Source organism: Micromesistius poutassou (genome assembly GCF_964030765.1).
Source record: "Micromesistius poutassou genome assembly, chromosome: 5".
Lineage (NCBI taxonomy): Eukaryota > Metazoa > Chordata > Actinopteri > Gadiformes > Gadidae > Micromesistius > Micromesistius poutassou.
The window spans coordinates 13,273,784-13,405,852 of NC_140275.1; the positions used below are offsets into that span (position 1 = coordinate 13,273,784).

The window sequence follows — 132,069 nt, forward strand, 5'->3', positions numbered from 1 at the left end:
GCGGGCGGGCGGGTGCGAACACTCACTATGTTCATGAGCGTCAGGAGGTAGTTCTGCACGTGCTCCTTGCCGTGGAAGCGGACCACCGAGTCGTCCACGCCCAGGAGCACTTCGATGTTGTAGTCCTCCTCCCCGGCGTGGCGCCGGCTGCGGACTGTCTGGTTCACCTGCCTGGCCACGGTGTCCAGCGCACCCGGCACGTCCAGCTCTGTGGTGGGGGGGAGGAGGGACGTGGAAGGCTTGCATTAGAGGGGTGGGGTGGTGGAGGCCGGGCGGGGGGGGGGGGGGCAGATTGTGGGGGGTCACAGTCTCCGAGTGTTGAAAGTAGGTTATTAACAGCCAGCAGCGGCGCAGCGGATGCAATGTGTTTTTCCGTTGAGCCGCCGAGCCACAGCTTTTACAGTGTGTTGCTGTGTGTCCTGAATAGACAATCTTAAGGAGATGGAGATGGAGATGGATGGTGGGCAGACGGACAGAGAGATAGATCGATAGATAGACAGACAGACAGGCAGACAGACAGAGGATGGATGGATAGATTGATCGATAGACACACGGACAGGTAGAAAGAGATATATAGAGAGACAAAGATATAATCAGTGTATTTCAGCTGGAACGTATCTGGAAGTAAATGGGGAAAATATGAAGGTTATATAGTATGTATTGTTTACAAAATGTATTACATAGAAATCCGACGTCAGAAGTTGACATTTCTGACATTTCTCTTCATGCAATGAACAAAACTTTCCAACTTTCCAACATTCACAGGTCACGCTTTAGAATAAACAGCCTTGAAATATTTTATAAAGAATTGTATAAATGCTTCAATTAATAAGGCATAGCTAGTCCTCAACTGAGATGAGCCCACACAAGACTAACCCTTTCTAACTATCTCTATCTGAACTAATCAAGAATTGCAGCACTATTAAAAAGTGTTTTTCTTAGTATTATAAAAACATTGTTAATAGATGTAAATCAGTATGCTTATGCTTGGTAAATGATCTTATCAACCAATATCAATTTATCTTATTAATCAACTTTAACTGATAACTGAATAGCTTACTTATGAGCATTCATGTATGAACAACGGTTCATAACTGGTGAATTCAGTATTTACTAAAAGTTTATTCTGAAGTGCTACCCATTTATATTGTCTGTAAAACAAAGCGAGAGAGAAATCATACATTTGGTGAAGGCGCCAAATAATTTGGTCAGGACGCAAGATATATACACACAAGCACGCACACAGCCCCGCACACAAACACACACACACACACACACACACACACACACACACACACACACACACACACACACACTTCAGTCACTTCAACACTTCAGTCACGACACACACACACACACACACACATACAAACAGAAACTTGACCACAAAAACACACCAACACATACACACACACACACACACACGCACACATTCAGCGATGGCCAGAAGATTGCAGGCCACAAATGAGAGTGAGGGCCTCCATTTTCATGTCTCAAGTGACGCTGTGAGTAGAGAGAAAACAGCCAGTGATTGAGAAAGAGGAAGCAGCAGGCTAACATAAATAGGGGGAGAAATGGCCGTGCCCCAGACCCTACAGTGTTGGGATTGTGAAGCACATTCCTCCTCCACGCCACCCCCACCGTGACACAGGCATTCTTGTTGCGGAAGGCCGGGGTGACGCCCCCCCCCCCTTCACACACACACACACACACACACACACACACACACACACACACACACACACACACACACACACACACACACACACACAGACCTGTACACACACAGACACATACACACACACACACACACACATATAGAAAGGAACACACACATAAACACACAGAACTGAACGCGCGCAGACACACACCTCCAGAGTAAACAGGGCCCTCTGAGGTCCTCACTTCAAACGCAACAGGACTTCCCCTCAGTGCTGCCTTTTAACACGGCTAGTGTGTGTGTGTGTGTGTGCGCCCGTGCGTGTCCATGTTTGCGCCTGCAAGTGTGCAATGTGTGTGTTTGTGTATGTATATGCTGGTGATCATGTGGGTGGGTATGTGTGTTGGTGGGTTGGTCGGTGCGTCTATGTGCACGCGCGTGTGAGTGTGTGTGTGTGTGTGTGTGTGTGTGCGTGCGTGTGTGTGTGTGAGTGTGTCTGTGTATGTGTGTGCATGTGTGTGAGTTCGCGTGTGCGTCTGTGTGTGTGTGTGTGTCTATGTTCCAGGGGGGGCCGGCTGAGGGGTCCATCTACCCCGCCCTTGACCCGCGCCTCCCCGGGCCCCAGGGAGCCGCGCCAGGCAGCAGTAGTACGAGTAACCCCCCCTCCACCCACCCACCCACCCACGGCTGGGCCATGCAGCAACCACACGTGGCAAGGTGGCCAAGTGGCCGGCCGGAGGGCTGCCAAACCCCACCGCGGCCCACCACAGGCTAAAAATGGCAGGCAGGTAGACGTCAACCGCCTACACCCCTCACACACACACACACACACGCCGTCAGTCCCGAGTGGAAATGTACTGTGCATCCACTGTGACGGGTGGGGTGAGTATGTCTCGCACAAGGCTGCGACTCAAGCGTCCAGCGGCCGTATGAGGGAGCGTGCGCCGTCACAAACTGCATCGTCCAATGGAGTCAGAGTATGAGAGGGATGAGAGGTCTTTGATTTTATATTCAAAACGTTTTCGCTAGAGAGAGAGAGAGTGAGAGAGAGAGAGAGAGAGAGAGAGAGAGAGAGAGAGAGAGAGAGAGAGAGCGAGTGGGATGAAATTAAGATGATTGTCCAATTTTGGCCGATGTATACATTAAAAGATACGCTCTGAGGTATTGTTTCCCACCTTGTGTTAATATTTATTCTTGAATAAATATATTTTTTCTGGACACAGGACTCGATATTTTGATAGTTTGTTTACTCGGTGTGTTTGAAAAATGAGTAAGGTTAATGTAAATGTCTTTTCAAACTGGCCTTTTCCCTAGAAGCGGATACAATAAATAAAACAAGTTCATGTGGTCAAGAAAGGGTTAGGGTTTTGTATTGAAGGTCTAACCCAATACACTTCAATACAAAACAATGAAGGTTTTTTGTACTTTGCGGTGGCTCCAAGCCAAGGCATTGCATGCTGGGATGCTGCCGGCAACCAATTCAAATCCACCAAGTCCAATAAAACCACCTCTAGTGATGGCAGTGGACCCCTGGGACCATAAACATTTGAGTGCCCTATGAAGACAATTTTTTGAATCACTTCTACTTCTTCTCCCTGTGCCCTTCATCCCCTGTGGAGTTGGATGGCGTTGCCATGGTAAGGAGGAGTCGTGCGTGCTTCCAAGCATTCGCAGACACATACGCGCTCTACGTGAATCTCCTAGAACAAGACAAGAAGTGCTGTGAAGGCAAACACATAGCCCTCTCCCTTCGCCACTTCAAGGATTTACAAAATAGTCTAAAAAGTTCCTTGTGATGTCTCTCAAAAAATCCATTCATTGTCAATGTTACCCATGCAAGAAGACCACACTGAGCTATCAAAAATCATAGTTTTGTTTCCTGTGCCTAGAGTTTTGGGAAGTTTAATTAAGTAAACACATTTTCAAATGCGTTTAATTACGGAGGAGGCGTCTGTCTGTACTCAATTCCAGAAAAAAAAAATAATTCAATCTTAAATCAGTGGGTACATAATTTTATGAGTGGCAGGGGTCTTCAGAATAATCACTTCAAGACTTTCCCATCTGTTATCTCTGCAACGATTCAATTTGTAATATTCTGAAGCACCACTGGTCGAACCACCGGCACAACAACTAGTGTACGGTTGCAAATCAAATTATCTCTGGGTGATAAGGTATGAAAACCAAAGAGCAGAACCACTAATCATATCTCATTAAGGAACCCTGCACCATGTCCGATTAAATCCCAGAGCATTCACTTGTTCAGAGTCATTTCCTGGCTTGAAATAGAGGTTTCTCTTGCACTGATTTGACTCCAGGTCCCTCTGGGCGTCTGCTGAGAATACAACCACACATCAGTGACCCGCACTCACTGGGTCCTCCTACACACGCCTCGTCACACTACTGATAAGTGTGTGAGAGAGAGAGAGAGAGAGAGAGAGAGAGAGAGAGAGAGAGAGAGAGAGAGAGAGAGAGAGAGAGAGAGAGAGAGAGAGAGAGAGAGAGATGGACAGAGAGAGAGAGAAAGAGAGAGAGAGAAGGGGGAGAGACAGAGAGAGAGAGAGAGGAAGGGCTGATTTAACCAACAACGACAGTCCTTGTTTAGTGTGTGGAGTTTTAGCACAGAGCCGCAGCAGCAGCAGTATAACTGAAGCTCCATTCATGGCAGCAGCAGTGAAAACTAGTTTGGAAAGATATAGCCATTGTAAATTCTTATTGGAAAGTTTGATGTGTATCTTAGAGGTGACCTCAAAGGCGACCTCGTCTTTAATAGTCCGATCGTTGTGTCCGGGAAGTCGTGCGTGTGTCACAGCGGGATATTCCATTGGGAGGATGGGGCTGCCCAACAAGTGACACCAAAGTACAGCCTGGCTTCTACAAGGAAAAGCCTATAAGTTATACAATGTTTTTTTTGTGGGGGACTGACTGAGTCTTCTGTGTGCAATTTGCTGTGTTATGCTTTGCTTTCAACAAATCCTTATTATTTGTGTGATCACCCCTTTGTATATGCCACTGTCCAGTCATTTTCTTTTTTGAAGTATAGCACATTCTCGGCCGTTAGTCTGGAAGGGAACACAATACCAGGAATAAAACTAAATAAAGGAATAAAACTGAATAAAACTAAGTAAAATGCAAACGGTGGGCACAGCAGCTGTAATATCATACCACTCCCGTACCACTGTATTATATTAGTTACGGCATGATATATGTAAGGGATAATGTATAGAATGCCGGTCTCAAGGGGCTTATTTCCTGATAATGACCGGCGACGTTCTATACATTATCCCGCTTATTACACGGCTACTTGCCAAAACTAAAAAATAACTTTAAAAAAAGAAATTAGTCTTATATACTATAATATTTAACAATAAATAACCTCTTCGGCGAATAATTGTTAAATATTATAGTATATAAGGCTAATGGTAGCCTATATGTTGTGCCACATTGAATGTAGACGACATGACATGAACAGGCATGAAAAGTGAATTTGTATTTGTAGCCACTCTACAGCTCCAGTGTGCAACGGATTTCTTATTGTTCGCTCCATCTGTGCTTTGTTTTAATACAGTGTGCGATCACGCTTTTCCCCTAACTTACATTACATCCATCCAACCCATCTCCCTGATCGCCCCTCCTGTATCCCTGTGATTCCCAACGGAGGCCTGAGGCGTGCCTCCAACTGTGGGAAACACTGGTCTGGCTCATGGTAGATTTTGTAGAGAACGTTGATTATTATTTTTTTTAAATATATGAATGCAAGTATTGATCATGAGGCAATTATTTGCCTCTGGAATCCTTAGTGTAGTCAGCTTGACTCAAAATCAGTTTTTTTCTTTAAAGGGCTTTTTATGCCCAAAATGTCAATGTTATTTTAGGGGAAGCAAATTAATGGTACTGTCCTACAGGGGGCGCTATAGTGTATTTCCCTGTAGTTGTATCAACTACTCTGTTCTGTTTGGTTACGTTCATTTAAAAAAACAATGGCAGGCACCTGTAGACCGGTAGAAGTTCAAATTGAGTTCAGAAATCGGATCCAAGAATCTGATCCAAATATTTACAGATTGGCAATACATATTGAATCAGCACTCATCATTTTTTTATATCATATTGTGAGGTCCATGCTTATTCCCCCTGCTGATTGCATCAGAATTGAGTTATGTTTCCAATAAAAAAATGATTCCTCTGTAAATCAATAAATCAGAAACAGATGTAGTAGTACCCTTTAGATATGGATTGTGTAATTTCCATGGCTATATTTTTTAATATATTCATATTTCAAGCACACATTCTCTGTGTGCTTTTGGACCCAAAAAGCTCAGTGTATCTGCTTTCCAGCAGAAGAACAAATCATGTTCTTAATAGCCAACCATGCAGGAGATGAGTATGTTCATAGTCATCTATGTGACTATGTGCATACCACCGAACAAGTGGTATGGGTGGTATGTAATACCACCTGAACAGGCATGAATAATGTTTTGAGGGAGAATGAACTTGCACCGGTGGAGCCAGACGCTGGACTAAGATGTATAAAACTGTAGAAACGGAAGTCGTGCCTGTATTGTCACAAAGCAGACAACCTCCACGTCAAGCGTTCACCAGCAGACAATATAACCACTGATAGTGAGTTTGGCGAGAACACGATCAAGTATTGATAATGATCAGCTCGGCCTGAGTTCGCTTTTCTTTCTATCATGGTGGAACATATGATAAATATATTATAGTCACAGCTTCTGTGACAACGTAAGGAAATGCAAGTATAATCTTGGTGACCTCAGTTTGTCCACAGATATTTAGTCTGCAATTGTACTTTTGGGACCGAATTAGTCATATGCCAAGCTCATATCATAATAATAAGGAAAGGTATCTTCCTGCATCTATGTTTCAATAAAACACAACTCTTGTCACCTTTGAAAAATTATGATTCCGTACATCAGAGTCAACCCTATTAAAAATAAACATGATGTCTCATAAAGGTGCCGTTGTTGAATATACCAACAACAGATTTCAGAACATTGTGTCTTCTTAACATCAACGATGGCTAGTAGACGACCAACCATCATCCATCATGAGTTCACACTTAGCCAGCTACTCCACTGTCTTTCTTCACACTGTTGATGAAGTCTAAAGTACTGCAGCATAAACCAAATCAATTGCAGACCCTGCATCTGAACTGGGCGGTCAATCGTAGAGAAGGAGATTTTCCTGGAGCATAAAAGTTATAATGAAACTGAAAATCAGACATCAAGACAGATTGATGTGGGATGGGGAGGTTGGAGAGTTCACTTTGATGAATATATGCGATCAATAACTGCCCCAAGCAGCAGCAATCATTATGGAGATATATTTTTTATTATGCAAATTTCCAAGATGTTTAAAATTATATTTAGTGTTCGTGTTTTGGATTTTTCACTCTCACTTCAGATCAGCCTACCAGGGACTTAATTAAGATCAAGATCTAGACAGATTTTGAAGAAAATAAATATACGTAATGGCTCGTAATATGGACACGCAAAAAAAAGTTAATGAAAAGCAACTCCCAGGGTTCAAATGATCTTTTCATCTTTAAGGGGGTCTCTCTATCTCATAAAAAAAGTTGTAGCCTGGTAAGTAGGTATGGTAAGTAGCCTTACCATGCTCAAAAGTGCCGGTATTTGTAACCTCTTCTTTAAGTTCTACCTTAACATTTCACGTGTTTCCCGAAACGTTCTTTGCTACAAATCTCTTTCGTACGTTGTTTGTTGGTAAGGTTGGCCTGAAGCATTCGTAAAACCTTCTTACCTCTACCATAGTGATGTTTCAGCTCCTGACGCTAGTCTCTGCCACTGTACAGTAACCTTTAGAAATCCCCGTTGCACATGTTCATTCCAAGTTTGCATCCGTAGCCAATTGAGGCAAAATGAAACGGCATGTTTGAATTAATATTAATTATTATCTCGGCTGTTCTGATTTTTGGGCCGTGGGTACAGCAGGCAAGGTCAGCTAGACTCGCTTCCAATAATTTCAAAAACTCCCAACTTCAAAAACATGTTGTATTTATTTTACAATTAAAAAATGAACAAAACTGTCTTCTAAATTAAGGAAATGATACTGGGAAACGAATAAACCATTAAAAGCAACGAGTGAACTTAATAATCTATCAAAATACTTTTTTCAACCACCGCCTCTTTCCCTTGACATTTCATTTTCACCTGACATATGTGACAGATGTAATTAAGGCAACCTGGTCTCACAGGATTCCGTGAAATGAGCACGGGTGGCCTCCATAACTGACAGTGATATTTATCTTTTAGATGTAGCCTATTGGTAATTACTTCAAAAGCACATTTAACTAAAAGCAAGGTGACTTCTTCGAACTTGCGAGCTGTCAAATCGAATCCATAGTATGCAGTTTGCTCACATAGCCTAGTGGTGTGGTGGTGAAGTGCGTTCATGCTGCGTTCACGCTGCGTTCATGAGCATAGGCTACGGTCTACGTCCCGTATAGTAGCCTATATTTTAATTTAAGGTATTTTATGGTAAGAGACCGCACAGGGATGGATGATGAGCGTTGTTTAAGATTAAATTACAATGCCACATATGGCAGACACCTTCAGATATGAGAGACCCCCTCAGATTTTTGACTTTGTTGCCTTTATGGGAGCCAGTCCTCACTTTATGGGAGCTCGGCTCCCTCTGGCTCCCACGTAATTCGAATCACTGGCAACTGGAGGGGAGGGGCTGAGCCTGGAGTCTTTTCAGAAATGTAGTTTGTTAGCTTTATTTATAACTTAGGTAGGCTGCTTCCTCATTGATTGTGCTTTGGTAATTTAGTTTCAAAACCATCTTGAGAAGATTTGTGAAAGCGTTAAAGGTCCCATGGCATGAAATTTTCACTTTATGAGGTTTTATAACATTAATATGAGTTCCCCTAGCCTGCCTATGGTCCCCCAGTAGCTAAACATTGTGTTAGGTGTAAAACGAGCAGTTGGTATCTTGCTCCGCCTGAAAAAATGAATGCTCAAACGTGCAGATTTGGGATCTGGCCCCATATGTCGTCATATGGGGCCAGGTTACCTCCCCTTTCTCTGCTTGGCCCGCCCAGAGAATTTGGCCAGCCAATGAGACAATGAGCTAGGACCGTGCGAGCGCCACATGTGTGTGTGAATACACACACTGTAACGCAAGTGTTCTTTGTATTTTAGATAACCGTTCTGCTGTTGGTGTTATGGCGCATAACACGCAACACAATAACGCAAGCTTGCATAAAGCTCCCATTTGGTGAAAAGACTAGACTGCGTTGGGTTCTCTGAGGTCTCTGGTATTTCCACAACGAGATTCATAGTGGGGATTATCTCGGCTATGGTTGAGAGGGAATTGGGAACCGCGACATGGAGGAGAAAAAGATAGTTGCCCAGGATTGTCCGCCGGAGCCCCGCTGCCTGTTGGACACTGCCCGCTGAACGCTGCCCGTTGCCCGGTGCCCGGGGTTGTCTCCCGCAGGAGCCCCGCTACCGGCTCCGGCGGGCAGCGGGGCTCCGGCGGGAGACAACCCCGGGCACCAGGCAACGGGCAAGCGTTCAGCAACAATCGCGGGCAACAATCCCTTTCTCCTCCATTTCGCGGTTCAGTCTGTACTTAATATTGACGTGGAAGTGGAAGAACCAGAGGCGTCTGAGAACCCGACGCAGTCGTTTGAGATTCATAATATCATCCGGAGGCGCAAACAGCTTTTGACCATGATAATATATATTATATTATATAGATATCTAAATATAATATGATATTATTTAGATATACAGCTCCAGGACTCCCGCCGGAGCACCCGGAGTGTTCAGTGTTCCACTGTAAACACTAGCGCATGGTACCGTGGCCGCAAGCTGCTCAGGGCCACACCCCCACCCTCCACCTTGTAGTGGCTGTAACTCTGCACCAAGGCTGAATTTCTCGAACGTCTTCAAGTACTGTATTAGGGGCCCACTAACACCTATATTAAAGCATCCATAAAATAGCATTCCATGGGACCTTTAAGGAGCTTGGGTTTGAGGCTTGTTAAACATAAAACGGCAGCTAAATTTGTGAAGAAGAATATTTCTATGTTGGCTGAAGGAGCACTGCTCTGACCTACGCAAAACAAACACCAGCAGTGGATCAGTGGCCCATGAGCTAGTGATTGCAGGCTGTTGTCACATGAAGGAGGTTTATTTTGGCCAACATGTCAAGAGTTTTAAGCCTAGGCAAATGTTCTATAGTTGGGTGTTGCTGTTTGTTGGGTCAGTGGGCAAGCACCTCATACCAGCCTGAAGTTGGCCCGCTGGCACTTTGGTCAGCACTGCTGCCTCACAGCGACAAGGTCCTGGGTGAAAATCCCAGGGGGGGGGTGCCCGTTCTGTGAGTTTGTATGTTCTCCCCTTGTTTACTTGGCTGTCCTCCCACACTTGCTGACAGACATGTTGAATTATTCTGACTGTGCCCTTAAGCAAGGAAGTAGCAAAGTAGAGTTGAAGTCGGTCACGGGGAGCTGTCTAGTGCTTCTTTGCTGCCTTCAAAGTTGAGTCAATTAAGTTAAAAAGTGAACACTCTGTGCGCCTAAATCCTCCTCGGGCTCAGCTCTGCCGGCTTGCAGTCCAGGTGGGCGTGGCCATGTCGCAGTCGAGTTGGCAACACGTTTGTTGTTAAGAACAGTTTCAGGCAAACACAGAACGAGCGGTGCTATACACATGTTGTTGTTGAGTGTGTTTCTGATATGCTTCTGCCTTGGAGACTATTTGTCTGTGAGTATTGTGTGCAAATAATTATCAAACAGCTGTATTTCTGAGATTTCTAAAATAATATATGTGTTTTGGGCTGTTACTGTCCACGGTAACTTTGTGATACTTTTTAAAATGGCAAGATTACATTTTGTTGTGTAGTAGTACTTGAAATGAGACATAAAGATTCTTCTTCTTAATACATGAATGAAATGATGTAATTAGAATATAGAACCTGGAGAAATAGAAAGCACATTGAAAGTTTCCAGCAGGGGGTTCATCATCCTCAGACTTGCAGATCTAATGATATTGTATCTCAGGCCTACACCAGCAGCACCTTGAGCTGATTCAACTCAAGTCTTATCCTATTATGTTTTCCCTTTTTGTGACTCATTGACCATGGCTATCCAAGGCCCAGAGGCAGTGTCACATTCCAGAATAGAGCCCAGGCCATCGCAAAAAATGTCAGCACACCTACACACCCACACCCCAACATGCAGAGACACAAATATCGCTCACTCGTATGGGACAGATCGGGCTTGCAGTTAGCCTGGCTTGTACACCTGTAGAAGGGAAAGGACAGAGCAACAAGCAGACCCCACAGCCATCACCCTGGAGAGAGTCTGGGACTTTCTTGAGACAACAGATTGTTAGAAACAGCCTGAACTCCTCCACAAGTTGTTTAGTAAAACAGCAACGTTTTGAGATGAAATAGATTGAAACCAGTAGGCAGTTTCCATTTTATATGTTTTAGATAGAAAGATCACTGACAAATTGGCAAGGCAGAAGGCATACAACTCTCATTGATTTATTTTTAAAGCACTGCTTTGACGTTATCTGGTTAAAAATTGTGGTGCTTTTCCATGGATTTCCACTACAAAACCGGTAGCTTAGAAAGCCGTTTAAAACTATTACTCATCATACCAATAGAGTGTATATTGTTCCTCTCCCTGTGCTCCTTGAGAAGCCTTTACACTTGAGGTCATTATTGTCGAGTGTGTGTGTGTGTGTGTGTGTGTGTGTGTGTGTGTGTGTGTGTGTGTGTGTGTGTGTGTGCGTGTGTGTGTGTGTGTGTACGTTAATTATTGAAGGTAATTGACCTGAAAGAAACATATTTCAATTTGGGTATATTTTGCATTTGCATTAACTTATGCAAGACGTGTAACCAGAATAGAATGGTGTTGAATAATAAAATAAAAATAGGTCAAAGTTCAGTTAGATGATTACTCATGCAATAGCGGACTCAAAGAGCACCACCTCTGTACGTAACCTGACTGTATCCTCCATTAAAAGACCAAATTAAAGGTGAGAGGAGAGGCATGGCACAGGCTCACCTTCTAGCCCTGTTGAGTCTCCTGACATCACACATATTTAATGTGTTCCCTCCCTGTGGTGGTTTTACACACACACACACACACACACACACACACACACACACACACACACATAAATAAATAGATACAAATAAGTAAATCAATTAACAAAATCCCTATGGATCCCTATGGGGATCTCTGTTTCTGTTGATATTGCAGGGTAATTTACTCTGCGACACTGCCACTGTTGCTTTTCTTCAGTCTAGTGGTCGGGTTGTATCCCGCTAGTCACGTCTTAGCCGTAGCCTTAGCTGGCCTTAGCGTCTAGCACCACCTATAGTTTCCTCGCATCCGGAAGCTGAACCGAACTGGACCCCATCAAAATATTTCAGGGAGGTCGTGTTTGCCCTCTGTGATAGCCAAGTTGACTGTGCTCAACAGGAAAAGACAAATATAGACATTTGATATTTGACCCCCCTCAGCAGGCGGTAGAAAATAAAATAAAGTAGTAAAGTAGTAAAGTTTGGAAGAGTGGTTAAGGTGTTTCCAGAATATCAGCATTCACGCCTACATTTTCATGTCAATCCTTTTACTACTGCTCCTAGTATCACTCCTAGTACTGCTACTGCTCCTAGTACCACTCATAGTACTGCTACTGCTCCAAGTACTGCTATTGTTCCTAGTACTGCTCCTAGTACTTCTCCTAGTACTGCTCCTATAGTACTGCTACTGCTCCTTGTACTGCTATGGTTCCTAGTACTGCTACTGCTCCTAGTACTGCTCATAGTACTGCTACTGTTCCTAGTACCACTCCTAGTACTGCTATTGTTCCTAGTACTGCTCCTAGTACTTCTCCTAGTACTGCTACTGCTCCAAGTACTGCTATTGTTCCTAGTACTGCTCCTATAGTACTGCTACTGCTGCTAGTACTGCTATGGTTCCTAGTACTGCTCCTATTACTGCTCCTATAGTACTGCTACTGCTGGTAATACTGCTTCTGCTCCTATTAAAGGTCCTAATACTGCTACTAGTACTGCTACTAGTACTGATACTAACTAACTAACTACAAGAACGTTATCACCACATAATTACACCGGCCAGTTTATTTAATTCAAGTACAAAAATGATAATAATCAAAAGAGAACAAAGATAATGAAGTTCATGTTCAAGTTTAAGTTTTAAACACACTTTGTTGCAGTTTGCTGGTCTGCATTTTAAAAGATTTAGTCTGAACCTCAAGAGACACAATAGCTCAAAGATAGCGTTGTTTTGGTGCCCCCCCTACCACCCCCCCTATCTCATCCAGATAAACGACCCAGGTGACACATCTCTAATGGGGATCACACCTTTTCTACCTTCATGCAGCTGAACACAAAGCAGTGTGTGTGTGTGTGTGTGTGTGTGTGTGTGTGTGTGTGTGTGTGTGTGTGTGTGTGTGTGTGTGTGTGTGTGTGTGTGTGTGTGTGTGGGGGGGGGGTGTGTTGGTGGGTTGGGTAGAAGGGGGGTTGATGCTCTTTAACTGCACTTGTGTGAGTTGTCCAATGTGATTAGCTCAGTGATTAGCTCTCTGGTTACTGTATTAAGTGGGTTGGCTGCGGTGTAAATGTATCGCGTGTTGGTTTTGCCCAATTACACTGAGGGCTCAATCAACGGCTCTTTACTCGCTCCTTTCCCCTGGTGGAGGAGATATGCATGTGCACCTTTGAGTGGGATTACACATCAGAGGGTTATTTCCATTGTTCTCTCCTCTCTGTTGAATGTTTTTAATTCTACGCCAGCTTCTCCACCAAATTCCTCCACGTGCGGCCAGCCAAACTCTTCACATCTGTGTGACAAATATAAATCACAGTTTTCCCTCACCATTTGGTATTTTCTCTTTCTCTCTCTCTCTCTCTCTCTCTCTCTCTCTCTCTCTCTCTAAATCTTCCATTCTCTCTCTCATTCTCTCACATTTCCTCACACTCCCTCGCATTCTCTCTCTCTTATACTCTGTCTCTGTGTGGAAACACAAGCTCAACCTGGCAGCCCAGCGTGTTTTCCTAAGCCGCGCTACAATGCAGCTCTTGAAAAAGTCACCTCTGCCCCTGTGGATGGTGTGTGTGTGTGTGTGTGTGTGTGTGTGTGTGTGTGTGTGTGTGTGTGTGTGTGTGTGTGTGTGTGTGTGTGTGTGTGTGTGTGTGCGCTACAGTGGGCAAAAGCTGGCAAAAACGGGAGAAACAGAGATTCTCTATTGCTTGTAAACCCCCATTTTGTCAGCATGACACCAAAATCTAGATGGAGACTCATTGTGTGTCTGTGTGCTTGGTTGTGCGCGCACACACACACATACACACACACACACACACACACACACACACACACACACACACACACACACACACACACACACACACACAGAAAAGCACCCATAAAGATATAATTAGGACTCTAATGGGACAAAAATTGTTAAGGAAAATGTGCAGTAGGTTGACATAACAGTACTGATTAATGAGTGTGCGCGTGCACTCGATTGTGTGTGCGAGGGTGGCTGTGTGTGTGCGCTTGAGGGTGTGTGTGTGTGTGTGACATTTAATTGCGCACAGCCATGCATGCTCAGCCTTAATGAAACACATGAGAGATGCAGCAAGAGCCTCTGCCTGCTTGCGATGGATTCCCCTCCCATGACATCTCGACTCCAGCGTCTTCCCGCATTCAAACTCCTATCCTCCAAATGAAAGGAAGGGTTGTGGTTCATGTCTGCCCACTCTCCCTGGTAAATACCATCAAGGTTTCAACGCGCAAGACACTCTGCCCGTGGTCCTTTGCTGCATGTCCTCCCCTATGTCCTCCCCCCTCCCATACCTTCCTGTCTTTCTAACTCTTCTTTAGAAGACACTCAGCCACTGATGGGACACGGTGAGCAGGATCGGGATGCTTCCTTCTGCCATTGTCTGTGGGTGAAGCAGGGGTGGCATTGTTGGGTTAAACACATTGAGTAGCACTAACAAGAAATACAAGAGAACTTAGATGTGGTCAGGTCAGGATATCTGGCTTTCTAGGATTATTCAGACGGCAAAATGCCACTGGTGGTGTTTTTTTGTGTATTCTTTGTGTTAGGTCTTGTGAGATCATATGAGACAGAATTCAGGGTAAGCTCTCTGTCCTCTTTGACAACAAAAGGGAAGATACCCAGATCACGTTATTTGACATAACAACATAATCATAAAGATCCACAACCCAGAAATAGCAGAAAATGTGGCCAGACATGTCATTTACTCGTTTATATTGTATTCTCGCCTGCCATGCCGGTCTTTTTCCCTACAGGGGAAAGCAGGTGACTAACAGCAAAACTAAATTGGGTTCCAGCATGGCAACTGCTGGATTGCGAGCTTTGAGTTAATTATTAATTTAATAAATCACTTAGTTACAGGCCTGATTCAATTTGTTCATCTTGGTGTTATTTAATCTGCCCGGCAGTGCCACTATTGTGTGTGTGTGTGTGTGAGTGAGTGTGTATGTGTGCTTAAGTGCATGTTTACGTGTGTGTGTGTGTGTGTGTGTGTGTTTGCCTGTGGGTCTCAATGTGTGTTTTAGCTGGAAGACAAATAACACATCGGTATACAGTAACTGAGTAAATCGGCAACGTGAATTTCTTCTCCTTCTGTTTCCACCTCACACTTCAGTGTTAAGACTGTAGAATTGGATGCTCTACAAATGTTAATCTTCCATATCATTGAGCTATATCAGGATAAATCATCCGTGTGAACCATTTCCCAGTTCCACAGTGGGATTTCAATCTTTCTATTCTTTTGGTCCGCGTTGACTGTGTGAAAACGTCTCTTGAGAAACACTATTCTGAAAGATGATCAGCACTTATACAGGTGTAATCAGAAAGCTCATATTTGCTTTTCCTGGGGTCTTGTATCACATAAAAACATTTCCATGGTTGTTTGACTTGCAGGAGTGTCTGCTTCCCCACCCAAACCCTGCTTAAACTATAACACAGTGGAATTAAGTAAAACCGGCACTGGTTATTTATTCAGAAATATCTTTCTGTAAACAGCAGGATAATCCTTTGTTTCATTCCCACCATAACAAACCCCATTCCCACAGAGATGCAGAGAAGGCAACCTCGGCAAACATCTCCCGTAGGAGCTACACCCTGCCTCCATCTCCCTGAGGAAATACCCAATCAGAAGGCATGTCAATCACCCGCACGCCCCTGCTGCCTGCTCCCGAGTTCAGAGGCTAGATCAAGGAGCAAACCCATTGCAATCTCTGCCGTATATATTTCCTATTCTCTCTATTCCTTTCTCTTTTGAGAAAGAGAAATTTACTCCCCCACTTTCTCGCTCTCCCCCCACCCCCCAACGCTCTCTTTATATCTCTGCCTCCACCACCCACTCTCTTCTTCTCTCTCTCTGCCTCCACTGCCCACTCTCTTCTTCTCTCTCTCTGCCTCCCCTCACTCTCTTCCTCTCATTCCTTTCCTCTCATGCCCTCTCTCTCTGAATGAAATCACAGTCTCTTGGTGGCCTGCTTATCAGATATATTGAATTTGCTGTATTAACAAAAGGACAGCCAAGGGTATACTATACTATACTTATACAAAAAAATGCAATCATCATTTTTTTCTACTCTATATACCGAGTTATGCTGAGGGGTAGGAGACTGTGTGCCTGCTTAACCTCTGATACCACAGAATATCAGATTAAAATGTATTCCTTAGGTATGGATGGTGACCTACAGAAGCGTCCTAAAGTCCTTAAGATCACACGTGTTGTGATAATCTTTTGGTTTAGACTGACAAAGGTGTTTGACCGAAGGGTCACCACCCATGAAAGAATAGATAAAGTAAATAATAATAAATAATAATAAAATTATCCTTTACAGCCAAATCAATTCATGTAACTACGTGATTTGAGGGGACTAAAACAAGTTCTCAAGCTACAGGATAGTACTCTGTACAAGGTGAAAACTCTCTAAAATGCCCTGAGCTTGTAATAAACCTGTTGAGAACTCTGGGAAGTCCTAAGCCAACGATCTTAGCAGGCAGTTTAATTACACTGCATACAGTTTCCTCTGGCAGCACTCAGCTTGCAAAAACTGTGCAATTATCAAGGAGGTTAACAGGGACTTGACTAATGAATTATAAAATGGAGCCATTAGGGTTTACATCTGGAAGGGATTCAGGGTCTGCTCTTTAAAAGAATCATCAAGCTTGGTGCTCTTTGCGAAATGCTCAGTTTTTTAAGACAATTCTTAGGACTGTCCTGAAGAAAGTTAGTGTGCCAACATGTCAGAGTGTGAGGTCTGTTTCTCCTGTTTGTTTTCCTACTGTGTTCCCACAGTGGCATTTAGAATCCTCAGAATCCTGCTGAAACCCTTTTGTCCTCAATTGATTCAATGTCACCCCCCCCCCCCGGTCCAACCACCACCGCCGTCCCCACCACCACCATCACCACCACCATCACCACCACCCCCAATCCTACCTCCCCCAGACAGGGAGGTAGGATTGAAGAAGAGCGCAACCTTTCAGAGCGTCCATCACTGCACCACACCATTGCCCCGGAACAACAAAACAATTGCGCTCCAATTCGGGCACATACGGTCGGAGATCTTCAACATGGTGGTCCGCAGAGTAAAAAGTATGTACTTTGTACTGACGTCTGTATACAATGCTAAGCCATTGTGCTGCTTTATACACAGCACTATAGGCCTGCACTACACGTTACTATTGGCCAGGTTTTATAAGCAAAACAGTTTGATACTATGTGTAATCAGGGGTCCCTTCGCTGTGTCACTATCAGCCAAGAGGTCCTTGGCCAGAGAAACATTGAAGACCTCGCTAGGGAGTTTCAAATTGTCGAGAGAGAAATACACTTTGAGAATCTGCACATAATAACTGTTATTATGCAAATGATTGTGTGCGTGATGTAGGAGAGTTTGTTGTGAGCATGTCAAAGGCAGAAAAAAAGAAAAACCCAGAAAGAGAAACAAAAAGAAACATGACGGTTTAACCGTGAACTGACGCATGACATGCCTCGCACCTCAGTCAATAAAAGAAATCAACTGCAGGCAAACTATTTCTGGTCCCCCCCTGGAAATGTGGGGCTCGTTATCACTGATCTCTTCCTGGTAAATGTTTGCCAATTTAAAGTCTTCAAGACCTCCAGTGTTCGGCAAAACAAGCAGATTAAGTGTATTTTCTGACCTGGAAGGCCTTGTTTGACCATAGCTAAAGGGTGGCTAAAGAGTGGGAGGCCGGAACTGATTCTAAATACATTTCCTGTGTTTGATGGAAAAGCTCTGCTCTGCATATACTTACCAGTCAACATTCAGGTCATGTCAGGGCAAATGCTGAATGTCAGCTTGCCTGTTAACGCTTCAAGTGTCGTTGGACCAACTTTGACAGGGCTTAGTTATTCCCCAATGAGTAAGAAACAAAAATTTCGGATGCATCAATTCGATGTGTCTTTGTGTCTGACTTGTTTCCTCAGACCCAGAGGGCACAATTTGCATAGAAATGTGTGGTTTTAACTGTCCAAATCTTTAGAACTCTACTTGTTTGTTCATAAAACTCTAGATATTTGTTAACTACGTTGTTGTTATTGTTTTTAGACGCCAGGCTGGCGTGCCGGTTGGGGTAAATCCTCGGGTGCTGGTAAATAGTGCGTGAGCGTCGTTCACTATCGCGAGAGTGAACAAAGTTCACGTACGTTAGCACGTTCAATGAACACAACTCTTTTAGCACGTTAAATGAACGCAATGCTTTAAGCACCTTTAAAGAACGCCACTCTTTAAGCACCTTCAATGAACAACGCTCTTTAAGCACCTTAAATGAACGCAGCTTTTTTAGCACCTACGATGAACGCTGCCCTTTAGCACCTACAATGAACGCTGCCCTTTTGGCACCTTAAATGAACGCCACTCTTTTACCGCATTCCTGCACAACGCTGTTTATCTATACTGCGTACATATACATTGCAATCTAAAAAAAGACAAAATAAAAAAATCTTTTGTTTCTGCACCAGAAACAAAAGATGTTTCTGGCGCAATCTATTGTTGCGTTGGGCCCGTTAGTGTGAGCGCTGCTTGGCCTGGGATGCGTGAGCGGCCTACCGTGTTGGTGGTCATCCAGGGGGTTATCAGAGGGCTCCTGCAGCATGGCAGACCGGCGGTAGACCACGTGGACCCGACCGTGGTCCTCCAGCTCCTGGGTGCCCCGCACCAAGGGCTCGATGAAGTACTCATCCGAGTCGGTCCGGATCATCCCAGCCTTGCGGAACCAAACAGAAGGCTTGTCAGAGAGAAGAGAAAGAATACTCGGGAACAGCAGCGCCCACACATCCGGAGAGAACACACAACTTCATGTTTGAGATGGTGCAGTCGAGGCACGTCAAGTCCATTTTGGTATAACCCTTCATCACATGCAGTAAGACACACAAAGGACTTCACAGGCCGTATTATATGACACCCTCTAACACAAGCAAGCAGGAAAAACTCTCCTTGAGAGGTCATTGAGAGTTTACAGAGCGGTGGGGTACCCCTCAAATCAGGGATGGATGGGAGAGCAGTTAGTGCCATCATTGATGAACATAATAGTAGCATTACCATTTACATTATAAGTTCAATTAAGTTGGGAACCAACTATCTCATTCAGAGTTCTTGATTCAATCCTGTATGTCAATCACCGTATATGGCTGTGCCTTCTCAGCAACCCATTAGCACAATATATGTTATGGTAATGTTGCCCATCTGGCTATGAATGAAATTGCTTTGGGGACACAAGGGGTCAAGTCATTACTCAACAACAATTTCTCTATGAATGTGGCACAGTGGCGCATTGCTGTACACAAACCGAAAGCATTTTGCACATTTGGAGGGATTGGGTTTGCAAAGTATTGTTCACATAAGGCTCCATTCCCTCTAATTCTCTATATTGTCATGGTGTGTTTCTTGTCTTTGTGAAAATGGTAGAAATATGTGGCAGTCTTTCAATATGCAATATAATATTCACAGTCAGTCATAGTGCATCCAATTCATTTGGTTAACTAAACATCCTACACACCAGCATACCGCTCCATAGCTTACCCTTGTGACGTGTTTCCTACAATATTCATTGTTGGGTGAAACTTAATCTTTAGTAAAGGTAAAAAATTACGTTCCAGTCTCGAGATAGACTGCACTATACCAACTGACATAAAAAAATAGAATTTTATTATACATAATGCAAAATCGAAAGAGAAATGTAGAGTGAGTTGAATTTAACCACTCGCTGCTAATTTGAGAAAAGAGATTTCAGCAAGTGTGGGTTGCACTCCATTGTTACATGATGTGTTTTGAGCTGAACTGCTTAATGAGAGAACAGAGTTCAGAGAATGATTAAGTTTTTCTGTGGGTGGCTGGGCCGGGCAGATTATTGGTTGGTGCGGAGGTCAAGTCGCGGGGTCATAAAATGGGATTGCAGGAGCAAGCCCTCTACATAATTATGTAAAGTAAACAGTGGTTTAAGACAATACTCCCACAACCCTGATTCACCTTCTGTGGCTTTTCTTTCCACGTTGAAACCATGGAATTACCTTAGTATTACCATGTCTCTCGTCACTGAAACGGTGGTACCACCGTGGAATTACTTTGGCTTTACTACGCCTGTCGCCACAGAAACAACGTTTAAACCTTGGCCGGCTGTAAGAACGGTGCAAGGAGAAAGAAATTAACCATACAGAACCACTGCCTGAAGCCAGTTCAGCAGGGACATTTGTTGACTTTTCAAGAGACTGCAATTATAGTATCAAAGAAAGGGGGGAGTCAGGAATAATACAGCCCATGACGAACGTTAACAGAAGGCTGTCGGGAAGATTACTCCTCGCCCCCAGGGATGGGTGTTTTGTATCACTCTCTACTCCGTAGGCGGCTCCACACTGTACAGCATGCTCCGTGTGTGTGTAATATCGCTCTCACTTAATCAGGGAGTGAGTGGATCGCAGTTCCTCTCGCTTGAGAGTGTGTTGTTCAGTCTCTGCCTCACTGCAGAGCTTGTTGAGAACGAGGCAAAACAAAGCTATTGGGTTGTCGTGTAGGAGAAACAGCAGCTCGTTAGAGAAAGACATTCCTAATCTCGGAGCATGAAATAGACACGCGCGCCCGCAGACACACACACACACACACACACACACACACGCATGCACCGCATGCACACATGAGTGGCTGGAGCTTATTGGAGAGGTGTGTACTACGCAGTTAATGAACGCTGTGGTTCGATAAGTCACGGTTTGTAGGACTGTGAGGCAAAGCGATCTATGAAGAGATAAGAGAAGCTTGAATTGTTTTCAAGATGAGACTTGAGATAAGCTCATGTTGGCAGACAAGCACACACACACACACACACACACACACACACACACACACACACACAACACATACTCACACACAGATCTTCTGCATACACATAAACACACACACTTGAGTTAATAACATTGCAAAATAATTACCTAAGATTGACAAGGATTGTGCTTGTTGTGCTTTGTTTGAATACGCCTGCTACAATTTTCAGAAGAAATGCTAATTGGAGGGTAATTGAGCATGTTTGTCAATATCATTTCATGTGGGAAAAAAGAAAAGCAAATCGAGATGATCCACTGAGATATTCTTGTGAAGTGACACAAAAGGCAATGAAGTACAGAGTGCAATCAATGTTTCTATCAGATTCTGACTGTCATACAGAACCAAGCTGTTGTTGTTGTTTCTCTCTGCTACAAAAAATCCAAGGAGAAATGCTACCTGGTCTGCTCCAAGAACATGTTGCTCCATCAAAATCTACCGGTGCTGCAGTAACCCCAGTGGGCATTTGGGACTTGCAACCACTCCACACACACTGACTCATTGTCAACTCTCTCAGTCTCAGATCAACTGCAAATTCTACTTGCACTGCTTTTAAAGGGAAGTTGGAAAGTGAGGATCGAAAGAGAAAAAAAAGGAAGCATCAAATGCCGAATGCCTGTGTGCCAGTGGGACCTAACTTCACAAGCACGCACCGATGTGAAGAACTTCTAATAAAGAACAATAAACACACAGAAACCCATAACTGCAGTATTAATAGTATGATGAAATGTTGGGTAAACAGTTAATGGGGTTGTGAGGATATAAGGACGGAAATACATTTTACCTACACTTTTTCAGTCAGAGACGGAGGATTGTGCAATGCATTCGTCCGATTGCTGTTTACGTGCAACTGTGATGTTACCAGATTTGACAGTGATCACGTTGAGACGGACGGTTAGTCATTACACTTATCTAACTTTCATCTTCTGGACCAGAATACAATCCAGCAGAGCTTAATTTGCTGCTTAAAAGGTCACCCCGCAGGGTTGCCTTTCGCATACCCACGTTCCCAGAGGGAACCCTTTTAATATGGCGAAACATCTCCAGAGACAAAAGACAAATGATTGCAAGCGGGCTGCCGCAGATCTGACGAGGAGCTCCTCCATCACTGCTGAACAGCCTAGGTTGACCTTCAGCTGGAATTATTAAACCGGAAACTCACTGATCAATTACGTCTCGATGGTCTCGACTGGATAGTGGTACGGATAGAGTCCCCTGACACCAGGGGAGGGGTGTGAGAATAACAAGCAAAAATGACGGCTCAGTGACAGAGCTGGAGTCCACAGGATTAGGTGGGTCCGTGTCTGCCATCGCCTTGCGTAAAGCCCCGTCTGAAGCAAAGCTGCCAGACACCCCTGCTCACCCCGGTCCCGCCATGTCAATGAATCAGGTATTATGGAGTCACCCTTCACCCTCCTGAGTGCGTGTGTGTGTGTGTGTGTCATTCTAACGCTAAGGCAGCTGAACAGAGCCTAAGCCTCAGTATCTGTAAACAAAAACTGTTAAACGATGATGGATTTGGAGAGGTGAGCTAAATGTTGTCGGGATGTAGATTTTATTTCATTTTGTAAAATGTTGGTGTTTGAAATCTAACAATTTGGAAATCATATAAGAATCCATGCTAGCCTATTTATTATATAATAAACGATTTGTCCACATTTCTTTCCTTAAGCTCCTATAGTAATTTAGCGGATAATCTGGTACCTGTGGGAAGTCCAGAGATGAAGAAGATCCATGTTATAGAAAAACCGGGGGCATATAAAGATCCTTACGTACTTAGGGCAGGGGAAACCATTACCCTTCCATCCTAATACCCAGTCAGTGGATTATCAGAGCAGTGGGCCCGCTGCAGACACTGCAGACTTTGCGCGGCACGCCCGGCTCTGGGATCTTGTGCCATCTCTCATTAACTCCCGCCTTGTTTCTCTTCTTGACTGACATGTGGGGTGTTTCAGCAGTGCATGTGCGATGCAGCTTTAAACAGTACAGTTTTGAAAAAGGCTTATAGGATCTCTGGATTTGTACAGACCAAAGCTGTACACCTCACTCAACAAGAGATAATTGGTCACGCTTTTGACCAATTATCTCTGGTCACGCTTTTGACCGATTACAGTTGGTCACAACTGTAAACATTTGATTACAAGACCTTTATGAATGATTATTCATAAAGGTCTTTAGCTTCAAGTGATTACAGTTGTCATACATCATCTCATATTCTTCCCCAGAAAACAAAAGTGCAGGAATGATTCGTCAATCATTTAGACATGTGTCCCTTGACAGATGTATTTAAACCTGTTAAGACATTTTGGAAGCTAATTATTCACAACACCTGATGTAAACAGAATGCTAATTTGGATCTGAATATACCGTCATCTGCAATTATAGCATAGGAATGCGATCAGCATTGAGACTAGACGAGAGAATGGCACAGAGACAGAAGAAGTCTTGTGGCACTGGGAATGAGCCAATCATATTCAGATCCAAATTAGTATTCTGTTAACATCAGGGGCCTACACCTTCATGTATTGTTGTTAATTATTCACAAACTCATACACACACACACACACACACACACACACACACACTCATTGACTGTGGGAGGGAGAATAAACTAAAAGGATTATATACATTTTATTGAGCTACAAGGCTAATTGCTCATATTAGATCAAAATGAACTCATATGCTCCTGTCTTTATGTCTCTTTCATAATAATTAACAACCTGTTTGGCTTAATATTTTAATATTTCTCAATATTTCCCCAAAAGGAAATACTTTGCTGTACTGTGCAACTACGATATACTTAAGCAATAGATCACAACAGGCATAGAGACAGGAGCATATTAGTTAATTTGCAATCAGCCTTGTAGCTCAATTATATTTATAATCCTTTTAATTTATTCTCCCTCCCACAGTCAATGAGTGTGTGTGTGTGTGTGTGTGTGTTTGTGAATAATTAACAACAATACATGACATGAAGGTGTAGGCCCCTGATGTTAACAGAATACTAATTTGGATCTGAATATACCTTCTGCAATCATAGGATAGGAATGCGATCAGCAATAGCCAATCATCAACTGGTTGGCTGATTGGCTCATTCCCAGTGCCACAAGACTTCTTATGTCTCTCTGTGCCATTCTCTCGTCTAGTCTTCTCGTCTAGTCTTCTCGTCTAGTCTCAATGCTGATCGGCAAAGTATTTTTAGGCTTCAGTGAACTGCTATTGCTTTTATATATAAATAAACAACAGTTCAAGTTAGGCACAGAGTGATACTGAACTCTGTAAACTGAACGGGTGTCATAGCTGTGTGTATACACTCAATATACATAATAATATAACAGTTGGGAACCAATCAGATCGCTTGATTTAAGCCACCCGTTTTATAATATTGACTAATTGATTGTCTTGCAAACTATTGCAAGACAGTGATTATTATGGCCTGATGTATACTGAATATGTCGACAGCCACAGATAACTAAATTAATATATATTTTAAACCATGTTGAGGAAAACGTTTCCCTTCAAAACAAAGTTTTATTGGAATTCTAGCATTTACCCAAATTCCTCTTTCCTTCCCTATCTAAAGGTTACCAGACCAAATATCAATATGGAAAAATACCGGCCAAGAGCACTGCGGATAAAGTTCCCGTAGAACTTAGTCAAGATTGGCTAAAGGAAATGAATGATGTTAAATGCTTGGGCAAAAATGTACACATTGCCATCCTCATGTAAGTGTCCAGATTGTGCGCAAGTTATTGTAAACTACGCTTACACTAGTTGTAGTGCAGAAGGCTAAAACCAAGGCTGTTACTACATGTACATCCCATGATACTAAAACGACAATCCAACTGAATTGCACAATTACCCAGAACACATAGTATCCTTTGTGTTTGCCATTTCACCGAAAAATTGTGAGGAGATTAAATGGAAACTTATCAGAAACGTAACAAAACAAAACCTTGCTTTGCTCAAGGATCCCTCTGAGCTTGGCTAGCTGGAGGGGCGGGGACACTTTGGGAGAGTCCAGTTCTGGCTGATAATACGACAGCTTAGCAGACCAGACCAGACAATGACAGGTGTCTGACGTGCCACCAGCTCTCTGGTACCTAAATAGAAAGCTCGAAAGACAGGATCAAGACTCTCCCTGTGTTCCATTGGGTTTATATACTGAGCATCGGCCCAGGCCAAGCAGACAGTGCGCACTGTGCCAAAGAAAACATATGGGATTCAGCTGAAGGCCTCCAGGTTTTCAGAAACACTCTGTCTCTTTCAGTCTAAACTTCTTAAGGAGCCCCGTGTAAAGGTGCTTTCCTTAGCGAGAGAGAGAAAAAAATTAAAGTAGAAGGCACTGCGACTGGGGACTGAGGGAAAAAAAGGCTGGATTGAGTCAGGACACAGCCACCTTTCACCCACGGTGTTGTTCAAAGGTGTGTTTGCTTTCAAAAATGTGTACAAAAATGTGCAAACCTTCGTCATCCTTACCTGCGAGTTTCATCCCTCGCTCTTGAAAGAACCCATTAGAGGAGGAAAATAGTTAAAGGACGAGATATGAAAGTTCCACGTGTGGAAACCGGGTATTTTTGAGTAAGATAAGGGGAAAAAAAGGAAAATATGACCTTGATACATAAAAAATGCACGGGCCAAATCTTTGTAATTTGGAATAATGAATAAATAATAACAATTCAAAGAGTTCCATGAATGTAACTCAATGTCTCTTCCCCATTCATGCTCTCTGGTGCATGGAACAGACCAACTATGCCCACTTTCTAAAATATTACAGTATTACTGCAATGATGTTGATGCTAAGAATGTCTGAAAGACATTCTTTGCTTACTTCTGTAAGGTAGTATATATATATATATATATATATATATATATATATATATATATATATATATAAGCGGGTGTTTCAATATATTACTGGTGGTCTTATATCCTGAGCTGTGGGGAGGTCGGAGGTGGGGAGGTCGGAGGGTGAAAAAGGGTTAGGGTCGCTTCAATTCGTTTCCAACATGTCCTGCAGAGCAAACATTCACCATTTAAACTTCTACTTTGAGAAGGTGGTGGTGAGCTGTCTGCATTCTGCTCTATATAAAACCTGGGGCTGGTCAAAGGGTCTGAATGTCTGCCTGTAAGGACAGCAGCAGTGTGGCCTCCTCTTAGGTTTATATAGGTCACGATTAAAAATGTTTAATACACAAATATCAACCCCCGCACGTTAAAAGGGCCCTATGCTGCTGAGGGGAAAATACTTAGGAAGAAGAAGAAAAAAGAAAACCCTGGCATATCCATGAGGGCCTCCCCTCCTGCACCTCAAACCCTATATCCAAACAGCTATTGGTCAAGCCTCGGCAACAGGCAACGCTAGGCCGGGCTGTGGTTAAGTCAACTGCATGTGAATACGACTCTTGTGCCTGAACTGAGTACAGTTCACTGAAAGGATGAACTGACTCACTTTCTTACTTCTAATCAAAAGGGATATTTTCTTTGCCCTTTTTTCTCACTGCAGTTCGATATATACGTCAAAAGCGGTGCATGTCCAGCCCCATTTATCTTTATATCCCAGAGGACATAAGTGAGGTCCAGTGAAGCATGTAGAGCCTTTCAACCAAACCCCCCCAAAAAATGTTGAGCATTTCTCAGTTGTTTCGCTTTGTTCTGCTCATAAAGCTCAGAATAATATTTTTATCTGCTGCTCGCAGCAAGAAGACGCCCAGACTGGATTGACAAGAGCGAAAAACGGCTGCTGACCAAGAATTTGCCAGCTGATACTTTGATGCATTACACACCAGGCCATGTGTTTACATTTCACTCATACCACAGATACTGAAACGCCCCCCCCTCCCCTCCATTCCCCCTCTCTTTTATGCCTGGCAGGGTTGATTACGCAACTTGACACACAAGGGCCGCCATGTTTTATCATGTCCCGGCTGAGGTAGGAGTCAGAACACAAACCAGACGGTTCCTAGGCCCCTGGCTGGTGTTGCGTTGCAGGTCACTCCATCACCCGTTGAATGCTGTACCTTCTGTCTGCATGGGTGTCAGGGCTGCCAATCATAAATAGAAGGAGTAATCGAGAGAAAACACACACACACACACACACACACACACACACACACACACGGAGCACAGAAACGTGGGAGTTTTTCTTCTTTCTGTCTTTCTCTATTTTTATGGAAACCAATGAGCTGACCCTCTTGGTGACTTCTAAGACCTTACGCGAGCATCACTTTCATGCTCTGCAAATATACACCCGGCTGACAGCTGCACCCTGGCTGGCACCGCGTATGAACGTACTAAGCAGGGCCACCTCCGTAACAGGTCACATTTCCATCTGAACGGTGCCTCCGAGGGGAGAGACTTGGTGAGAGTCTGGATTTGATAAACAGACCATAGTGGGATGGGCTAAAAGGGCTTATGGGATCCGGACCAGGACACCGGGTCCTCTTTTTTATTGTTTCTTTTTTTTGTTTTTGTTTTTGTGTAAGCAGCTTACGAATCAATTTTAACTCTGTTGATTTGACGTTTAAGGAACAGAGCCAAAGGTTTGCATGTCTCCGGTGAGTGGAGATCATATGACCTTTGGTCGAAAGGTTTGGTTATATCTCGGGATAATACAGAGATTCAATATAATGAAACGGAACTGTCCGAATGAAGATGTGATTTGCAAGCCATGGAGTTCATCCACATGGCACCTCTTGGGCTGCGCTGGGATAAAGAGAGGCGGGGATTGAGGCCCAGAGCTACGCTGTGTTATGTCAGATCACGTGTTAAGAGGTAACAGAGAGAGAGAAAGACAGTTTGATAGAGAGAGCAAGAGAAAAAGAGACCAAGATAGAATATCAAATTAGACCTAAGCCTTAAAAGTCATTTGATTTTGGCTCAAAAAAGGATGAAACCGGCTTCAACAGCGCTGGGGAGAACGCACTGTGCTCATAAAGCCAGCGTTACTGCTCCACATCTCCATGCAGACCAGGTGTGTTCCAGGCATCAAGGACTATCATTACATCCCGGTAAAGGCAAAAGATGCCTCAGTGGAGCCTATATTATTCCCAAAAGCTATGTCAAACCCTAAAGAAAAGGTGTTTGGGATGATTTCAGAGCGGCTTTAGCATGGATGTCCACACTATGCTCTTTGTTCCACTGGAATAACAGGCATGCGTTTGTGTGGGAGAAAACAAAACCTTTAAATGTAGAAGACCATTTAGCATTTTAGTGAATTCAAAATATCAATGGCCAAAAGGTTAGCAAATGACAACGAAATGTGTACACTGGTCATCACAGTCGCCGCAAAATGTACCGGCCAAGGGTATAATTTTTGTCATTTTGTCATTTTGTCAAAACAAAAGGCAATTATTGTTTCTGCCGTTTGGTGTTTTTAATGTAGCAATTACGATCATTGGTTACGGATATACTACGAATATACTAACTCACAAGGTCACAGTGGTTGGGAAGAGTGACAGACAAATCATAGCGTAGACTCCTGCATTCCGTCTCTTCTCTGTTTATTCTCACTGCAACAGCAGCGCATTTGACTGTCAAATGTTTTGGAGCCACCAGGGCTGTACCCTGGAAACTGGTTCAAAAAGCTGCAGAAAGCACAGAGAGCTCCCCTTTTTCCAGAATCATTCTTTTTGAGGTTGAGCCAGAAAAGACTCTAAAGAAATAATAAAACGCAACATTGCTTTTAAGATAGGGCTGTGAGCATCTTGACCATGGTAATGGGTTCTGCCAGCTCAAAGGGAGCCGGCTCACCCCCAGACAATACCTTCCGTTGACCACTGCTGCCATGGTGCTTCCATCCAACCACAAAGGCCTCCTTTTGTATACAATAAAGCCTTGCAGGTCACACAGTGACAGACCTCCGATGCATGGATTAAGTCTTGATATGGGAAGTTATGGGCGACAGGAAGTGTGACTGATGCAGTTGAAGTCTGGCTGAGGCAACTTGCTTTCAAACCGTTTTAAAACGTTGCAACCCCTCGATACATCAGGCGGGGGGGGGGGGGGGGGGTACTTGTGTTTGAGGCCTTTAAGCAGAAAGATATTAACATAGTCCAGAACTCTGTCGGATTCCGTCACATTTATCAAGGAACTCCTTTCCCTGTTGTGTTTAGTCATCCCTGCCCTCCCCCAGATTTTCACATGCCTCCCACATACACGCGACATAAAGTCTGAAGTCTTTCATACAGGTCAGGACAGCTCAGCCTCTCTTCACTCCTACACTGCTGTATAACCAGAGAGGAGGAAGTATCTGCTTCATAAGCACAGTGACAAAAAGGCCCTGCCTGCTTGCAGTAAACAGTTCCAGACACCAGGCTGGCTATAATTAAGATTCAGTAAAACACACACCTAGCGAGGGGCTTGGGATAGCACTTGAGATCAAAGACCCCTGGTTCCTCCATGTCAGGCCTTTTCGTCAGTTACTCTGGGCTGGCTTTTGATCTGTTATGTAGCACTTCTTGCTTTTTATTTAGCCTACAACCCCCCAACCCCGCCCCCATTTAAATTCTGATTTCAAGCAGAAACAGCACTGCCTTGGACACGGATACAACACGGTGACACACGGTACACAGGACATCTTTGGATTAAAATGCACTTGATCTTTCCTTGGTCATTCTAATTTACATCCATTTACATTGGTATTTACAAAGTTGAACTAGACCTGTAGGCAGTTGCACACATACTAGAACAATACATAATGGAGTCAAATATACTTGGTTCAGCTTTAGACAAAGTTTCTTGAAAATGCAAAACATCAATAGCTCATTAGTTTGGTAAGAGTGTGGCTAGTCCTCGGGCGCGTAGCAACGCACATTGTTGAGGGGCAAGTGCCTCTGCTAATTAATAGGGCCTGTTGTTTCCACCAACTCCAGAGTCTTTTCATTTATAATTTGAATCCACCGTTTTCTAGGGTAGGAATAATAGAATAGCCAGGGGAAGAACAAGTGGAAATGTGCTGTCAAGATGCTAACATGATGGATGATTTTCATTACAGATCTTTAGCATTAGCGACTGTGACATAGGTGAATAGTTTTTTTAAATCTTCAGACAAGCCTAACTGAAAGGATGGCCAAAAGGGGCCTGACTAACAATTTAATGTTTCAAATATGCGGGTAAAAATGAGCTTGACACATGTTCAGACAGGAAAGTGAGATTGAAGAAGCTCGGGAGCTCCAAAGATTGGGTGTACATCAGGCGCAAACAACATTGACACACTAGCCTGGATGTAACCGCGGTGGCAGCACATCAAATGGCGTCTTTGACAGTCAAGTAATATCCTACATCCATCAGCGCTATGTGTCACACACACTTGTTTGGTCTGCAGTCTGTTTGTGGACAATCCGACTAGAGCTCCATTCATCACTCTAAACTAGAGCACAGCGTATTTTACTGGCCGTGGTTCGTTTTTATTCTGCCCTCGAGCCACTAAAACTGCAGTGCTTTCACCGTGCAACTCCACCCTATACACATGTGCTGTACGTGCATTTTAAAGGCTGTGCGCTGCACTCTAATTTGCTCCTGAAAGGTTTATCGAAGCAGGTTTAGCACAGCTGATAGCAACGCTGTTCGTGTCCGAGGTCAAGTTTTTAATCAACAAGACATGCTTGGACAAGACGTAATTTGACTTACGCACGCACGCACACACATAAACACACACCACATAATATAAAGCATTTTATATGGAAATATTTATTTCCATTTGGTATGGTTCTTGTTGATAGGACTTTGCAAGGGTAGTAAATTGAAATAGTGTGCAATATGTAGATAACTATTATTTATGTCAAAATGTCAAGCCCTATTGCAGATTCCTATGCAAAAAGAAAATGCCCTGGAAATGGGAAATGTAAATAAACAGGTAATATAACTTCCCAGCATGTTTAGCACCGACTGGGGCATTTTAAAATGGGCCATGCCACCTCTCGGGGTGACAGAGGAATGACCATTTCACAGATGTTGAGGAACAGCTATGCCGTCAAAAGTTACATAAATCTTGGTTAAAAAGTTAGTGTGCTGTGGTTGGCTCAGTATCTCATCACTTCCTATAAGCAATTGTTCTTTGCCAAGTCACTTCCTCCAAGTAAAGGGTAAACAGCTTTAATTTTTAAAATATTTATATTTATATTTTGGGAAAAAAACGTTAGCGGCAAGATGACTAAGACATCTGTACGGCACATCTGAGGAGCTGACCATGATGCCTGAGAGGTTATAGTCTCACAAATCTGACTCTAGATTAACATCTATAGTCTGACTGCAGACAAGCTGAAATGTGGGTTTCATTTTGGTTTGCTTTAAATGTATTTCATGAATTTCCTATCATGTTGCAGGGGGCAGGGTCAGTAGATGTCCGTAACATGGAATGGGCATTTACTGGAAACCACCAGACCAGGCGGAACCATTACACACATGATACGTCTGACCATTAATCTCGGATCCAGAAGGGGACTGATAACTGTAATAATAATTGTCTGTATTCCTCCATGGCTAACAGTAAACTGAAAATCCACCAGGTCTAAAAGGTAAACTTCTCCTGTAGCAGGTGACTATAAACTAGAACCTATTTCACCTGACGAGGTTCTAGTCCACCTTAGACAAAGAAAAGGTTTTAAGACAAACCTGTGAATTTGAATGGCCATTGTAGAAACAAAAATTGTCTTCTGAAACTTCCATCATTTAACTTATACAGTCATATATCGGAAGCGAAACAGGAAACCCTGCTGACTCCACCCCTAGCACTCACAGGCACTGTGCACTGGCCCCAGGAGTTTAGCTATAGCCTTGTTGTTTTTTTTAAAGATAATTTTTTGCATTTTTATGCTTTATGATAGAGTGAGATAGACAGGAAGGTATGGGAGATAGAGCGGAGGACATGCAGCAAAGGACCACGGGCAGGAATTGAACCCAGGTCGCTGCGATCAGGACTGTGCCTTTGATGGTACACGCCCAGTGAGCCACCTATAGCATTGTTGACATCCCAGATCCGGGATAGATGGAGATGGTTTGTATCTTAAGGTCACTAAAGGCATGGAACCCCTCTGCTTTCCACAGCATGGGCAACATGTGCTACCTTTTCATTGTACGCATGCACACACACACACACATGCACGCACGCACGCACGCACGCACGCACGCACGCACGCACGCACGCATGCACACACACGCATGCACACAAATACAAATACAAACACCCCAAACAAAATGGGCTTTGCCTTGAGACTTCTGAGTTGTGTTTATCTGAGATCCTGAGAAACCTGGGGAATTACTCCCCTTCACACCATGTTGTCGTATCACACCTTCAAGTGGCCACAGTGGGATAGCACACACACAGACACTGACATAAACACACATACACACACACACACACACACACACAAACACACACACAACACGTGTGCACACACGCACACACACGCACACACACACACATTCGCACACACGTGCGCAAAGACAGGCATTCACGTTCACACACACAGCCTCTGACGATTAACACTTCCCCGCCGTCTACAACAACCTAGTAGCATAGCAATTAGCATAACACTAGCCCTGAACACCACCAACTGCATGGTTCAATATAAATTTTTATACCATTCATTTCAGGTTGCTAAGTCTGGGCTCATCACTCTCAGTTGAAACCCCAAGCTTTAAAGTAAATTACGCCAAAAACGCTACCACTGTTGGAAAGTAGGTATCTGGGACCTTTTGGCAGGCACCGGCTAACAGCCCTATATCATCCGCCAATTACTGTTCAAGTGGTTTATGAGAGGGGTGCGGGCAGGATTGCATACTTTGGTGGTGAACAAAAGGAGATCCTGTAGGAGATGCTGTATGCGAGGCAATGGTTGGAGGGCGAGGGAAATAGAAATGCACTCGTATTTGTGGCAGTAATGGATAGTCATTCACCCGGGACAAACTTCAGCACAAAAGCTATTCGGTCCTTTCCACTTGAGGAATACATTGAGAACAATGTGCTGTTAAAATGCCAGCCCGTGGCTTTTAAAGAAAAATGACCTCCACCAGGGAGTTATGGACATCTTAACCTCCTAACAATCGACATGACAAGGTCATGTCACTTTCGTAATGGGCAGACGGGGATAGAATGAGAGGGGAGCGGGGGGGCGGAGAGAGGAGAGGGCATGAACAACAGGGAAGACTCACCAGCCCGTCACAGTTGTTAATGGCAACCGAAGCCCCGGGTACATCTGTGATGTCGCCGATGAAGGTGCAGTCCGTCTTGAGGAGCTCTTGCCTCAGTATCCGCGCAGAACCCCCAGGCCCGGTACGGTTCTTCACGCCCTCTCCCATGTCGCCGGCGCCGTCACCGCCGTCCTCCATCTCTCTTCCGCCGTCCTCGTCGTCGTGCCACTCCACCTTGGCCCCAGGGGCCACCAGCCCGTCGTTGGGGCGCAGGCGGAGGTGGAACTCCTTGCCGAAGGCGGTGATGTTGAAGAAGAGCGTCTGCGGGGGCTCGCCGGAGGAGAAGGCCTCCCGCCGCACGCGTTGCTTGTGATTGGCCGAGAGCAGGTGTGACAGGTAGTGTCCGCGGGCGTCGGTGCTGAAGGGAGTGACCAGGCCATATTCCTTCAAGCGGCTCCGGAGCAGCTCTGTTTCGGGACACATCAGGGTCAGAGTTTAACACGGGGGGACGACAGAACCACCAGGGGCGGTAATACCGTGTCAACACTCAGTTAGAAAGATAAGTAGTGCTGGAGGCGGCAGGATAGATGCCATGGGAGGGTGTGTCCCAGACAGGGTAGGTTTTAGACATCTAGCAGTCTACCTGTAAACATCTTCTCATACCTGCTTCGTAATTACATATGTATATATACCTTAAAGAATCTCCTAAATAACTAATAGTCAAATATCTTGTGGTTGACTTTACTATGACCAACGCTTTTCTCGTCATTACATATTTATATATGACCAGTTCCACAGACCTTTCTGGGTGACATTGTTAGTCCACAAGCGGAGGCAGTAATAAACGGCTGCCAGCAGCTACCTTATTTAGCCTTGGTGTTAATTAATTAATTAATTTGTGTACGCGTCATCGTACGCATGACAGTACCTGACAAGAGAAGGTTTACGCCAATTGTAGAGGGTCTCTGGGTTCAAAGGATATCTCGGAGCAGGTTTCCCTTGTGCACTTGAACCAGGGAAGACCAATTTAAAATGTATATAGAGACTGATGCGCGTGGAGAAATGTTTCACGAATATCAGCTCCTTTTCATTTTTGTCTCTAACTACAAGACATTCAAGCAGGTGTTATTGTTAAACACTGAAATTAGTCCTCTGAAGAAATGACATGCTTTACAAATCATAGTGCCGGCACTGTTGACACTATCGGGGGGAACGCAAAAATGCTGAGGACAGGAATGAAGGCTGTTTGAAATAGGAAGAAAGACAGATGTCACTTTGATGGCCTGTAAAATAATGGGTCTGGGAAGAGGTAGCAGTATTAGCAGAGCCACCACTATAATCTTATTAGAAGGTTTAATAAGCACTTTGCTCCATGCAATAACTATTAAAGCACACATTGCTTTTGAGAAGTGCAAATTATGTTTTTTTTGTCTATTGGTTAATTTTCACCTTCCTGAGTTGAACCGTAGCAGAAAATGTTTCAATTACACATACCTGTATAATACAAAATAAAAACAAAACATGGAGGCTACAACCTATTACACAAGGACAACTTTATGTAAGGAATTAAATGTATGGCATGTTACCAAACGTAAGTTGGTTTGTTATTTGTTTGGTTAGTTGGTTGGTAAGTTGGTCGGTGGGTTGGATGGATAGTAGTTGGTTGTTGTTGTTGGTTGGTGCGTCGGTTGGCTAAATGTTCAGTTAATAAAGTTAACGTCACAACCAGAGGTCAAATGAACATTTGAGAGGTTAGGTTTTCCGTGACTTAAGTGTACATACTAGGTAATCAATTTGCTTCTGTTTTGCTTACGACTAAACGCCATATAACTTCAATACACTCCTCTATCTCTAAGTCAAAACACACGTTTCAGAGATGGTGCCTTGCCTAACCATATTATTCCAACAGCTTAATTTATTTAATCAAAAACGTAAAACACTTTCTCCAACCAGCCGATGGGACACTATTTTCCACAGTGCCAACATTGCCTGCTGCAAACCAAAGGAATCCGCTCACTGCTTTCATACGGTCACTCCTTCACTGCTCATACAAAGCACCCTTAGAAGGGTCTCTGAAGCTAAAAGTCCAAGGGCAAACCCCCCCCCCCCCCCCCTACAGCCCCTACTCCCTGCGTCTCCGGCCCCCTACTCACAGGTGCCCCCTACTCACACCTCTTCAGTGCATGAAGAGGTGAGGTTGGAGCCTATCAGACACAAGCGCTCCCACTGGGTTCACGAGATAGTGGGTCTTGTAGGGCCGTGCAGACAGTGCTGCAGCTCCCTCATTGCTTAACCTCACGATGGAAAACAGATGGACAGGATTTAGAAATTGAGTTTACTTTCCGGTATAACAAAGCCTTTGAGGCCTCTTGGTCAGGGAATAGAAGTCTACTTTGTGTGTTTGGTGTGTGTGTGTGTGTGTGTGTGTGTGTGTGTGTGTGTGTGTGTGTGTGTGTGTGCCTGGGATATGTTTGTGTTTGCTGTACGTTCGTGTGTGTGTGTGTGTGTGTGTGTGTGTGTGTGTGTGTGTGTGTGTGTGTGCGTGTGTGTGTGTGTGTGTGTGTGTGTGTGTGTGTGTGTGTGTGTGTGTGTGTGTGTGTGTGTGTGTGTGTGTTTGTGTGTGTGGTGTGGAGGGTTACAGAGTCCTACAGTGTCCCACATACAAACTCCCCACTACCACATATATCTTAATGCACCCGAGATATCCTGTTATTTCAGCAGCCAGACTTTTTCCCTCTAGTAATTCAAAAATAAACACTCACCCTCTCGTTCTACTTCACCAGCCTGTGAGAAAAAAACAACAATATTAATACATTATATTATATTATATTATATTATAAGAAAAGGTGTAACTGGTTTACTGTAGGCTGTATACCAATGTTGATCGCTTCTCCTTGCCATTTGTTATGTAACAGACCAAAAACTTGGTCATTATAAGATGCTTTTCAAAGAAACCAAGGAGCATGCACATGCATAATAGTAACTTTAAAGCATAGCGTGCAGAACAGAAGGCTTGTTATGTATGTGTAGTGGATACAAGCGCACGTTTCACTTACAACTGAACTGCGCGGCAACTTTTGTGATAAGAAAAATTTCCCTTTTTCACACTGAATATAAATAGCCCCAGAGCGATGTAGTTACTTACCTTTTCAGCTGAAGTCAAACTAGCTAAAAGTCCTAAAAGTAACGTAAGTGATAGGAAAACCATCACGAGTCTATTAAAATGCACAGAATTGTGAAAAATCCTACTTTCCAAAAGTTAAAAAATATATATAAAAAAATAAGAGACAAACTCTTGTCACACTTATCGAAATGGGCTACGGAAACTTGATAGCGCTTTACTCAAGTCATCAACTTCAGTTGAAATGCAACTGGCCTTTAAAAAAAGTTGAACGTTTTAATTACAACAGGAAATACAACTGCGACACCCCGGTCTGTGTTTCTGTTCACTGTCTCTCTACTAGAACGTTTTGTAGTATAAAAACATCCCTCGTCCTGGGAGCTCTCTCTGACCCGACAGAGTGGGCTGTGTAGTAGTAGTGTGAGCTCTTGCAACCTGGTTCCTTGCTCTCTGACTAATAAACGGCAGACAAGCCCTGCCCCACGTCACAAACTTCCCTCTTCCCCATGAACACATGGTGTGTGGGCAGACAAGCAGAAGGGTGAGGGGTTGGGGGGGGGGGGGGGGGAACTCAGGGAAACTCCTGCTGCCGGTATAACTCATTCACTTCTGGAGAAGCCAGTGTACTATAGCTGTTCCATGGTTATCGCCAATATTTGTTATCGTTGATATAGAGTCATGTTGTGTTCGGTCTGATTTTTTTTTTTGTTCTCATTCTCATTAATGACCACATTTTTGCAAAAAAATAAAAATAAAAATAAAATATATATATATATATATATATATATATAAAACATATAGGCCTATATATATATATCCAAAAATATAATAACAAGACGAACCAATACCGAAGAAAAACGACAGACGGTGATTATGATGAGATAATAAATGACTTCAAAACCCCTGAACTGTATAATTTTATCCCAAGTGTGCTGGAGCTAATGAGCCTGCAATAGTAATTGTCACCTCAAACCTTTAAGCGACTTGAAGAGGGTCATTATAATTTAAAACACAAGTAGTAAGGACTAGTTTTGCAAGTTTGTTTATAATTTTTTACAAGCAAATGCATGAATGCTGGTGCAGCTACTGAAATCACCAACAGCTATTTTTGACAAGGTGATAAACGACAGACAATGTAGCTAAACTTGAAGACATATGTTGTCTGGCTGCTTTGTGCTACTGGTTGGCCGTGAGAGCTCACAACAGAAGCATTCCTTTATCCGGACACTTCATCTGTTATTGAGCACAAAATAAAGAATTGATGGAGAAAAAATAACCACCTTTAGCTATGGAGCACATTGCTATGTACAAGTGAACCTCTCCCCTTCCATGATTTGGTACTGTATGGAGGCTTCTTATGGCATTATTTGGATTCCTATGAGGTCATTAGCTGGATCACACATGGACGACACATGATCGTATATCACCGCTTTTACAGGCCCAAACTAAAGGGCAGTTAGATCACTGTGTCAAAGCAACCGTCTCTCTCTCTCTCTCTCTCTCTCTCTCTCTCTCTCTCTCTCTCTCTCTCTCTGGCTTGGTTCAAATATAATATTTAGTTTTAATTGTACATCTGCGTTTATATTTTATAATTGCTTTTCTTTTGTTTGTAATTAAAAGAATGCATAATTGCGGCGAGGAGGCTGTGATATGGCCGGTTGGCTACAGAGGGGTGAGATGCCTGCAGGGAGCCTGATTAAAGTGACACATCTGCAGTCCTCATGGGCTCACACCACCATGAGAAAAGGAGAGCAGTAGAGAGTGAAAGGAGGACAAGGGCGTTAGGAGACCAAGTGGAAACAGGAGACAAGAGAAGGAGAAGAAGGAAAAAGAGAAGGGGGCGTGTAGGTTGTGTGTGGGGGGGGTGGGGGGTGGTCAGGGACAGAGCGATGGAGAGATAGAGTACTAGGCTGAGTTGTGGGGGGTAGTGGGGGGGGGGGGGGGGCATTTTTTGAGTGTCAAGGTTTGCTGCTTTGTTAGTTTTCGACATCCTGTTCCTCCTTGACCCTCCAAGAAAAAAGAAAAAAAAAAAAAAAAAGGCTTCCTCCACTGTCCAGTTAGAAACATCTGGTTTTCCTCACTAGCACTGATCCTGGCCAAATCAGACGCTGTTTTAATTGGCAATGAATCACTTAATACAAGCTGAAAGAAGGCCTACAGAGCAGAATCCCTGTGGATGTTGTGGCCAGAGAGAAGGGAAAGGAAAGACAAGAAAAAATGTCTTTGCTGTCTTTCTTCTTCTTCTTCGCATGGTTATAGCTGAGGCGAGATATCTCTTGGTTCAGATAATGGAGAGTAAATATGACCCATTCATAGTTATAGTGATTCTCCCTATTCCTTTGTATAAATGATTTATTCAAAATGTGAAAAATAAAATCTTTAATAGGAAGGGGGTAGGGTGGGCTTGGAAGACAGATTACATTCCTGCTGTGTTATCTATCCACGTCCCAGAATGGGGTTTAGAGAAAGGTTCTCCAAATTGTACTTCCTGAAGACTAATATCTTTCATGGGAATAAAATACCTTTCTTTGTCGATTCCTGCTGTTCAGAACCCCTAAGTTTAATTCAATAACACTTTTATTCGCCGTTTGCACTTTAATTATTCAAGCAAACATTGTAACAAAGACAATAAATGAGGACCTAAGGTCCTATTGTTGAAGTCGATTCATGATAATCCAAATCCGTTAAATCCGTTATAGTGATTGTTGGTTTCTGTAATCACAATTGAATGGACACTTATAATTAAGACGTAGCGCTTAATTGCATATAAAAATAACAATGACTCCTGGATAATGGAGACATCATGGCTTCCAAACCAGAGGAATGGCTAACCTAATTACAAGACAGAGGTATGTGCTTTGAAAGTAGCTTTTCTAAAAACGACACCCATCCCAGCATTGGGACAAAGCTGACCCTCACCCCGGCATTATAAAAGAGCCGCGGTCGAGGCAATTCAGGGAAGGCATCTCAATTGTTGTCCTTTCTCCCTTTCAAGCTTTGTCTGCAGACCAGAAAAAAAAGAAAGAAGAAAATGTCCGGGCCACAATGACTCTATGACGTCTTAACAGCAACGTTATTTCGGGGATGACAATGTGCTGTGAGGTGGGTAGCAGAGTAACCCCCCCACCACCACAATCACCAGCCTCCCCCCTCTGTATGGGGTCAGCAGTGGTGTCCTCCCCGGATGCCAGTAATAACAGAGAACATGGCAATAAAATGACATGGGTGCAAAAGGAGAAAGGGGACATTCCAGTGCGATGTGGTGGGGGGAGGCAGTTGGACATATTAGAAACCATCCCCTGTCTGGTTCTGAATGGAAGACAGATCATCCACTCCTCCTCCGATCAATACTATGATTATTTATTTTATTTCTTTGTTATTGAAGGCTTCAAACTCTGTCCACGTACTACTTCCATGGAACAGTTCCGCTGTCAGTCTCAGGCAAATCAGAGGCGAGTTCAGCTATTCTTTAATTGGTGTTGAGAGGTTCAAGGATCACATTATTCTTTCAAGACTTCAGGTAAATGCTGAATATGTTGTTGCTAGTATAATTGTACCTAGCTAAGTAAGAGGACCATCTGTAAATCATAGTAAATCAAAGGTTAGGCTTATTATACTTATTATAACTGAATTATGTGTGCAGTTTTAGCTCCTATTATCAATCATACTTACGTGTGTCATGGCAGCAACAGCATGAACATAAAACACAGTAGAGGTACAGAAGAGTGAGAGTACAAATATACAACAAGTGAGTGAAGTAAATAAGTTATACACTGAGTGGCTGGCCCATCTGCACTGAATATCTGAAACAGTAAATTAGTGAACGCGGTGAATTCTATAAATCGAAATATGTACATACGTACAGTCTAGTAGTCTCAGTCTATCAATAGTCTCAGTCTATCAATCTATATTTATGAAATGCATACACGATTATAAATGAATACATGATCATATATTAATTTAGATTAAATAACGTATGGATGTGTTTGAGTATATGAGTCCATGCAAATGTGCACATGAACTCCATGCAGGATGCAGAAGTTAAGGGTGAGAAGTAAGTAACAGACGGTTCTCATGTGGGGGTCAAGCCTCGGGTGTGGAGCCGGACGTCTACTGGCACAATGCACTGGCCGAGGGGCTTTGCGGCGGGCCAAGTAGGGATGAGTCTGTGGCTGAATGTGCTCCTTATCTTTGCTAAAGCAGCATTTCAGGGATTGAAGGAGTAGCGTCCAGCCTCTTACTCATCCTCCCCTCCGCAACCACCTCCAGATGGTCCAGTTCAGCTCCAGCTGGAGAGCTAGTCTAGTCTAGTCTAGAGCAGACCAGCTTGTTCAGTCTGTTGGTATCATGTGTTGGTGTCACCCCCTCCAACATGAAATTGCAAAGAAGAGGACACTGGCCACTATGGACCGCTTTAACATCTGCCGCGTCCTTCTACACGTAAGGACCTGGACCTCCCGAGGAGGAACAGCTTGCTCTCTTCCTGCACAGGGCCTCAGGGGTGTCAGTCCGGTCCAGTTTATTGGTCATGTTTTTTCACTCCCAGGGACTTGTTGGAGTCCATCTCTGCCGCCTCCCCTTGGAGGCCATCAGGAGCTGGTACCTCTTCTTGCTCCGTTGGTAATCCACCACCAGCTTCTTGGTCTTTCCAGTGTTGAGCTGGTGGTGATTGTTTTCACCCAATGAAGCTCTCCAGGGCTCTTTACTCCTCCTCCGATAATTCCTTCCAAACTCTTCCTTCATACTTTTTGTATATATGTAAACTTTTATGGAAAGACTCAAAACACGTATATTATTTATGATTTTAGGTATTGAAACTTACTTTACTCCCTATAACTCTTGACACCCTAGCAACCACCTAGAACAACCTTACAGCAACCCAGATCACCTGAGCAACCACCTATATCCATGTTCAACACCTGTAGTACGCAATGGTTAAATGTTGCTGACACTTAAGCGGTACACCTGAAGTCAAAGGTTGGGAAGAACTGACCTAAAACACCAAGAGCACCCTAACAACCACCCAGATCACCCTAGCCATCACCTAGAACACCCCACCACCATAGATACCAGAACGCCATAGAAAACCAGAAGAAACACCAAACTCAAGCATCCAGAACACTAGCAACTATCAAAACCCCCTGGGAAGAAACACATACCGGTAACGGCCACCATAAATATGCAGTACTACTTCATGTTGCTCTATTGTACATTGTCAATATACCAGGTACTAAAAACTTAATTAACAGCAGGAAGCACACCACCGTTACTTATGCAATTGTACTTTCTTTAGTTCCCTCATGAACAATGAAACTGTTGCAAAGATTACTGACCTGCAGTGCATGAACAATTCTAAAAAAGTCTCATTACCATACTATTACGAGCTACAGTCTATAGAATCTATTTCTATATAATAAGGCACAGAGACAAGCCGAACATGAGGTAAGTTGATGTCAGTTGTTGTCAGTTATTATGTTACATTTTTATGTTATTCCCGTCATTGCGCTGTCGGTTCACAGTGAAATCACCCTAACTTTAGAGCGTAAGCGCACGGTAGAACAATGATTAATCGTCTGCCGAGTCTGCACTTTTTCCTCCCTGCTCAGGCTCATGAGCTTACTCAAACAGTTCTCTGCTGGCCTCAAACACCCATAAACATGACCCTAATTGTACGGACGATGAAAGAGTGAACCCCATGCCGAGTTAGAAGTAAGCCACGTAGCTCTTTCTGATGGCTGCTTAGCCGTCTTCAAAAAAAAAAGGAAAAGAAAGAGGCTAGTCTGACTAATGATAACGAGGCGGTGGTCCCCCACATACACAACAACGGTCTGAGGAGTTAGGGTTAGTCTGTGTGTGTGTGTGTGTGTGTGTGTGTGTGTGTGTGTGTGTGTGTGTGTGTGTGTGTGTGTGTGTGTGTGGGGGGGGGGGGCAGGGTTAATCAATTCCATCTTAATTCCGTGCCAACGACTGTTGTTACGACAATAGCTGTTCCTGCTGACTGCGCCATTACTCTGCACATGTGGCATACGCCCCTGCCAGCACATTCAGCTATGAATTCAACAATATAACTTTATGAAAAATAAAATTTGTATTTTTTTAATATCTCTTGTCTCCCTTAAAGGTAAAACAAATGCAGTGTTTTGCATATTCATTAGGCAAAAGGCAATTTGTGATGATAGCATCATTAGAAATAATTATGCCATTTAACATAAAAAGCAACAGTGATCTTAGTTCGTTCACAAATAGAAAAGGACACAATTGTATGAGGGGTGTTTATATTCATGAGGCAAAAAGAAAATCCATAATCCTTGAGAAAAAATGGAAGTCCTTTGTATGCTTTGTGTGTGTGTGTGTGTGTGTGTGTGTGTGTGTGTGTGTGTGTGTGTGTGTGTGTGTGTGTGTGTGTGTGTGTGTGTTTGTGTGTGTATGTGTGTGCTTGTGTGTCGTTTGGATGCTTGCGACAATGTCAGTCTATACTGTCCTTCAAAGCTATGCAAATACCTATGATATCAAGGCACAGTAAACTTTTCCTGGAAAAGGCTGGAGGCTAGTGCATGTTCCCAACTCAGCACATGGGGAAAGAACAGCACCAGAGAATATTATTAACAAATAATGTACACACCTTGAAATGTTCAGGAATACATTCACAACATCATGTATTCTCTATTCTTCTTTTGTAAGACATGGATCATGCAGACACACACACACACACACACACACACACACACAGACACACACACACGCACACACACACACACACACCCCCACACGTCACACACACACACACACACACACACACACACACACACACACACACACACACACCCAGTGCTTGGAACTCTGCAAGGGAGCTGGGGCTACGAAGGGGTTCCTGTTGCTGCGGAGCTATTCGTCCAGACACGGAGAAACAAGATGGAGGTTTCAAAATACGATTTTGATCATTACTTTTTTTCTAATACACAGGTTGGGCTTCAAGTCACTTTGTCTCGGGACGGTGGTGTCCAGACGTTTCGGCTCGTCTTCCGCCCATCTACAGGCAATGTTTGGTTAAACATTGCTGGCTTTGGGTTCGCTGTTAGCCAAGGACGGATACTGACAATGGGAAGATGATGCTATCATTTTAGTTAACAGTTCTTTGTTAGCAATTATGGAAGAACAAGTACAATTCCATAATGGCAAGTGCAAATGAGCTGCATAGACAGGACAAAGAAACAGACCGGGAAATTTGGAACCTGTGTTTTTGCTTTGCTGTAATTCGCCTCTTTTCTTTTTTGAAAGATTGAGCCATGACAGCATTTCTCTCCGATCAATAGTCAGTCAAATGACTCTTGTGGTTGTTCCCTGGGTCAGGTGGTTCCCCATCGAGACCCGGTCAGGGTAGCACGCTGCCTTCAGATCCCCGTCCCCCATGACCTGAAACTATTTCAAAGCAAAGGAAAGTGAAGAGGCCTTGTCCACATAGATCTGAGCTCTTCTTCCATCAAGCTTTACCACTTATAAATAAAGTGAAATAAAGTGAAATAAATAAATAACAGATTACACTCCCTTTCAATATGTGTTTCTCTTTTAATGATTTATTTCAAAGGAATACATTGTCACTCATTGGACTTTGGACCAAAACCTTAAAATATATAGATATTTCCCGGTCAAGATGCAATGGTTTGTAATTTCTTAATACCTCCTTCAATAAAACCCCATTCAAGGCAGAGAATGAGGAAGACCACCAGACCCACTACCTCCCGAACCACCTCTGTGGAGGCCTGCAGCCTTTACTAAGTGAAACCACCAGAGGGCCCCCCCACCTGAGGGCCTCCTCACCTGAGGCCCCCCCCCCCCCCACCCACCTGAGGGCCTTCTCACCTAAGGGCCCTCCCACGTGAGGGCCTCCCTCACCTTAGGGCCTTCTCACCAGAGAGAAGAAAAAAAAAGCTTGCAAGCATGTGGAGTGCTACCCTACGTTAATAATGAGCCCTACAGTTCCCTTGTTAGGCTGCTGCTGCCCACGCACAAGACCGGGGACGCATTGATGTACTGTGGGTGTCATGAATTATTCCTAATAAAAGGCAAAGAGAATAATAGAAAGGATAGAAAATATATCGTTATCCTTAGTCGCCGTTAGTCTTAGAGAACAGCCGTCATTAAAGATACAATTTATATTTGTAACACAGACCACTATGGACCCTGATGAAAGATTTAAGAGCGAGGAAACGTGTGATGCCCCCCGTTGCACGTTTCCTCACTCTTAAATCTTTCATCGTGAAAAGGGTCGTCCTCAGTGGTCCGCGTTTCGTTTCGAGTGGCGAGAGGGAAAGGCCTTGATGAAGTGTAGACGGTGTAGCGGAGAACCGCAATGTGTGTCCCATTAGTGTTTCTCCATCGCAAAGCACTCGCTTAGAAATGGTGTTTCTGGTAAAACAGAACAAACTCGGCGCAGCCTGGTTGATAAAGTGTTGCTAAGCGCTAAGGAAGGACGACAGGAGAAGTTTTACACAGCGGGGCCGTACCGCTGCCCTCTCCCGCCCTCTGGTCTTGGCCAGCCGTCAGGACGGGGCAGACTCCAGATGCCCTTTAGCCATCAGTGGGTATTGTAGCGTGTGGCGCTCGCCCCCTCGCTGGGGGCCATTTCTTACGTTCGACACCTCATTCCATCTATTTTGACCTTGTTCCAGGAAATAGCGTATGATCCGTTGGGTGGGTGGGGGTCCCCCGTGTTGAGTTGAGGCAGTTCTAACATGTCGCTGTAACGGGAGCCGATTCACGGCACAGAACATTCACTGCTCGCTGACAGTACACACTGACCCTTACCTCCCCCATGCATGGCTTTATAGTTCAATGTTTATGGCTAGGTAATAGAGTTTTTGTAAATGTTTTGCCCCTATGAAAAAACATTCACATTCCATTTGTTTTACTTATATTATACCTTCTAATGGTCAAATCCCAAATGGTCAAACCAAGCCTTGATTGTGTCAAGGCTTGGTCATCTAACTCACTTCTTACCCTGGCGTTCTCATCATTGTTCTCATCTTCTCATCAACGACGGAAGGCCCGGAACGGGATGCTCCAAATGAGGGGAGTGAGAACCCACTCACCTACATGGGTTTAGCGGCAAGAGCTGAAAGATAGGGCAGGACTTTCAATTGAGAGATATCCGTGTTCGTTACATGTTTGAGATGCTGCTCTCTCCTCTTATCTCTCTCTCTCTTTCTCCCTCCCTCCCTCCTTTCCCTCTCTCCCTCTCTCTCCCCCTCCCTCCCTCCTTTCCCCCTCTCTCCCCCTCTCTCTCCCTCTCTCTCCCCCTCCCTCCTTTCCCTCTCTCTCCTCCTCTCCCTTCCTCCTTTCCCTCTCTCTCTCCCTCCCTCATTTCCCTCTCTCTCCCTATCTCTTCTCCTCTCGCTTCCTTCCTCCCTCCTCTCCCTCACTCTCCTCCTCTCCCCTCCTCCCCCCCCCCCCCCCTCTCTCTTTCTCTCTCTCTCTCTCTCTCTCTCTGCCTACATACAGTGGGGGGAGACATCTGAGAGGTTAGAGTTGTGATTCACTATTAAAAGTCTTTGCCCTGGAGTCTGCATTACTTGGTTACATCAGAGATCTATGCTGACATGGAGGATTAACTGTAGGTTTGGCGATGCAGGGGAGAGACTTACAACCCAAAGAAACACTCTGTTCCCGGGCGGAACTGGAGTTTGATTGAAAAATAGATAAATGAAAAATAACCCACATCCAACAATGCCATGAATCACTGCAGGGCCCAGAGGAATGGTCAGTGTTCTGTCATTGATCGACTATACATCACAAACCAACTCATCATGAAGCCTCTTGGGATCCCAGAACCTGGATGAATAATGTGAAGAAGCGTTGAATGACGGTAATGAACAATAAAAGTCCCCATCCTACATTTCAATTACCACTGAAAAGAGCATTCTAGCCAAACAGAGCCTGCTCACATTGCCCTGTATGGTCTGTGCCGGAAAAAACAATGCCGCCTGTCCTATAACAAACATCAAGTTTGTTATTAATCACAATTATTCTTTGTGTCAATGTTAAAATGTTTTGCACTATGGCATAGCACCATGCAGACTATTGAAAAAATTATTAACACTGAACTCAAATTTGCACTAATATAAACTGCACTGACATATTTGCACTGACCACTGCACCACCAGACATAACCTACCTCTACCGTTCAATACGCTGCTAGCCGCTCTTGGAATCAATTCTGTGCTCAAAATGTTTCTGTTTGTCTGTTTGTGTTTTTTTTATTTAATTTTTTTTATTGTGTATTCATATTTAATACTGTATAGTCTTTTATATTGTGCGTACTATGTGTGCACTTTTAAGGAGCTGCTCTTTGAATTTCATTGTACTGTGTACAAATTTTTCCTCACTGCCTTCTCCTATAACCGCTAGGGAAGAGCTATGTAAAACGTCTCACTTCACAATAAGAGGAGGTAATAAGAGGAAGGTATTTGAAGGAAATGTGACTCCCATGGGTGGTGATGATGACACCATCACGGCGGATACGAAACACACGACAGGCAGAAGACCCTCAGGGCGCAGCAGTCCAGGGACTATACTACACTTGAAATTCAATCATCATTTCCTCATTGTTGCCTTGCGGGTGAAAGTGGGCTTATTCACAGACTGAAAATACAATTATTGATATTGTAAGATGATTTAACTTGTATTCATTACATTTCTGGGGTCAGGGGTTTCGTACAACTATCCCATTGTCATGCTTGATATATATATATATATATATATATATATATATATATATATATATATATATATTACTAAATACAGCTTACATAAAAATGACTTGGCATCGGAGTGGGATGGCAATGGATTATTCTGGAGCAATGCAGTACAGTCGACATGCCAATGCCGATTTCCTGATGTGAGCACAGGGCAAACGCCACAAAAAAACAATCCACTTGTCTGCCGCAGAACCACACGTGTACAAGGAGCACTTAAGGATCGACCACGGCATGGAAAATTACGACGTATTGAGATAATTTACGTAGACTCAGTCCCAAAACACTTCACAGGCCCTTATTCAAATCACATTAAGAGTGCACAGCACATACACCATTGACAGAAGGACATCCATCATCATGGATTAGTTCAAATATCCTTTGTGTAAACCATCATTATTGCTGCAAATTAACTATGGGGAAATGAAATCCTTGAGCTTGGATGAAGACCTGATGTAACCCAGGCAGCGTACCAAAGGACTTCCTGTTGCCAGCGGCCCTTCCTCTCCAACAGGCACACACAAAATTTAGACCAAAATGTGTCAGACTGACTGTTGCCGAACCTGCCGAACCACTATAATGCGTAAAAGTAGTAGATAGTTATGGCTAGGAAGCATTAGGTAAGGGAGCATGCATTAATTCACAGAAAGACAGACGACGAAAGGAGCTTTCATCCTGGAGATTTACATGCTGACATTTTATTTTTTGGGTGTTTTTTAAGCTCTGTTCTTCGTTTCCTCAAGAAGAGACGGTGTTAAGGAGAATGAGCTGCTGTCCATCAGAATGAGGGGTGCCCTCTACCCCTCATTCTACCACAACTACAACTCCATCAAGGCCAGTGCAGAGGAGTTTACTTTACTTTATTGTATGTCCTGTTTAAGGCTGCGTCTCTGTGCCTGGGTGTCTCTTACGTATGTGGGGGATACATTGGAAGAAACACAAGCAGACACCCGTGGATGATAGCGCAGCTCAGAGGAGGGAGAGGTATCATTAGCAGTGGCAAGCGGTCCCCTCCAGCCCAACATGCTCTCCATTGGTATGAACTTGATCCATTCACAGTCATGGGGTTGGAAACAGACCCACATTGTGCAATCTCTGAGGGCGAACTTCCACTCTTTTCCCCCCTCTACTCCTCCAACCTCGTCGTTCGTTTTTAAGAATTGCTTCCATGGCAACTGGTCTGGCTGGTTGTCCATATCTCATCAAGCAGCTCGAGCTGAAGTATTGCACTTACGCGGAGATCTCCATGGGTTGCCAGAAGCCCAGCACTGGCAGAGATAAGCCTTTCAGATGAAGAGATTATGAGAGTGGAGGAACAGCTCCTGTGGATGATGTACGACTCCTCTCTCTCTCTCTCTCTCTCTCTCTCTCTCTCTCTCTCTCTCTCTGCTATCTTTGCAATGTAGCCACCCAAATAGTTATAACAAGCAACTTATTTCTACTTAATATAATAATGATGATGGTTGATGATGATGCATTATAATATAGATGATGGGTGCACACTGTACGACAGATTCCTCTGAGCAAGGATGACGTCAGATGACGTCAGCCCCTTTCTCAGTATCATTTTTTGAAGGACTATCCACTACTTATGTTCCTGGGATGTCAACAAAAAACCCATAGCCGAGGACCTCTTTTATCCACAACCGCTTCCAGACTTTTCAGATTATTCTTCCTCATTCTTTGGCATGTATACTTAAACAGCATTATAAACCCATCAAGCAAAATATTAGTAGAAACACTGCATGTTGAAAGCATAGATGCAAGATATATGTTAATGGTTCACGGACTGCGAGCCCACAGCAGGAAGGAAAAGTTTCAGTGCAGTGTGAGTGGGCACCCAGACTTGGATAACTGTGTCACTCATTGCCAAGTGCTGTTATATATAGCCTGAAAAATGTGAATCTGTGGCGCTACATAACGCTGCTGGCAGGGCAGACTCACACCTGTAGTGATGATGCTCCTGCACAACATCTGCTTATAATTCTCTCATTCTGTGTTTCTTAATACACGCACACTCACATATACACACACACAGGACTTGTTTCCTGATCATATTGGAATGGTCTTGTCAAAATTATAATGACTACCGCAGGTTGAATAGAAGTTTCAAAACAGCTGTAGAGGGAACAGAGATGAAAAATAAGGGTTGTCTTGCGTGCTTTTTGTGCTGTCGACAAACAAATTAAATGTTCTTAGGATTTACATTTGGTCAAAAATATTGAGGCAACATTAAGTAAACCTCCGTCCCGAAACCCATTCGCAAATAGAAAAGAGAGTCTTTTTAAAAAAGTCAAAATGTTGTGGATTCAATTTATTTTCAACCACCTCACGTCTGAATGCAGAGACTGAACGGCAGAAGGGCAGGCTGCCCGTATATATCTGAAACGCTTTGGTCCTGAAATGAGTAAATGGGCTGGGTTAGAAAATAAATGAGCTTATATTAGCCCTTCACAGAGGTGTGAAGGGAAGACAGAAGTTTTGCGTTTATCGCAGAAATCACCCCACTTTTACTGAACCATTTACCGCAGCCATTTTCTGGGTGAAATTCTTTGAATTTTATCACTGAAGGGAACCAAGGTGACGCTGCAAAGTCAAAGTCGATGCAGGATAAATTGACCTGTCTTAAAATGTTCATGGATGATATGCTTTAAAATCTAATCTAACGCAAAATATAACTATAAATTGTATTTCAGCACTAACCCTACATTTTTACATTAAGAGGGAAATAGCCACAGACCATGCCAGCTGCACGCTGTCAAAATCCAGCAAGAATCCATCAATAAAACATGAGTATATCATTTGCCAGCTGTGCCTTCATTTGTATCTCCATGGTTACCATAGTTGCTGACACTCTATATAATAAATAGGATCCTCTCATTTCTGTGGTCTGTAATCAAAAGCTATCTAGCCTTTGCATCGCATACACACACACACACACACACACACACACACACACGCGCACACACACACACACACACACACACACACATCCAGTTCGAATTATCATTCGTATTTGTGTTAATTTATTTCCGCTAGGCCCACCTTTGAACTAACCTTTTAGTTAATTTGCATAAGAAATGCTCCCTCTACGCACATGTTCTCATCCACCTCAGGAAACGCGCTGACCTTAGGTTGACCTGCTGACCTGATGACCCTAAGGTCATATTCATACATGTCCACATGCCGCCCACACGGGCAGCATCAGCCAGCACAGGAGGTGAAGCAGCTGGACTGGTAACCGGAAGATGGCTAGTTCGATCCCCGGCTCCTCCTATCTGAGCAACACCTAGCCCTAACTGCTCCGGACAAGCTGGCTGTTGCCTTGGTGTGTGAATATGTGAAATAATATGTGAAACTGCCACTTTGAAAGCCCACTGGTTAGAAAAGCGCTATAGAAATGCAGTCTGTTTACCAATTGTAGGCCTATAACAAATTAAAATGATGCAATGAGGACATTTATAATGATCGCTAATACTTCTTAGTTATTTTTTCTCTCCATTGAACACTAACAACAATAAAGAAAGTGAGAAATAAGTAAAGCGATGCATTAGAATGAAACAGGGCTGTGTGCTTTTGGCAGCTAGAAGACGCACAGTATATCAAAATAAACGCAAGCCTTGTCCGTTTTTTAGGAAAGGCAAGGCAAGGCAAGGCAACTTTATTTATATAGCACTTTTCATACACAAGGCAGACTCAAAGTGCTTCACATATAAACATTGTCATACAATAAAAGAAAATAATAGATACGTAAAACTCAAAACCTTTCCAAGATAAACAGTTTCCTTCCCTGTTTCACCGTGTTCTGTGGAGAAACCTGCTGATTGGTGCAACTCACTCCCCTGTGATGGGAGCCATGCACCCTCATTATGGGGATGGGGAAAGTGCTGGTCTGAGGTCTGAAGCCCTGGACTGAAAGAAGATGGATACCCTCTCCTCCCTAAACCAAACCCAGTATCAGGAAATGTCCCCCAAGCTGCTCCAGTGGGCTATTAACCCCCTTATAATAGAACACTATTATATAAAGGACAAAAAGCCATCTCTGGGATTTTGAATAACTATATGTGTGTGTGTGTGTGTGTGTGTGTGTGTGTGTGTGTGTGTGTGTGTGTGTGTGTGTGTGTGTGTGTGTGTGTGTGTGTGTGTGTGTGTGTGTGTGTGTGTGTGTCTTCGGGTGTTATTTAGAGTCTTAAAGCATGAGTGCATGTGTGTGTGTGCGTGCTACTTGCGTGCGTATAAGCGCGTAATTTTGCTTTTACCGGAATAATGAAAGCTATCCAATGTCACCGGAAACTCTTAATCATTTCCACTAAGTCTGATTATTTGGAAACAACATTCCAGTCACTGCTTCCCAAGTGTTCGTGGGAAATAGTGACTGGTTTGGTTGGTAGTACATACTTAAGAGTGGAGCTTTGGCTGCACAAACAAAAGATCTGGCATGTATTTTAACAAACTTACTTGAAGATAAATGAGTTCCTGTTCCCTCAATAAAAATGCATATTTAATCCACTGAAATGCATTTCAGTGGATTAAATATGCATTTTTATTGTTTCTTTTATTTATTTTGATAGTTTCATCAATATTATTGATGAAACTATCAAAAGAGGAGATTATATTCTATCATCCTAGATGCTACGAGGAATCAATAAGTCCTCAGAATCTATGAAGGGATTGGATGAAAAAGGCCTTGAAATCTATTCATGCCCTGAAGATGAACAAAGAGACACAAAGTCTCATTCAAACACACATGCATTCTGCATATTCAAAAACGCTGTCAGTGTGTCCATTTCAAGATCAGAGCAACTTCTAATAATAGTTAACTATTGTGCTGCAGTGCTGGTGAACACCCAGCACTGCAGGTGAGGACCACCGATTATTATCCTTCATAGGCCCCTTATCGGCTCCACTGGTAAAGCTTCTGCACATCATTCGGATTAGCAAGCCATTCATCTTGAAATCAGATTTATTAGAAGCGGGGCAAGCAAGGAGCCGTTAACGGCCAATTTCTTTAAATGGCAGAGTGGCATGTTGTTTAAATGTACATTCAAATGCAGACCTGACGCCAGTAGGTTTATTCTCGTGCAATAAGCCATCTGGCTGATAAGATACAAACAGCATTCAAATGGGTGGCAGTGCTAACCCAGACCGTATTTTTCTGAAATGTATTTGAAGCCTGCTAACTGCCATCTGTTGGGTGTGTGTCATTAGTTTGTTTAGTGTCATATATTCAGGGTTCTGGCATCCTTGATTCAGCTCAAGACAGATGTCGGGCCACAGTTGCTGTACGAGTCTGACGAGATGAAGGCTTCCACAGCAGAATGTCTGAACACCCTTAGCCTTCAGATAGGATTTCACGTGATCCATAGGATGAAGAACATAAAGCTGCATGGCTTATATCAAAGTTTAAGGCTGAGAACAAAATAAAGCATACAATCAAAATTGGAGTAGCTGCAAAACAATCAAGATGCCACACAAGCATCTAAAAACCTGAGAGAGCAGAAGAGCCAATCAAAACACAAGGTCATTTCAGTTTTTGTTTTGTTAGGTAGGAGTTGGAAAAAACATTATCAACAAAGTGTTTTCTATTTTCCACAGAGTCAGTACAGCCCAACAAAGTGTGTTCTATATTGAAGAGCTAAAATAACTATATGGTCGACTAAATGGTCCATAGGGCAGGTTATTGAGATCAAACTAAGATCATACCTCATTAAATAAGTAACAGCCTGTCAACATGAATGAGAGCCTGTTGGCATTTCGCACTAGATGGAGGATGAATATTTATTTGACGTTTGATCAACGAGATCCACCAGAAATCTTAAAAAGCATGCTTGACACTCAAGGTCCTGAGAAGTTCTTGGATCACAAAACATCTATACAATTTCTTTGATTTTGCTTTTAGATGTTCTTCAATGGTGATGTGCCTGAACTACTCTTGTAAGTCGCTTGTGAAGCGAGAGGATGTTTGATGACAGGTCGCCAACTGGGCTGTACATCAAAAGGGCGTAGAGACCTGTAAGTTGGATGAAACCACTGTTCAGAGAGCGATCAATGAGGTATAATGCCACCAACCAATAAGTTCACATTGGCAACAATAAGAGTTAATCACACACACAAATACATCCTGGTGGAAGTATCTTAACAGGGAATGGTAATAATACGATATGAAGTCCCAGAGAGTGTACAGTCAAAAGGTCATGATGGTAATCTCTGGATCAGCCTCAGGGTATTATTAGCCAAGGGAGTAAACACACAAAACAAAACGGAAGAGAGATTCACATACTCAGTTCATGTTCGACTTCCATGGGGTGTTATCAACGGGCACAGACCAAATTGTCTCTATATGCAAATGGATTACCTAACAACCAATCAGGGCAATGAAACGTGTGACACATCAGCGGCAGCCTTCTTGGTTGTTATTGAAATGCTCCCATATGGTGCTCCTCTGTACAGTCACTGTATCAAAGCTGCCACTCTATATAAGTAACTGTAAATCGGTCTGAAAGGGGGAAGGCCAGACCCATATGCCAGACCAACAAAAAAGATTAGTCTGGTTCGCAGGCTAACATAAATGACTAACACAGTCATTGGGGTATTAGCTTTAGGCAGGAGGTCATTTCTCACCATATTAGTTCAGAAGGAATAACAGGAGCCTAATGTCAAACAAACATATTATATTACTAATATAATTATTGAGTGCTATTGAGCAACCACATAATTTAAAAGACATCTCCTAATGAAGCCTGAATAAATATTGTTGAACACTTCACAGGCATCAGAGAGAATATCGTGTTCAATAAAGAGCCTTGTAAAACAAACACTAATCAAACACTGTCGACCTTCAGGAATCTAGCAGGCCCTCTAGAGGACTTTGTCCTTTGGTTTGTTTTAAAAATAGCACATATTAAGACCGGGCGGGAGGCTGCAACTGGTGAAGGGTGAAAAACCTGTAAGCGTAGCAGCTTTTTTGGATATGATGTTAACACATAACTTGTTTTCGCTGACGTCCACATACATTATAGAAACAGGTAGAAGCTGTTTCCGGGATGTTCTTGGCATGGAAGATGACAGGTTTATAGCCCTGGACACACACACACACAATCTTAAAACAAAGATGCAGGTGTTGTCAGGCAGAATTAGAAAGTAAGATCACTATGTTTTACTCTGCAAATAACTAGCTGGTTGAGAATAGCCGGTAGGAAGAGATAAACTCTATCATCCAAAAAAGAGGGCAGAGGGCTGATGTTTTCAACATCTCCAGTAAGAACCATTCACTACCACTCAGACATGATTAGGAAGTCTGCAACATCCAATGCAGCCATGATACATATGGAAGCGCATATCGAAGTTATTAAGTTATGAAAAATGAATGACCATTACCATTGTTGTTGTTGTTGTTGTTGTCACTCAAAGCATTGCAGACACCCTGGAAAGCGATGCAAATCCACCCACAAACCCCCTAGTGGGAAGAGAGCGTGAGGAGGAGGAAGAAAGTGTGTTGATAACGACACAGAATGGCCTGAAAATTACCTTTACGTATTTTCGGTGAATGGGAAAAAGGGTTGTGTGTAGGGCAGTGTGGAGAACAGAACAAGTCGAGGAAACAGAAAACTGTCGCAACACGAGGAACATGAGACACCTCAGTGGTGGACTCGGGCTGTGTGAAGGGCAGAGGAGAAGGCAGAGGAGAACGACATGGGGCCCCACCAGCGCATCAACACAAAAGTATAACCAGACCACAGGGAACGATAGACCTTTGAGATGCTGATTTCACAAACATCTTCTAGGTAAAAAAAGTTTAAGACACACACACACACACACACAATGATAATGTCAATGAGAAAGCCGGGAAAGGGATATATTGGGTGGTGGTGGTCATAGCAGAATTTATATTCTGGCCATGTGTCCATGACCATCATCATCTTAATCAATGTCGTAATCTCCCTCCCTAGCATCATCTCTCTCCTCTTAACATCTTCATCATCATCAACCTACAAGCATTCCTATTTCCTAATCTCCTCCATCAACCTTTCAAAGAAAAGCTGCCTCTTGCAGCACTTTTCAGCTCTCTTTGTATCTGCTTCAGTTTTCTTATGGTTTTTGACCTTCTGTTATCTTAAGGCAGCCCGGTGCTTAGCCCACTCTTAAGTTAATTGAAAAAGCAATTCACACCAAATGGGAATTCTATGAAAATGACCAGAACATAATTCCCAATATATATATATTTTTTATAATTCCTGTGTCAACACTCTAGATATTGTCACAGCCAAGTATCAATGTGTGAGTCTGTGTGTATCTGTGAGGTGGTTACAACTATCTCCAAAAGCACTTGCAGTGTACATACATCAGTATTTAATACCGACATTGGTAAAACTCAATCTTTAAGACTTCAAAGAAAGCTTGCTGTGTTACCTACCTCACATGCTGTAGAAGGATGTCAGGGTTACAGCTGGGACTGTCCTAAAAGGAGCAGTGAAGAGACACTTTTTGTTTTGCACGTGGTAATATGTCCTATATGATCATCAACATATACTGTAAGACTCTGCCATTTAGTTTGGAATAAGACTTTAGATAAAAACAGGAGTCAAATGCTATGTTTATGCCAGTCTCCGCAAAGTTGGTGACAGTCCACTCTGCTCCGTGCCCGGGTGGCCATCTTTTCGTGAATTCAAAGTGCCTTTTCGCATACTTTTTAAGCGAGTATGGCTAAAAGGCGAGGCATGTGCGGATGTGTGGAGCTCTGTCTCGGCAGAAGTTAATGTTGAGGGGCAGGTCTGAGCAAGGGTGAGGCTTCTCAGACACTTATAGTTCACTTACTGTACACTTATAGGGCGTTTGCCCCCCCCACCCCCTGAGTCCGCCAGAAGCCTGCAGTCCAATTTCAGCTTAATGAAAACTAGATGGAGTGAGGTGGACACAAGACAAAAAAACAAACTGAAAACTACAGCCCTCCGTTTTCCCATCAGCGACACACCCAGTCCACATGTATCTCTCTGGAGAATAAGGACTGAGGAGAAAGGGATAGAGAATCCCGACAGATCAACAAGAGAAAATTATAGAGATTAGGGGGAGGAGTAGGAGTAGATGCAGTGTTGGGGTACTAGTCAGTTTTGTAAATTGTAATGAGATTGCTTTACTCGTTACTGTATTCTGAAAGTAACTTCACTACTTATTACTTAACTTTCCATCATTTTTTTTTTTTTTTAATCAAAATAAAGGTCACTTTATCCCCTACAATTAAAACAGAAATGCTCTTATACGGGATTGTTGACGGGGGGGGGGGGGGGGGGGGGGGGGAAATTACAGGTTGGCGGCGGAGTTGTTGACGGGGGGGGGGGGGGGTAACTAAACTACTTTAGTGCTCGTCTCCGTCTCAAATCGATCGCTATGGCAACGTGCCGAGGCAAGCAGCACACACAGGCAGCACGCATGCACACAAACAGATCAGAACTTTACACAGGCAAACGGGTTGGGTAACGCAGGAACGCGCGTTCCTTTAGTCTAGTAAAGTAGTTTAGTTACCGATATTTTTAATGTAATTTCGTTACCCAAAAAAGTATAATATCGTTACTGTAATCCTGTAATACTGTAATTTTATATTGTTGGGTAGCTCATTCCATAATTTGACAGCATAGTGACTAAAGGCGGCCTCACCATGTTTAGTCCTAGTTGTTGGCTTACAGAGCAGATATCTACCCTGTGATCTTAGGGGTCTGACAGGTTCATATAGGTGAAGCATGTCAGATATGTAGACTGGTCCTGACCCAGTTAAGGCTTTGTAGAACAGAAAAAGTACTTTAAAATCAACAATGGGTGTGATATGGTCAGATCTTCTTGTTTTTGTAAGGACCCTGGCTGCAGCGTTCTGTATCCTTTGAATCTGTTTTATCGTTTTTTTGGGAAGGCCTATGAGGAGGGCATTGCAGTAATCAATCCTGCTAAAAATAAAGGCGGTTATTAATTTTTCAAGGTCAGCCTTAGTCATAAAATCTCTTAGCTTTGCAATATTCCTTAAGTGATAAAAGGCTGATTTTGTTACTGCTTTTATGTGGTTTTTAAAACTAAGATCATTATCAATAAGAACCCCAAGATTCTTGACCACATTTTTGGCTTTAAGGCCATTTGTTTCCAGAAGAGTGGCAACCCTGTGCTCAAGGCGGTGTAGTAAAATGTTATGGTCCACAGTGTCGAATGCTGCACTTAGATCTAGTAATATCAAGACTGATGTTTTCCCAGAGTCAGTATGTAGTCTCAAGTCATTTATCACTTTGACAAGAGCCGTTTCTGTGCTGTGATTTGCTCGAAAGCCAGACTGAAAAGTATCAAGGCATCCACTGGCTGACAGGAAAGTGTTAAGTTGATTAAAAACAACTTCATCCAGATTGTTCTTTTTTAAGAGGGGCTTAACAACAGCAGTCTTGAATGATTGGGGGAAAGTGCCAGACTGCAATGATGTATTTATAATTTCAAGCAGGTCTTCTGTTAAGAGGTGCAGGACAGATTTAAGAAAGCTGGTGGGGAGAGTATCCAGAGCACAGGTTGCGGAATTGAGGCTCTGCACTGCAACTTTTTACCAGAGTTTCAGTGTCAATTAAACTGAATTCTGGTAACTCATTAACCGCATCTCTTAGTGGTGTTGAGGTTCAGTGAAAAGAGAATTTTGTGCTTGTGACAGAATGTTGACTCTGATTTGATAAATGTTTGATTTAAAGAAAGATGCAAACTTGTTGCATTTGTCTGACGAGACCTCAGGACCTAATTGTGAAGGGGGCTTTGTTAGCTTTTCAATTGTTGAAAAAAGCACACGGGGTTATTGACATTTTTGCTGATGATATTGGAGAAGAAGGACTGTCTAGCAGTGCAAATTTCAAAGTTGTATTTGCGGAGTACATCTTTATGTATTTGGTAATGGACCTGGAGTTTGGACTTGCGCCATTTTCTTTCAGCTTTCCTACACTCTTGCTTGAGAATTTTAACTGATGGATTGTTTTTCCATGGTGTTTTTTGCTTACCAGTTAATTTCTTGTGCTTTAGAGGGGCAATGCTATCCATAATATTTTCCATTTTTGACTTGAAGTTGTAAGCAAGACTCCACTCCAGAGCCTGGAGTGGAGTCGGAGCCGGAGCCTGGAATGGAGCTGGGGCCGAAGCCTGGAGTGGAGCCGGAGCACGGAGTGGTGCCGAGGCAGGAGCCTGGAGTGGAGCCGGAGCCTGGAGTGGAGCCGGAGCCTGGAGTGGAGCCGGAGCCTGGAGTGGAGCCGGAGCACGGAGTGGTGCCGAGGCAGGAGCCTGGAGTGGAGCCGGAGCCTGGAGTGGAGCCGGAGCACGGAGTGGTGCCGAGGCAGGAGCCTGGAGTGGAGCCGGAGCACAGAGTGGAGCCGGGACCGGAGCCTGGAGGATCGCCGGAGCCTGGACTGGAGCCGTGGCCTGGAGCCGGAGATGGGGCGACAGCCAGGCGGCGAGACGAGGCCGGTGGAGGGCCCAAGGCCCGCGGATCAGCAGTCGTCCTCGGCCGATGGATGGCCGGGTCGGGGAAGTCGCCGTCCCTTGAGCTAGCAGCCGGGGCTGGGGGATCCTCTGTATCCAGTGGCGTAAAGCAGTTGAAGAGGTCCAGGATGGGTGACTTACACATCTCCGCTGTTTGCATTGGATGCCCACGGATCTGTACTACGGACCACGATGACTGTGGTGTGGAGCACTTGGACGGATCCCTGGCGACCGTGTCCTGGAGGGAAGACGTGAAGGCAGCCAGCTGCTTGGATTGCCCGGCAGCAATGTTTATGAAGCCGGACAGGAGGGATTCCTGGGTTCGCAGCCTATCGGTAAGTTTTTGAATTTCCTTTTTTAGATCTGTGATTTTCTTAGTGGCTAAGAATTATAGAGTCCTCGGGTGTTGCCATGCTGAGTGTGGGGGGCTTAAACTTTTGCTACAAAGTTTTTCCAGCTGTCTCTGAAAAATGTTCTGCAAAGAAAAATATACGAAATTCAACATTCACACTTTGTATTTTGTCTTTGCGGAACATTGTTAACATGCAACTGTTGACAGCTTAATCTTGAAAGTTGTAGATAAATGTACTTATGTTACAATTGCAGGGGTAAGATATTGTACTTACTGATAAGAGAAGTAATATTGAGGGTAATGAAGAATAAGTATTTCTTAGCATGATTACTTGGCCAAACCTTTCAGTACACAACCATATCATATCATCATTTTGGTGAAGTAACTCAATTGTTAAAATGTCAAAAGCATCTACAAATATGTCTGTGAATATGTCAAAACAGTTCAGCCAAGTACTAAAGATTGTGTTTGCTCTTTAGGCATCGATGCACTATAATCTAATATATGGATTATGATTTATCATTATTATGAGTCGTTTTCTCATACTTCCAAAAGCACTTCAGAGTGAAGGGAACTCTGTCCCACCCAGAGTGTGATACGGAGGAGATAAAGGCCTGATGGAGCTGAATGGCAGCTGATTGCAGGATACGTCGTCCCTTTGATAAGTCAGCGTGACAAATAAAAATGGGTCCTGACGTCCTGACCAACAACAAGCTTGTAGTCAGGGTCCACTCTAGACAACAGATGGCCCGCTCTATTCAGGCCAGAGACTCGGGGAATAGACTCCAACCTGTCCCACGGATGGTCCGTCCCCATGTATGGCCTGTCCCTATGGAGGGACTGTGCCATAGACGGCCAGTCTCATGAATGATGATTAGTGTAGTTAGGGCTGTGAGGATGTCACTCAAAATCGCATGCAGCAAATAGAGGGAATGAGCAGGTGAGGTCAGGCAGGTAAAACCATCTGCTCCATGTCCGATGCTCCCTTTGGACTTCTGTTCACAACAACAACCCTGATGATGTCCAACTCAGGGAGGTGGGCCAGGAGAAGGCTAGGGGGGAGTATGAGCACTGATGTCTCCTGGCTAACCTGAGCGGAGGCCTGGGACCCCCCATGGGAGATGCTGATATGCTATGTTGCTATGGAAAGGCACGTATCCACACCTCACTCACACGGCCTCAGACCATAATTGGATTTCCTACAAACTTTTTGGATGGACAAAAGCACTCACAGAGTTGCACACATACATGCAAGGAGGCATGTATGTGTGCACACTCTCTCTCTCTCTCTCTCACACACACACACACACACTGCTTTACAGGATAGATTGACTACGTCAGTGGCCCCTGCACCCCTGGAACCTGATTGGCCCACCCCAGGTGCCACCCCTCCCGCGTTCGCCCCCCCACCCCCCCCCGTCGACAATCGCGTCCGCCCCCCCCCCCCCCCCCCCCTCTGTCGACAATCGCGTTTGCCCTCTCCCCCCGTCGACAACCTCGTTCGCCCCCCCCACCCGTCGACAATCGCATTCGCCCCCCCCCCCCCCCCCCCCCCATGGACCCCCCTTATAAAGCCTTGGCCACCCTCTTGCCATCCCTTGAAAAAAAGTCTGGCTCCGCCACGTTTGTATTGGGCTTCAGGCTTTTACTCAATAATAGCTCTGAATGCACTTATTGAAAATCAGCCTATTAGAAACACTTAGCGGTAAGGTGCGAAGACCAATAATTCTGTTCAAATTCAAGAAAAAAATAATTGGATACACAGACACGTTTCTATACACATGACCACGAGTGTCCATCTTTTCCGGGGGCGGGGGGGGGGGTCTGTCACAGGAGTGGTCTGTCACAGGAGTTTGAACAGCTGCTGTTCTGATTCCAAAAAACAAAAAAAAAAGGGCAACGAAAACAAAGTTTTCTCCCAATCATGCGTTAAAGCAGCCCTGAACCGTGGCATTCAGCGGGAGACAAAGCCGGCTCCCCGGCCGCCTTTTAAGTGGTGCAGGAGTTAGACCCGGCTGGTCTCCCGAAGCCGCGACACCAGATAGAACCGCGGGCTCTCATAATACAGAGCACCTGGCCTTTTCACCAGCACCATTCAGGACTCATTAGAAAGGCTTTGCGGCAGAAATTCCCTGAATCATTGGTCGGGGGGCGGGGGGGCTGAGCCGACCTGCGCGTTGTGAGAATGTGATGACGGCGGTGCTCCCACTCAAAGGCTACAGAGAAATAGCAGGAATTGCACCGGCCACCTGACTTTTTACAGCTGACATCTCTGATGCTCAGACGCGGGATTAGCATCTAATTTGCCTCTTTCTTCTCGGGCTCATCTCTCTTCCAAGCGCTCTTGGGCACTTCAAAGACCTAGATAAACAGCGGCCGCTGGACCCAAAGGGAATGGGCTTAGGTGAGCTCTGTTTAAAATAGCAGGAATACAAAAAGAAAAATCTGTTTTGATGTGTGTGTGTGTGTGTGTGTGTGTGTGTGTGAGTGTGAGTGTGTTGGAGAGGGTTATTGTGGAGACAGATGGGGCGACGGGGGGACGGACTACTCTATGAAGACCTTCCTGTGGCCTTCAGTGTGACTCCATGCAGGGACAATGGCAGAAGCCAATGACTCCAGGTGGACCCTAATCATCAGGCTGACCATGCTGTGGCCAATGCCCAGGACAGAGTTCATCATACAGTGAAATATGATCAACTGTGACCAATGCCCAGGACAGAGTTGATCATACAGTGAAATATGATGAAAAAGTGCCACATGCTCAATGATTTGGACTTAGTCACTACCGATGCGTTCATTCTGACTTCTGTTTAAAATATTTTTTAGAAAGAAGCAAAGTGTTCCCGGAAAGTCTTTGTTAGTTACTTCCACACATATTCAAGGTTAGAAAACCGATGCAAAACAAACAGCATTTGAGTATCCATTTAGAATCAGTCTAAACTGGTACTTTGGATGAAATCCATAGTCCCAACTTTTGGCAAACTAGATCTCCCCCAGAGACAGAAATGGACTTTAGTCTGAACCAGAACAAAGAAGCACTTAGAGCTTCACTCTAGTGCAAGTGATGAGAGTTTGCTAATGTTGTGGGTTCACCTAAGGGGAAATCCACCAGATGAAGATGAAGCAAAACTTCAGAGGTTCCGTTCTATTCGGCGAGCATGTGTGAAAAGGCTGCCACGAGGAAGATGGACAAGGTTCAAAGAAAAATCACACGCAGCTAATACAGGGGATGAGCAGGCGAGGTCAGGCAGGTAAAACCATCTTCTCCATGTCCGATGCTCCCTTTGGACTTCAGTTCACAACAACAACCCTGATGATGTCCAACTCAGGGAGGTGGGCCAGGAGAAGGCTAGGGGGGAGTATGAGCACTGATGTCTCCTGGCTAACCTGAGCGGAGGCCTGGGACCCCCCATGGAAGACGCTGCTATGCTATGTTGCTATGGAAAGGCACGTATCCACACCTCACTCACACGGCCTCAGACCAGACCATAATTGGATTTCCGGCACACTTTGGACAAATGCAATCACACAGTTGCACACATACATGCAGGGACGCATGCACATGTGTGTGCATTCTCTCACACAGACACACACACACACACACACACACACACACACACACTCACTCACTCACACACTCTCTCTCATTAATCATTAATACTGTTCATCTTCAAGAACACACAACACTCACTCCACCTAATGCAATAGCTGGTCGGGCAATAGTGCAATAACTGGTGGGGCAATAGTGCAATAACTGGTGGGGCAGTAGTGCAATAACTGGTGGGGGGCAATAGTGCAATAACTGGTGGGGCAATAGTACAATAACTGGTTGGGCAATAGTGCAATAACTAGTGGGCAGTGGAATAATCCTTATGGATTCATTTTATTATACTATTTATGTGTGTGTGTGTGTGTGTGTGGGGGGGGGGGGGGGCGGGGGGGAGGTGGGTTGTGTGTGTGTTTTTTCTCTTATTTTTTGTATTTGTTGTTATATAATGTATTGCTGTACAGCCAATGTAGGATTTAAACCCCTTCAGGGATTTGAATACATTTGATTCCATAATCAAATGCACTGAGTCCAAACATGAAGAAAGGCAGACATGTATAAAGTACAATATACACGTTTTTGCATAGAAACCATTGGAGTGCTTCGCTCATTCACACCCAATATCTTAAAATGAATGCCTTGGTTGGCTTATAAAGCCACTAAAAGATATTCTCGGGGAGAGGGAAAAAAACATGATTCTCTCTCTCTCACACACTCACACACACACACACACACACACACACATCTTTAAACAGGAAAATACACAGACTAACTACATTAAATAAGAATTTGCAATAGACTGACTACGTTTGTATTGGGCTTCCTTAGTCAATATAGCCCTGAATGCACTTACTGAAAGTAAAAATCCGCTAATTAAACGCACTTATGGGTGAGGTGCAAAAATCATTAAAACTGTTCATCTTCAAGAACACACAACACTCACTCCACCTAATGCAATAGCTGGTCGGGCAATAGTGCAATAACTGGTGGGGGGCAATAGTGCAATAACTGGTGGGGCAGTAGTGCAATAACTGGTGGGGCAATAGTGCAATAACTAGTGGGCAGTGGAATCATCCTTATGGATTCATTTTATTATACTATTTATGTGTGTGTGTGTGTGTGGGGGGGGGGGGGGGGGGTGAGTTGTGTGTGTGTTTTTTCTCTTATTTTTTGTATTTGTTGTTATATAATGTCCTGCTGTACAGCCAATGTAGGATTTAAACACTTTCAGGGATTTTGATTCCATAATCAAATGCATTGAGTCCAAACATGAAGAAAGGCAGACATGTATAAAGTACAATATACACGTTTTTGCATAGAAACCATTGGAGTGCTTCGCTCATTCACACCCAATATCTTAAAATAAATGCCTTGGTTGGCTTATAAAGCCACTAAAAGATATTCTCGGGGAGAGGGAAAAAAACACGATTTAACCTGGGATCCTTCCCAGGTTAAATTCAATTCATAACCTGGGATCCTTCCCAGGTTAAATCAATCCACAGCGCATGTAAGAAAAAACAGAAACAAGAGTACTTTTCGGCATTCATTTTTATTTTACTTTACACTTTATTACAGATCTTTCTTCTCCTTCCGGTCTTCTACCCTGTGGGTGGAACCTTCTACTCTGTGGGTAGAAGACCACAGTTTCTCATTTTATTTTGCAAACTGTTGCTTTACATATTTGCTGGTCTGTTTCCTACTTGTCAGTGTCCTACACACATTTTCTCAATCACATACCCAAGTAGACATATTTTCAGAAAAAAACATGATAGAAATATCAGAAAATAGGGAAATGCAAGTCCTTCTCACCAATGTTGGATGTATTCCAGTACCCGATTCTACAAAAGTGATGCTTAAGCAATATCCCATGAGAGGGATTGGGTAATACGGTGTATCAGAAAGAGGCTGAAGGCCGAGATGCTACACATAAACATTGACCTGCTCTCTAGCCACTTTGAGCCAGCTTGCCATTTTGAGCTAGACCAAACCAGGCCAGGTACTTTGTATCACTGACAATGTGTGAATCTTTGCAGCGCAAAGTTTGTTACAATCTATGATAGATTACAATCGTTAATATAATAAACGGTTATTAGAACAGCTGTTAAGCGGAGTGATACATGTATAGCTACAATTCTCAGTTCTCACTCTGCTGTTATAGTCCATCTATTTACATACATATTCATGGGATCACATTACAATCACATTACTTGGTCGCGATTGCTAATGCAAGCTATTGCTTGATAGAAAAATGCAGTTTTATTTAAGCACAGCCATGGTCGCACACACATACAGGCATATACACACACATGGCCATGTACACACACAAACACACACACACACACACACACACACAACCTACTACTGTGGTTTCAAGCAGCGTTCAAGTACATGTGAAAACACATAAAATGGTCGCACTGAGGTGGGCTGTGCTCAGAAGACAGAGCGACGTGGAGGGATAACAGTCACCGTCATGCTGTTGTCTTCACCTCTGTAGAAGCACCGGATGAAAAGACATTGGAATGACTACCAAAATGAATCAATTCTGGTGTCAATCTCATTGTGTGAAAAATGGCAGTATCATAAATCTTGTTATTATCCTACTAAAAAGTTGAAAGTCACACATGGGAATCGGTCATAATACACCATTCACTGCTATTAATATTTAGCCACTTTCACCAAAGAGACGGGTCACTATGGAGCAGTTTGGGCCTAAAAAGAAAAGTGTGACGCAACCATGCTTTTAATTGGGGGATGTGACCCAGAAAGAACTTTCTTCATGGACACCCCAGCAGACTAGACTGTCTTGCCCTAATGCTGTTAGCTCTCTCTCTCTCTTTCTCTCTCTCTCTCTCTCTCTCTCAGGCAGTGTGTGCTAAGGCATATCAGGACGCTGGAGGCAAGGAGCAGGGAGTGGCAATGTCTCTCTCTCTCTCTCTCTTCATAGATTTAAAATGACATTGTATGTTGTACAATGTCATTAAATGACAAGAGACTGACAGGTTTGATGTACAATGTCGTAAAAAAAATGACATTGTACGACATACAATGTCGTTAAAAAGACAAAAAACAGGTCAATAGGGATGGTATGTCAATTTGACATAAATACAATAAAATGGCATTGCATGTTGTACTGTGTCATTTTAATGACATGGTATGGCACTCACCAGTAAATGGATACAATTACTGGTTTATATAGTGCTTTATTAAATCCCAGAATATTTTGCTGTTATTCGCCTGTGCGGGGTCACAAAAGAAAGGAGATGGGACATCAAAGAAAAGAGAAGATGACATCGCTCATTCACGTCGCATTACGCCTTTAAAGGTTGAGGGGTCTGGAAACTCCCGGGCCCGTCCTTATCCTGAGGAATACACAACCCACCCTGCAGACGGTCTTGTATGCATGGGGTACTAGCAGCCCCAGTGACCCAGCTGCTGTGCAGACTCTGCTGGGCAGGGGGGCCCCCAGAAACCCTGTGTGGATTCCCCCAGACTATCAGCACAGCCCCGGCACAAAAGTCCATCTGTTGAGGGTCGATACGGCTCTCGCCCCGAGAGCCATTCATTGGTTTAGTAAGTCAGTGAGAGAGCGAGCAAGCGAAAGAGAGGTATGTTACATTTTTTTTTGCCAGATGATTATTCCGATTTATTATAACTGAAGCATATTCTTCCTTGAAATAACACAATTACACAATCTGCATGTACATGCAGATTGTGTGTGTGTGTGTGTGTGTGTGTGTGTGTGTGTGTATTTTTGTGTGTGTCACATGTTGATACTGAGAAAAACATGCAGGAAGATAAATTAAGACAGGATATGTCATGTGCTGAAAATATGTTTTTATTTGCCCATGGCTCTGAAATTCTGCCAAAAAGACTATGTGCAAACAAAGCAAATAGTCACACTATTATACTATATAAAAGTTACACTAATGTTGGCTGTTTCAATTTGCTGGCACTCGTAACACATACATAAGGATATATATTTGCATATAATCAATACCTGTATTGTAAAAGAAACTGAGGGTATAAGCTTGTATCAATTTTATAAGAGCCTTGAATGTAAACAATTTCGACTATATGTCAAACAAAAAATACTGCATGAGAATAATATCTTGATTAAAGCATTAATAATGGGTGATAGGCAAAATACTTGTTAGCAACATATAGTAAATGCGGTTAATAGAATTGATTAATCCTAAACATCTGAACTCAAATACTAAGCAGCAACACTGCCTTTCTCCACAGAGAAACATCTTCTGCGAGTTTAGAACTGTTGAAAATAAACATTAGCCAAAGCTAACAAAAGCTTATGTATGTCAGAAAAAGAATACTGGTTCATGCACTATAAAATACGAAAGCCAAGCTTTTAGGAGACTTATTATCCAAAAAGTCTACCACTGCATATTTCAAAATAAAAGCACTGTTCTGGAATTTAAACGCAGAACCAGCCAAGTAACTCAAGCTAAGTGTATAGGTACATTTAATGTAGGTTTAATTAACTGGGTGACTAAAATGAAAGGTTACTGCATTCTATGGAAAGCAACTGCAGCAGACAGTTAAGTGAGTCATTTTTTATCGTCTTTTTGTGGTTTATAAGGCACAAGTTAGGGTATTTGAGATTAAGCACAACATATTTTGTTGTTTTTTTCTCCAAGGTTAAAAACATTTCGGAAGACTAGGTCAGTGGCAAAATGGTTCGCAATTAGGACCATGTAAAATATACACACGGGTATAGGTAAAACATGCTTTAAGACCAAATAAAAATATAACACGTTTTCTTATCAAACCAAATTGGCTTTTGATATCTTCTTATCCTTTGTTTTGTCTTCAGAAGATCCAATTCTACCAATTCAAAAAAGTGCATCCAGTAACAATAGAAAAGCTGGTGTTTAAAGATTATCTTTTTTCAATATATGATTGTACTTTTTTTTTTTAACACTGTTCCAATCTGAAATATACAAAAGACAATGGCATATCTTTTCCATTTGCATCCAATTTTGAGCCCGGCACAGATGTGGAGAATCCCCCGGAAACAACGTCAAATGGTGTCTGTGCCACAGTGCTCGACAGAGTATAATTGTTTGTTTGATAGATGTGATGACTTATCTTCATCCTCCTCCTGCTTCTCCTGCTCATTCATCCTCACTCTTGCTCCCGTCCGTCTGATCCTACAGCGGGAGAAGAAAGACGACAGCGGAAGAGAAGCCAGGGAGTGTGGATTTAGAAACAGGATAATCACACACTCAGATTGGGACTAGAAGAGAAGACGGAAAAGTCAAAGACTGAAAGAGATTGACACAGAGACGACAATCGCGAGTGCAACGAGGATACTTTGAGACAGATGGACGCAGCGAGAGAGAGAGAGAGCAAGGGAGAGAGACAGAGACAGAGACTAGAGAAAGAGAGATTAAAGATCCAAAACATTGTGATGAAGCATGATGCTTGGCAGGGATGTCTGGTGGAAGGTGAAATCAATCATGATCACGCTGGGGTACAAGAGAGGAACGTTTGGAAGTTTAGCCTCTGCTCTTTCTGCTAATACCTCAGAGAGTGGAGACATTCAGTGGGACTCTGAAAAAGACACCTCGAGAGGCTGACTTAAAACCTAACTGTCAGACTACTGAGAGTACTGCCTAAAAGGACCCAAGACAGCGCCGATGTAAATGGAAGGTGGTCCAGCCCACAACAAACATGACATTTTCTTAGAAAAATATGTCTACTAATATGAATGGAAAAATAAGGATGTGGATGGGTGGCTCTGGTAGCTATAGGTATAAACGGTTTTGAAAATGACAACCAATTGATTAATGGGTTCATGGGCAATAAACATATGCATTAAAGGTGCTGTAGGCTGTGGTTACCGAAATTGTCCATGTGATGCTTCACTGGCTATGCGTCCCAAAAAAGCTGCACTCAAACCAGCCATTGCTTACTCCCTTTGTCCCAATCCTCCTTTGTTACACCCTCACAGACTTGAGCAATCAAACACTCCCAGCAGTTTTGCAGGCCTGCGCTTTCAAGGCATGCTGTTCTTGAATGCTACCACAGAGTCCCCTTTATCTGGTTATGTTAAACGCATGTGGTTCTTCCTGTGTAATGCTCAGCGTGGACCAACATATTGAAACACGCCTGTATGCAGGCAGGGGTCTGAATGCAGGTCGCCTGCTGTGTAGGACGGCATCAGGGCCGGGGCTGGTGAATCAAGCGTGCTCGGCGGCGGTTTGCGGTTTGCAGAATGTACACAGCCAGCCAATCACGTTTCAGTCCTATTCAGAGGGGTCGAGCAAAAAGGAACGTTGAAAGAGTGCTGCCTATAGGGCTTGTACATCAGATGCATCATGGGATATTTTGGTTATATATATAACCATCATATACCATCATCTAGCCTAATCCAAACTTTGTTATACAATGTCAATGAGAATCGCTGGGGCAGTTAGGGTATAATAACAAACGCTTACTAACACTAAAAAATAAATAAATGGTCCTTATTTATATAGCGCTTTTATCCAAAGCACTTTACAGTGTTGACTGACATTCACCCATTCATGCACACATTCACACACCGACGGCTGAGTCAACCACTCAGGGCGACAGCCAGCGGTTACCAGCCAACCCGCTCTACCTCCTGAGCTAATGCCGCCCCACTCAATGACTAATCCATGACCAAAACACCATCACTACCAATAACAATCCTATGCTCCTGTACTTCTGCAACAGAGGTGGTCATTGCGATGTGACGTCACGATGTACGAGCCCAACAGTGTAAAACATAAGATAGCTTGAGTTATCTGGACAGGACAGATGTACTATTCTCATGGGCTCACTGGAGTAAATAAAAGGGGCTAGAGAAAATAAATAAAGCATTGTGAATGACAAGGCCTCCAGTTAAGAAATATGTCTTGGATTTAATTATTTGCATCGCCTGGCTGGTGACAGTGGGTGGGAACAGCTTGCTTGGGATAATTCATTATGCATAGGTGATGGGTCGATACCTGTATGATGTCGGGGTTATAGCTCGGTAATTCCAACTTGGCTGACGCACCTGCGAGGCGGATTGCATAAATGTAGATGCAAACTTTTGAAGCGAATAAGTGAATTAAAATATTCATTCGATAAGAGGTAATTTATTTATGATATTGCAATTAAAAATTTTAATAATAACATAATTAATAGCTGAAGTTATTCTACTTGTACCTAGCAAATTAATGATGCTTAATCAAGAATAAATACATTTGCAATAAGCTACTGAGCTTATTGTAAATCGACAATAAGCTTAAACTTTCTTCAAGTTCAAAGTAAAAACTAAAAACGCAATGCGCTTCTAATACCTTAATTAACCAATTCTTACACCAACACCGAAATTCAAATGCAATTGAGCTCCATCTCATTTACCTTATGTGTGCACTCCCTCAACAACTCATTTTCTCCTTTTCTCTTTATTGAACCGTGAGTCTACAACACGACAAGCATTCATACAGGGCTTATGGGCCAGGTGCTGGGTTTATATCTCCGTGAAAAATCAGAATAAAAACAACTATTTTTGCAATATGCATGCATGCATCGTACCGCCTACGCTGAAACGTAAATAAACCAAGTAGAAATTTTGGAAAAAGGGGCACCGTGCGTCACATCCGGACACGACGGACCCCGAGTTAAAGTTATCTCTTGCGAAAGACGCGATGCTGATTCTACGTGGAAAGGGGGGGCAGTGATGCGCGGCGACCTACATTGTCGTCCTGCTCCTGGTCGCTGTCGTCGTCGCTGACCACGGGCTTGGCCTTCCCGCGGCCAGGCCTCTTCTTCCCGTCCTCATCCTTGGCCAGCTTGATCTTAACGCGCACCGACTTGGCTTTGGAGGAACACAGGAGAGCAGGAACGGCATGAGATGGGAGTCAAACCCGAATGCAAATGATCTACGTAATGGCCTGGCCTTGCTCGTTCCCATGCGCTATGTATATGGTCCTATAACATTTCCATCCTTAAGTATAGGGGGTAAAAATAGCACTGATATGGGGAATTAGGTTGTTTTTCATTCCGACAATTTGCCATTTATTTAACCTTGCTGCAATTTGATTGACAGCTCCAGACTTGAGTCCTGAAGGAATAAGAGTTATTCTGGACTATGGAGATATTTTCTTTATAACACCGAATCGCAATGATATAATATGCCTGTAATAGTACGTGTGCGTGTGCTTGCAGGTGTGTGCGTGTGCGTGTGTGTGTGTGTCTGTGTGTGTGTGAAGAAAGGCCTGGCGGGGGGACTTGGGGAGATAGTGGTAAGGTATTGAAAGTGGATTCCATTTATATTCATTCTCTACCTTCTGCTTCTGATTCTTCCTCCTCCTCCTCGTCGTCGTCTTCATCACTTTCTTCCTCACTCTCCTCCTTCTTGACAATCTTCTGCCTGGCACTCCTGAACACCGACTGAAGCACGATGGAGTCCTCGTAGATCTGGAGAGGGTGAACAGTGTACATAGAATAGTGTATATAGATTGACCGATTACTGGAGGATCTGTGCCAGGCGGGGAAACACAGTTTTAGCACGAGTGACTTTATAGCCTTTCATGTATTCCGACAGTATTCATTTCCCTCGGCTAATGAAGAGGAGGTGAAAATGACAAGAGTCTTGGCATGAAGAAAGTAGTCTGGGGACCGGGTGAATTGGAGCGGATTCAGACACAGGATGGGGACTTTAGGGATCGAGTCCAGTTCACCCCCACGCCTTTGCACCTTAGCAGAATATCCGACTACCTCTTAGTGCCACATTAAAAAGTGTGATGATCTATTATTGTACATGATCTGGCAGCCTCTTCTTGACCCTCTCCCTGGAGGTGGAGCTGGTCTGCTAATAAGGGAGCACCCTTACCCTCACCTTAAAGGTCTGCTTCATGATCCTTGTCCTTGGTGTTTAAATAAATGGTCGGTGGAAGGTGTTAGACCAGTATTTTCAGTTTTTATTGTTTTTCTTTTTAACCTTGAAATTCATTCCCTTTTGTCCCTCTTGACAAGAATGGCGGATAATGGAAATAAAAACAATTTTGGGTTAAAAGATGTTTAAAGAACCGTTCCCTTCATACATGCTAAGCGAATACCCTTTGTGTAAACCATTTGAACTCTGCTTTGTGTGATCAAGAAATCGTCACACTTTCAACACAACACGCTGCAGGGGCTCCATGCAGACAGCGGTGAGGAGGAGTGCCGTAGCGGCGGCCTGACCTGGGAGCCCTCCAGGTTGAAGGTCTGGGCGTTGTGACACAGCAGCATCACGTCCTTCTCCAGGTCCCCGACACCCCGATACTTGTGGTTCCTCACGCGGTCCTGTTGGCGCAAAAACCCTATGTTTGTCTGATTGTATACTTAGCTGCTTTGCTTTCTCACGTCCGATGCCTTTTTAAAAAGTTTTAATAGGCAGGCAGTGAGTTTGTTTCAAACACTTGTAATTAATGTCAGTGAAAGAAACTCACTGACCACTCACCAATGTCATAATTTAACAGATTAATTCAGACAGATGGACTACCATTCATCATAATTATTATAAATAATTATATTCCTAGCGTTAGAATTTACGACTGGCCTTGAACACACCTTGATCTTCTTGAAGTCCACAGGCTTTCTGATCAGCTCATAGTACTCCGGGAGCTCTTTCTTGGATGGCAGCTGGACGAAAACCTCACTGAGTTGTCTCCCTGACCTGTGAGACAATCACCATGTACAATGTGTAAAATTCTGGAACCTTCCACATCTTTACCCACGCTTGAATGTCAACTTCCAAAAACCATCCCTTTTTTTTAACCAACGGCCTTTCTCACCAATGTCATTGGTATTTATTTTAAATTGACAATTATTTTTCCTCCAAGTAACTAACTGATAGTCTTTCTGTGAAACACAGTGATTGATTTAAATTGCAACAAGAACAATTACATTGAACCAGCTCTGACTCATTCCCTAGTCTCTGAAATACCACAGATGGAAAAGGTTGTATTTCAGCGTTTCTTTTCAAAGTCAAAGTCAAAGTGAATTTTATTGTCAATCAGACCATGCAACAAGTAATCGGAATTGTGATTCCCCATACTCCAAATGTGCAAGTTATATTTTTAACACACAACATATAACATAATAGTGCACAAAGACAACAAAAAATAAACACAACATATACAGACAGACAGTGGGCATATACATTATACCGAATATTCACAGTGTGCCAGAGTGAGGTGCAATATTGAGGTGCAATATAGTAAAGTGCAAAGTGCAGAATAGCAGCATGGAGATATATATGTATGTAAACATGTATGTTATTGTGCATGTTAAGAGCATAGTACAGACATTGAGTTTAGATTATTTAAACAGTCAGGTAATTTGTGGCTGCAGGGGTTGTCATGTTCATGGGATTTTCTTGAGTGAGTTGAGTAGTCTGATGGACTGTGTGGGAAAAAGCAGTTGCTGAGTCTAGTAGTCTTGCACCGCATGCTGTGCTGGCGCTTGCCAGCTGGTAGGAGGGTGAACGGTTTGTGTGCTGGGTGGGAGGGGTCTTTGGTGATATTGGTGGCTCTCTTGCGGCAGCGGGACGGCTACAGGTCCTGGATGGATGGTTGGGCTGATCTAGTGATCTTCTCTGATGTCCTGACCACACTTTGTAGAGCCTTCTGATCAGCAGCAGGGCAGCTGCTGTTCCAGACTGAGAGGCTGCTGGTAAGTTCAATAGCACCCCTGTAAAAGGTGGTGAGGGCAGAAGGGGGTAGGTCAGCTCTCCTCATCCGGCGAAGGAAGTGGAGGCGTTGCTGTGCCTTCTTGACTAGGGAGGTGGTGTTGGTGTTGATGGATCATGTCATGTCATCTGTGATATGCACCCCCAGGAACTTGGTGCACTGCCATTGATGGTGAGTGGGGTGTGTGGTATGTGTCTCTTCCTGAAGACCACAGTTATTCATTTTGTTTTGTTGATGTTGAGTTGTAAATTATTGATGTCACACCAGTTGATAAGTTAAGTCCCTATAGGCCGAGTCATCATCGTCGCGCATGAGGCGATGATGATGTCTGGCACAACAGTCATGTGTCATCAGTGTGAACAACAGAGGGGTCCCCTGGGGGGGATGTGTTGGGGGATGACTGTGTTGAAGGCGGAGCTGAAGTCGACGAACAGCATCCGCCAGAACTGTTTTTGTTTTCCAGATCAGCCAGGCATAGGTGGAGTGCTGTTGCTATTGCATCATCAGTGGAACGTTTGGGACAGTATGCAAACTGGAATGGGTCAATTGTAGTGGGGAGACTGGATGTTATATGAGCCATGACCAACCTTTCAAAGCACTTCATCGTGATGGGCGTGAGTGCTACAGGCCGGTAGTCGTTCAGTGTTGAGGCTGGGGATCTCTTGGGTCGCGGTATGATGGTGGCGGCTTTGAAGCATGCTGGTATGAGTGCTTGGCTCAGAGAGGTGTTGTAGTTCTCGGTGTTGTTCTTGGGGGACTTCGCTACTATTTTAGCAGTTTACTCAAATAAATAATACTCAACGTGGGTGAAGTCTCTGATCCTCAGTAGGAGCACATCTGAACAGCTAGCGTTGACTCTGAATAGTGGTGACATCTGACTTTGCAATCATCATGATATATGAAATGTATCTACAGTATGTTTATATTGCCTCAAAATTTGTATATTGTTGATTTGGATTGAGAGGAGCACCTTTGATAAGGTTAGACTGTGGATTTCCTAGTGACAGCAAGGTTTTAATAATAACATAATGGATCTTATGAAAAAGCAAAGCCAAACATTAAGGGTTTTTCTGGTGTCTGGCACAACCACAAAGCACACAGAGGAAAGGAAATGAAATGAGCCTGTCACATTTTACATGATTGAAAACATTTTCTTTGTGCTTAAATAAGAATGATCCCTTTAGAGAGTATAAAATAGGGTTCCTAGAGCTGCTCCCACAGAGTTGGAGAGTTCAGACACATTAGGGTGAATATTAAAACGTCTATCACACATCAGGAAATACAAAGCACCAGTCACCTGGGAGATTTCACTGCGTAAGTTGCCGCCTCGGGTCTCTTCAACATAATCAAACAATCGGGTAACGTGGATCTTTTAAACGTCGAGCCCAGACAATCTTTTAATTCAACATTTGGATGTATTCTGATATATTGTTGATTGAATCTTGTCAATCTTTCTTGTCAAAAGACTGAAACCCATATGCACTTATCTATGAATATAACGTTTGTTTCCCACTGTAATTTCGCTGCGATTTGCTGTAGTTTAAGACGTTTCCGTGACGTTTCTCTTATTGGCCATTACAATGACAATTCTAATGGTTCCAATCCATATCTTCCGCAAATATACAGACAAATTACTATAATTAAATCCAGGGAATCAGTTCTGTGTATCAGTTCTGATGGATAATAAAAGGGTCCTTGGCAGCCACTGAAAAGGCTGAACACGACTACAAGAAAAAAAAAAAAAAAAAGGTGATTTAAATGTCAAGTCACGCCTTCTGTGTGGCCCGACTCAGACTCTTTTAAAAGTTACCGTCTCGGAGCACTTTCACAAACTCACATATAGCACAACTCGGTGATTACAGCCTCAGAACAAAAGCCCTGGAGTTGAAGCTAAAGATGGAAAAACCGAATAGCTCCAGAGGCACCTCAAAAAGAGATCCTCTCTTGCCAGAATGACAGCTATGTGGCCGCTGGTCCAGCAGGCATGGAGAGCGTGGCAATTAGCCCAGCAACACAGACAGAGACTCCTCTCCAGGATTATTAGGCACACAATAAAGGCAGCAGATAGAAACACAAAAAAGAGACACAGTGACCGTCCACAGAACAACAGGCTTCTCTCATCTGGCCGACAATGACGTGATCATTAGTAGTGATCATCGAGATCATTACTAGGCTCTGGGAGTGGGCGGAGGTTTTTAAAAAGACAATTTCAGGGCTCCCGCCAGGTTCCTCACTTAGGAGCAGAGGCAGCAGAAGACGGAGGAGGACGCAGTGCGTCCGGATCGGGGGGTAAGCTGGTTGACAGGACTGCCGTCACGATGTCCGGAGGTGGGCCACAAAATACAGCCTAGCGTGGGGGTGTTACCGTGGTGCAGCAGGGGCTTTGATAATTGACGAGCCTCCGCCAAGGACACAAACACACACTCCTCCGCCCAGCTGTTACCCTTAGCAACAATGCGTAAGACCCGTTCAGTCAAACCCCTGGAGCGACCCGGCAGCCAACATGGGGACGACTATGGGCATACTTCCTATTGGCTCTTGATGTGTGTGATGGAATGACTGTGTAGCAGGCTCACAGGTTTTACTTTAGATTGTAGCTGGAGAGCCATTCCAAACAGCTTGTTTCAGCAGTGTCAAGTTATCAAAAGTCTTGGTTGAAGTGCCTCTACGAGTTCAGACGAGGTAGCTAGGAGTGGTTCCACTTCAGTCACTGCGCCCGACGGACAAGGGTGGATGGCTTGAGGAAGATTGTCTTTCGTATTGCTGAGGTATGGAGTGTTATGAGGTTCGGCCTGTTAGAGCAACTGGCACTTTTGGGAACAGCAACAATTGGTGGCTTTCTTGGATGAGTCAAGAATAAATTGAAATGAAATAGAATTAAAGGCTTGGATGAACTAAAGTCTCATCTAATGGCGTGCGATCAATCAGCGCTCTGAAAGCAATCATGTCTGTTTGTGAGAAATCGCACACTGTGACAATCTTGTTCCTCATGTTTGTAAATGTATCGACCATTTCCCGCTTCGGCTATTTGAGGCTATACAGGGCCTGACCATTATCTTCTCCACTGTAACACATTAAGGCTAAAACAAGTCTGGGCAATTTCTCCCTGTAACAACTATCGTTTTTTATTCCATTCTGTAATCATTAATTCCAATCCTAGGTTGAAACTCCTGTGATGGGAAAGGGCTTGAGTTTCAACGGAATTAGAATATTGCTGGAATTGCTGCAATGGAAAGTTCAGAATCTGTTCCGAGCCTAAGTTGAAAGGAAAAAACAGGGTTTGAGGGAGCATCTATGAGTGAGATGCTCTGGTGAGGAACAGGAAAAGCAAAGAATTTGGAGTTTTGGAGTTTGAAAAGCACATTCCAGGAACAACTCCATGCAGACAGCACATATTTGTGTCATTTCCAACCGTGTGTATTCTGCCATGGTTAGATAACCAACAAACCCAGACACACACGTAATGTGTTCACGGGCCATACAAAAGCAGAGAGGCAACACACACACACACACACACGTAATGTGTGTTCACGGGCCATACAAAAGCAGAGAAGCAACACACACGTAATATGTTAATGGGCCATACAGAGGCAGAGCCGCAACACATACATAATGTGTTAACAGACCATACAGGAGCAGAGCAGTGACACATATGTGATGTGTTAACGGGCCATACAGAGGCAGAGGAGTGACACATGCGGGAGGATTTCTAGGAAATGGCCATCAGTTCAGGTTAAGAGTTTCTTCTCTGGTTCGAAGGCAGTTGACATGGCAACTTGCAATTTGTTGGGTGAGTGATAGCGGGGTCCTTTTAAATTGCTGTGTATTCGCAAAGCCTTGATGACCACCACTTTCTTTTTTTCAAAGTCAGTTTCTAAAAAATATTAATTCAAGGAGATATTAGTCACAGAAAAAGATCAAAACGCCAATAATAACAAGCCTCTGCAAAATGGTAAATCCTTATTTCATCGATAACTGCTTTTTTCCGTGCCAGGAAAAAGGAAAAAGATGACAAGAATAAACATACAAAAACCCTTCCTCACCCATCTCGGTAGTTGATGACGGTGTCGACCACGGCGTTCATCTGCTTTGTGAGTTTGGGGGGATTCGGGGACAGCTTCTCCACAGGCGGGCGTCCACGTTTCTTCTTGCCCTTGGAGGATCCACCGCCGCCGCCGCCGCTGCTGCCACCGCCACCGTCGGCCCGGCTGGTGGAGCCTCTGTCCTGACGTCTCTTCCTCTTGTGCTTCTTCAGGCGGATCTCCTCCTCCATCTCCTCCAGGTTCCCATCCTCCACAGCCTGGGAGCAGAGAGGGAACACCCAGGGGATTGAACACGCCGAGCCCCACTTTACTCCTGCACAAAAAACCCTCTCCTGACGAGTTCAGAAGACAAGAGCCGTTAGAGAACTGACGAACTGTAGAAGAGCTGGCAGGGAGGACGAGCGAAATAGTCATCCTGAGCAAAAAAAACCTACCCAGAGGCCTTCGACATTTGTGAAAGCACAAGTTGAGATGCTCAAAAATGTAAAGGCATAAAAGCACAGCTCATTAATTTTTGTTCACATTTTCACTTTTTCATTTCAACCTCTTGAAACTTGGATACAAAATATGTACTACATATTTTGAATTACATATTATGTAAAACATGGTGGAATTGATCTACATCCAGAAAGAATGGGCCACTTTTGTTTACATCTTCCTCTCCAAGGGTATAGAAAATGGCTGAACAGCAACATTCAGGCCAAATAATTTCAATTCATATATTCAATATTCATTCAAGATCAATTATTCATCTACAAAGAATGAAAATAAAATGTGATATCCTCCAAACTATAACCAGTTGGGATGTGTGAAGCAGTGAAGTGTGTTTGTACATGTCGACATGCTATGGGGTCTCTGTACTCACGAGCCTGCAGCTCTGTGAACAATCTGAAAAATGTTATTTAATTAGACCCCCAGTGAGTTCCCCAATAACAGGCTAACCAAGCGTTCCTCACATCGGCGGTATAGGCAACTGTTATGTCGAACGCCCTGCTGTCAACGCTCAAACACCTAAGCCTTGTTTAATTAGGACATATGTCACATTAGTGACATAGCCTACCAACGCCTGGCTGTCACCTCCAAGGGGACCAGCTGGGAGGACTAGAGCGTGCTGAAAAAGTGGGCTAAAATCAAAGAATATTAATTTATGGATTCATCATTTGTGTACTAGTGCTACTCTGCTCTGTTCCATGGCTTGTGTAGCAAGGCTGTTGAGTTCTGGTCTGTTGGCTGTTGAGTTGGGTCGATGTGCACTTCTTAGATCAAATTGTCTTTGATCTGACATCACTGGTGTTACTTTCTTCTGGAAAAAAACACTTCTTAATCTATTATTCTGGGGTCCGGCGGGACATATGCAGACAGATGTGTTTTATTTTTTACTGATGGGTTATATTGATTCTCTGTCAATGTCCGTGTTCAACGCTTGATGGGCTTGGAGTTTGAACATATCATAACTGGCACCTTGGCACGAATCGCAGCACCATCCATGACCCATTGTTTCAAACACAGATCAAACATACACTTGAACCATCTGCTGTGTGTTGTCTATATACCACAGAGTTGGCCTTGGACCAGGAGTGGATCTGACCTTCTCTCAACAGCGAGTGGTATTAAGTGGTATTAGCAGGTAGAGTAGAATGCACTGATGCAAGCAGGTTAAAATAATCGTAAGAATATGTGCAGATTTTCTTTAATGTAATTATTCCCCATATTATTCATAATGTTTATCAAATGCACACATTATCAAAAACTAGATGTGCTGTAAGTAAATCTATAGGATGGTTTCAATCATGTGATCTCACGCCTTCCATCACCAACAATTCTAGAATAACAAAGCAATCAGTCGTTGTTAAATTTCTTACTATAAAACGTAAAAAAAAAAATCACCAAGACGGCGGCTTGGACAGCGCTTGGGCCATCGGGTCGTCGGAATTCAAAATGTCCGCCCGCTGTTTAAAAAAAAAACGCGCCATTACCCGTAACCACTGCTTCTCGGTGAGGGCGTCGCTGTAGTCCACGTCGCGCCGGCTGCGCGAGCCGCGGCCAAACATCTTCTCCTCCTCCTCCTCGTAGGTGAGCCGCTCCACCTCTGCCTCGTCCTTGATGACCCAGGAGGGCAGCTCGTCCTCCTCCATCAGCCGCGGCTTCCTCTTGGGGTTCCTCGCCTCCTCCCGCCTCCGGTCCATGTCCATGCGCTGTGGGAGGGGGGGGGGGGGGGGGGGGGGGAAGAAGAGTAGGGGGGGCCGGTCATTAGATAATGACCGGCGACGTTCTACACATTATCCCGCTGATTACACGGTTACTTGCCAAAACTAAAAAATAACTTCACACGCTGTGTCTTTTTACATTTACCATTCGTAGTGTTGATCAGCAGAGAAATAGTCTGCCAAAGACGTTGACGTCGCTTAGCAACCGAATCCGCTGGGGTTGATAAGTTACCGGACTACTTGTGGAAAGACGTGAAAAAATCCACTTTCCTTGACAGCGGTCATTATATGCTTTGCAGCGGTCATTATTGAAACATAATTCACCACCGGAAGTCGGGAAGGCCCATGCAAGTGAATGGAGCGTTCCACAGCCTTGAGAAGAGCCGTGTAATAATTTTCAATAATGGCCATAGCATATAATGACCGCTGTCAAGGAAAGTGGATTTTTTCATGGCTGTCATATCACTCCGCAAGTAGTCCGGTAACTTATCAACCCCAGTGTATTCGGTGGCTAAGCGACGTCAACGTCTTTGGCGTTTGGCGTTTGACTATTTCAGGTGTATGCAGGTAACAAATAAATTGTAAACAGACACACCGTGTGAAGATATTTTTTCGTTTTGGCAAGTAGCCATGTAATAAGCGGGATAATGTATAGAACGTTGCCGGTCATTATCTAAAATAAGCCCCTTCAGGGCGAAGCAAGACACCTCCGCTTGGCTTCAGTGTCCTGTTCGCCCTGTCGGGGCTTATTTCCCGATAATGACCGGCGTTGTATACATTATCCCTTACTTAACCGTCAGCTGTACAAAGTGGTAGAACTAGAAAAAAAGTTCTACCATATCTGCGTACCAATAAATAGCGCACCGCATAGCACCACCGTTTGAGAACCACTGCTCTAGACCATTGATTCTCAACCAGGGAACCTTAGGGGGTACGTCGTAAAAAAACTGTATGTAAACACCTAAAATCCCCATTTATTCTGTTGATGACGGTTCTGTTTGGGGCTAACAAAGTGTTAGTGAACATTTCTGTGTTCTTTTTGAACGGTATAAAGTGGTTAAAAGGGGGAAAAATGCCCCGCTACTTCTGGCTGAAAAGGCTTTTCCAGAGTTGTCTATGTGCTGAGCGCCCTTCCTCAAGCGAGGGGGACGTGGGTCTTGACGTGGTTTGACAATGCCCCTAGCATCTGCTTCTATGGAACCCAACATGTCTGTTTCTTCTAAAGCCTTTAAGACCATGTTCAACTTCAGATTAATCTTTTTGAAACTCAAATCCAAAGGAGCGGTCTTTGCCAGACAAGTAAAGAGCAAGTAAAAATAAACTGCAACAACAGTGCAACAATAGTGCAACAGGCTATTTGATAAATATAGTGCTAAAAGACAATGAAAATGCATGGATGCAATAACAGGCAATACACAGATAGAATCAAACTTTTTGAGAAATAGTCAGTAAGAGAGAGAGAGGCAAGTACAATTAACTGTAACAACACAGTGGAACACAATGGAACTAGTGCAACATCAACTTTTTGATCAATCAAATAAAATAGTGTAACAGACAATAAAAAAGGACTGGATTTAGTAGACTAGTTATTTTTTCACATATTTTGTAGCAAACTCTACAAAATATGGGATTGCATTTCAAGCATATCAAAAACAAAAGACAAAAACAAAGACACCGTAGGAGGTGTTCACGCAGAACCACGAGGACACACACATGGACGCTTCAGAAAGGCTGTGGCAGACTGCTCTGTAGAATTGCTCCAAGCGCTCGAGGTTCAAAGTTGTCTCCGTCACAATTTTGTGACCAATTGAACCGTTTTTTTTTAACAGTGGACAGGAGCCAAGCTCTCAGGATTGCTTCATTTTCGGAAGAAACAATTATTCTAGCACTGCCAAATTAGACATTTTGTTACATCTCCTTTGTTAAGCGACAATAATCCGCCCCTAGCGGTCAAGGCAGACATCTTTTAACGTTAATGCACGACCAAAACCGCCCCGAAAAAGGCGCATCAAAATAACAGAGCTGAGCGGAGCTGTTGTAAACGCTGTTTACAAATGTGAAATATGAGGATAATTATAACACAAACATTTTGATGAAATAAAATATAGGCTTTTGTGTTCCTCACCATGAAGAGTTCAAACTCATCTTCATTCCGGGCTATCATCTGGTTCAGCGTTTCATCATCGGGAACCTCGTCTTCCTCCTGGGTAAACAAAGACGCATACATCCTAACATCAGAAGAGTCCTCCACCTTATGCGATGGGCATGCGCTCTAAACATGCATAGCGCCAGTGAAAGTCCAAACAAGAACAAACCGTTGTATCCAGGTTGGCACTGGAATCTGTTCAATCCAATACTACAACTACAACTTCTAAAGAAAACTGCTCTTATTTCGTCTTGTCTGGCATAAGTCAGACCCCAAAAGTCAACCAGGCTAATAACGCCCACATAAGTCGGACCCCAAAAGTCAACCAGGCTAATAACTCCCGCATAGTCAGACCCCAAAAGTCAACCAGGTTAATAACTCCCACATAAGTCAGACCCCAAGTCAACCAGGCTAATAACTCCCACATAAGTCAGACCCCAAAAGTCAACCAGGCTAATAACTCCCACATAAGTCAGACCCCAAAAGTCAACCAGGCTAATAACTCCCACATAAGTCGGACACCAAAAGTCAACCAGGCTAATAACTCCCGCATAAGTCGGACACCAAAAGTCAACCAGGCTAATAACTCCCGCATAAGTCGGACACCAAAAGTCAACCAGGCTAATAACTCAACGTAGACTGGTAGAGGATCTCCCTCCTGGCTGCTGTTCTCTTTCCTCCTGCCGATCACCTCGTTCTGCTCCTCGTGCTCCAGGATGGCCTGGAGGAACACGCGGCGCTCCTGGCCCGAGGACTTCTGGTCGAACATGCCCGCCTGGATGACCTTCTGGTCCACGTTGAGCTTGTACTTGGCCGCCGCCAGGATCTTCTCCTCCACGCTGTTGACGGAGCAGAGGCGCAGCACGCGCACCTCGTTCTTCTGGCCGATGCGGTGGGCGCGGTCCTGGGCCTGCAGGTCCTGGGGACGCGGTCAGCCGGTTAGGGGGGAGGGGGGGCGGGGGGGGGGGTGGAGGGAAAGAGCTTTGGATGGCTTTCAGCCAATTTTCATCATCATGCCAACGCGTGATTTATACTGCGCTATTTGTTGTGTGCAAAGCTGCGATACAAAGAGCTTAAGGGTGCTGAAGGTAAGATTAGGGGGTTGTAAAGCAAGAGCAGAAACATCAGCAAGGCTTTTAAACTAAAGAATAAAAAAACGGCCCCTGGCTCCCTCCCAACATCTCTCAGCCATTAAGAAGTGATCCTTGATTTTTCATTGACAGATTTACGGGATCAATCACTTAAGACATGAGACACGGTCAGAAATGAGCCCGTCCCAAATCGATCCACTCCAATAATAGCTCTTAAATCTTCCCCATGGCTCAACCATCAGTAACAATCAGTACAAACAAATATTGGTTTAAGATGATTTTTTGCAATGTTTCCTAGTTTTATAGAGGGACTAGGGAATAACAGTACATCGGATTCCTCCATCTGGAAGCTCGTCCCGAGGTTTTGTATTCTGTGTTCTGTGTTCAAAAACCACATACAGGCCTCCAGAGGAGGCCAGACATAGCTGCAAGAGAATGAGCTATATCTCTATTGACTAGCTAGGGTTAAGGTTTCACGCACTCCTTATTACGTCTTCTAGCCTGCCTACAAACCTGCACATTGAGCTCGGGAATAAACTAGAGGGGGGATTTACTAGAGGTGGGATTTACGGAAGGCCAGGCTTAGGGGATATAACTGTGGCTGTGATAAAACTGATAAACTCAGCAGAAAAAATTATAACTTGATTCAAACGCCCATTGTCGAGTTTCAGGTGGGATAAAGGCAGATTGTCAGTAGCACTTTGAAAAGGACAAACATGGGGGAAGGGACAGCGTATCCACAGACGAACCTGGTGGGGGTTCCAGTCGCTGTCAAAGATGACAACGGTGTCGGCCGCCTGCAGGTTGAGGCCAAGACCCCCGGCCCGGGTGCTCAGCAGGAAGATGAAGAACTGAGACCCCTTCTCGTTGAATTTCTTAAGCAGCTCGGCGCGATCCTCTGACTTTGTTGTTCCTGCAATGACATGAGCAGCTTGAAACAACCCCAGCACAATGTGTAATGGGTAAGCTATAAGAACCGCTTTGTTTTGTTTCCGTGAACGTGTAGGCGTCCTTGTAATGGAAGATAATGGAGTCAGCAGGCGCAAATTTGAACAGAAAGGATATCTGCTGAGCACTATTCATGTCCAGTGCCTATTATAATACATATATTGATTTTAAATGTACATTATAATAGATGTATACCATATGTGTTGCTCTACCGTTGTTGCTGTGTTTAGAACCAATGGAGAACACGGAGCGGATTTCTTGACTTAATTAATTAATTAACCTAATTACTCATTCAACAGATCTGTGAAATTAGATTGCACGAGCACGCTTGTTATCTATGAGCAAGCTTACATTTCAAGACAGTGAGTATACGTAAGGCTTGCCTAATACAGAGTTGATATCATTACAACATTAGGAAGTAAAATCAGCGCCACACGTTATTGACTTGAGTGAGTCAATACACTGACACAAACATTTGTATTGGCAACACAAACGCAATCTCTTTTCAGGCACAGCAGACTGGAGCCCACTGTTTTGTTTTGTTTTTTTGAGACGGCTCCCAGGATCTCACCAAACAGGGAATCTTTTCCATGATTGGTATTGGGAATCCATCCTGCCTTCAATCAAAGGTGGATGAATTGCAACACTTCTCAATGGCAGAGAAACAGAGGGAGTGAGGGAGTCGATATTTTTAGGTAGTTCTGTCTCTCTTCACAACACTGGTCAGGGAAAGGGAAGGACTTTCGAGCTTTCATCGGAGAAGGAGATATCGGTTTCAGTTACATATTGCAGATATTTACTTCAAATGTCAATTTTTTTGTAAAAAAAACCCTCCATATTTATTCTCTGTGTCTCTGTTCTGGTGACTTTTTACCGTAGTTTATCCAGCGAGCCTGTTAACCCAATTCAGCTACCACTGACTACCTTGAAGCTTAATTCCACACAGGAATATTGACTCAGGAATACCGACTGGGATATAGATAACATCCAAAAACATGCCAAGACAATACGAGCAAAACAAAAACAAAAAGCAATTAAAACCACAAAACCACACTTCAATGTCATCCACCTTAAAACGCCTCAGGATGAGAACCACAGGAGGCCGATGCGGTTAACATCCAGACTAGACCAGACTCACCGGTGGCATTGATCCTTTCAATGCCATCTTGTGGCATATTAAAAACAAACTTACAACAACAACAACCACAAAACTCCAATTCGGATGACAGTGTTATCCGGGGTCATGTGTGTGTCATGTGCTGCTTACCGTCAAGGCGTAAGTAGGTGAAGTTGCGGTAGGAGAAGTAGTCCTCCATGATGGTCATCAGAGTGGTCATCTGGCAGAAGAGCAGCACCCGGTGCTGTGTGGCCGCCAGCTTGGGTAAGATGCGGTCCAGCAACTCAAACTTCCCTGATGCTCGGTAGAGGTCGGGCCTGGAAGAACAAACGCAGCAGAAGCCGGGTAACGTTATTAAAAAAATGTATCGCTTTATTTAATATCTTTTTTAATGTTCACGACGAGAACATTGCTGTTCTGTATTTTCTGCTGAGGCACATTCTCCCGCAGGGATTCATTAAGAACTTCAATCGTATCTAATTTCATCCTCCACCAAGTTAATAAAGGCTAAGTGCCTCAATGTACAGTGTTTACATTGTTTTATAGAGCTTCAATTATTGTTATATTTTAATCTAAATAAGAGCAGCTTTATTAAAAGAGGAATAGTGAAAACAAATCTTGTTTTTGGAAATGACACAATAAGAAACCAAACAAGCCTAATTAAGAAAAAAATTAGTGGCAAGTGTGACTTTTTAATTTTATGCAAAACCAAGTTGGCTCCATTCTCTTTGCCTGTGTAAGCATCACAAAACGTAAACTGCATCCTTTTCCAGTTACGGAGATGTCAATCAAATACCACCCAACACCCACTAATATATGGTAATATATGGATAGAGCATCAAAGCATTATGCCACTCATCCTACACACGGTGCATCCATAGCTTCTGTCTCCAGGAGAGTACTGTCTACCACTTAGTCATTATGTCTGCTGGGGATGGAGGGTTCCAGAGTTATTATTCCCCATCGTCGACATTATATAAAGGGAAAACCGTGTGGGTCTGCTTGGACCTTTCGCCACCCACCTCCCCCGGCCCCCTCTTGTAACCAAATTGCCCAGTTGTCTCTTGGCAGTTGATGGCTGAATCACCACCGACCAGTTTGGTTCGTCTCTTTACGGATATATAGGTACCCGTATTGCTCATTATTCTCAGACCTTATGATGGGTATTCGGATAAAAGAGAAATCACCCGGGGCTGTGCTAGAATGTGGGGCATTACGTAAAATTGGGGCTGGGCGATTTGTGAGATTTTCAAAGTAATGGACGATTTTCTATTTGAATCATTTTTTTTGATATATATGGTCCATTGTTTGCAGCATCTTACTAATGCCCCTTTTTCTACTGTATAAATCGGGAACATATCTTTTACGTATTATGTCACCGCATCGGTGATGGGCTGCCACCAGAGCCCAATCTTGCCATAAAGAATGACTGTTGATTATGCTGCTGCCAAGGTGACCTGCTTTTTGAGCAGGCTCGAGATGGTATCTGCATCTCGTGGTGTGTTCCACATAAACGTCACTAAACGTTTCACTAACGTGAAAAATGGTATGGAAGGCAAAACATTTTAATGTACGTTGTATGTTGTTTACATGCAGACAACATGTAGTTAATGGTTAAAAAATCTTGTATTTTTGTACTGTTCGGCTTTCCATGGTCTGTGCAGCAGTTGACTGCAGTGTCTGAGAGAGGGTTACGCTTATTGGTCATTTAATATGTAGTACAGCGCCACAGTGTGTGTGATGTGTGGATGTGTGGAGCTCGTTCTGGATAGCCGTTGATTTTCACGATGTCCGCGATAGAGTTACACTTTCCAAACAACTATAGTATAGTAGTAACGCTAGTCACACTACAGGGTGTGTGGATGTGTGGGCTCCATCTGAGCTGTGATTTACTTTGATGTCCGTGTCCGAGTCAAGCTACTGAGTGGCTTAGCTACTAAGCTGCTCACTATAACGCATCATACACAACAACGTTAGTAAAAAAGTCACGGGTCATAACACACCCATCTCCTTCCCAGAACTCCACATAAAAAACATTTTTTATAGTTTTCGAATCCCAGCTCATTCGAACACTGCAGGTTCACTAAGTCTTTAGGGCAAAACAAATCTGCGGCGTCATTTATAAATCATGGTCTTGCCTTTCAGCCAATTCACAAAACAGAAGGAAAGTAAAAAATAAAGTAAAAAATAAATAATCAGTGAAATATAACAAATCGCCGAGCCCTACGTTTAATCATTCTATTATACATAATTAAAATTGAGGTGTTACACCACACGATGAAGCTATCTAAGGCTAAAGAGCACACCTCCATGCTTATAAAATAATAAAAAAAGAAAATAAGCCCCTCCAGGGCCCCTTCGCCCTGTCAGGGCTTATTTTCCAGGGCTTATTTTGCGTTCTATAAATTATCCCTTACATATTAAACACCCTCATTTGTTTTATTGCAAAGGTTGCTTTTTGTTTGAAATATATAATCTCGGAAATCGATGTTTTGCACTTTTATTTCCCTACGGGAGAACGATTTGGAAGACTTTTTGTTTATGCTGAAAAGTGTTTTATTTTCAAGCAAAAAAAAAACCTTGTGAGAAAAACGATAACGCACCCACTGATGATGCCATTGGGATAGCCCAGGTGTTCAGCAAACGATTCCTGAAAGGGAGAAGAAAATGTTAGCGACCCATTTATTTATTATTGTGGGTACAAAACTATTGTAAGACAACTATGTCAGAAGAACTGATGCCTGAACTAATCGCCTTACTATGGCATCCTGCAATATGCTGTTCTGTTCCATCTGTAGTTGTTTGATTATAGCTGCTAGAAATAGTACATTTGCAAAATTTTGTAAGGAAAAAGCAGGAAAATGTCATAGACCAGGAGGTTGAATTGGCCAATAATGGTGTATTTATAATTTTTTAATTTGCCTTTGTTTTCTTTTACTTATCTATTTTATTATTTTCTTTTCTTTTATGACTATGTTTCTATGTGAAGCACTTTGAGTCTGCCTTGTGTATGAAAAGCACTACATAAATAAGTAATGTGCCTTGCCTTTAGGATTGTATACAGTACAGACCATTTTCCCTTGGTGGCCATCTTGGTTCTAAACCAACAACTGTCAGGGCTTTCTACATAAGCCTAACCATTTTTGTACAGCACTCATCTCAATGGCACTCATCTCATCTCAATGTTTAGAAAAGTCAATAAGACCATCGACCCGAGAACTTTGAAATCAATATACCGCAATTTGCGTGGTCTGGATCTCCTAAACAAACCACTTAATGAGCAACAGGGGCTGACCTCGATGTGTGGGAACATATACGGATGGTTGCAGATCTTCTTCAGCTGCATGATCGTGTTCATCAAGGTCTTCGCTCCTCCTTTGCCCTGGGGTGAAATTCAAAAGGAAGTACATGGTAACCTTTCAGCAATGTTGCTCCCACACTCCACCTAGGTGGCTTTTACTTTTGAGTATAATGACACGGGGCAGGAGGTGACAGGTAACATGCTGCCATGCAGGAGATCTCCCTGTGTGTGTGTGAGGTGACTTGCCGTCATCCACACACACACTGCACTGTAAACCATCAGACTAAAACAAACAGAGTCCCGGCTGGTTTAAACGGTTAGCAGTGTTGAGATACAGCATAGGCATGTTTATTTACATTGACTCATGATGGGATGAGAAAGTGTTTCGGAAGACAACATTAGGCCGTATTCAGAGTGCAGGAAAAGGAAAATTGAAAATGGTATATAAGTATGGGATATATACGGAATAGATCATTGGGAATTTTGACAATTCTGTTATAATAACAGTTATCATAATAAATCACAGAGCAAGCACACATTAACTCTGAATTCAATCCTACCCTTTTCTTTTTTTGTCGCCTCGTAAAAAAGGGTAATTTACCTTTTTATCTTTTTCAGAACCATCAGTGAGGAGGATGCCTCTCTGCATGTGCCGGTAGAGAACCTTCTGGATTGCGGACATGTCACATTTGACAACATACTCCACCTGGGCCAAAGGAAATGAGAAAGATAATGTAAATCCTGGGCAGAAAATGAAAAATACCAGGCAAAGAGGAAAACAATGGAAAATGCAGGCTTAAGAGAGATTGAATGGACCGAAAAGAAAATAAGCATTTAGATGACAGACAGATACATTATAGGTCACATAGATTACAAAAGCAAACAATAGATAATCAATGTGTTGCATTACAGACATTAGAACTGTATGGACGAAATACTGAGAAGTGTAGGCAATATAACACAAATACAAATGACTGAGCCCTGTGACTCATTGTAATAGCCAACAAAGAAACAAAGACAAAAACGTACATTATAAAACGGGTGGCTTAAATCAAGCGATCTGATTTGGTTCCTAACTGTTGTATAATGAGTGTATACACACAGCTATGACGCCCATTCAGTTCACAGAGTTTCATATCACTCCGCGCCTAACTTGAACTGTTGTTTATTTATATATAAAAGCAATAGCATAGTTCACTGAAGCCTAAAAATATGTTGATTGACGGAGAGGGTGGACTGAACTGCTCGATAGTAGGCTAAATTGCCAGCGAACCAAGCTACCGTCTCTAGCCTTCTCTCTGAAGGACGCTACAGTGTGTTACATAGCAACCACTGCGCACTTTGCAGGCAGCGGACTACATTTTTGTATTTGTTAAAAAAATGCTTTTCCGACTTTCTAGTTTTTTCAAAATTGAGGGTGTCTATGACTTTCATTTCGCCAAGGAAGTTAAGGGGGTCACCCCTTAACTGCGGTATAATGAGAACATTCCACAGCCTGTCGTGATCTATTGCTTAATTATAAAACGGGTGGCATAAATCAAGCGATCTGATTGGTTCCCAACTGTTGTATATTGAGCGTATACACACAGCTATGACGCCCGTTCAGTCTACAGAGTTCAGTATCACTCCGCGCCTAACTTGAACTGTTGTTTATTTATATATAAAAGCAATAGCATAGTTCACTGAAGCCTAAAAACATGTTGATTGCTGGAGAGGGTGGAAATGTTGTAAAGCAATAGGCACACGGTGAGTGAACTCGATAGAAGGCTAAATTGCCGGCGAACCGAGCTACCGTCTCTAGCCTTCTCTCTGAAGGACGCTACCGTGTGTTGCATAGCAACCGCCGTACACTTTGCAGGCAGTCAGGAGGGACTACTTTTTTGTATTCGTTAAAAAAAATGCTTTTCCGACTTTCTCGCTTTTTAAAAATTGAGGGTGTCTATGACTTTAATTTCGCCATACTTATGTAACCGTTTTATAAAAGCAATAGATCACTTCAGTCAGTGGTATACGCTCATTATACCACAGTTAAGGGGGTCGCCGTCCCTCCACTGCGCGTCGGGACGGACAACGCCCCTTAACTGTGGTATAATGACCGTATACCACAGCCTGTCGTGATCTATTGCTTTTTTGGCACTTCATACACGATTGAAGACTCCTCAAGTTTGTCATTCCTCTTTGCAGGACTGTGGTCACATGCGATGATTACGTGCACAGATTGTAAACGGTGGGATGAAAGCACAAACCCCTCTCAGTTCACACCTAAGGAGCTCAACGGGACTGAGATCAGGGGGACAGCAGTCCTGTCATGCAACGGGTGACATTAAGTGCGGTGTGATTGCGCGTTGCGCTATGGGAGGTGTCCACCCGAGTCTCACTAAACTGCAGCGATAAAAGGGTACATTTAGGTCACAGCCACGTTCTTATAGGGATGTCGTTTCAAAGCGACATGAGGGGGGGTATTCAGAAAAAAAACACACAACTGTGCCGTTCTGTTGACAACAAATTAACAGGCTAAACAAAAAAATGCAACAAAAATCTGGGTTCAAAGTCCTCTGCAGTCTAATCTGGAATGATTCATAGTGAGAGTATTTTTGCACCAGACTCCCGGCTGCTGGTGCCTAATTTGTAATCCTGGATCCACCCACTGTGTTACAGCAGAACTTCAGGGGGTTGACAGCACAGAAGAGCCTGCTGGGCCTGAGACCAACCACTGCATGGGGCGCGGGGGAAGACGCATGCCTATTTCCCTGTTGGTTTCCGAGGCATTCTACCAAAGAAAACTGATTTGCGCGAGTGGATGCAACGGGACAAAGTACATTTCCCCATTGGCCGGTCTGCACGCTGTTGACTTACAACCTTTACGGATCATCCTTCACAGCTCACTACTGCCGGATGGGTTTGTGCTCGCCCTATTATGCGCTTACAGATTCATTCATTACAGATTTGTTTGTTTCGGTTGAACGCACACGGAGGAAAAAACATGTCTAAATTGTAAAGCAATTTAGAATTTTCTGATGTTTCTTTCTAAAGCGGGCGGGGTCCCACCTTCTCCGGCAGCTGCGACTCCACCTCCTTCTTCAGTCGGCGGAGCAGGAAGGGGCGGAGCACCTTGTGCAGGCGGCGGATGATCAGTATGGTCTCTTCCTCGTTCAGGTCCACCTGCGAGGAGGGAATCAGACACATCATCACAGACACTTAACACTATTTACATTAAAAGTATTTGAGTATTGAAAACCACAACATTAACTGACTTCAGATGTATACGCCTGAGTGGCTTGGAAGCGGTTAAATTGCAAAAATAATTGTGACAGTGAAAATAAAATGGTTATAGAAGAGTGCATTTGTATGTAACTTTAGTTTTTTTCAGAAGTGACCATTGGCCCCCGGGCATCTTCACATTATCAAATCAAATTATCAAGTTTGGACACCCCTGGTATAAGGAATGAAGAATCGAATGACAATAAAAATGACGGAAATAAGTTCCTCACAATAAGAGAAGAAAATGTAAACCTTGAAATGTAAAAATTGAAACCATTAACATAGTAGGTAGTGGTACATACAGTATACATAATTATGCCAATGACAAATTTGACTTCCCTCCTCAAAAGCCTGAAAGGACACCAAGCAACAGACAAAAATAATTATAATAATCTAATTTGGAGCATCAAATGACAATATCAAGTGACAAATTTAATGGTCCAAATCTGGGGCGTTTAATTAATCCTGAGTGGGTTGCTAATTATAGCACTGTGCACACAATATTCACATTTTGTTTGAATATGGAGATTTTCCCAGATATTTGCCCCATTCGATGGCATAAACATTAAGGACAGTTGATCATTCAGACAGTTAAATCTTTAGCTAGAGTTCAAATTGATTTCCTACACCTGATACAATTCATGGCTGGGACATCAAATCGTACGGCTAAGTGAGGACCTCATTATTGCCACTGTGAAGGAGATCAATACCCATGGAATTGTCTAGCCTTTTTAACTCCCTTTGTGAGAGTCCAACGTACAACCCACAATGCAGGTGTCCCTTTTTAATGAGCTGAGTCCGCCACCCCGCACACTTGTTTTGAATATTCCATCCACCAACACAGGCCTGTTTCTCAAAACACATCGATATCATCTTGCCATTTTCCCCCAAAATAATTTGCAGTGTTCAGAGCCAAGTAGCCGAGGAAAGAACATTCTCCACTACAATCCCTGTGGATGATTAAACAGTCCGCAGGGGACTGTTGTACACCCCCTCCCCCACCGCATAAAACCCGTCAACAGTTACTTAGGATTTGGTACAATAGATCTTGAGACGGGCCACCAAACACCATTCACCACCCACACGGTTTACCAGCGCGTCGTGGGCCTTCGTCTGCGCTAATGATGCAGCACCAGCATTGAGATGGCAAAAGTAGATTCACACCCTATAGCGTGATGCAGCGGCTGCATCATAAATCAATCTTTTAGAGTCAACATTGAGGTGTGACTGCAACATTGAGGTGGTCTTCCATCATTGAATCAATTAGAGCGAAGTGGTGTTGCACGGCAAAGGGGGATTCTCACCTGTGTGTAATATGACTGTGGCGTCAAAGAGATCAGAAAAAATGATCATGATCAACATTATCACCTCCTCAGTAAAGGAATAATAAGTAGTGCCGTTGTGCGACAGAATGTCTCGGCCGATAATCTGTCGCAGGGGATGAAAACAGCTGTGGATAATCTTGCTGATTACGATGGCTTTTCAAATGACTCAGAATCCTTGTTCCCAAACGTGATTGTGATCTGAGAATCTGGCGCCGCTGCCACTCATGGCAGAGGCTGCAACCACTCAGCGAGGGAGCAGCAGAGAGGGGCTTGTCTTGAGCCTGCCTGCTTCACTCCCTGCAGCCTGAAGCTCCCCACTCAAGAACCTGGCCCCTGCCTCAATCCCGGTCTACTCAAAATAAAAAGGGTTGCTATCTAGCTGCTATCGATCCCTAACACATGATCACTAATTTGAACATTATTACAACTGCAGACACGCTCAGTTGACTGACTTCAGTCAGAGCACTGTTCAAGCATCCCTAAAGCACGAGGCACACGGCCATGTTGGGACAGATTCAAAATAACGTTTTTGAACTGCAGTCTTAACGGAAGTGAGGGAAAAAATATATCCAGCCCCACTACAATCCCACTATGTGTGCTCCCCCTTTTCTTGGGCTGCACTACAAACATTAACCAAAGCTCTCGGACCTGTCTCCTCGAGCCCCTTACCCTCTCTCCCGTCATGGCGAACGGGGCGTTGAACCACTGCTCGAAGGTGTTGCAGCTCTTGAAGATGGTGGGCAGCAGGAAGTTGAGCAGCGCCCAGAGCTCGGGCAGCTTGTTCTGCAGCGGCGTGCCCGTCAGCAGCAGCCGCCGGGGGGCCACGTAGTGGGTGTTGAGCACCTGGGTCAGCTTGCAGTGGTGGTTCTTCATGCGGTGGCCCTCGTCCACGATCATGTACTTCCACCGGATCTGGAGGGATGGGCGGAGGAAGAGGGGTGGGGGGGAAGGATGAGGAAGAGGGGTGGAGGAAGAGGGGTGGAGGGATGGGCGATGGAAGAAGGGTGGAGGGATGGATGATAGAAGAGGGTGGAGGGATAGGGGTGAGGGTCAGGTGCTTCAAACTGCATTAATTTGACAGCAACCTGGGTTGACCCTTAGCCTAACGTGTGTTGGCGTCTATACTGTACTGATAAAGGCCAAGCACAAACACGAGCAAACACACGCAAAATCTCAGGCACACACCCACACACACAAACTAAGTTCCCAGCATACACACACACCAGCACACACTCACAATCTCACGCACACACCCACACACACAACCACACAAACTAAGTTCCCAGCATACACACGCACCAACAATAAGCACAATCCCACGCACACACCCACACACCCACACACACACACAACCACACAAACCAAGTTCCCAGCACACACACATGCATCTATAAGACGCACACACACACAACCACACAAACTAAGTTCCAAGCACAGACATGCACCAGCACACACGCTGAGCTACAGTGAGTCTGTTATGAAGGCGGCCATATCAGAGGCAGGATTCTGGGCTGTGTATTGATTATTCAAACATAAAAAGAAGAATTTGCCAAATCTGTGACGCCAACTGAACACGAAACCAAAAGGAAAGTGTGGAACATAAAAGGAGGGTGGATCTTTGATCTCTTTACCTTGGCGAGTATCTGCTTGTCCTTGATGATGTATTCATACGTGGTGAGGAGAACATTAAACTTCCCACTGCGGAGCTGGGGCACCATTCCCCGCCGCAAGCCAGGGCTACCCTGGTGTCCGACGTGGAAGCAACGGAAGGCAAGGATGAGAGGATGAACCGCAGAAAAAAACTAAAAGAAAACAGCAGAACGGAGCGATTCTCACCTTATAGGAAATCTTAACCACAGAGGGTGACCACTTGTCCAGCTCGTACACCCAGTTGGATAAGGTACTGGAATGAAAGACAATCAGAGTACAAATTAAAATCGTTCCAAAATGAGTGTGCACATAATTAGCAGACAGCAGAAAGAAAGTGGGAGTGGGAGTGAGGGAGGGCAGGCAAGCAGAAAGACGAGTCTACAATGCAACCTGAATATTCTTCTAGTATGCCGACACAGTATACTAGAGGTACTGAGAGCTTTCCCCTCTCACATAATTTGCCTAATAACTGTCAGAGACAAAAACGTCTAATGAACTGCCAATGGAGGTTGGCAGTTCATTAACCTGAGCTAAAGGATGTAAATGGTATCCAGTCATATTCAAAAGCGGGACAGCTCTGTGCACGGGGGCACCTGGGAGGGATTGATCTTCTCATCCATTAACTCTCATTACAGGCCCTCCACTATGGACTTACTGCGCCAGCCCACTTTCACAATCCATTGTGCAAATCACATACAGTACTGCAGTGTAGGGATATGAGCCGTCTGCACTCAACACACTGAGGTGGGTGTGTGTGTGTGTGTGTGTCAAAGTCAAATAGAGAACATTTTATTTTTAAAGCACTCAATCACAAAGGGCTTCAATTCTTAAAACGTGTTAGTCTAAAATCCTCACTGGGTTAAACGTACTGTCAAAAATTAATTGTTATCCCTAAGGTCTTTAAGTGATGGTCATTGGGAAAGGTGGACTACTTTCACTTTTTTACTACTACTACTCAATTTTGGTCAAAGTGATAAATGAATCACCTAGAGACTGTACTTTCGGCGCCTATTCTACCATTGAAATAAAAACAACACAGGAACTGATAAATGGCTGACAACTACGACAGAATAAAGTGTAACAAGAATTTCATATTTCTCAATTTCACAAGTTCTACATCAACAGTTTGTCTTGTATGTGTTCACACGGTGTCCTTCCGCTTCCTCTTAGAGCACCACGCTTTACAGTGTGCCGTTTGAGACTTGGCTGCAGGGCTTTTATCCTTATGGCTGCAGTGAAAAAGTGACATAACTCACATGCAATTAGGTATGAATATTGATTTAGAGCCAATGGTAAGCCATAAAACTACAGACAGGTATAGACCATTACCTGTCCTACCTGTCTTCTGCATAAAGAAAAAACAATAATGGTGTGCTTCGCAATGCAAACCGTGCCCTGCCAGACTTCAAGCTCTTTGAAAAGCCCGGAGCTAATGAGCAAAGCACACTAGATGATTCAATAAACAAAACAAGAAAAGCAGATTCTTTCCCAAAGCAAGAAAAGAAACCCTTGGCACCGAGTTGATGTTTTGGTTTCAGCCTGAGGCTGTAGTTTTGAAGGCCAGGCCAAGGGAGCAGCAAAGAGGTACTAACGAGAGAGGAACGATGATCAGGTAGGGTCCGTTGAGTCTCTTGTGCTCCATCAGGTAGGTGATGAGGGCGATGGTCTGGATGGTCTTGCCCAGGCCCATCTCGTCTGCCAGGATGCCGTTCAGGTTGTTGTTGTACAGGGACACCATCCACTCCAGCCCCTGGACCTGAGGATCACAAGGAGACAAGGGGGGGACCATAATCAATAAGGGTCTGGTTACAGAGCCCCATGTCAGCAATTACCAACGTTCCCCTGTCAAGTAGAGGATATGAACCTATGGAGAACTTGGAAGACTATCGTTCATGTTGTGCTTCAGAAAACACAATAAGCTGTTGACTTTAGTACAGACTTTAGGCTCTGACAATTTAGGGAAATGTCACGTATGAATGCGCTTCAGCAGTATCCGTAGGAGGATAGCGAGGATAGCGCATTACTCACAACTGCGTGAGTAATGGAAGACAGCTGAAGCTTCCTTCGATTCCCAAATACAACACAAGAAAATACAACATTTTATAAAAACATGGCATATGCAAAGTACCAATGCTACTGCCTCAAGGTATGTCTCAGCTGGGCAATATCCACTTTTCTAAGCAGTGAAAACATCTCTCCAAGCAACTGTATAATTACGTGACAGCAAATCATATATCATCTGTTTCAAATGGGCCATGTGCTGCGATGCTCTCTTCTGCCACATCGTCAAAGCAATTCTCTGGAAATCACTCTTTTCCCCATTTTTCTTTCATCATATAGAATAAACCAATTTAAAAATCCAGTATACGATTACAAGGCATGTTTGAGTGAAGACTAGCGGTGAAAAAGGACCTTCATCAGCTTGCTATTCATTACTTTGTGTTGTAGGCTATGCTCTGCCTTTAACCCGAAAGCAATAACCCTAACTAGAACAACAAGCGCCAGGGTGGCTGTGACCTGGGGTTGATGTGACTCTGCCTGGTCAACCTTCTCCCAAGGAGGCCCGCCTGATTACTATGGAAACTGGTTTGGGTGACTGAATGGTCGTAATGACGGTAATGTTGAAATATTCTTCATATGGGGCAGATGATGCACGAGCTGTTTGTTGAAGAAAAGGGACTCCGGCGAGCAAACAAATCACACGATGATTGAAGAAAAAATGGAGAGCTTTGAAAATATGTGCAACATCAACGAAAATGTAAACAAAACAAGAACCGGGTACATAATGTCAACAAGAGCTGAAAAATGCTGGGTGGCTGATTGCTGGGAAAAAAACGTAAAAAGGCGGTTTGCTGCAAGACATTACAAAGTGAGTGATTGCAATGTGTGGACGATGGGTTGATGGCGGCGCCGGCGGGCAGCGCGTGATGCTCCTTATTACCTGGTAGTGTTTCAGTGATCCGTTGACGAGCAGTGTGGACTGCTTTTCCACCCTCTCCACGACGGCGTGAGCCACACCGTAGTATGACTGGGAGCTGGGCTCCCCGGTGGGCTCGCTGTACTCATCGTCCACGTCCTGTTTGACTGACCTGTGGGGGGCGGAATCATACACAGCCCACCGTGAGTTGTGCGGTACGAAGGCCATGTCTGTCAATCGCCCGGCAGCTCCAACATCTCCAACATCTCCGACAAGGGTCCGGTATTGAGCCAGAACACTGCAGACTTAATCTGTGTAATCTTTTATAATAATAGCCAGTCAATCTTAAGTTGCATAACAGCCGTCTTAAGGTGTTTTTTGTTTGACATTGACTCACATCATGGAAAGGCCGGCTACAGAGATAAACTTATTTTATCTCGCTTGATTTGTTGGGTATTGTATTGCTCGAGGAGAAGTCTTGCTCCGAAATCTTGTTGTTGCAGGATATTTCCCCATTGTCATTACAATCTCAACTCTCCTTCAGCCAAATCTTTCAGATAACACTAAATAACTAAATAGCTTTCTTTTGTTCAACACAATAAACTCTCCTCTCTCAAGCTTAAGTTTCCACCGTTTACTTGCTTCAACAACAGCTCTCGTGAGACTTCTCCTCGAGCCAGACTCGGTTGGACACAATAACAAAGCGACCGAATCAAGCAAAAGGTAAAGAAGAAAGTATTGAATATTGAATACAATCTGTGTACGTCAATGGCAAAAACAAGCACTTTTAGAGGAAGTAGTTTGACTGAGAGTAATTGCTCCAGAGGGTTACAATGCATCCCATTTTTTGGCGGATTATTGGTGCAGCACTCTTGCTCAATTCTGGACCAATTTAAAAGTTTTCCTTTAAGCATGAAAAATTATGTGCCATGAAATCCATTGCATCTCACCTAATTTTACACTACTGATTTCCTTGACTTCCAGATTTAGTGGATGGAATCTATTTTCCCTTCAGGCCATGTAGCCAGGCGGGTGACCCATTACCGCGCACAATCATGTGGCCAAGCCAGGCCACTCACACATATTTTTTACAGTTATTTTATGTTTTAAGATCCTTTACTTAACACTTGAATCATATGAATGAATCATAGGGTCGAGTTTTATCAAGGTTCAGGATTAGACTAATGCTGTCGCCCCTTGCTTTGAAAGAATTCTGCTATGAGAAATACTCTCTGGAGCTGTGTAAAAAAAAAAAAGGCTTAATAACATAAAATAATTTATTCTAGTAAGTTTCACATAATTGGTTTGAATTGACCTTGGATTCGGCTAAAACCAGTGATTTACTCGACTAGATTAATTAAGGAATGTGTGTATTTTGTTGTACTTTGCTATTTAATTTTATTAAAGCACAGCTGATAAGCACAGCTTCTGTGCTGATCCTCTATCCTCAATCACGGTTGCTAATATTGCATGTAATCAGCAGACCCTTTCTTTACTCTTCCTCATCGTATGTATCCAACCCATCAAGACAAACTTCAAACTATTTATAATCTCTGGGTAAGTTTGTGTTTAAGCAGGGAAGAAGAGTCAAGCGCGGAAAGTGAAAACTCAGCCTTTCCCTTGATCATTTCTTACACGTTCCCTTGGATATTGCGGCAGCTTGATGAGCCGCCGAAAGCCCTGCGGTGGATCTAGAGATACCGCCATGTAAAAACAAAGGAGAAGAAGAAACAGCCTGGACGGGCACGCACTCGATGATGTCGATGGCTGCCGGCACGGGAGCTTCCTCTCTGTGGGGATCCAATAGGCTCCTCTCCTCACCAGCGTCTCCCCTGGGAGCCCCTTCCTCTTCCTCCTTTAAAAACAGCAGTGGAGAACGCGGATAAAATAAATGGCCCTCATTTATATAGCGCTTTTATCCAAAGCGCTTTACAGTGTTGACTGACAATGCTGGAAAAACTGACTGAAAATAACAATGCATCCTCGGTTCCACAGCTGGTTGGAACACAGGCGGTGACAACAAACAGACCCCCAGGGAGCGCACAAGCAGCTACCGCCCCCTGGTGGAGGCTGGTCGATCTTAGGTCTCTCTCTCTCTCTCTCTCTCTCTCTCTCTCTCTCTCTCTCTCTCTCTCTCTCTCTCTCTCTCTCTCTCTCTCTCTCTCTCTCTCTCTCTCTCTCTCTCTCTCTCTCTCTCTCTCTCTCTCTCTCTCTCTCTCTCTCTCTCTCACACACAAGCAAGGGTTTGACATTTACATTCTTTCAGGAATACCGGGTGTAGGTGTTTATTAATGGAGAAGGTTACAGACCTCTTCCTCAAACTCCGAGCCACTGTCTTCACTGTCTGAGCGAGGTGCGACTTCGTATCTACGGGAAGGAAAAAAGACGGGTCACACGAAGGATTTCAACACACAAACCCTCGACGCCCTAAAACGCTGCCGATATTTATAATGGCTGTCCCGGAGAATAGGGAGAGAGCCGTTGATGCATCAATGCTTATTGATGGATACAGCCCAGCCGAGCCAGAAACAACGCGCAGGAAAAAGGATGCAAACTCCCAGCCGTGCTAGATATAAAGACACAAGCCCCCGTCCGCGAGAGATAAAAAGGACATGAGACGAAATGTGAGGTCCCGTTTGACAGTTCAATTGCATAAAAATGTTTAGTGGCTTAAATGGGAGATTTGTCGTCGCGTGGCATAGTGGCAGGAAAATTACCCAGGGTTCATCTCTAGCCAGGCTTCCAGCTGGCTGGATTTCGGAGCTTCTGTTCCCTGCAAAACTTTGCCAGTCTCTGTTTGAATTACTTTGACGGGTAGCTCGCTCATTTGGCTGCTTTCATCCATGGGCTGCGAGACACACAGAAAAGAACAGAGACATTTGCCAATCCTCATGTGAATGTTGATTGATTCATCCGATAACTGGTTGACACATTTCTGACACATCATCTAGACACACATGCATAGAGAAAATACACAGACACACAAAACAACTGCAACCTTACAAAAAAAATAGCAAAAAGTGTGTGTTTGTGTGTGTGTGTGTGTGTGTGTGTGTGTGTGTGTGTGTGTGTTCATGACTACTTTGTTCAACACTTTGCTCACCTCTCCGTCGGGTCCTATGGCGCTGGTGCCTTCACCACCTCCGTCAGGCTTCTGGGTGCCAGTCAACCAATGAGAGAACACGTGAGAGACAACATTACAAATACAGGACACACACTACATATATAGGATACCGCAGGAACACATAGGGCTAGGGCCACTGGCGAAACCGGCCCTAGTGTTGTGCCCAGGACAGGCAAGCTCTGCAGATGGTGGTGTGCCTTGCACAACGCACCATGGGTTCTCCGACCCCCCCCTCGCCATATCTGATAGACCAGGGGGTTTAGGGCCAGAGCCATCAGGATCACGGGGGATCCCCATCACCCTAACAATGGTCTGTTCAAGCTGCAACGGTCAGGCTAACGCCTTCGCTGCCACGCAACAAGAACAGAACGGGATTAGACTGAGCTTCTTCCCCCATGTCCTCAGGAACATCAACACCAATCCCAACCAGTGCCCCCTTCACGTCACTCACACACACTCTCTGTAACTGATAATCTCAGTTTCACCCTCTGAGACTACCGGTACCTGACAGACATTGGACATCGTATACAGTCCCCTCTTCATTCATTACACTGTTTACATGCTGCAATAGCAGACCAGTTCTATATATTTATTACTGATTTGCCATTTATTGGCATCACGTATCTTTTATCTTTTTATCTTATATTGCACTGCTTATGCAGCACTGTCACTTTTTCATTTTAATGTATACTTGTATGCACGTGACAAATGAAACTCTTGAATCTTGAATCTTGTATCTTGTGTTTCTCCGATGGCACACAGAGCACCCTGAAGACGTTTGTTTGTGGTGCATTCCTCAAAGGTTAAGAATAAGGATGGTGTGAGTCATTGATCAGCCGTCGGTGACGTGTCTCCACTATCTTTTTGGCCCCTGATCTTTCTTTTCTCTTCACAAAGGCTTTGCATGTCAAAACGACTCAATTTATTTAATGTAGGGCCTATGTTAATAAGCAAAATAAGCCTAAATCTCCACAGCTCCACATCTCTGCTGACACATCTCTTTCCAGACTGTCCCAGACTGTCCCCATACCATGGGAATATGGTTGTTTTACCTACATAAGAAGCAGAGCAAATAGCAATCGCTAGGCCATTTCATATGTTGGGTTGTGTTATTTTATTTTATTCTTCGAGGAATCAGGTTACTACTTTAGTGTTCTGTGTCTTTTAGCATAGGCAACAGCAGCATACCAATAATATATGGCGGTGTTCTTCCTAGTGATTACAAGTAATACCTAACACTACTCTGTCTGAATTCCAAATATGTTCCCATATAGGTTGGTTTAATGTGCTCCAAATTCCAATCAATGTTTTAATTTGAGTGATATTTAAAAGCTCATCCAGCTCAAACTTGGATAATGATGTGTTATGCGTTCAAGTATGCATTTGAACCAGTGGTGCTGTACAGCCAAGAAGTGCTTACAAAATATATTATTTCCTTTGCCAGTAAACGGTCGATCTCAGAGATAATCTAAAATCACCATCCCTAGATGAGAATGAGTTGTGTATGCAGAGGAGCTTAGGAATGATTGTATTGTGCCTCGAACAGGATTGTCTCTGAAAATGATATTATACTAAATAATATTTAACCGTTTTTGACACGGGCGTAATCGCTTATAAGGCTTTGCAATACAAAAGAGAGAGTAATAAGGACTAATAAATACTACTTAAAAAGTGTAAAGACTAGGGGTGGGAATCATAGGGTACCTCACGATACACGATACACGGCCCACGATACCGATAATATCACGATACAGTGATTCTGCGATAATCAATATATTGCTAAGACAATCCTATAACAATAGGTCACGATATATGTCTAACCATTAATACAAAATGCCCCTTATGACATCATAAGGAGCAGGAAGTGGGCGTGTCCACCTAGATGTGTGCTGGATAGATCAGTCTATCAGCCTACCCAGTGGACTGCAGCAAACGTTGCTCATCTATCCGTCACACATCTAGGTGGACACGCACACCTGTGATGTCTTAAGGGGCAGATTTCCAAAACGGCTTGTAACGGCTAATCACACCACACCTGGTGGCATGTCATGGCACCAGGTGTTAACTTCTGTTCAAGTGTCCCACATTCCCTTGTTGAGCGCCACCTCGAGGAGCAATGAAGTAGTAACGCTGGGAGCAGGGAAATCAGTTTAGAGCGCCTTATTTTATTAATTATAATATCTATATTTGGCGCCAGTGTATCGATTCGTATCGCACGAAAAAGGGCGACGATATATCGCCGTATCAATATTTTGTCCCACCCCTAGTAAGGACATGATGGATAAACTAAAGAAACAGTGGAATCATCCCTAACTCAGAGAATTGGCCCTAGTCCTGAATAACACGAGGACTGTAGATGAAGACAGCTCTAAAATACATGAAAAAAAAAAGAAACAGAAGTTGGTGAAGCTATCTGACAATGAATTTAACCAGCTGTGTCTTCTCCACTCTGCTGGTCCCTATTTTATTGCTGACTGGATGCAAAGAAATAAGTTAATTATTAATAATAATAATTAGTATTAATACGGCCGAGTTAATACATCACCTGGTGGCATCGCCCTCCAACATGAACTACCCTGGCCTTTGGCAGATACAAACAAACAAACAAACAATACAATACAAACAAAATATAATAGAAAAACAAACACACGCTCACACATAGCGCACGCATGCACACACGCACGCACGCACGCGCACACGCACACGCACACGCACACGCACACACACACACACACACACATCCCATCATTATATTGCTACAAGGTGCTGCCCTGCTGACCTTCCTCTTCTTCTTCTTCTTCTTGCCCTTGGCAGCCTGCGCGGCCTTGTGTTCGTACACCAGGTTGGTGAGGTTGGCCACGTACTCGTCCGTCTGCTGCAGCAGGTAGGCCAGCCGCTTGTCCTTCTTCTGGTCAATGAGCTTCCTGTAGCCCTCCTCATCCTCAGCCTGCATGGTGAAGGGATAATGGGAGTGGATGGATGGATGGATGGATGGGGGTTATTGAAAGATAATAGCTTAACAAGATAACAGGGCGATGAGGGAACAAGCCAGAGTAGTGTCTGGTGTCAGGTAGAAGGGGTTAATTGGGAAAATGCCATAATTGGGAGGGAGAGGGGGGGAGTCGTCAATACTAAGGTGGGGCGATTTTCCGACAGAAGGGTGCATCGTGGTTGGATAATATGATGCCGGTGTCCATATCAATAGAGTCTCAAAATGGTTATCTGGTTATAAGTGCTAGTTTTTATTTTTTTGGAAACTGATCTTGAGTCGGGCTTACTCCCTTCTGCGGTCACTTGAGGCTACAAAATTTGATCCAACCTCAGCCAATCAGTGGTAAGTGCACGAGTACGAGGCACGAACCTGTTATAGTGAAGGCGCTTAAATGGCTGCTCGTGCTAGCACCGCGAGTTGGCACACGATTAATGTCGGAAGACTTTAGTTGAGTGTGTCGGATGATAAAGGCAGGATTGAGTTGAGATCTTATTATAAGATGCGCTCTCACTTAATTATACAAGGGTCTTTTTTCTTAACGGTTGAACTTTAAAGCTTGATGTTTTGGGGAGACATTTAAGCAACACAAACCTTAATTGAAACACCTCAAAGTAATGCATCTCTTAACCTCTCTGTGTGGATATTACCTTGGTGCCCAGTGTTCCCATCTAATGAGAAATGCCTGGAATCGGGGTGCTTCAAATGTGCGTTATTGGGGAGAGAGAGGGCGGGACTACCGGGCATGCCTCACAGGTTGTGGTTATCTGTTTCAGTTACATGGGTTTGACGGCGAGAGAGAGGGCGGGACTTCCGGGCATGTTTCACAGGATGTGCGTTATCAGTTTCAGTTATATGGGTTAAGCGGCGAGAGAGAGGGCGGGACTTCCAGGCATGCTTCACAGGTGGTGAGTTATCCGTTTCAGTTACATGGGTTTGGCGGTCAGAGAGCTAGTTTATGAAGAATAACAATATGACAAGAACAACAAAAGACAACTAAGAGTTTTCTGATCAAATATTTGGGAAGTCTGTCACTTGTTTTGGCTACTGCTGTGTCAAAATAACTCTTCTATTTATTCTCATTGTCTTTGTTGTTGTTTTTGTCATATTGATATTTTTCTTGCTCCAGGGACTCCCGGAATTGACACAGCTCCTTTGTAAGAGAACCGTGATAAAGCATAAATTCACAACCCTCTCCGGGCCTGGTGTGGATTTGCTTACTGCTTAGAAAAGTTGAAGCTTGTGAACTCTCTTGGTCTCCCTCCCCCCCCCAGAGAGTAATGAGGCAGGCTATGGTGTTGAAAAGGATCGGAGACATGTCGAGCGCGGTGTGAGGCGCACACACACACACACACACACACACACACACACACACACACTCCGAGGAGAGCCTAGTTGACTTTTAGAAACAGCAACTTCAAGTTCAGATCAATGCTTTCACAGGGAGCAAAGAACTTCAATAAATTGAACAGAGAAAAACAAAAACAAAAACAAAGTCAATCAAACAGGGTGAGAAATTGAAAAATTTGGTCACATATGCTTCCAAAATGTAATCGTTACGGCCTCCGAATATTATGGTGAGCATTTGTGCGAGCGCAATTAACTTTTCTGGGGGGTTTTCAGTCTCAGATTAAAATTAACGACATCCCGTCGACCCGGGGTCATAATTAATTGTCATCGGGAGGATCAATATTCTCTCTCGGGTCGACCTCGGGACGAAGAGAATTTTGTGGGCACCGACTTAATTTTTCTGTTCAAGTTTTCAACACTTTCTGCAAACCAGAACGGGTTTGCGGTCGGTGGAAAAGACTTATGTGAAAAGATAAATGGAAAAAGGACTGAGCTTTGTTAAATTGGCTGGCACGCTCACGTTTGTGTTGTTCAGTGAGACGCAGAGACTGCTTGCAACAACGTTGCAGCCTGCTGCTCTCGCACTGCTTGCCGCTCGAGCTGAGACGAGACGAGGATACTGTCACCAAAGATCCTTTATTACATATAGGCCGCATCATGGATAAACCGCAAGCCTTTCATTTATGTATAAAAAAAACAGAATTGTGCATAAGCCGCACCCATATATAGGCTGCAGAAGTTTCAAATGGGCTAATTATGTAATGAATAGGCATATAAAACCTTTCAGCCAAGTGGTCACTTCAAATCGATGTTAAACTTGAACTTGCTTTTCCCCCTTAACGTTAAGACCGACTAGGCCTACTGCTTGGCATGCACACATTTTTGTGCAGGAGAACGGCAAGAGCACATCAAACGCACGTAGCAGATACGGATACTGTCTTTCTTTATTGTCTCAGAGTGCGTATCGCTGTTAAACACCTGACAATGAACTAGTTTACCATGATAAGACCACCATATGAATCTGGAAAAAAGGCATAAAGACAGCGAGGATGCAGGGAGTTCAGCAATGCTACAGTTGAAGATCAAGGTAAATCGGTGCTGATTTATTTTTAACGTCAACATTAGAGGAATTGACTTGTTCCCCGATGGACACATTTAACTCACAACTGTTTATGCTGAGACTGTTTTGCTTTTTGCTACCTGTCTGTGTGTGGGCTTTGCGCACCGTCAAGGGAAAGAGGCGGTGGTTGAAAAAAGTATTTCGACCACTTATTAAGTTCACTCATTGCTTATAAGGGTTTATTCATTTCCCAGTATCATTTCATTAATTTAGAAGACAGTTTTGTTCATTTTTGAATTGTAAAATAAATACAATCATTTTTTGAAGTTGCCAGTTTTTGAAATTATTGGAAGCGAGTCGAGCTGACCTCGCCTGCTGTACCGTATATGTAGGCTTACTGTATATTGGTGAAACACAAAACTGCCAATGTGGCAGTTCCATGCGCAATGGGGATTTCTAAAGGTTACTGTACAGTGGCGGAGACGAGTGTCAGGAGCTGAACCATCACTACGGTAGAGCTAAGAAGGTTCTACAAGCGCTTCAGACCAACCTTACCAACAACGAACGACGTACTAAAGAAATTTGGAGCAAAGAACGAATAACCTAATTAACTGAAAATTTATTTTTAGAAATCGTTTTCCCATGTATTGGCTGCACCCATGCATAAGCTGCATAGCTTACGGAGTTTTGGAAAATTTGTGTAGAAACCGCGGCTTATAGTCAGGAAATTACGGTAAATGCAGTCACTAAATGGTGGAGTAGTGGCAGAAGGTCACGTAGACCACAGTTCTGTGACTGAGGGTGTTGGTGGTCATCTTGAAGCTAAACAAATCTAGTCTGGAAATAAATATATTATTTTATCAACATAATGTATTGTGTTTTTATTATATTATCAGTAAGTAACAACTCAAAATGTAAAAAAGATTTTTGGGAAAATTCGGGACAATTCGGGACGGTTCAAAATGTTTTTCGGGACGTTTCCGGGACGGTGCTGAAAAAAGTTAGTTTGTATTTTTTACTTGCCAAATGCACCACCAAATGGTTTGATTGTTATTTTCTGACTACAGGATTTTATGTATTTAGCATACTTATTCATATGTATTTATTACTTATTCAAAATCATCACTCTTCACTATTATGGTAACTGAAAAAGATTCTATCAATAAATCAACAATCAACATATATTGTTGGTTGTTCATTCATTTTGCTGGGTGCTCCTACATTTCTGCTGGTGCTCCTAACATGCTGAAATTGGGAGCAGACATTCAACACAACACAAACGGGTCGTACCATGAGTCTCCTCATCCTCTCCTTCTCAATCCGCTCCTTCTCCTTATTCTGCTCCCGCTCTGTGTTCGTGTGCCAGGTGGCGATGGCTTTAGTCAGCTTCAGGACCTTGCCTGAGACAGAGCGGTGGTACTCTTTGAAGTCCTTAGCATGCTGCAGGATGCTGTTCAAGTACTCCTGGAGAGACAAAAGAAAATTGTCATTGTTCATTTTCAAAATCAACATTTTTCTGATGATGATTGAATGATTAAAAGTTTGTGAGAAATTATTTATTATCATTCAAACTACAGCCAATTTTCCCCAGTGATGGACTTACTCAAATATAACAGATTTGAATTTTATTTTGGCATCTTGTTTAATTGTTTTGTTTATTAGCATTTAAGTGCTGATGATACCACAGATTCCACAAATAGGTGGAAATTCACATGCATCGCATGTGGTGGGAAGGTTAGCTGTTAATATGCTAAAACTGTTGGTTCCTGGCAAAGACGTGGTGCCACAAGACCAACCGATTCAACCGAGGACTAAAAGAAGAGTAATGAGTCTTTTTCTAAACGGACGATAGAGGTGCAAAACAACAAAAACAACCTTGAAATAGCACCCTGTGACAGAGACGGGTAATTGGATGTTGTTTTGAATGCATTTGAAATGGATTTCTATTAGGACAAAAAAAAAAAAGATATTTTGCACATATTATATGATATTTTATGAAACTAAAAGATAATTGGAAGGATATTGTTGCTCATGTGCCAATTACTACACCATTGAATGTTCAGAACCCTTGTCTTGTCATTTCAGCTCCCAACCTTCGCTCCCTTTTCTTCCCCCTCGTCGGACTGAGACACATCCATTATTTAGCAGCGTGTCTCTTTCAGAGAAAAGAGAGAACGTTTTTGATTACTGGGAAAAAAAGAGGAGAAAGAGAGGCTCTAAGCTTTGAGAACTCTAAAAGCCTAGACCTGTGCATTCAAGGCTATAGCCCCGGATCTTTTGATAACAGCCCTGGATCTCTGTGCCGTCAAATAAAATTTTTTTAAAAAACATAATGATGAAAACGATAGCCCCGTAGAGTAGACTTTTATGTGGTTGCATTACCAGCAGCCACAGATGCAACAGTGTAGCCAGTGAAACAGGGATTTAGAATCATTTGTTGCAAAATGTTGCAAATTCAACGTCTGTATTCTTTCTTCCCTAAGCATAGCGCATCACGTCGATATTGCTGTTTCGTGCTGCTAGATAGCCTCTTAGTGAGGTCAGAGTGTTGAGAAGGACAGTAATAAAATATCTTTGGTAAGATGGATATGAGAAGAGAGACCCGCAGTGAATTCAACCCTTACCGTAAAACTGAAATTAATAGTCCGGGTTTTTATTTGTTTCAATAACTGAACTCAGCCCATATTTGGGACAGGCGTCCATATGTATTATTTAAACCAGTATGAATATTACCGTACATTTAAACATTACAAGACTATCAAATAACGCATGCACGCACACACACACACACACACACACATACACACACACGGTGGCGCAGTGGTAATCGGAAGAGTCAGGAGAATTCCCGGTGGGCCATTAACGTTTTGTGGCCGCTGGGCTGATTACTGCAAGATAACAATATTGCGTTAATAAAATTTCCTTGCTGCACCGTCCAGCAGCCTGAGCTGTGCGCCCGCAGCCTCTCGCTCACTCAACACAAGCAACACTCACAAACTGTCATCGTAGCAACCAAGTCGGTATGTGGAGGGGGAGTAAATGAGCGGCCCCTCCCCAAGTGGTACAGCCCAGGTGGCCTTGAACTGCGATTGGTCAGAAAGACGTAACAGCTATGACATTGAACTCTCGTGCAGGCTCGAAGAGAGTTGTAGTCTTTTCGCTTGGTTCTCCGTCTCAACAGTAGGGCTAGAACCGAGCGAAAAGACTACAACCAAACGTACACAGCCCCCCTTTCAGTTTCTGGCCAACAATGAGACTTCCAACAGAAATCAATGGGATGTACAAAAGGTGATAAATGTGCAATAAAACACGACAGAAACCGTATTTCGCTATGACACCTGATTTGGAACATCAACGAACACCACTTGCACATTTCTGAAAACAAACGTTTAGGGTTGTTTTAAGGACAGGTTTGTGCATGCATCCAGCCATTCTGAAGCAGGCAAGGCGATTCTAAATGAGCCAAATACCCGAGACAGGTCCAATAGTCAAAATATCGGTGCCAACCACTCTATTTCATCCTAGACAACCCAGAAAGGAGGCTCTATGTGCTAAATACCGGAATTGTCCTTTAACCTAAACATTAACCTACTCAGTAGGCCTGCCCCGACGTGAGTCAGACATGACGATTGGTCTTTCCTTCTCAAACTACGTTACAATTGCATGTTCATCAGACCGATTTTTAAAATTAAACCCCCATACCCCTATCGGGGGTTCTGGGCTACAGCCCCGAATATTTTCAATTGCTAGCGACGCTCCTGAAGACCACTAGACAACAGATTATCCCCCATTGTGGCCCGATCACTCTAAAAACTCAGGATCATCTGCATTAAATATACATGTACTTGCTACTCTATCAACTCAGCACTCTGTTCTGTCGTAAATCTAAAAAATACACAAACACATTAATTGTAGGTTAAATATCTGAAATGAGTAAATGGCAAAAAAAAAAAGATTGTGAATGACGGCCGCGACAGTGGTGCCACGCGCTGTCGGAGCGGAGGCAGCGTCACCTGGTGCTTCTGCCGGCGCTTCCTCTCCTGCTCGATCTTCTGCTGCTTCTCCAGCTTCTCCGTCATGCGCGCCTCCCTCAGCGTCTGCCGCTTGCTGCGCTTGTACGCCTTGGAGTTGAGCGCCGTCTCCAGCGTGGTGTCCCGGCGCATGCTGCCCACCACGTCCTGCCTCAGCTGGGGGGCGAGGGGGTGACAGAGAGCTCATTTAGTGCATGGGTCGGGATGCGAGGGAGGGATTGTAACAAAAGTTGTCTTTTTGTATATGAATATAAAGATCAAGGTCGACTTTTGTTTTACCATCACAGCAATAAATACATGACAGTGAAATAATGAAAAAATATTATAAAAAATGTTAATATGGGTAGTGGAAATCAAATCCAAACACAGAATTGGATTGTATATATATTTATACAAAGCGTTAATAATATTAATAGCTTCAGTCATTCAAGGTGAACTAAGTTAACTTTAAAAGGATGATTAATTTGTTTTGCTTTTCTTGTCCTCAAGCCAAGCCGCTGGCCTTAGTCCCCAGTGTCTTTGATAACAGAGAGGCACACAATCCTTACATCAGCCTTCCCATAGTGTGGGGTTCTTGCAACAGTATGACCAGAGGACAACAGCCGTGCCCATCTCAGGGAATTAAACCAAAATGCCACTTAACATTAATGTAACCTTCAATGACAAGACACGTCTGTGCACAGGTGCAAAGGGAGTGAAGGCTTTGAGGCATCACCATCTCATCTCAACAGCTGCATATCAAACAGCTTTCTCGTTAAATAATAGACAATGACTATGTTATGCATGGGGTGTTGTCAGTTCATAAAGCATAGAAAATATTTCATATTTTCCCTGGGTTAAGATTGAAAATATTTAAAGATATCTAACATCAATGCGATGAAATGTTGGGTTTGCAGATCCAAAATGTTTACGTTTGTTTTTAAACAAGGCTTTCTCTTTATCCCGACAGTATGAAAACACTAAGCCTATAGCAAATACAATTCATCATGAGTTACCAAATGCTTCCAACCAATGATCAAAGATCCAGACTTACCCAGAACAACAATTTCCCTGACATTAGCAAAGGAAATTGACGGGTAGACCTCCCCAAGGCATTCTTAGATTGAACAATTAGATGAGGAAATTGGATCTTGGAGGTGTGTGGTGGTTATGAGGTTAAAATCCCAAAGGAAAGAAGTAATTTTCATTACCACTGTATAAATCACACAAAGTGAACGAAATTGCTGTCAATGAATGAACAAACAATTTAAAAAATGTACTGGGAAAAAACAAGGATTGTTTTAAAAGTTTTCAGCTAGTTAGCGAGAAAACATTTTGGATCAAATTCGCTCTACCCCCCCAGGCTAAACATGAAATACTGTAGTTTTTCATTGTTTGTTTGCCATTTGTTGCAAAAGTTTCCTGCCTATGAATAAGCCTTGATAAATGTTTGACGTTGACTCAAAAGAAGACAACCCTGACGAGGAAAAAAATGCCAAATCTCTATGTTTCACATCAACATGTTATGTTGTTGTGGATTTGTGTGGTGGAGAAAAGCAGAGGAAGACATCAGTTATTCAGCCAATATTAAATAATCCGGCCTTCAACGCAACGCGTGGTGACAACAACAATTGACCCCATTTAACTGGATAACAAAATACATAGCTTTTATATTATTTTACTGGCTTAGGAATTTCATGATAAAATCCAGATATACATTATTGAACATGCCACTGCCCAGGCCCTAAAGTGTACAGGCACGCCTTCTTCCGGAGGGGTGAGTCAGGGTAACGCGAGGTGCTGGTTGAGTACCTGCCGCTGGAAGTTGAGGAGGCGGAGAGCCTTGAGCTCCACGGTGGCCTTGGTGCGGAGGTCGGGAGGCAGGGACCCTGGCAGACTCTCCAGCTCCTGGATGCGGTGGGCGATCCGGGCCTGGAGCCTGTTCAATACACGATGAAGGAAAAGCCCATTATGCAACCATGCAGACCGTGGCAAGGCACAATTTCCGCTGTGTATGTGTGTGTTTAGTTTGCTGATCCACTGCCTCATTCATCAATATTCAATTCAAATAACCCATTTATTACTTATAAATAATCAACACTGATGAATAATTAAGCCTCCGGCAAATGTATGATTAAATTAACATTTGAGATTTTAGATGAGCTATTTTGTGTCTGAACAAGGCCATTATGCTGAATTATGTCTGCGGTGCTGCATACTTACTGCTCTACACTTATACAACTTATTCCAAATGTTAGCATGGGGCTAGGGGACAGGATCAAGATGGACTGAGGATAAATTAGGACCTTTACATACAAGAGTATTACAATTTGTTGGGGCCTGAAAACAAAGGTGTCCAAATGGGATGGGCCTGGGAATCAACAGATTTCCAAAACAAAGCAGTTCCCCTGATTTATTTTGCAAGCAGATGTAAAATTATGAATGTTAGGTTGTTAGGTCGTTCTATAGTTCTGTAGCATCATTGCAGCTTTCTTGCATAGCTTCATCAATTTGATTTTCCGTTAGTGCCCGTTTTATCATTGGGCAGCTATTGAATAAGTCCTACGTGCATAGATGATAGATTCTACTTTGAAGAAAATCAGCTAACATAAACTGCATTACTTACAATGAGTCTGATATTATTAAATTGACAGATACCCTTTCAATACATGCAGGGATGTTTCTATTAATATAATCAATTCTCATTCACAACTTGGTCACTCAAGGTTCCTCAGATGGCCTTCAATTTCTAAGAGTGATAAAGTGCCTAAACTTTCTCGCTCGATGGTCCATCTGAGGCGTGAATAGAGGGGTCAATTGTAAAAACATGGTTGAGGGAGGAGGCCAACTTTAACTGGTTGCAGAACACAGAGAACATTGGGTTCCATCAAAGCATAGGAGACAGCATCAAAACAGGTTGTCACAGGATGTCGAGCTGTCAAGGTTACCGGCCCTTCATTAAACCCTTATCGACATTTTGTTGCGTGAAAACACAAAATAAGCATTTTGCAACATGTATTTTAAGAGTTTAATAGGTAGAACTATTATCTAGTTATTGATAACCATTAAAGAGCCAGTGAACCCGCTACTGCAGCTGGGATTCGGACACTAGGAAGGAGGGGTGCGTGTTACAACCCATGGCAACTTTGTGATACTTTATTAGTAGCATCATTGTGTACGAGTGTTATAATGGGGCGACGTTAGGTAGATATGATTTAAGAACTATAATTTGGGTGTCCTTTGTTGAAAATGGCCTAACTGTCCATCAGCTACTAGTGAGTGGAATCTGCTGTGAGAATGACTTGCCCCTCAATAGAAAACACAAATCAGCTGACCAATCACCTATGTTCAATGAATATGGCCAAGCCAAGCGAAAGGCAGGTTCCTTACCTGAACTCTCTCTCCTGAAGGATCCCCACCGGGTCTAGGCCCTGGGGCTTCTGCACCGGCGTGACACGGTTCTGCTTCTGCTGCAGCTGGATCATAGGAAAACCCTGCTGCCCGGGCCCCTGGGGACCCGCCATGCCCCCGGGCACGGGCCCCTGGGGGAGTGACGCGGCCTGGCCGTGCACAGGGAGCCCCCTCCCTGCGGCCAGGGGGAGGTGTTTCTGTGGGCTGTTTGGATTCTCCCCGCTCTGCCCTGGAGAACCAAAAGATAGGACGTGGTAAATGTACAGTAATAGCCGGGGCCCGGTGGAGTCTGAATGGGCAGTGGTGGATGATGGCCGCGTCCAAGAGAGGGTTAAGCTAGGTAAGGCTACTAAAATTGAATTGAGAATGTTTTTTCTCATATACCGTGATATAATACCGATACCGTCCGGACATGAAAATACTGTGATATACATTTTAGCTAATACCGCCCACCTCTGATAAGAGGACACACCAGAACCATATGTAGCCCACACTATTTATGAATAAACAAATAAAATGCAATTTTAATAATGAATTGTGGACATGGTAAGCTTTTAAAAATAAAATTGTAGTGACAAATTGTAAGTGACAAACCATTATTTCAAGATTTTTCTAATATTGCTGTGATATTGCCCCCCCCCCCTGGACAAGGAGAGAGGAAAATGGATCGGCTTTTCACAGCAGTTTCCCATTTAGGCCGGTAACTCCCACCAGGCCCCGAGGTGAGGCACTGGGTTAAAGTAGCCATGAGGCAAGGTGAGGTAAGGTGAGGCAAGGTGTGGTATTGTGGCCCATTAGTTTCAAGCCATGTTCACACTGTGGTTGGATAAATGTGCTAAATGCATTTTGAACTTGCGATCCCACTGGCCCCTCGTTTTCAAAGCACGGAAGTCTGTTGAGGCTGCATTAGTGCATCAGTGGATGAAGGTTGCTCTGTATAAAAAGGGTCTGCTAAATGGCCTCATTCAGTTAAAGAAAATGTTAAAGTGTTATATTATAGCGTTTTCAAATTCATCTGGCGTAGTGTTAGATGCCTTGAAAGGACATCACTAAAATATATGCAGGTTTGGTTTGACAGCAACTCCTTAAGAACTCAAATAAACACTACAAAAAATAAGTTGGAGGAAACTGTGTTTTAACCTTTAACTTTGATAAAAGAGGTTGATTGACCATGGCACTATAAGGTCTTTTGAAGCAGAAATACTTTAATCCCAAGTAAGCTTTAGTGAACAAGAAAGTTGTGGATTGGTGATGAAATAAAAACTATATAAAAAATGCATATATTAACTTCAGGATATTATACCAATATACACAGTATAATTGTAAACATATCTAAAACGTACAAACCGCGGTATAACGCGGGCATTTGGGCCAACAAAATGTTTCACTTTGCGCGCTTTAAAAGGCAATCACCACGCTAATTTGGGCCCAAAGACGTGCCGCGTCTTCCAAATTCACAGAATGTTGATCCGAACGACATCGCGGTTTTAGTGTATAGTGAAAAGGTTTAAGAATAATACCACATACTGACCTTCAGACCAAGACTTGGGTCCTGAGCTCTGACTGTGAGCCTGCATGACCGGAGTGGGGCAGGGGCTGGACTGTTGGCCGCTGATTGGAACCAGTGGCATGCCTTTGGAAACATTTATATGTCAGATTGTAAGAATTAAGAACCATCAAATGTGATGTGAATACACTACATCTGCCTGTCTGTTACTCTTGGGTGTAAAATGGTGTGCATGCTAAAGTCAAACCTTTTAAGTGCCAGTGAACAGTGAACCCAACATGTTTGCTTGTCTCTGTATGTCTTCTGTGATATTCAACACAGTAAGCTATGCTATCACAGATACTCAAACAATTGCGTAATTCAGAAACAAATAGCGTGAATTCCGAGGTTTTTGCCAATCTCCAATTTGTGTATGCTTAGCTGCGCTCTGAACTCCAAAATTGCCTCCGAGAAAGCACTTTGAAGTTAGGCCAACATGCTGAAAAGAAAGGACCTTCATGCCACAGTGTTTGGATCATGCTGTGGATGTGTGGAGCTCAGTCGACACATCTTGACATCATAGAGAGGGCTAAGCTTCTCTTATACACTTGTGTATAACCCTGCGGTTCGTGGCGCATTTCATGTATAAAATCGCTCATAATCGTTTCTCACTCAGACAGGTACTGTCTGAGTAAGTCCCCTGAATCCGCACACTGAGATTTTTATAAAAAGATATTCTGGGTTCACTAACACTCTAAACTCCACAAGTAGAACACGTTGAGAGTCAGTGCGTTTACATGACACTCAAGAAAGTCAAATTATTGGGTTAGTCCAGCTATGATTGGTTTATTAAGATGCATGTATACACCTTAGTCGAGCTAAAATCTAATCGAATTGGGTTTCTCATAGTCAAATTAAGACCCTTAGATTATTCGACTGTTAGTCGCATTAAGCGTGCATGTACGGATTGGGATTGAATTATGCGTTCTGTGTATGCTCGAGATCTTTTCCAAGGGCCGTGAGCCGGAAGTAGATGGAGAAGATAGTCGTGTTGTTGTCGCTGGAAACGAGAAATGGCGATTTATTTAAAAGGTGGCGCAGAAGATGGAGGAAGCTGGTGAATATAGTTACCCCCTATAAGAATTGTATCCCCGGCCGCGGGAGCGCGCATGGCATGCATTCAGTAAAGGTGGAAGCACACAGATACTACACTTCGATTTCACCCAAGGCTGAATTAAAAGTACATGTTTTTCTAAATGTGGGTCATCAACAAGGTTGTAAAGTAGTAACTTCGGGCACATCTGTCAAAATAAATGTTTTTTTCGTCCGACGTGTTTATGATCTTTATTCATTCATTGCGCCGTGGACGAACTGACGGGGATTTTCTCTGATATTATTAATCTTAAAGACTGCGTCTGGTTCTCAGACTCTCTGATACTTCCACAACAAGTAAAGACTCAAAGTGGGAGTTGGACAGCTGTCAATTCACTTTGGGTCCATGTCATTTCTCTGACACTCCATTGTTCCGACCACTCAATAACCCGAATAATTCCCATTGGTCCTACAGCCCACTAGTCCGACGTCCCTTTATTTAGAAAAAAAATAAACAATCCGCTCTGACATCCCATTGTTCCAACTGGCTTTTGGATCACCTATGCGGTGTAGCCCACATACGACAACAAGGAACAATTCTCCTCCATGTCCGGTTCAATCTGGACTTCAGAGAGTCAAAGCCAAAGTTCCTTTCCCCCAATTCCTTCTCTCCCATGGGCGAGATGAACCCCACTAGGCGTCTTTAATTGTTGTGGAAGTACCAAAGAGTCAGAGACCCGACGCAGTCTTTAAGATTCATAATATCAGAGAATATTCCGGTCAGTTCGTCCACGGTGCAATGAATGAATAAAGATTGTAAACACGTTAGAAGAAAAAAACATTTATTTTGAGGTGACATGGACCCGAAGTGAAGTGACAGCTGTCTACTGAAAACATCTTTCTCGAATGCCGCCTGAGTTTGTTGTTGCTGGTGACGTAAAGAGGTCAGCCTGTGTACAGCGCCACCTATTGTACAGGGGCATGACATGCTTCGGCCAATGAATCGATTTTTACTCACCGCCATGTATGACTGGACAATTGCAGTTTCCGGATTGCGGAGCATAGTCGAACTATGGCTTTAATCGGATTAAGCTGTGCATGTAAACGTACTGAGTGTTGGATGGTATTACCTGGAGACCTGTTGTAAGGGCTAGCAGTGGTCACATGCTGCTGCTGCTGCTGTTGTTGTTGCTGCTGCTGTTGTTGTTGTTGCTGTTGCTGCTGTTGTTGGTGGTGCTGTTGCTGCTGCTGCATTGTGGGTAGGCTCCTCTTCCCCTGAACGGCCAACTGGAGGTTCTCAGGGAGAGGTTGGCCGCGGCCCAGGATCTTGTAGGCCAAAATCTGGGCTCTGAGCTGCTGCAGCTGCACCGGGCTGAAGGTAGAGGGCCCTCGACTCTGCTGGCCCCCGGCCGCCGCGGCTCCTTGTGGATCCCCGGGCATCATGGGGCTGGACTGGGTCGGAGGCATCTGGGGGGGCGTAGGACCACCACTGCTGCCACCACTCCCTCCCCCTCCTCCTCCCCCAGACATGGGGCTGGAGGCGTGGTCATGGACCCCGATGGGTGACGGGTGGGGGGACATGTAGCCTACAGTGAACAGGAAGGCGTCACCACAGATCGACATATCGCGTTGAATACATTCATTGTTAATGGCACGGATTTAGGGACACACAAATAAATGCATAGAGGTCGAAATCGCGGCCTTTGACACCGTAATTAGCCCATCATGAAAGGTCGTACTTGATTTACAAGAAAAAAAAGGGAAGAATTGTAATTCTTTACCTGTTACCTTGAAGTTAATTTAAAAACAGTTACAGCTCAGCAATTACTTTATATTTGATATTTATTTAATCGATAATTGTTTAAACCGCAATGAATAATTGCAATCCCAATATAATAATCCCAATATAATAAACCATAATAATCCCAAACCTAATTTTTGTCATAATCTTGCAAGCCTTACATTAATTACACTTGGCCCAATAGGCCCATAGATGTATCAAGTGTACTCTTCAGGCTTACCTTGGCTTTGTGGGTCCATGGGACTCTGGGAAGGCCCCATGCCACTGTGGAGAGACCTCATGCTCACACCTTTCATGTGGCCAAAGTGCATTGCGTCAGCCATGGCCTTTTCGTGCATCCCCTCCATGGACTGAAAGGAGGAAGTACATTAAAATAAGCCCCATTTTTATTTTGGTTTATAACATTGTGATGACACCCAGAGGCACTGGAGGCTCATGACAAGAATCCCAAGTTCACAGAGACTGAAAGATTGCAGGGGTCTCCACAGGATTGCTTGTACTGTTAAAATACAATCTTGAATGCATTTAAGATATTCCAACCGAGAGGAGAAAATTATCCCACTTCACACTTTGAGCAAATCCCAACTTTTAAAGAGCTTAACTTTTTGAGTCTGCATACTGAAGGACAAGATGGGAACATTTTGAAACATGCAGTCAGCAAACACCTAGAGTGGTTGCTAAGAAAATAATGCATTTAATGCCACTTATAAGTGGCAAGGAGTAGGGAGGAAAATGGAATTGGAGGGTCCTTCCATTCACTAATAAAATGTATGGGATATCAATGAGCTCACTCCAATGTCATCTCTCCAAGGAGAGCACACTTTCCTATTCCCTCAGCACATTTTATATATGGTTCTCTCTCTTGCAATGGTCTGACAAATTCAATTTAAGCTGTAGGTGCTTGGGTAAGTGAAACCTTACGTGTGGGGTCCATACAGCAATGCAGATTTGTACAGCTTCTTGCCATCTATGCACTCTGTGATAAAACCAATTGAAGTGTTTATTTTGTTGGACTGGTAGTGGATGAGGTGTTATATCCCCCTCAACACACATACGCACACACTGTGTACACCACTTTGGGTGTCTTAAAGAGCCTGATATGAGTGCAATGAATTTGAATGCAATACTGACGCCAGTCCCGTCCTCAGTGTATTTCACAGCGTCTCAAACAAACAGTTATGCAAAAAGATCTTTCTCTCTGGATCATGTTGTTCAGGCCTTCAGCAGTACCTCTAAACACTACGTAAAAAGTTGTTTTTCATTCAAATTTACAATCCTCATAATATAAGAGAATTGCTGCAAATTCCAACTGAGCATGTTTCCCTTATCTCTGATGATATCATGGTTATTTTACGATTTAAAAAGTACATTTGTTTTTTTATTTAGTTTAGTATATTTGAGAGAAGGGACTGCCCTAATGAACAAAAACACATGGGATAAAAAGGCAATTTTTCATCATTAGTCCCAAGCCAAGATGTAACAAAGACTCCCTAAAACACAGCAAAGCAAAAGCAGAACAGGACATGCGGTTTAAAGATGGGAAAAAGGACCCACAGTTTTTAATAACAGTCAAAGCAGTATTGAAAAAAATACATATAGAACATTGCTAACAAATATAAATAGACAGACATACATAGGCAATCTAGACCTATAGAACGAGCAGGACATATAGCAAGCAGCAGCAAAAAGAGAATTTAGTGTCAACATATGTATCAATCATCCATTCCCTTAATTGGCTACTGAAAGACCAATTAGTGTTTAGTAGTCTGATGTGTCTGATGATATTGAGTTAAATGCCACTTTCTTGAATCTCTGACCGACCAGGCTAATTGACAAAGGCATTTTTCCGCAACTGAATATGCAATCTGCTCTTATAGACACCTAGTGACCTGAATTGGTTATTCTGTTACATATAGCTCCTTTAAGCCAATGTCCAAAGCACATCTTGAAGTTTGGCAATCCAGTGGAACAGGAAATGCAATTGATTGCAACACAAAATATAAACAGGAACTATGGCTAAATCCAAGAATAGGATATGGCAGATACATAAAAGTTCATAGCTTAAGAATGTCTTTGACAAGACTATTTTACACTGAATACATCCAGTTCAAATTTTTAAGTATGAGTAACAAATAACTAAATAATACAATTTATGTATACGATGCATGACAGCCAAACTGCTTTCCGCTACTGTCCCGATATGTTTACAACACTAAGGTTAGTAGGATCAACACATTGACAAACTGCCATGGAGATGTTGTTGCCATTACCTTGTGCATAGGATGCATGCCATCCTGGGAGTAATCCCCCTGGCCCTGCATGCCGTGAGGTGCACTGGGGGTGCCTGGCCCAGAGCTAGGACCCATCATACTGTGGACAGAACCTGGTGAGGGGTCTGAGCCCGGGCTGGGTCCTAGGTTGGGGCCCGGAGATAAGCCCGCCGCTGGGGATGGGCCGGAACGAGACATGCTACTCGATTGGTCTCCAGGGTTTGACATCTGCTGGAATATCAGAAGGGATAATGGTTCACTGAATAGATTCATCACAGATTTCCATTAATATTTAAAACTCCTTGGGCCTTAGAGGGCTTTAAGTTGGGAGGAAAAAGGTGTAGCCCTTTCAGGGGTTTACTGTGATCAAGGACGATACAAATGAAACAGACTTGCCTATATTAGGATTCTACAAAAGACAACATACAGACACGCAAGAGAGGAGGGAACACACTTGTTGGACCTCCATTAGAACTAGTACTTCTATTAGAAAGTGATGGATGCAGACCTTCAAATATTCATATCTTGGCTTATTCCCTTGCTGATGATGACTCTTCTTGGCATGTATGGCCTAAGGAAAACAATGTATTGACAAAGTATTGAAAAGAGTTCAGTATTCGAATACATACATACATCTGTTAACAGAAACACATCGAAGCTGATGCTACTTTCGGTCAGTTTAGATGTGTATACCGCGCGCGCACACACACACACACGCACACACGCACGCACGCACGCACCAATTGCTAATAGGTGTAGAAGAAGAAACACGCAGTCAAATCGATCCTATAATGTAAAATAAAAAAACGTAATGTCTAGTTAGTAACTAACGTTGCTCCCAGGGCACATGATGTACATGTATAAACTCGTAGCCCTTGTTGACATGAGAATGGGAGGTAACCTTGTGAGTAGGGTACACTTTCTGCACAACAATATTTGGATTTCAGCGCGGTCTCCCAGACCTGGAAGCTACCACTTACAAATCAACCACCAAAGTGAGGAAGGTCCACCAGACAGCGTGGATATTTAAAAAGGAACTGCGTGGACCTCAAACTAAATACGGCAACTCTACAGTCACGCCAACCAAATGCGTGCACACCGCAGGCCCCTTGTTGTAGTGTTCACTAAGCTTAATATCCGCTAGCTGCTCGCTAATGTTAGCAGCACTCATAATAAGTGCGTCCGAAGTTTACAACGCAGATCGCGTTCAGCCTTTAGCATGCAGCGGAATACGACGGTAGACGAGATTACCTTTGGCCAGAACTACAACGGTACGGGTTAGCAGGATATGTCTTCAAAACGTGACACTACAGTGTCAAGTTTCCTCCCCTCTCAGTGTTGTGCTGTCACATAATAAGTCATGTTTTGTGGGCATAACTGATTTGTCAATAGTACAGGAAATTCCTCCCTGCTGTGTAACGATTGGCTGAACTGCGCATCCATCATTTCGCTTTTCTTTTTTGGGAGGGCTTGCAATTGCCTTGATGTTGAACTTAACAAGTTGTACATGCATGGTTATATCACAATATATGGGTTTATAAACACTTTTCATTTTCTTTGACAGAATAGCCTTGACATCCGTGCTTGCTTCCGACTCTGTTCTGAAGCTTCATGCGAAACAAAACCCCTAAAATGAATTTGTGCACAGCCAGTTCCAGTGTGGGCGTGATCAGTCCCATACAGACAGACACATAGACACACATGCAGGCACAGGCAGAGTATGTGTGTCCATATTAATGAACACACGGCGGCAGCATTGGTCTATCTAGTTTTGCCCTTGTCTTGACATCGAGAGATTGTTTAAAAACAAATAGGCATACGTTAGTTATGCTCAGAGGGATGGATTGTTTTACACAGCAGCTCAAATTTGGGTTAATCTAATGTGTTAATAATAATAATAATAATAATAATAATATAATTATTATGTTCTTGTTATTTGCATTTTAATTATTTATATTATAACTATTATAATAAAATACCCTTATATACTATATAATATATATTATTCTATATATATATCTTCTATATATATATATATATATATATATATATATATTTCAATGATTATATTATTATAATGATCACAATAATGGCAGTCATATAATTGTTTTCGTTATTTGCGTTCTTTGGATTTCATCAAATAACCTCACCTTTTACTTATATCTGTCATTCAATCCATAATAACACACACAGCTTGTATAAAAAATAGATTAAGACATCATTGATATTGCCTTTTGGTTTAGCTCCACATCGTCTAATGCTATTATATACAATATAATATATTTTGTTGGATGCAAGTTATATGAGAGATGACTCTTTGATGAAGAGAAACCACCCGAACCGGGACTGGCCAGCGCTATTTGAATACCTCACAGATAATAAACAAAGCCCATGCTTCAACTTTGATCTCAACTTCCCCTCCTGAACAATTATGTCCATTCTTATACATCTGAAATAGGATGTGCATGAGGTCCACACATGTAAATATAGGCAAACTAACAAACCCAATTAACTAGGTGGTTGAGGCCACTTACCCCTCAGGGTCACTGCCAGGAAAGACCGAAGCCACAAGTCATTTGACAGTGAAAAGATGAGTGGCTGTTGCTTCTATTCACCTTGAAACCAGGCACAAAGTGCTTTAGTGGAACGATTAGTGGCATGACATTTTATTCAAAGTCTATAGAGTTCAAATGAATGGGTTTCACAATAGCCCACTAGCTGTGTTTGCGAAGACATCCTTAAATGTCATCAGAATATTTTTGCTTTACTCTTTGCTTTACTTAAGTAAAGAGTAAAGTGTTTGTTGTGTGTAATAAGTTATATGTTTTAAACCACATATCAAAGTGAATACAGATCAGCTGATTGATTAATATGTTGTAGTTAATAACATGTTTTAAAAAATGAATAATGAATGACATATGTGTGTCCTTGCAAGAAACACACACAGAAACTATATCCCAGGTGTGCATCCATAAATGATAAATGTGTACACACACCTATATACACTCAACCATATAAAATTAAGTCACTCGTTTTCCCACGTGTAAATGAGCTATTGATTTTTCAACGGTTTTGGATTTCAGACAATGCCTTCTAAATAACATAAATAAATAACTTTTTAAGATAATTAAATGTTTGTGGTTGCAGAAGGAGGAATATGCCTTACAACTTAAGACAAAACAGACACAAATGATCATCACATAATTTCCATCCTTCTTTGTGATTAAAGCATTGTGTTAAAGTTCACTAATAGTTTGTCAACATATCGATACAACCTGCATAGAAAGTAGTTTTAGAAGTAAGAGGCAGACAAAACATGTATTTTGTTTTACTCGCTTTTGTCCCATTTTGGACCATGATGTTGTCATTGCACAGCATCTCCTAAATATCTCCTTCAGCCAACTCATCTGGCTGCGTCTCTTTAACTTCCCGGCCCTCTGACCAGTGTTTGTTATTTCTCATTCCAAGTGCTTCTTTTGAAAGCGAAAACTCCAATAAGAAGATTTACGGGCAGGTGCACAATGCCCTCTGCATCTCCACCCTCCAATTCTGCCTGCTGGTAGTCAATTTGCAAGAGTTCCCTTTAAGCACCCTCTAGGGACCAGTGTCTGGTGAACAGCATCGGCATTGGAATCTTTTTCCAAGATGGTGCTGAGGGGGGATGGGGGTGGAGGGGGGGGGGGGTCATTTAGAAGTCTGTAGAGGAAACGCTGTCAGAGGTAAAGTCTTTGTAGTTGCCTTTGTTGCAGGTGTTCTGTCACTCATTGTTAGAGCACACTGTTCAATATTGCAAGCTCTCTGACATCTGGTGGCCTAAGTCAGACCGAAGCAGTAGAACTGTAATTAGAGTTAATCCACCTCTGATGTCTTGGTTCAGTCCATATGACTAAGCAAAGCAGGCAGGTTTGAGGTTGAGTGAGGGGGTTGGTGTATGGGATCTGCAGTAATACATGCATTAAGAAATCGTTTTGTGATGGTTTTGCTTAAAGTGACATGCACAGTATGCATGAACACTCACTCACTCACTCATATATTCATAGTGTTTTCTTCAAATTTGTATGTCACAATTTAAAGAGATTTAAAGAGAAAGAGGATCTCAAACCCATTGCTGTTAGTAACTGGTGAAATTGAAACGTGCCCTATCACCACGGATCTGAAAGGTTCAAAACAAAAAGAGCAGAGCTGGTTTTTTGTTCCTCACACTGCACCTAGACGTGTTTTCATCTCTCTCAGTTTGTATCAAAAGGTGAAGCCTGGACTCGATAAGGTGCCCACGTGTGTTGATCTTGTGACAGGGAATGGATGGAGCTCTGGCCGCGCAGTTACGTCAGCGTTGACTACCTGCCCACCTTAGGTGAGTGAGTCTGGGGAGCATATGTAGGCTGTTGAGACCACTTCACCTCATCTGTACCACGCTCACGGTCAGGCTGCGCAGGGTGGAGCTGGGCGTGTTTATGTGTATGTGTGTGTGTGTATGTATGTACAGGGCCAGAGAGCTGAGTGTGTATGTTTGTACATCTGTGTGTATATGTTATATATATATATATTATATTATTTCGATTTCTGAATTGGTCCAAACCAAAAGAGTACAACATTGCGCAAGTGTAAGAGTCTAAAGTAAATTTATAATGCAAAATAAATATTATAGAATAAAATAAAGTGATTCATACTATACTTTGCCTACTTTGTCCTTGATTCACTGATGTTGACACTGACATGTTATTTCAGTTCCATGCAACAAGTGAGTTCATGTGTAACTACACTCTTCAAAAGTCTTAGGTTATACATACAGTATATTGTCATTACTTTGACAAATGCAACAACAAATGCGTTCTTGGCTACAACTGGCCGTATCAGTGTCAATACTGTTGAAGAGGTTAAAGACAAATGTTTTGTCAACCCTGTGTTGTTTGACAGGTTTTAAGGCTTATCCATTGACTTGGGTAATGACAGATGTGTGGTTTTTTTTTTACAAACAGGAGGGGGCATTTCCCCCAAAACAACAAAAATGTTCCCCATAATCTTTTGATTTGAACCTCAGCACTTAGTTAGCACAATACACGCCTTAAGTGTTTGTGAGTTTGTCTATGGAATTTTACCTCGCTATAACAAATGAAAGCCCATTGACAGCATTGTCAGCCACCCCGTTTTACAATTAATATGTGATTCCACTGTACACAAAGAGCATGTCAAAGTGCCCCACCTCTCTGCTCCGAGAGCTTTCTCAGTACAAATCCCTAGGCATTCTCCAGGCGGCATTCAGAGATCCCAGCGCCATTCAAATTACATTTTCCTTTCAGTTGGCAGATGTGTTTGTAACTTTTTCACCCCACCTTGGAGTCCTGTGATAACTTGTTGTCATTCACTAATAAGTGAGGCTGTCTCATCCATCAGGTGCTTGTTTGTTTATGGTCTCATTATCCAGCTAAGGACAGCTTTTCCCTGCAAGTCATCAAAGCAATTGCAATGTTCCCACATTTTGCTTTTAAATACATATTTTTGTAACCGCTCGACATTTGCGCTGTCCACATGGATTGCACATAATGTCCCATCCGTGTGTATAGACTAAGTTCAGTGTGAGGGTATGGTTAGGGTTCTGACTTAACCGCTTACCCTAAAACAGCTCATTACTGGGACAGGAAAATATCTTTGAGAAGCTATACTTCAAAAGCCAAACAAGCCTGAATTTGTCATTCCGGAGGTTTACAGCTGGGATTGGTTTTCTCAGGCAAATTGCTTTAGCTTTAGACCCATCAATAAAAAGGACACTGTGCTGGCAACAAGCCAGGGTATGGTCATCAGAAATCCAGTGTATGGCTGTCAGAAATAGGAATTTGGTTTTTCTGTCGAAGCCCTACAATAACAATAATACTGCCATGACCTGTTGGAACCTGTCCACTACAATAGATGTGTGTTCATCAAACAAGGTTGTGCATTTAGCAGCCTCGCTGTACACGGAAAGAGTAAAACAATACAGGCATTGGCAGGGCTATTTCTGTGTTGCATAGTATGTTGCCAGCTACAATTTCTTGCTTGAAATCAGATCAGAAATATAGTACATTGGCAGACCGTCAGTGCCAAGTTATAAAATGTAGCCACAGAATATTTGTTTTTTATTTTATGAACAAAATGCAAACTCAATTGATACACTTACAAGTGCCGTCTTAAATATAAAAACAGTGACTCTAAACTGTTGAACTCTGCAGTGAACATCTACAAAGACACCATTCTGCGAATGAGCTTTCACAGAAACACAGAAGTTTGTAAGAGGGTGACTGGTGCTGAAAATAGATAACTGTGTACAATGTCAACACCACAAATACCGCTAATCTTTGGGTTCCTAAACCATAACAGCAGTGGTCTGGTTACTGCTCATAACAGGCTATGGTGCCTGAATGAAAGAGGGTCCCCGCTCAATGTTTTCAGGTTTCATATTTTCTCTCTGTTGAAAGATTGTTGGCTGTAGGAACATTTCCTCCACTTTTCTAAATGAAACACTCAAATATTTTCTTCCTCTTCTTCCTTCTTCCTTTTTATATTAGTTTTGTCTATTAACCGTCAGCTCTCTTTGAAATCTTTCCAACATCAAATAAAGAAACAGGTCTGATGCTACTGGATGATAATGTGTAGAGCTTGATTCTGTGTCAAATGGCATGAGTAAAACATATATAATGGATTGTTAATGTTTTGATTTGATGGTGATTTCAAAGTTGGACCGAAGATGATTTGAAATACTTTTGCACAGTTTTTTTTAAATAATTTAAAGCCCAAAGCCATTTTGAGTGAGTTAACAGGGAACAGGTGGGCCTCTTTAAGTTCTTAGAAAATAGCCAAAGCATAACAAGGCCCCTGGGGTTTTCTAAGTGTGCCCTCATTTACAATATATACCCGCATATATCAGGGTTATAATCATTAACTACCAGTTCATCACAAGTTCACTGTTGAACCAGGAGCCTGTGGAAGCCTGTTCTCAATGGGTTATTTTGGCTTTCCCTGAAACCACACGGGAGAAACAGACTGAATGTTATGGTTTACTTGTTTCACGGCACTCGGTGGGAACTATTTCCTTTCACTGAGGAGAGTAATCAAAAGGTGTAGAGTTGCAAATGATGGCGCGTTTTTTCAGCGGTTTCTATCTCAGGGGGGATAATGCTCAGTGCTGAAAACTTTTCTGAATTGCGAGTGATCCAACATGTATGACACACATAGGAGTTTAGTCTCAGCGGAACTCAATCTAAGAATATTCCTGCAGGCGCCATTGGTCCGTCTTGCCCCAAAATAGCGATTAAGGGTTCTATGGGATAAGGCTCTTGATCTGAAGGGCTCTACGGTGTCATGTTGTCTTCTAAGTGCCTTACCTCAAGAGCAGAAATGTGATAATGTCCCACAAAGCACAGCTGGGGAACAAAAAGAAAATAGGCATATATGTGACAATTAAATACTCTCACAAGGTAACCATTAGACATTTTAAAGCATATAATAATAATAACTCTGCCTCTCTCTCTCTCTCTCTCTCTCTCTCTCTCTCTCTCTCTCTCTCACTGGCAAGATCATTCAAGTTGCCCGACGGAAACCTCAAAGGGCCACAAACCCTAACATTTTACAAGGAGGGAGGGGGCCCGGGTGTGGTCTGGGAGCAGGAGGGTTCCCATGGAATGACACAGAACAAATGACGACTCTCTAAATGACGTCTAAACAAAGTTGACATTACAACTGACTATCAAACTCAGGCCCCCTCCAAAATATATACTCCCTTTTTAAGGATTAGCTAATCCTGAAATATGGGCCTGTGACTAATAGCAGAATTTAGCAAGAAATCAGCTCCAGTTTCAGCCGGCTTTATTGGTTCTCAAGGCATGATGTGGATACCTTTGCCTGTGATAAATGAGCACGGGGACACAGTGAGGGCCCACCCCTCTCTGCACCTAAATACACTCCTCGTCTTTCACCCTTGCTTTTGTGCAGGTGATAATGAAAAGTGTCAGAGAAGCACGTAAGTGGCTCCTTTCACTCACTTGCCAAGAGCGTAAGCCATCAAGCCAACAAGGATATGGAAAGGTTTGTACTGTTTTATGCCTGGTTGTTGTTTTATGGGGTGAGGTGCCTTCTTTCAGGTGTCTTTTTATCTCCATAATTAACTGGTAAACTTTTGTGAAAATGGTAGATCACTATAGTGCCGGGGGGGACGATCATGAAGGCCCAGGCGTCTGGAGCTCTGTACGAACAAGACATTCAGTCAGACATTGGCATGGATTGCTTTGATAAGTGGTGGAAACTATTTGTATTCTTTCGAATATTTCCCATGTAGATGATTGAAAATTATATGTATATGATTATGAATACATCAAGACAAACCTTAGGAGTGTGTATATTCCTTCATGCTAGCTATGACTCTTCAGCTCACATGTTCATAGTTCTTTTTTTCTTTATTAGTGTGATCACAGCATTTGCATCTGCTGAATGTTTATCTAATCGTCCATCCCTTTGTACTTTGTACTACTATATGTATTATACTGAGTTTATAATACATAATAACATAGGCCATTGTTTCTTAAAATAGCATAGTTCCTACAATAAACATAGTGGTTAGCTACTATGTGTGCAACATATATTAAAGCATGAGGTTATGGAGAACTTAAATAGCGAGTTGGGTTGACTTGGGTTTTAAGAAGTTTTGACAATGTCCCTCGTGTCAATTTTTCCTAAAACCTCAACGACTGTCACGACTTCTCGAATTCCATTTTTTTGAACTGCAAGTTTAAAGGTGGAAGTTCTCCTACTAAAATGGGGGTTTACCTAAACTTTAGTATTCCTGAAAAGTCTGAGTGAATATTTATATGTACACAAGCACCTGTCACCAACAGGCACCAGAACTATTTGTTTGTTGTTAAATACGGATTTCTGAAAAAAAAAAAACAGTAGCCTTTTTGAAAATCTGTTGTATAAATATAAGTGAAAGCTTTGCTCTGTGTGACTTTTGTTACTAATAGACACAAGCTTATTTAGTGTCCAACTGTTCTCCTACAGCAAGGAGACCTGTTTTTTGGCCAAAATGAATTTGAATACCTCCAGAGATTTTAAAAATGTAGAGAAAAAGAGGTTATTAATTAATTATATTATTAATAAATATTACTTTAGATAATATGATATATATATATATAATGTGATCCAATTAAAGCATAAAAAGGATGATACAATTATCAAATAACATTGATGAATAAATCTCTGATATGACATGTTCTCATATTCAAATAAAACAATACCATAATACAACCAGTTAAACAAATACAACCCAGGGAAACCATGTTCATGCATGTTCTTAAAGATCCCAATTATAAGGATATTAAACCAATCGATTAAGTGTGATCCGTTCAGCCAGTCCATCAGATGGTTTGCTCCCATCTCATTCGTCAGGCCTCTTCAATATTTTATAATACCTCTGAACTTGTTCCTATAAAATGCATTGTATACTGATTTTTTTTTTTTTTTTTTTTTTTTGGGGGGGGGGGTTAAGTAAGGGTTAGATCTATTGTTTGATTTATTTTTTGGTCCAGTTTATGATAGCCAAGACCCTGTTGAGGAACCGACGGGCCCCCCCAGCCCTCTCAGGGGTTAGGGTTGGGGTTCTGGCTCAGCCTAACCCCTACCCCCAAAAGAGCTCGCATCTCAGTGGCAGGAAAAGCTCTCCAAGGCTCCACTTCAAAAGATAAATAAATGTGTCACTTTTTTCCAGCAGTACACAGCTGGGATTGGTTTGTTCAAGCAAATTGCAGCAGCTTTAAATCCGTCAACACAAAACAGACACTGCTGATGCAAGGCCAGAGCATCATCACAGTCAACAACAGGAATACTCCCTGTCAAAGCCCAGACACAAACATTACCTTATATGATAGTGGAGCTTTGTCTACCCATATGGATAGTGTGTTCATTAAACAAAAGTCTTACAATAAGCTTGCACACACACACACACACACACACACACACACACACACACACACACACACACTCTCTCTCTCTCTCTCTCTCTCACACACACACAGAAACACTCTCACGCATACACACACACACACACACACACACACACACACACACACACACACACACACACACACTTCCTGTCATCAAAACAACAGCAAATGTCAAAGTCTGGTCAGAATCTGTAGTAAATGTTAAAATAAATAGATTAATAATAACAAATACAATACAATAAAAAGAAAAAAGTGTATATGAAACAATCAAAATATTACAATACAATAAAAACTCCAACCATTTAAACAAAAAGTCAATTCAGTCCAGTTCTCACTTGACCGAACATTCACTTCTGTTGTGTAGCCATATCACATGTTGCTTTAATGCTTCATCACAAAGAGGACAATACTTTCTGACAGTTGCTGACATCAAATGATATGGACAAATCTCTAGAAACATTTCGGGTTAGTCACACTTAATGTCGGCAAATGTTTTCTTTAGCTGTGATCTTAATAGTAAATCGTAGTAGCAATGATGAAATGTAAAAAATCGGTTGAGATATTGAGCTACATTTCACAAAAAAACCTGCTTTCAAGTCACTTAACATGTTTGTAAAAGTACATTAGAATGTATTCTGATTATAATATTATGGTTTATATATAATAAAATAGTGTTAATATATGCAAATAGATACAGAAAAGATTACGCAAAGTCTAGAGTAGTTGTATCAATAAAATGTATAGTCCAATATCACAGACACAATTCATAAACAGAATGCTACTCAATATGGCCCCATTTTATTAGTTCAGACTATCTTGTTTGGAATTATTGGAAGTATTTAAGTATTTCGAGCTGTGGAAGTTGAGTTGTGATTATGATATTTCTCAGACAGAAGACAAGTTTCTCAGAAAGCCTGCTACTCCTTCTGGGGGCCCTTTTCCTATTGAAATCCATCACCAGCTTCCTATGATTAGCAACAGTTAAGAATCAGCGGTACTGTATAATGGAAGATTAGATCCCTCTTTATTGGCGCTGTTAAGTACCAATCTGAAGTCAAGAGCTTTTTAAGTGCCCTCTGGGACCGGCAGAGTTTTGGTGAAAGGGCATGCTGGTCATTAAGCACCAGACTGATGTGACAGCTGCACCGGTCTGCATAGAAACGCTCCTGTGTGCTGCTTTTCACAAATCTCTTATATATATATCGTTATAGACATTCTTAATCTTTCTTTATCTTGTTTGATATTCTCACATTTGAAGTTAATGGCTCTTAATTGAAAAAGTATTAAAGGAGCTATATGTGGAAAAAAAAAATTGTATTCAATCATCACTGTACTAAATCATAAAATAACCATGATCTGTCATCAGAGATTAAGGAAAGATGTTAGGGAAATATACTGACTTCCCCGACAGCAATGAAAGTATACTCTCCTTTGAAATTTCTTTTGAAGGTTTGTTTTTGTTTTGGTCTGTCACCATTCTCAGAGTACCTCGGCTGGCCAGATATAAACAAATTAACACACAAACACAGCGTTCTGTAGCCATGGAAGCAAGCAAACGTCCCTAAAATAACAACCCTGGATCAACTGAGATTATACTCAAGATTATACTCAGAACGCCCAGAGCTGTGCTAAAACACGGGTAAATCATGGATTTGCATAGAATAGAGGTATACAGCTGAGAGCCCAGAAGGATTTCAAGATGGATGCCAAATGAGCTGGTATATAATTTACAAACAATGAAAACATTGCAAACGTAAATCTTAGCTAATCGCTTGTCATTGTGAAAATATAATAATTGTGATAGACTCGTCTTGTGTTGTGTTCGTTCAGTGTCCTCAATCTGGCAACCAGTGTGAGCTTCAGGTCAGGGGAGGACCAGGGTGGGCAGAAAAAACTCTCGCCAGTATTGTGAATTTGGACTGCAGTCCCCATTTTAAATGCTATTTGTACGCATATTGTACCTTTAAGTGGAACACGTGTTGCTGCAGTATCCTCCAGACTTTGGCTCCCGTATGTTGCTGTCTGTGGGCCCTTTATTTTGAAAGCAGACCCTTGCAGTCTGTCACCATGTCTTTCTGAGACGGCACCGGAGCATGGCAACACACACGGTCACAGGTGCTTTCGGTGTTGGTCTACCTCTGATTACATCAGAGGGGGCGACTTGTTGACGTTTCCATAAAAACAAAGTCCCTGTACGGGGGTCCTTAGTTTTCATGTTTGAACGATAGAAAGGATAGAATCGCTTCTATCAGTTCAAGCTGAAATTAGGATGATGGCATTCGGATAGTTGGCAAACCACCATCAAGATCACGGGCGTCCATCAACATGGTATTAATAACAATAATAATCTGGT

At 43.1% G+C, this 132,069-nt stretch overlaps 2 protein-coding genes across 7 annotated transcripts in view; both read right to left on the bottom strand.

The window, feature by feature from the left end:
• The window catches only part of adamts3 (ADAM metallopeptidase with thrombospondin type 1 motif, 3), a 90,314-nt gene extending 53,607 nt beyond the window's left edge, over nucleotides 1-36,707 (bottom strand). For both annotated transcript variants that reach the window (XM_084468522.1, XM_084468521.1), the window contains exons 1-5: nucleotides 36,337-36,707; nucleotides 35,954-35,975; nucleotides 33,213-33,658; nucleotides 18,798-18,954; nucleotides 27-208 (exon numbers count right to left, since the gene is read on the bottom strand). In XM_084468522.1, the coding sequence (XP_084324648.1) occupies nucleotides 27-208; nucleotides 18,798-18,954; nucleotides 33,213-33,658; nucleotides 35,954-35,975; nucleotides 36,337-36,399 (870 nt within the window). In that variant the 5' untranslated portion in view covers nucleotides 36,400-36,707. The remainder of the gene's footprint in view (nucleotides 1-26; nucleotides 209-18,797; nucleotides 18,955-33,212; nucleotides 33,659-35,953; nucleotides 35,976-36,336) is intronic.
• A 29,566-nt stretch (nucleotides 36,708-66,273) lies between these two features.
• smarca2 (SWI/SNF related BAF chromatin remodeling complex subunit ATPase 2) lies at nucleotides 66,274-121,092 on the bottom strand. Of its 5 annotated transcripts, none has more exons than XM_084468674.1 (35): nucleotides 121,000-121,092; nucleotides 120,257-120,319; nucleotides 119,749-119,976; nucleotides 117,699-117,828; nucleotides 116,808-117,263; nucleotides 114,631-114,732; nucleotides 113,079-113,328; nucleotides 111,501-111,627; nucleotides 109,692-109,865; nucleotides 106,969-107,142; nucleotides 103,059-103,226; nucleotides 100,259-100,309; nucleotides 99,873-100,003; nucleotides 99,465-99,522; nucleotides 98,907-99,010; nucleotides 97,180-97,327; nucleotides 95,831-95,994; nucleotides 94,425-94,491; nucleotides 94,220-94,330; nucleotides 93,258-93,500; nucleotides 91,051-91,164; nucleotides 88,604-88,708; nucleotides 87,997-88,083; nucleotides 87,305-87,351; nucleotides 84,852-85,018; nucleotides 83,386-83,549; nucleotides 82,180-82,464; nucleotides 81,525-81,602; nucleotides 79,169-79,387; nucleotides 77,193-77,449; nucleotides 72,029-72,134; nucleotides 71,660-71,761; nucleotides 70,762-70,894; nucleotides 70,171-70,292; nucleotides 66,274-67,611 (listed from the first exon to the last, which is right to left on the bottom strand). In XM_084468674.1, exons 3-35 carry the CDS (start codon nucleotides 119,974-119,976, stop codon nucleotides 67,576-67,578), a joined length of 4,908 nt encoding a protein of 1,635 aa, XP_084324800.1. In that variant the 5' UTR covers nucleotides 120,257-120,319; nucleotides 121,000-121,092; the 3' UTR covers nucleotides 66,274-67,575. The 5 variants fall into 5 exon arrangements, with proteins under 5 accessions (XP_084324800.1, XP_084324802.1, XP_084324803.1 ...); XM_084468676.1 differs by having other exon boundaries at nucleotides 100,259-100,306; nucleotides 119,749-119,979; XM_084468677.1 differs by having other exon boundaries at nucleotides 82,237-82,464; nucleotides 119,749-119,979.
• Between the last annotated feature and the right edge of the window lie 10,977 nt (nucleotides 121,093-132,069).

Coding starts and splice junctions, on each gene's coding strand:
- smarca2 (XM_084468674.1), bottom strand. CDS start 119,976: ATGTCAAACCCTGGAGACCAATCGAGTAGCATGTCTCGTTCCGGCCCA. Junction 95,995..97,179: donor GATCACTGAAACACTACCAG/GTAATAAGGAGC, acceptor TGTGATCCTCAG/GTCCAGGGGCTGGAGTGGAT. Junction 70,293..70,761: donor GGAAGAATCAGAAGCAGAAG/GTAGAGAATGAA, acceptor GTTCCTCCAAAG/CCAAGTCGGTGCGCGTTAAG.